At 37.6% G+C, this 138,240-nt stretch overlaps 1 protein-coding gene across 1 annotated transcript; it reads right to left on the minus strand.

Annotated features, from left to right (window-relative positions):
* Window positions 1-279: 279 nt before the first annotated feature.
* On the minus strand, window positions 280-65,218 carry RpL14 (ribosomal protein L14). The gene is made up of 5 exons (XM_090368888.1): window positions 65,153-65,218; window positions 23,111-23,212; window positions 10,999-11,193; window positions 3,869-3,922; window positions 280-477 (listed from the first exon to the last, which is right to left on the minus strand). The coding sequence occupies exons 1-5, from the start codon at window positions 65,153-65,155 to the stop codon at window positions 373-375; spliced, it is 459 nt and encodes a 152-aa protein (XP_090225014.1). The 5' UTR covers window positions 65,156-65,218; the 3' UTR covers window positions 280-372.
* Between the last annotated feature and the right edge of the window lie 73,022 nt (window positions 65,219-138,240).

Raw genomic sequence — 138,240 nt, forward strand, 5'->3', positions numbered from 1 at the left:
TAACCCCCTCGAATAGCGGGGGTTTACTGTATTGAACACTGTTACACCCCCAAAGTAATCATTAGCAATGTTCTGTTTATTGTTTGAGTGCATTATGGGAGGGTTCACTTCATATTCCTTAAACTCTTATACCTGCATTTTATTCACTTTTGAAATAAAGCCTTTTACAACAGAGATGTTTTTTTTTTTGTCATTAAATGTAACTTTGTTATTTCAGTCATTTAATAAATACAAAATAAATGCTTTTTTTAATGCACAGTATTAAAGAAAACAAATCACTCAAAGCTGAGAGTATTTTAATGATTTTTTTAATGAACACGTAGAAAATCTTTAAAACTCTCCACGCATCAGAAACATTTTAGTTCCCAAAACCTATTTTTTCCCCTGTGCCTTTATTTTCTTAGGTTTTGGTTTCGACTGAATCTTCTTGGCTTTACCCTTTAACCTCAGAAACTGCTGCTTAATTTCACGATTCATCTGAAAATAGAGTTAAACTTATGTCGAGGCACCAAAACTCAAATAAAAATATAGCTAAATAAGAATTTAATATCAGCTACCATTGAAAATACTACAATTACCTCATGAACACAAGCACTCATTTCTGTGAGGTCGAGACCCTGGATTAAATGCATCCACCAACCTTGCCATAGCATTAATGGACACAAATCCAGGAAAGTTTTCCCATACCATGTTAAAGCAAATGAGAAGCAAAGTCTATTCATGAATTTTGCTCCTAAAGATGACCATGAGCTAAAACCCAGCATCTCAAATCAGTGTCCATTTAACCCACTGTTATAAATACCTTGGCTTCACCTACACCTATTTTGCATTTTCATTTAATTTAGTTCTTTATGATTTTGCTGTACATATGTAATTTAATATCCATCTTTGAAGAGAGGTTCAGGCAGTGTAAAACTAAATCATGGGGAGCAGTTGGAGGAAAATTCAAGTGTTCGCTGTCTTCTCAACAGAACCAGTCCAAGAAATCAAAATAAACTGAATGCCCCTTGCCTTGAAGTGTTTTCTTTAACTCTAGCTTTCACTCTGATACTCATTAATTCTGTGACTTCTTGCATATTTCCACTTGCACATTAAATAACTTTCCCAGTTTTGCACACAATAAACTTATATTGGTTTTGTGTACGTAAGATATGGTACTTGTAACTGACTATATAGATTCCTGTTCGACATTTATCTTGCAGGTATCATTAGAAATTCCTTCAGTTGCCAAGATGCTCCTCAATGAACTTTATTTTTAAATTAGTTTATCCTTTTGGCCATCTTTGTATTTTTTGGTGCCCAAGCCTGTTCGCTTTCATTAATACATTCATCATTTCATATCTTGCTGACATTTTTTTGTTTAATAAATTTAATGAAATCTTTAACCCATTTTCCAAGACTTTCAATTAATCTTGAGAAGTTTCATAGATAGACATTCTCCAATCTAGATTTTAAGATCACGATTCTGTATTTGCAATTCTTTTCATATAATGCAATAAGAAATGTTATTTGTTTATATGAATGTCTAAACAAATAAAATGTCAACAGACCAAACAACTCCCATAGATGCAACTATCTCCAGTGGATTCAACGGAAAAAAACCTCAATAGCAAAAACTGAAAGAGTAATCAATCTGTTAACATAAGATAGATCAATCTATAACTTAAAACGTTTTTTCTCCCCCATCAGAGTAAAAGATCAATTTTTGTTATAAATTTGAGTTTCAGTCACACAATGAAATAGGAGCATTCTATTGGCAATGGCTAGTAAGTGACCCAGGTCACTGAGCACAGCCAGTCTTTGTGTCAATGTCAATAGCTGATATATCAGTGTTTCAGTTACAAAATGACCAGATACAACTATCTACAAGCAAATTCAACTCAATTTAACAGAAATCTGATTCTACCATGGACACTTTATAAGAAAATCAAGAATTGTTGAGGCAGAGCTGTATTTAATAAGCCTTGAAGGCATAAAAATCTACTTTATTTCCACAAGGTAAACAAAAAGATTGTTTATCCCAGGCTTTCCAAGTAATCCAATGCAGATTTTGCATAACTGAAACTTTGGTTCCAAGTCAGAGAATTTTCTCAAGAGGTACAGAAATCACCAAAAAACATAGCTAGCAGATAAGTAACAAGGTGGGTGCCTAGTGTGCACCACAATTCTTAATTAGAATATATTTTTAAAAAAGTTGAAATCTTTTAATTTTTATAACACTTTTAATTGTATATTCTTTATTCTCACACTACTGTATTACTACCTTATGTACTATATTTTTATATCTATATAATTTTATTGCAATCCTTTGATTTTTACTGATATCTATTGTGAAAATATTGAAATAAAATGTGGAATCCAATACATGGAATGCACAATGGTTCATCTGTGGAGGTGCAGGGAGGAAACCAAAAAATTACACACTATTCCCATTTGTAATAAGAGGTCTGTTCAAAAAAAAAGTATCCAGACTGCTAAAACAAATTGACAGTAAGTACCGCTTACAGTGTACAAAATTTGTAACTCCCCTTCAAAATAGTATCCTTCTGGGGCAATACACTTAGCCCAATGATCCTAGAGCTCTTTATTAGCACATTCTAGCAGATAACTCGACTGCTAATTTTTATCTTGAAAATTCATGCTTAAGAAATATCTGCTGCACATGCTAATCCCCTTTTTACAGTCCTTTGTGTCTTACATAGTGGTATGGTACTGTAAAATTTACATTAAGAACCACTGATTGCTTTTTCAATCATTTCTGCTCTTTCTTTTAAGTTTACATTGTTACATTCTATTACAAAACACAGTAAAATGTAAACAATGTTTAGGTATATACAGTACTCCCATATGTTGAAAGTCACAAACCAAAACCTAGGCACAGTTGATGTGATATTGCCCTTATTGATAATGTGTGTATGTGGGAGACATCTGATGTCTTTTATGGCCCTAACATAGCAAAATAAAGTTGCTGTAAAAACATGGTATCACACAAATAAAACAGAGAAAATGACTATCTAAGAGGGTACAATACCCTTAACATGCAAGGTAATGTACAGCTGACAGATTCAGATCACTGTGTTGTCAAAAGATGGATGGTCAACACAGCAAGTCACCATTCCACGTGGGTTGTGAAGCAGAACGGCATTCTTTTGGCAACAATGAATACAAGCCATTCAGACATGCTGCCAGGGCTCTAGTAGCATCAGAATGAGAGGAACCATCTTATAGTCCTTCTATGTTAACCTTACATGTTAAAGGCATTACACACTCTTAGATAGACTCTTACTAGCCACTTCAGATTCATACTTCAAGGCAGTAACAAATATGTTAATCATTTACACCCATATATTAACAGTTATGTATACAAATTTGTCCATACACTCTAGCTGGAATAATTTCAATGACAAATATTGTATTATAACAAGTATTAATAGCATCATTACTCTCTCCTGGCCAATGGGGAGGCTTTTTAGATATCTCCATCATATGGGAAAATGCTTTCTCCAGTCACATATGACTAGTACATAGATTTTTAAACTGAATTCCATTAGATCTTGTTGAGGTTCAGTGTAATTTTTAATGAGATGGGTTTATGTGTTATTTCCCCCTCAATTTAAAGGGGCAAAAAATATGTAAATAAACTTCTGCAATGAGGGTTACGAAGTCGTCAACTTGTGCCACTAACAGTGAGCAAGTGTCTGCTAAAAAATGGAGCTATGGATTCCACAGTATTTCCTTCTAGTAATGTATTGTCTTAGCATTTGATCACAATTCACTAATTCTGATGCTACTAGATGGATTAATAATATTAATTATTAAAAATTAAATGATGGCTACAAATAAAGCATCAATAAATTAGGAAACTTACTGCTTGTTTCACCTTGTACACTTTAAAGCGATCAAAATCATTCATTTTGGATCTCTGAAGAAGAAAAGAAAAAAAAAAATTATTTCACTAACTTTTTTTATTTCGTACAATATTCTGTAAAATGAAGGTATTCCTAATACTTTACTAAAACTCATTCTCACACGATTTGGCAAATATGACTTCTCAAAGTTTCTGGCAATGACTTACATTAGAGGTATTTGTAACACTCACTTACTAGTTATGAACTCAATTTAAAAGAACATGAAATTAAATCAAAAATAAATGACAAACTTAATACAACTTATCCCACTGGGGTGGGTAAGTTGAAATGTAGAATCCAACATAATACAAACAATTTTCAATTTCACTCAGAATACCTATATTAAACTACCAAACATAACTGCGAGATAATATTTCAGGGCATGATAAGTCATCAAATGTGATCTGAGCCAGGGTTCTTCAACCCTTGGGCTTACACACACACACACACACACACACACACACACACACACACACACACACACACACACACACACACACACACACACACACACACACAATCTCTCTCTCTCTCAAGTTAATTCATAAAATGTGCCCTTTATATAAGAATTGTCTAGAAATCTTCAACCTCAGTGTTGCGATATCTGTTTCCACAGAGCCAACCACTGCACACCCCTGCATAATTAGTGAATTCCATTAGTGGAAATTGAATTCGAAGTGCAAGAACTAATTTCTTCTGTCCTGTTTTTGTGCACTTCAATTATTCTATTCCAATTTTGGTTCAACTTGTAACAACAGAGGCCTGGGCATACTCATTGTTATGTGGACAATTTTATAATAGTCTTAATTTTTGCCAAATTAATTCCAAATTAAAGATTTAAGTTTTCCATGTGTATTATTAATTGTGTAATTGTTAAAAGAGAGAACCTGATTTATTATTTAAAATTAAACTTATTTAGTTCTTATTGAAAGGTTTGTCCTTACTCAATGTTAGCAGGTTGGGAACACTGCACTGTCCCATTATTTTGAACCTAAGTTACACACACACACACACACCAATTTGTAAATTTTCCTGTTATCACTTTGTGGTTCGTGCAGCTAGCTAATCAATTAATTTTTGAAGTTAGTTAAGCCAATTTTTAAACTTCAACAAATTTAGTTTATGAAGTTAACTGGCTTGTATGATTTTTTCTTTTGTAGTGCTTGTTTCCCCATTCCTTGTTCTCCTTCATTCTCTCTCTCTCTGAAAGATAATTTTTTTATTCACTTTTTCTTCATATTACAGAAGGTTGCCTTCTGAATAAATTTAGAGCTAATAAGTATAAGCTGTGGACATTACATAGATTATGTACAAATGGTGCTAAAGCATCATTTCTGAAATGATTGCTAAAAAGAAATATTTATCACTTATTAGCTTTTATAAGGTGTTTGCTCACCAAAGCCTGTTGGTTTGACTGACCAAATCTAATAGTAGAATTGGATTAGAAGTCGATATAGCTATTCAGACATAGGAAGAGATAAACAGAAAAATGAACAAACAAAATTTCTCTATTTACAAACATTATAAACAAATAAATAAAAAATTTGTTTTATATACACTGGTAACAACTAAAAATTTGAATGTCAGACACTCGGACTCTGTCAGTGTGGTTGAAATCAATAAAAGATAAATTACAGAACCAGTGAAGTTTGGGAATTTGCTAAAAACGTAACTAATGATTAGAATGGTACCACAGCACTTGGAGACTGTACACAATACAGGAGTAATCAGCCCTCAGCAACAAAAGAATGCGCAAGATGACTATGTCCTATATGGAGTCAAGCAAGAACATCTTTCTTTCTTTGATTCCCACACATGACTTGGCTACAGGCTTAATCTGCTATAGTTTGTTCTGGGCCTGTCCATTTCATAAACCTTACCATTGGGAATACATTTTCATTATTATTTATCAGTAGTCTGTACAGGAAACAAACAGACAAGGGTTATTCAGGGATGTGGCTGATTTGACAGCAATTGCAGCAGAAGTGGATATCATACCCGAATTCTGCAGCATTATAACCCAAGAAGACACACACACACACACACACACACACACACACACACACACACACACACACACACACACACACACACACACACAGAGAGAGAGAGAGAGAGAGAGAGAGAGAGAGAGAGAGAGAGAGAGAGAGAGAGAGAGAGAGAGAGAGAGAGAGAGAGAGAGAGAGAGTTGCAAGGCATAGCGTGTGTGAGCACTACTGTTAAAAGTTTTCACGGCAGAAGTTTGGTTCAAGCAGCAGCAGCTGATACTCACACTTAGATCTTATTTGTTTTCTGTTCAGTGGGTGCTCCCTCACCTTAGTAATTACTCTCACTACCCACACCTCCATATGGTAGTTGAGGGAGAATTTCTACGTAAAGCATGGGAATTCTTGACCAAGCACACAAGGCTACCTATGTCATCGCGTGAGTTTCAACTAGCATTTAATTATAAAATCAACTTGACACTCTTTCTTGAACACACATGGCCAGCTTTAGGGAGAAGTTGCATTTTGGAGCACAGGGTAGGAAGGAATTGCTCTGGTGACTATACAACCTTGTCTTCAATGATGCACAGGTCTCGATATAGCTCTTGGACAGAACTGACAGGTGTTATGAGATTTTTCTCATTATGACTTAAAAAAAGATTTCAACACGAGGAAGCCTGGAAGGAATTTCACTTCATAGGCATAACTGTTTCTACTAAAGTGACCAAGTTGGTTCACTGGCTTCAACATAGACTTTTTACAGGTGATGCTTGAAATTTCCAGCAGACTCATATACTCATATGGAGGAGCTAAGAGTTTACAACTCTTGTGCACTTAAACTCACAAATGACATACGTGCTAGGAAAATGTCAGTTTCTTGATAAAGATGAGCTCCAGGAATTTTGTCTCTTTGGTACTATTGGAATGACATTTTGTCCAAGCCTCAGGATGAAGCTTTTGCTTGCAACAAAAGAGTATGCAAATGTCTTCTGAAAAGAGAACCTGACACTATTAGCCACTTACTGGTATTTGAAAATCAGTAGCTCATTACAGTTGCCATCCACTGATTAAAGAATGAAAGAATCAAACCTGATCCTTGTGGAACCCTTCTTCTTGACAAAATAGCAAAGGGAGAAATGAAGCCAACGAAAAATACTTGGAATAACACTAGATAAAATGTTTTTGATGAAAATAAGGAAATTAGCTCTAAGATTGATGCCATGAATATCATTTAAGATACCAAATCTCTAAACTGTGCTTTCTCATGTTGGAGAAAGGCATCAGGGGTTTCCACCTGAATTAAGATGGCCTAATATGGGCCTATTCCTTTGGAGCTACACTGCATCCTGGTCATTTTCTTCCAAATACCATGAAACAAAAATTACCATTCTTCAGGTTTAGCAAAAGTGAGACCGATTACCTTGTGCCAGTTATCAACAACTACTAATACGATAATTGACACAAGAAACATTCTAACAATTTACAGGATGAGCAGGCAATCCAGATGTTGTGATGAAAGGTGCCTGTTCATTTCTGGTCCAAAGACAGTTGTAGGATAGATGTATGGAAGTTTGCCTTTAGCTAGTGGGTGGTTGGTTGCTGGATCAACCACCCACCATCTGTCGTTGTAGAACTTGACAGCTTAAATAGAATCAAGGCAGAACTAGACAAACATTTGGAGTGAGTGGATGGGTGAAATGAGAAGGTTTTTTTTTTTTTTTTTTTTTTTTGGCCGATGCTACATAAGCTTGCTTTCTTGCATCATGTGCCTTTACTAATGCTAAAAAGCACCTGCCCATGAAAGAGAAAGTGCTGTTTTCAACCTGCAGTGTTAGCTGCCAGTTATGTGGCTCAAACCCAAAAAACAAATTTATAACCTGCTTTTTTCAGTTTTCACAACATGGGGAATACCTTTTGTTTGGTATCTTCCTATTTGTGGAAACTTAATATCATCAGTGGGTTGTCAGATCTTGTACCTAGTGTCTACTTGCCTACCAATGAAGGGGCAATAATCCCTGAAACCTTCACCTGAATAATAGCACTCATTACAAATGAACAGTGATGCACTCCAACTTTGTAAGGTAGTGGCTGCTTCACTATAGCAAATTTGTTTTTAGCTAAGTCATTTTCATTCCATTTTTTCAAGTTACCCAACTCTGCCATATATTTGAACATAAATTCACAATTTCTTACTTGTAAAAACCCACAAACTCACTACTACCACTTATCTGAAATTTCATTTCAAAGAGTGTATCATCTTTGATGCCATCAATCTGGTTAAAAAAAAAAAAAAAAAAACTATGAGCCTAGTCTTCAGATCACAACATGCATGAATTTCAGATAACAAAACCTGCATCTTATGGTCTGAAAAATATGGTATATATTATTTATTACTTTGTAGCATATATGATAGAACTTATCATTCACATTTTACTGAATAGAGAGAGAGTAATCGAGGCACTGATTTTTCAAAACTGCACTACTCATAAGTAACACTTCTCTAAAAAGAAGTACAATTGTACTTATTAATTCTGCCCGCTAATTTTAATCCTAACAAACCAATGTACATATTGAGTTCACTGGTGAGCTGCTAAACAATAGAGAACTTCAGAAACTGACCAACAAGAGTTTTACTCAATGATTTATATTTGTTTGTCAGGATAAAAGTATAGTAACATGATTTCCTTCAATGGCAATTTCCATGCTTATTGGCACTCCAGAGTATAGTAACATGATTTCCTTCAATGGCAATTTCCATGCTTATTGGCACTCCAGCATTACAGCATCCGACAACCCTGTGACAGTTTAATTTACAATGAGAGATGCTGAAAGGTACCAATAGCAAATTTATAAAAAACAAAATCAAAATTTAAGAGATCAGTGCCTTTTTTCCCTGCTTGTACTATAAAACATGTCAATACTACCAACAGCTATACAGTACCACATACAGACAGGTTTAGAGCATTTATTAGCTCATAATTTGAAAATTTCCCATTCACACTTCTCAGCCTCTCCCATCTAATGAGTTGTCAGATGCTTGTGTACCAATGTGGTACCTAGCCTCCCAATGAGTACCATAAGACACTTAAGGAATAAGTACCATCTGGAAAAGGGAGGGTTCACCACATTATACTTTATTTTATTTTATTATTAATTTTTTTTTTTTTTTTTTAGAGAAGCATTACTTATTAGTAGTATAACAGAGGGGAATTTGTGGTGATAACTTTATAATTTGACAGATCGATGGCTTTAGTAACACTTAGCATCGTTTTTCTGCCTTTGCCATAAAACATGGATTTAGATCCAATCATAGTTATATACAGCAGGCCCCCGTTATAACGCGGTTTGCTTTACGCTGATTCGCTATAACGCTGTTCTTATATTATGACCCGTATCTGACTATAATGCTGTCACAGATCACTATAACGCTCTTTTACAGATTACATTTTTGACAAATTTAACGAAATCGTTTCATTTGATGGAGTCGATAGCTTGAAAATGAACAGCAAAACAGCATTAAAACGTTTCCCACGCCGACTTGAGGAATTTTCCCACGCTCAGTGAAATTTTCTCGCACGCTAATTTAATTGCAGTACAGTCACTTGTTACGTAGTTCCGAGATCAACATTTTAAAAAATGATTGAATATATTGCTTGTAATATTTGGGTTATATGCATTTATCCGAAGTCTAGTCATCACTCAGTACAGTATTAGACATCGTGCGTAACGGAAAGTTTGCTTGAACACTATCATAATTAATTCAACCAACGCAGTTATATTTTCGAAGAGCTAATAATGACCGACAGGAATGAAAAAGCAACAACGTCTGGGCGCAGTACGAAGACTATAAATGTAAGAAAAAGACTGAATTTGAAAATTAAATTAGACGCTTTGAAGCGAATCGATTCCGGTCAACGACAAGCGGATGTGTGCCATAATTTAGGACTTGCAAGTTTAACTGTAAGAACAATTATAAAAAATTAATTTTATCAGCGGCAAAGATAGCTGTTCCACTGCAAGAAACTAGGACGGCTATTAGGATTGAAATGGAAAGACTAATTTTATTGAAGATAATATTCCAATGCAGAAGTCAGTTAAGTTAAATATTTAAAAAAAAAAAAGAGAGAGAGAGAGAGAGAAAGAGATTAGCCAATATGATGATCTGAAGAAAACTCGCATAAAAAAAAAAAAAAAAAAAAAAAATGTGGAACCATTTAAAACTGGTAAGGGCTGGTAGAATATATTTAAAACCCAGGGAGAAGCCGCTAGTGCAGATCAAGGAGCCGAAACTTTCAAAAAAGAACTTGTTAAAATTAGTGAAGAGGGGTATTATGTGTTATATTTCTCAACAAGTTTTTAACATAGATGAAGCGGGACTTTTGTGGAAACGAATGCCTAAAAGAAGTTTCATATTGAAAGAACAAAAAATATGCCAAATTTCAAAGCGGCGAAGGATTAGTTGACTTTATTGTTGGGTGGTAACGCTGCGGGCCATTTAAAATTAATACCCCTTTTAGTTTATTTGGAAGAGGGCCAAAGTGCAACTCAAAATCCACACATTTTCCATGATTAAATTCATCCATTAAATTAAATCAATTAAATTCATTATTTTAATTGGAATTTTAAGTTTACTTTTGATACGCAAGTAGTTACCACATAATTATACGTATGTAATGCAGAATATTTTATATGTGCAAATATTTGAATATTAAATATTTTGACCGACATTTGTGCATCTTTTCATTACCGTTTATTGTTGATTAGGAAATATCCTATGGCACCGACCGCAGCTCACAAATACATATGTTACCTTATGGGAAAGTGGCGCTCACTTAGCGCTCTGTTTTTCCGGAACGAATGATCAGCGTTAAGCGGGGGTCACCTGTACTGTATTATACAGACTTAAAGCATTTTTTAACTCAAAATGTACCCTCATCCCAATATAATGTAGTGGCCTATGAAAAATATAGGTTTCAAGGTACTTTCATGGAAAAGATGTATTAACCAAAAGTCTACAACAAGACCATCACAAAACAATCACCAGCATACACTGATTAACTGCCATCAAATATTTCAAAACAATCTGTAAGAAATTAGCTACATACCAATTTTCTAGCAGCCATCTTTTTAGCAGTTGATGTTTCTGCCCATTTTTCTGTGATTCCTTCCTTTTCCCAAGCACCACGTATCACTCTGGCTGAAGTTCCATGAGGGAATTTTAATTTGAATTTTGTAAGACGAAGCCTCTTAAACTGCACTGGCTGTCTAAGTACTCCTGTACAAGGTCCCTCAACAAGTGCCTGTAGAATTGAAATAAAATAGCACAATTTTCAGAGGGCATACAATCTGGGCTAAAAATATATTTAAATTGAATTACATACAAAAAACCGAAAGCAAAGACTTGTACATAAAGAATATGAACCCACCCCCCTTTTTTTAAGTGTTAGATAGAATAAGTTTCGATTTATTCTAATAAATTTAACAGCAACCATATTTTTTTGGCCTATCCTTTATATATACATTTAAAATGCTATAAACACAATATGACACTGCTGTACTATATTTAGCAAGGACTTATAGTACCGTTGCTTTAGCCATTAAATTTTAGCTAAAGCTTATGACAAAACTCAAATCAGATTTTTAGGTTTCATCAAATATCGCTCTGACGGCCATTCCTATCAATTAAAAGGTTCATCATGTTTTGAGTATTATACAGTTTAAAACAAGCCCACTTAATGCAACAATCAAACTCAGTTCTCTAAAAACAATTTAAATTTCAATTTTGTAAAGAGAGTGAGCAACTAAAATTAAGGGCATTTTATATTACATTATTAGCACAGAGTTGAAATGAACTTTTCTGATTACCCCATGATTTCATATCTGCACACATGTCAAGGCATTTTGGCTACATTGTAAATAACTATTCTCATTCATAACAGAGTTGTGTTCAAGTTACTGATTCAGCTGTAACACCACAGCTAAGAATGTTGTGGTGTTAAAGTAAAAAATCCTTTCTGCAACTAGAAAAGTGACACAATTAGATGATATAATCAAAAGCATATCAAGACTGAAATCAAATAAATCACCATTCCCATATCCAAATGCAGCTGAATGGGCTCCCTTTGAGTATGGAAGGAGAAAAGGAACCACAACCATTCTGCAGGTGGTGATAAGTTTAGTACAGTTTAATTATCATATGGTAGGTTAGATAAGCTGACCTTAGGGGTTAAAAACTTTTACAGTATACTCAAGAAGTGAAATTTGTGTAGAAGTTATTTTACATTTTCTTTTGATGGGGAAACACAGGAAAAATGGGTTGATCCCATTGACAAAAAGACTGCCACTGCGGTTTCAAATTTACAGCAATTGGGGGGGGGGGGGATTGCAAGTTCCTTCATGGAATCAGAACTAACAAAAATGTACCGACTTTCCCATCAAGTTAATGTAGCACACAAATGAAAGCATGGTGTGGGAGGGCTATGAATTACAACTGGATGTGAAGCTTCCCAGGGACCAATGAAATGTAAGAGAAAATCTGGCATCAATCTGACTAGTCGCTATGAGTAATGTCCAAGCATCTGAAACATAATTCCATTTACATTTAATGAATAACTATAAATTTTATAGCGAGTGAGTGAGAACATGAATCTTCTATTTCTCTGACTTTAATGAAATTTGGGAACAAATCTTTTTGCCATTGTAAATTATAAAATTCATGTCTGGTTCTGAACAGGTATGGAGCAATATGAACATTTGAATTTTTTTTAAAAATGGCTAGTGCTTTCTGATGATAAAAAAATACATAAGGATAAGTAGACAAGTACTTAATATATGTTTTACTATACTGTTTCAACCTAGATAAAGACACCATCTCCTCACACAACAATTGGCATAATGTATTAATACACCCTGCTGCCACCAACAACATATGACTCTTTTGTTTTTATTTTTTGCCTATATAACAAAAATATTAAGTTATTATTTTTAATTATGAAATAAAAAAATAATGGGTGGTTTTGAGCAAACTAAATAAGAATTTGGTTATTAACAGTGCTAAAGTAGCAATGTTACTACATAGTCCAAAGGTCAAAGCCAAAGACCAATCATGGGAGCAATAATTATAAAGATGGATAAAAAAAAAATGAAGAATTAATAGGAAAATCATGTCCACTGTTTATTGTGGCAGTTCTACCATAAGACTGAACAGATTCAAATTTATACAGTGTTGAAATAATATTAATATTGCTGAACCTTTTCTCATTTTTTGTATACCAGAGTATTACTTAAAACAGGTGTGAATTGTCAAGATAGGCCTTTCTTTAGTGACAACTTAGGGAGAAACAGAGTACTGGTACACATTTGATTATCTTTTTTTATAATTTTTGTGCGATTTTTTCTTAGTTTGGATCTGAGAATTTTTCACACACATTTCTGAAACACCATGTTGTGGGTACAAGTTCAGATTTATAGAAAATTAGAGGTATAATGAATATGTTTCAAATCCCTTCAGACATCCCAATTTTCTAGGAGTGTCCTGATTTGACATGTTTGATAAATGTATGATGTTAAACTTAATAAAGCAAATATAGTTGGACATCCATATAACAAAATTAATCATTCGCTTGAAAAAATTTGTTAAACAGCAATATGACTTTTTCTACAACGAAAAACACTAAATCAACTTTCAGAAATACAGTAAAAGATGGGAAATAAAATCAGAATAAATGGGAATGGATAAATTTTCTAATATTTTAAAATGATTAATTTATTAATGCATACATATAAAGAAATAACTACTTACATAATATATCAGTACACTTTTAAGAATGATTAGCATTAGTAGAGGCATATGATGCAGGAAAGCAAGCTTATATAGCATCAGCCAAAAAAAAAAACCCCTTCCCATTTCACCCATCAAATGTTTGTCTAGTTCTGCCTAAAAGCGAATTTCCGCACATCTATTCTACAACTGTCTTTCCTCTATTTGAATTTATGCCTCTTCAGGTGAGTAATCGGAGCAAGAGGAAGAATCCCATTAGTACTGAGCATGCTCAACCCATTCAAGGCCTTATACACCTCAATTAGATCACCTTGCAGGTTCCTAGTTTGAAGAAGCTGCAATTCGCAGAACTTAAGCCTTCCTTGGTAGCATCAAGCTTTTGTTCACCAATCTCGTTGCCCTTCTCTGTACTCATTCCAGCAGCTCTACATCTTTCCTAAAATGAGGCCTCCAGACCTATATACAGTAATCAAGATGTGGCCTAACCATTGCCTTAACACAAGGGGATAATCACCCCCTTATCCCTGCTAGCAAAATTTCTGTATATAATTGACAAGACACCATGAGCTACTCTTGCAGCCTTTTTTTTGCACTGCTCAGAAAACTCCATATCTGACTGCACAATTACCCCCAAGTCCTTTTCATACTCACCACCGAGTGTAGTACCACCCAGTTGGTACGCTACTCTGGGGTTACTGCTACCCATATGCAGTACTTTACATCTGTCAATGTTAAACATCAGTTGCCACCTCTCAGCCCATCTGCTCAACTTTTCCAGATCCTGTTGCAGGAGCATACTACCTTTACTGTCATTAACAATCCTGCCAACCTTCATATCATCTGCAAACTTAAGACATTAACTCTAATAATATACCTTCACCAATATCATTGATAAATACAGAAAACAACAATGGACCCAACACCGAACCCTGGGGGACTCCGCTAATAACATTAGTCCACAAAGAGCAGTGTCCACTGACAACCACTCTGTTTCCTTCCACCCAACCATCCCTTTATCCAGTGTAGCAACTCGCCCTTAATGCCATACTCTCCAAGTTGTACAGAAGTCTTCCATATGCCACAAGCTTTCCTAAAATCCAAGTATATGATATCAAAATTATTCTTTGCATCCAGTTCCATTGTGACCACATCATAGTATCCAATCAAATTGGTCGGTGACAAGCCTTCTCCTTAACAAACCCATGTTGTGTCTGATCTATAACTGCAGTCTTGTATAGATCCCGCATCACTTCCTTAACCAGTGACCCCATTATTTTCCCTGGAACAGAAGTTAAATTAACATGTCTGTAATTACCTGTCACCCTTTGATCTCCCTTAGTGAATTGGGGACACATTTGCACATCTCCAGTCCATGGGGACCTCTTCTGAAAATGGTCATAACAGTAGAACGTGCTAAATTTAAGGTCTTGCACACTTTCGAATGCTGCTCACCAGATTTCATACAACTAATAACGCCTATTTTCACTTTAATCATTAGAGATGTGCGGCTTTTTTAACATGTGCAGGCACAGATTCACACTATGCTTGGAAGACATGGTTGCACAATTTATTTAAAACAACAACACATTAATAAACACATGAAATTATGACACTTTAATGCACAGCTCACAACACATGCACACTGGCAGACTAGGAGAATGCAAACGATGTCGATACTAGCACCGTCCAGGTACCCACTTCCTGTGCTGTGGTTACAAATTTTCTTTTTATATACAGGATGATTCACTACCAGTGCGACAAACTTGCAGGAGGTGTAGGGGGCACAAAGACGAATCGGAATCGCATAGCATTGCAGGGTCCGAAATGCCTTCGTCATGCGGTAGAGGACATTGAACGGGAGGTCACGTGAACAGCGATCCCGCTGGAAGTCAGCATTTGCGAACCGGTTCCCGAGGCAGTAGGATGGACGAGTATTCAAACGTTGAACTGGCCGACATGCACCTCGTGTATGGAGCTGCAGACTGTAATGGGCGTGCCGCTCTGAGCTTGTACTAGGAATGTTTCCAGCACAGGCATGCTCCTCATCATACGATTTTCGCATGTGTGCACAGAAGGTTACGTGAGACTGGTTGTTTCACGAGAGGTACCATGAATCAAGAGCGAACGACAAGGATGCCACACAATGAGGAGAATGTCCTATGTCTTGCAGAAGGCAATCCGAGTAAGAGTACTCGAGCAATAGGCCAACGATTGGGTATTTCCCAATCCACTGGAGGATACTGTCAACAAACCAAATGAGTTCATACCATCTGCAACGCGTCCAATCATTGGAGCCTGCGGATTATCCACTCCGGAGGACCTTTGCTACTTGGTTTCTTCAACAGAGTGCGGCAGACAGCACATTTGCTGCATCCGTATTGTTCACAGATGAGGCAAGTTTCACAAGAGAGGGAACCTTCAATCAACATAACGCCCATTTGTGGGCTTTGGAGAACCCCCATGGTATGCGGACATGTGCAACTCAACGCCGTTTCTCTGTCAATGTTTGGGCCGGCATTGTTGGAGACCACCTCACTGGACCGTACCTTCTGCCCCCTCGTCTGGACGGTAGGGCATACTTGATCTTTCTACAGCAAGTCCTGCCCGAACTTATTGAAGAAGCACATGTTCCTCAGTCATTGCGCCGCTCAATGTGTTTCCAGCATGATGGCGCTCCCCCACATCACACCAATGACGTCTGCCAACACCTAAACGTTACATTTGGACAGCATTGGATAGCTCGTGGTGGCCGGTTCATTGGCCTGCTAGATCGCCGGACCTATCATGCATGGACTTCTTCTGCTGGGGTCAAATGTACAAGACCCCCCCCCCCCACTGATTCAGTTGAAGACCTCGTCGCTCGCATCTCTGTAGCTGCCGGGGAGATTCGAGACACGCCAGGAATCTTCCAGAACGTTAGGGATTCCATGCGGCGCCGCTGTGAAGCCTGTGTGACTGCTTCTGGTCGAACTTTCAAACACCTTCTGTAGCATGGCTTTTTGCCAATGTAAAACTTGTCATTAAAATGATTTCTGTTACACTAACGAGCTGCTGTTTCTGTTCTTTTTCTCTGCTTCTTTGTTCACACAACCTCCCGCATGACGAAGGCATTTCGGACCCTGCTATGCTATGTGATTCCAATTCATCTTTGTGCCCCCTACACCTCCTGCAAGTTTGTCGCATTGGTAGTGAATCACCCTGTATATTGTTTGCTGGATGCAAAACTCAAGTTTCCTGTAGATAGTCATGCAACTCTTGCTCAAGACCAACTATGCCACATGAAAAAAATTGATAAAAGTTTCTCCTGTTGAGAACAAATTCAAATGCAGGCCTTTCCCCTACTCAGAAGATCTGAAGCTAAGCTATGTCAATAACTTAACCACCATGCCAATCAATCATTTATTAATACACACAATTTACATACATTCATTTCATATATATACAAAACTTATATAGGTTTATATACAATTATATATACATTTCCATCATCCAGGTGTATGTGTGTATTTATGTAGGTTACTGGCAGTTTCCAGGGTTCCCCCTATGTCCGCCGTCTATTAAGCGGTAGTTATTGCCAGCAGAATTGTAATGATTCATCTAAGGAGAACGACTTGAATTTTGAAGTGACTATTATTTTGAGTTTAATTTAGGTTTAGCCGCGTTTTGCTTTGGGATTACTATTTACACCCGCGCGTGCGAGGAGTTTAAGTTTAGCGTTAGTTTAGTATAGGGTGACATGAATGCACTAGGGAAGAATTAAGTTTATCGCTAGTTTAAGTTTTGGAAGTTTGGAAGGCGCGAGATAGAGTAGTATGGCGTATTAGACTAATTTAGTTTAGGATTCTTAATGCTGATGGCACTTAGATCTTTGATGTTCATTTTAGTGTGTGTGTGGAGTGTTGTATATGTTGTTGTGGCTGGCATCTGGCATTTAGCAGCAGGGGGCTGAAGGCAAGTAGAGCCTCAACCCCCACTCCCGTCCCTAGCCGCGAGGAGGCAGCCAGGTTCTACTATCTTGTTTAGAATCAGTTATCAATAACACATTTTGTGTTAACTCAGCTTCAATCTATATAGTTGTGCACCCGGATCCGCAGGGCCCAATCCTGACCTAGATCACGGGACACACCCATAGTATTTTAAATTCAACATTGGCTCTACATGGTTTGGAGTGTGCCCAGTTCCCGCAGGGCCCAATCCTGTCCTGGAACGACCACAACCTTAAATTTTTTGGAATTACTGAAGTAACATGGTTTGGAGTGCGCCCAATTCCCGCAGGGCCCAATCCTGACCTGGAGTTGAAGCGCACTCAATTAATACGTTGATTTCGTTGATTTACATTGATTCCAATACAGTCTGTAGCAGTGTTTATTCTTGTGTTCCTAGTTTCCTGTGGCTTGTATTCTCTTTCTACGGGAGAATACCTTTTCCGCGAAGGTGGCCAGCGCTGAGAAGGACTCAGGGCTGTCGAGTAGCATTGGCAGGTCATTGGGGTTGTATACGTTTGTTACAATTTGGAGTTGTGTTCTAAGGTCCACATAGTAATTGCAGTCAAAGATGATATGGGACACCGTCTCAAGCTCCCCGCAAGCACAGTTGGGGGATTCAAACAGGTTGAAAGTGAAGAGCTTGGCATTTATGCTGCCATGTCCTGTTAGTAGAAACATTGTATAGAGTCCCGGGTTGATCCAGGGCTTGCTTGTTTTATTGATTTCTATAACTTCTGGCAAGTATGTAAATGTTATTCTGGCAAGGGGAGAATCGGTCCAGTCCCTTTGCCAGTCAGCTAAGTACAATTGTCTGAGCCGGTTGTTATCTTCTTTAGTTGGTAGGGTAGCATCTATGCTGTATTGTGCTATGCTCTTGGGAATGGGCTGTTTTCTTTGGTATTGCAGGAAGGTGTCAATCACATCGTATATTACTGGACGTTTCCCACAGATGACACTTAGGGCAGCGGTAGAGATGGTCCGGCAAGCCCTGGAGGTGGCCAGGAGGAAGAAGCGTTGGGCTCGCAGAAGTATTTTGCGGATGCCAATGTGGGAATATTTTCTTTGAACATATGTTGGGTAGTACAGCAACACTGAATGTGTCACTACACTAGAAATGAATTTGCAAGTAGCAACCGATTACAAATTAATTTGTTTGAAAATTTTAACTTTGTCATAAAACAAAAAATCTTCTAAACAAAATGGAATCTAGTGAAGAACACAACTAATAGTCATGAATAGGATTAGCTTGTATTATTTCTGGGTTCCTATAGTTAAAATGTTTTCTTATATACACTGGCCAAGTCAGAAGAAATGCAAATTGATGCAAAGAAAACTGACGATGTGTTGCCTCGAAAACTGACGATGTGTTGCCTCACTGAATATAAAAGAACACACAGGTCATTTGACTGCAGTAATCCAAAGCAAGAACGGAGAAAATGCGTGATCTATCAGAATTAAAAAAGGTCTTATCACGGGTGCATGATTCAAGAAATGAAAGGCAACTGGTTTCTCCAAAGCATCAATCTCAAAGGTTTTTAACGACTGGAAAGCAAGTGGTTCTTCCACACTTCAAAGGCATAAATGTGGCTGAAAAACAATACTTCAAGAGCAAAGCCATCATACTCTTAAGGAGGATTATACAGAAAAAATAGGATATCCATTGTGTAGCAAATAACATCTGAATTCAATCAAGCCTGGAATCGCCCTATTTAAACTGTACCTATTCAGAAGCCACTTGTTCCAGAGAAAAATTCACTTGCAGCGGTGCAGAGAACATTGTGACTGGACAGCGAAACAACAGAAGAATCACAATACACTTGTTTTCCTAGAAAAGCAACGGCAGTAAAAATTACATCTTTCACAGATGAGTCCCAGGTGTCCTGGATTTTTTTCCCATCAGAATTCATTGTCTCGGTTTTCATCCCTGAAAATCTAGTCACCCTATCTCTGCCCTATAGCTTAAAACATACTAAAGATATCATCATTAACAAAATACTGAAAATGCCAATTATATAAACAGCAAAACAGTTTTGAAGAAATTTGAAATGTTAACCTTTTTCCAGCACACAGAAAAGGCCATTATCATAGGAGAATGATATGTATTTATTAAACGGCATTTTTTATTACAGACAGTATAAAAAAAAAATTCTGATGCCACATTTATGTCCATATCAGGACAATCAGTAAGCATAAAAAATAAACAAGAGTAAAGCAAACCAAACCGAACAGCTGAATTACATAACTAGATCCAATAACATCCATTTTTCAATAATCTTCAATGTAATGCAATCTCATAAATGTTTTAGTTTTAAGATGGGCAAAAACAGCAGAAATAATCGAAAAAATGTGAAGCCAGAAAAAAAGCTGACAAGGCAAAAGTATACAGAATTCTGCCTAGCTGCAGATAACCAATAATTAAAAGCAGTTTTTGGCCAATTGGCCAAATCTAAAGATGTTGCAAAGAGCAAGATTTTACATGTCATATATCCTTATGATGAAGAGGCCCTTCTCCACTGATTGTCAGTAGCCAAACCTATCAGTGAGTGGATCAATAACACAAGCATAAACTCAGGTTAACTTTAGGACATGAAAGTCCTAAGATTAACCAGAACTGGCTATTTGCCAGTGATTAAAAGATCGATTTGGTCACACACACTGCAAAGCTGACTGGTAATTAGGTTGAGCTTATGCAGTCACTGCCAAGTGGATTTCAAAATATGATTGTTAATATGAATGACAGTGACACAAGGCAACCATCAATCATTATATACACTGGTGTTCAAAGAGAGTGCATCACCCCTTAAAATTGTAATTGTCGTCCAAATAACGTAAGTATATAGCAATATTTCTTACAGATTGAATCATATAAGATTGACACGCATAGGTGATGACGTAATATTGCATCAGCTATATAAGCATGCTCTGCAAGAGTTGCAGTCATTCCTTGCCCGTGTCAGGATAGTGAGTAACATGCAGTTGACATCAAAAAGAAAGAGTGCTATTGTTGCTTTATGTGAGGAAGGATGTTCTTCCAGTCATATTGCTTATAGTGTCTTGTAATCAGTCAACAGTGAGTAGATTTCTCTCCAAACTCAAGAATACTGGTTATGCTGATAGAAGAGGAACCAGATGCAAACGAGTCTACGCCAAAAACAGGACCACACTTTGAAGCGTTTATGCCTTAAAAACTGTAAAGCTTCTTTGTCTGAGCTGAAAAGAGAATGGAAAGAACATACAGGAGTGGTAGCAAGTGCAATAACAATCACAAGACATCTCTCCTCGCACAAAAAAATGAAGAAGGCCTGATTAATTTGGTGTAAGGAGCATGTCAAATGGACCCCACCCCCGAGCAGTGGAAGTTAGTTATTTTCTCAGATGAGAAGAAATTCAACCTGCATGGCTCTGACGGGAGATAAATGATTCACCACAGAAGTGGCGAAGAATACTATCCAGACTGTATGGTGTCTACAGTGAAATTCCCTACCAGCCAAATGATATGGGGGTGCATTTCGTATCATGGAGTATGTCACCTGTTTATAAAAGGTTCCACAAATGCCAACGAATACCTGGCTATATTGGAAGGCAAATTGCTGACAACTGTTAGAGACCATTTCAACCTGCCAAGTAACTGCATCTTTCAGGACAACTCTGTTCCTTGTCATCGAGTGAAAAGTGTAAGTAGGCACTTAGCTTTGCCTTAACTATTAATAAATATGTTTTGTTTATATTTCTATTTGTGATGCTAGTCATTAATGTAACACACCATGAAAAAGGGTTAGAAATGTGAAATTCCTAGATGATGCACTTTCTTTGAACACCAGTGTACTGCAGTAAATATTGAATGATGCAACACAGTCAGTTTCCGCGATTTCTGGATCTGAATTCCACAGAATTTCTTCAACTTTTTAGCTTGGGTGTAAGCACACATTGTCTTGAATCTTGTTAAATGGACTACCCAATCCCAATGCTGATTATTAAACTACTGTCAATTTATAAATCACTGTTATTATTTGTAAGCAGCTGACAGATGAGAGCATCAAGTTTCACATCACAGTTTCAAGATGGTTGATCGGCATGATACACTGCCAATTGCCATTCATTTAGTAATGTCTCAGACAATTCTCATTGATGACTGAAGGAATTTCTAAAACCCTCTACAATTGAGTCCCCCCCCTGTAGGTTATTCTGGAATTTCTGGACTGCAGGACATGCAAATTGGCATTTAAACACACACACATACACATGATCCGGTACCATTAAAATAAGTTTGATTTTTTTTTTTGCAGTTTCATTTATACAGAAACTTATTTTAACTAGAAAAGCAGTAAAATTCAATGAATTTTTGATAAGTGGTTTTCATTTGAGTTCTGTATGTGTGGCTCTCAGTTCCAATTTCAATGTCTACTATTTACTTTTTAATTATTCCTATTGCACTTACCCCAACCTTCACTAATGAAGGTTGGGGTAAGTGCAATAGGGATTCATGGTGATATCTTGGTTTATTTACTTTATTCATCTGTGAACAAATCACACATCACAGTTTGGCAAACTCAAAATTGTCGCACTTCTTATAACTTTTAAGGTTCCTGTGTGTTTAATATAAAGGTTCTTATTGTCCACCTCAATGAAAGTGGGGAGGCAATTTCCTCTCTGAACAATTACACGTGATGGGAGACAAGAGTTTGTAAATTTTCAACGAACTGTAGATTTCCAAGGTGCTGTTATTCACCCCACTCTTTTCTTCCTCCTGTACATTAATAACACTCCAAGCTGGTTGTAAATCCTGTCCATAGTTTGCTGATGACAGTACACTACATTCCACCTTCCAGTTTTACAAACACTGTGCTGTGCAACTTCTCAAATAGCCATTGTTAGTTCCTCTGGCATAATCTAACAAAGCAATGTTAGATTACACCAGAAAAATACATTTTCTACAGTGGATTAAGGAAAACATTGTTACAGACAGAAGTGTGAGATGGTTTCACACATACAAGTAATCAAGGCAAGTCTGAGTGTCAAAATGTACAATCCACCATGATTATAGATTACCAATTTAATTTCCACCTGGTTTGGACCCAGTAACAAAATCAGAGGCAGGCATATAATATATATTTTTTTGGAATATAATATCTTCACACATTCCATGTTTTTCATATTTACTGAGAGAAAAACCATGCAACACTTGACTAAGAAAGTCAATAAATTCCATCTGTTGAGATAGGATTCAAACTCAAGCCTTTCACACATGGTGTTGAAGGACAGCAAACGTAATTCCAGTGACAATCAAAAGGGTCTGCAATTTCCAGGAATGCATTAACTATGCAACTCCAAAAGATAAACAGCCAACCCAAACTTGCTGTAATGTCTGAAAACAAATAATTAAGAGTTAATGAGAATTTCATTATTAAGATTAAAGATTAAAATTTTTCAAAATAAAACGCTTCTACTTACTCTGTTTTGATCAATTATATCAACAATTGTGCACAACTTTCCAGCATCACGACCAAATGCAAGATAGGCAACACGACCTATCTGAATGAAGTGTCTGTCTTGCTGAAAAGAGCAATTTTAAGAATAAAATTATAACTGGATTAATTGAATTTTTCAAAAGAAATAAAAATACTTTTATATATTCCAAACAGATTTACATAAAAATACCAATATCAACAAAACAAGTTGTCACATTTCTGTTTATACTATGACACAGCTACAGTTTTAACAATTACAGCTTTTAACTGTTGTAGTTAAAGACTCCACGTAAGTTTAACTACAGAGTTGAACTTAACAGATGGAAGTTTAATGCTATGGATCCATCACTCAGAAGTTTGAAAGGAGATGTGGTAACATGGATTCTACTGAATCAAATGATTTTTTATAAGAAATAAATCTTTCAATCTCTAAATTTATTTGCATATTGACACTTGCATTGTTAAGTTTCACTATACAGGTGTAGGACCATTCATCCAGCTACCCAGTAAACGGAGGGTAGTCGGATAGGGTTTTTTTTTCCAGAATTTGGGTAGCCAGGCCTAAAATGCACAAAAAACACAAGAAATGCAAGAAAATAAAATGAAAATTTTTGAGCTGAGTTGATTCATATCAATTACATGGCATCATCAGAAGAAATACCTTGACAGTTTTGTAGTTTATGGGAGATAGACACACCAGAAGTTGAAGGCTGGGATTCAGGAGAAGATACTGTACATAAGCCTGTAGAGTTTACCTTGGAAGCCAGTTCCTGAAATATATCCTTTAAACTAAGTTGCTTTGGATATTTTGGTCTTTCTTTTATAAGCAATTCTTGAATTTTATAAAGAGACATTATGTGATTTAATAATAAGGAAGAACTGATTCCACGAATCAGTTCTTCCTTAAGGCTTATCATTCTTTCAATACCGATTTTTGCTCCAACAGTATCATCATCATCATCACCACTCTCGTTATCTTCATTTTCATTCATTACCATGTCACAGATTTCACTGTCTGTCACTCGGAGGGTAAATGGAGCATCATCATCAATATGGAGGCACTCTTCCACTACATCATAATCCAACAGCTGGGCCTCAGGACAGGACAAACCTTTAGCAAAATTCATCAAGTCACCGATAATTTTCTTCCCTCCAATTAAACCATGTTCTTGTTCACGATCATCATCGAAGACTGATTCTTTCCACAAATTATGCCAATCATGTTTTATCACATGATTATCAAGAATTAACATTATCTTGCTGTCACTGGGAAGCTCTGCAGATGTACAATGTGCTTTAGCCTCTGGTACAAAATGGTTTTCAAACCAATCAAGAAAGATTGATTTGGTAATCCATGCTCGTTTGTTTGCCATGAAAATAACTGGAAAGACACACACTCCTTTGAAAGCTCTTGGATTTTAGCTCTCACCAATAACAAGTAGTTTAATTTTATGTGACCCCACAGCATTTGCACAACCTAAAACAGTTATCCTTTCTTTTGAGTCTTTAAGAAGTTCAAGTCTAATGTCAACGAATATCGTCTTTCATCTTCTCAACCACCAACCCATGCACGGTACTAAGAACTATAGGTTCTAATCCACTGGGTGCTGATTCCTATGGTGCAACAACAGTTTTTTTCTAGAAATATACCTCCAACATAAAGAAGTTTCGTCAACAATATACACCTGCTCTGCAGTAAACTTGTTATCATTAATTAAATTTGCAAAATCGGCCAAACATGCCTCGGCAGCATCACAATCAGCAGATGCTTTTTTTCACCCCACACTGCTAAGGTACAAAGACCATTATATTTCTTAATAGTTTTGATAATAGAATGACTGAGGGCATACCAGCCTGATGTATACTCACAGGGTGTTGTTAGGCCTAACTGCTTATGGAAAAGTTTTGATAATAGAATGACTGAGGGTATTTTTCACTCCAGCGTTGTCGGATCCATTCCATTAACACTGTCTATTTTTACATTCTTTATCTGGTACAATGTCTTCCTGAATTCTATTAACTCGGGTAAATCACTATCACTATAAAATTTTAAGTTTTTCTTTCTGTTTCATCAAATCACAGATGGTAGACGAGCCAATACCATACTCAAACAAAAACTTGAGTGATGCACTTTTGCCCAGACGTTTTAGTACTCCACCTTATCCTTAATGTTTAGAGGCACGCACTTTTTTTTTTTTTTTTTTTTAATAAAAACCCCAAACAAGAGAGGCATTAGAACCTATAGTACTTAGTACCGTGCATGGGTTGATGGTTGAGAAGATGAAAGACAATATTCAATATTCGTTGACATTAGACTTGAACTTCTATAAACAGCAGTTGAATAAATAAAGGAGGAAGATGAAAAGTTGGTTCTGTGAGTTTGAAGTTGGACAGTAAATGGATGTTGGCTGGTAGCTGCACTGGTTCGGACTTTTTGAAAGAGAGTGGGAATTATAGAAGAACAGTGCCCATGGTAGTATCTGTAGAAAAGGTATGCAGCAAAAACAGTACGTCTATGAGACAGAGTGGAGAGACTCTGTTAGAGATGAGTCATTAATTAACCTAACTGCCCTTTTCTGAATGGAATCTAGAAGTCTGAGAGAGGTTTTGGGGGCACCACCCCGGACGTGGGAACAATATTCCATGGTAGAGCAGATCTACGATTTGTACAGACTGAACAGCTGTTTGGAAGAAAAGTAATGCCAAGAGCGAAACAAAAAACCAAGTTTTTTAGATGCAGAGGAAGCAATATTTGTAATGTGCTTGAGAGATTAGAAGTCAGGGTAATCCCCAAAAGAGATATCAACTTGCCTAGAAATCGGAGTGTCACTAAAGATAAGCATAGGAGCAGAAGAATCATTTTTGCGAGATATAAGACAAGACTGGGTTTTAGAAGGAATGAAATCAACTAAGTTGTCTTTGCGCCACTGGAAAATTACCTGGAGATCAGCATTTAAGGAATTGGTGGCAGATATTCGAGAAGTTAAAGCTGATTGGGCAGGGCAAAGTTTCTCAAACTGGAAAGTAGAATGCAATGTGCTATCATCAGCAAAACTATGGATAGGATTTCCGGTCAATGGAAGGTCATTAATATACAAGAGGAAAAGAGTAGGGGAAATTATTGAACCTTGGGGGACACCAGCATTAGTGGAGAAGTTAGAAGACAGAGAGCCATGTACCATCACCCTCAGTGAGCAGAGAGAAAACTGGGTAACCAATTACAAAAAACAGTTGGCAAACCATGGAGGCTTGTTCAGAAGACCTTTATGCCAAACACAATCAAAAGCCTTTGAGATGTCAAGAGCAACTGCTTGTGTTTCACCAAACTTTTCCATAAATGGGTACTTAAACCAGAATATCAGCAGTGGATCGACACTGACGGAATCCATACTGGCAATAGTTGATGACACGGAAGGTTTCTAGATTGTTTAAGAGTTGGCAGTTAATTGATTTCTTCATGACTTTAGAAAGTGTAGAAGTAACTGCAATGGGACAGATTTTTCACCCTTTTTAGGAACTGAGTGGATAGCAGAAAATTTCTAAGCAAAAGGAAAAACATCTTTGGAACAAGAAAGTGAAAAAAGGTGGAAAAGAACAGAAGCACATGTTTTGAGAACAAGTGGAGAAATACCATCAGGACCTGGTGCTTTCTTAGCATCAAGATTCGTCAAAATCATTCAGACATCCTTTTGACGGAAGACCACAGGAAGCATTGAATGGAGCATGCCAGGAATGGTGGGAGGTGTTTTACCAAGATCATTAATACATGATCTGGAAGAAAAATAGGATGCTATTAGGTCAGCTTTATCCTTGGCTGAAGTGGCAATAGAACCATCAGGTTTGACAGATGTGGGAGCAGAGATGGACAAAAGTTGTGGCGATAGCTTTGGGAAGAGACCAGAATGCTCGGCTACCATTAGGGCAAGAAGCAAGTTTTCTACTCTTAGTCTGTTTCAAAATCTAATTTGGACTGATTAATAACTGCTTTACAATTGTTGCAAGCTCTGGTGTAGGCAGAAAATGAAATAGAAGAGTTGGAAACAAGCCAATTACGATATGCAATATTCTCATGAACAGCCTTAGCACATTTATTGGAAAACCAAAAATGAGATTTTAAGGTGGAATGTGGAATAAAGGATTCCATTCCTAAAAGAATAATTTCACCGACACGATCTGAGCAAGCACTGGCATCAGAAGTTTTGAAACATTAATCCGACCAAGGAAAAGAAATTTCGCAGGTCATCCCATTTTGCATTCTTGTAATGCCAAACAACACAAAGTTGAGACTAACCATGAGATAAAGGCTGCACTGGAGAAGAGACAATCACCGAGTTGTGATCTGATGTGCCTAAAGGACCACTAACTTCAACCGTGTACTTATAAAGGTTGTTTGTGAGAAACATCTAGCGTGTTGGCTGTATGGTTAGGATTGTCCATTATTCTAGTAGGTAAATGAACAAGTAGGTTACTAATGACCTCCGTGTGAGGTCATTAGTAACTGCAAAAGCCTCAGCATCTCAACCAGCTGGGTCTGTGTGACTAGAAAACAGAAGCCAGCTGGAGTTGTGAACATTAAAATCACCAAGGAAAATTACCTCACTGTTAGGAAAGTTGGACTGGAGTAAGTCAAGTTGCAAAGAGAGAAAGTCAAAGTGTTCTAAATGATTAGTAAAGATGGGAGAAGGGTAGAGACAACAGATGAATTCGACAGAATGAGGTAGAGAGATTTTAGGCCAGAGAAGATTCCAAATTACCAAGTCTCTGACAGGGAATATCGCAACGGACACATGCACAAGTACCACCTTTGAGGTGAAAGGAATCACACAGTGGATAATTTGGGTAACTGAGATGAGCAGTGGTTGAATCAACCGATAACTGAGATTCTGTCAGAAAAAGTACTTGGGGTTTGGCAGACTGTAAGTGGAAGTGGACATCATTGAGATTAGAACTGAGACCACGTATATTTGTGAAATGAACTAGGAAGTGTTTGGGAGGTTTAGATCTTTTCGCAGATAAGTTTGCTCTATTACAGAGGGGTGGCATTCCTTTGTGTGGTGTGGGTGCTACACCTCAATCCCTGCTTGCATTGCTTCACACCTGGGTGGTCATCCAGTGTACTTGCACATGGCGGTTATACACAGAATTACTAACAGTCCTACCATTGCGAAGGTGCAAGCAGAGGATTTGACTGCCACAGACCGTCTGGACTTTGCCGAAATTAGGTTCAGTTGACCGTGGTGGTCTTACCACCCAGGTTTATCTGCAGGCCTTCTTGAAATAATGACTATGGGTATAAGAGAACAGAGTTAAAAACTATAGAAGTAGAAGTTAAAAATAACTTATATACTTAGGACTGTTAAAACAGTTTCTTTTCCTTTCAGTTCTGTCTTGTTCAACATTGCCAGTGCATATGTCGTCAGTCGGTTGTTTCCTAATAGCAGATGAATATTTTTAGTTCGTATTAAATGGGAAACTATTGCAAATTCACAGACAAATTCTTTTAGTTATCTATAAAATAGTGTACAATAAAATTTCCATTTGGCACCCCCCCTACAAGGTTGTGCCCTGCCCTCACTACGGCTTCTGTATATACAGTATACACGACTAAGTTAATATAAATGTTATTAAAAACACTAAGATTGTGAGCAAAAATACCAATAATGTAAGCTTTTTTAAATATTTCACTTTATTTGTTTCCAGAACTTCCGGATACTGGGTAGCCAGATAAATGGTCCTACACTGTACTATTAACAAGCCAAAAATATTTGTATTTATAAAACAGGAGGGAATAAAGATACATTAAAAGCTTCAGAAGTCAGATTATCATTGATTCCACATTTAATTATTCAAACGAAAAAATATCAACCTTCAGTTAAATAGGCCAAGTTGCTCACATGTAGAAAATCGGTTGAACAGAGTCTATTGTCCACATGTTAATCTGCTTACTGGCTATGCACACACAGAAAGCAACTTGTCCAATGAAAGTTTGCTGTACAGGTGTCCCATTTAACACTCTTAATTGGGACTGTAAAAACAGAGTACTAAGTGAATCTGCATCACTGCTAAATGATATAACAACCTAAAACCACTATTCTTTTCTGGTACAGGTGTCCCATTTAACACTTAATCGGGACTGTAAAAAGAGTACTAAGTGAATGTGTAGAATCAAAATTAATAAAAATATATAAAATATATTTTCATTAATTTTTAATATTTTATAATATATACAAATCAGAGTTTGCAAAATATGGCACGCAAACTATTAAGCACTGCATTTTTGTCAATTCCTCAAGATGGTATTTAATGCAGGTTTTACTGTACTAGAAATTCCTCCTCACCACGCCCCTCTACTAAGCCTACAATTTTAATTATATGAATGTAATTTATTCTTTTGCTCATGTACACTACTTCATCAGTTGCAAGGGATACATTCATGGAGAAAAGAACTTATGACTCAGCACAGTTTGAATTAAAGTGTGATGTGCAGAAGGAATATACAGAAGGAAGGCAATGGACTATTATCATGGCAATCGAACTGATAGACATCATTCAAATCCAACAGTTCATTTGAGAGTAATTCCCCACTGAAAACAAAACCAGATATTAATGGGGAAGGAATCGGCCAAAATAATCAGTGCTACTTTCAGTGGGAATAAGTGCACTAATATTATTATTTTTTAAAATTCTTTGAATTTTATTGGGTTAACTTGTTTAAATTCTGCTGTTCTAAGTTATAGGAGAGCAGAATTTAAATCAAGCTTCTCTTTTCTCTGTCTGGAGGGGTGGGATCCCACCCGATGAGTGGAGGGATCCCACCCGATGTTATCAAAACTAAAAATAAAATGCTGTTACCCCATAAATGATGTGGAGCACCATCCAAGGCATTGATTACTGTGTACTTTAATTAATTAATTTAGTTTGAAGAATTTGTATTGGTGTAGCCCTTAAATTTCATTAAACTATACGTTAAGTATATTTATGAGAATGCATTCCTTTCCACATTAACTCTTCACTGTTTGCACATCTGATATGTGAAGATTTTATTAAATTGAAAATCATTACGTCATTTTTTAAAAATTTAAATTAAAATCATACACAAAAGTTTGTTTTCTTTTCAATATACTATAAATTATGAGAAATCAATTTTGTTTGGCATTTAACAGATGCTAGGCAAGCGACAGCATTTCTTCTACTCAACTGATTAGAAGAAATACTATTGCTGAATTAAAAAAAAAAAAAAAAATCCCCTTTGAACACAAAAACTCCATTAAGTTAACAATCAGAACATATTTGTCATCAGATGTCGATCTGACGACCTTTCCTATCTATTACTGTTCATCATATTGTCAACTGTGGCAAGAGCATGTTCCCCCCTCTTCCCAATGAACACACAGAAAGGGACTCTTAAAATTAATTGTCTCGAAATAAGGATCTAAAAGTAAAAATGATCAATGCCATTACAAAAACAAACACTGCCCATTACTAGGCAGGAAACATTCAAGAATTAGATGCTACAAAGTTTCATATACTTAATCCTGCAGAAATGTCCTCCCCATTTTAACCTTTAATATTTGAGAAATATTTGATTTGCACTTGAAGTGTATCAATGTTTGGCTTTTAACCAACAGACTGCAATGCTTATTAATTTTATTTCTTCATTTTTTAATAATAACTGAAAAATGTGGTTTTTTTTGGGAACTAAAAATACTCATTAGTTTAATGAAAAAAGTTTTTATTTAAATTCTCAGAAGGATGTTGATAACATAAAACAGCAAGAAGAAACTTCTGTCAAATTTAAGTTTGTAGAGGCATTCATTGCACAACACTTCATCATTATTCCAATATTTACAAAAATGCTGGAATTAACGAATTTCAATAAAAAAGAAAAATAAATATGAAATAGTAGCAATACATGGCTCACGTACCCATCTTTATCATGATGATATTTTAAAAAAAATCTGACACCACTGTAGTCACTCTTACAAAAACAAAAGGCTTTCCCTTTACCTGGGAGTAATTGTGCAGGCAGATATGAAGTTTTCTGAGCAATGCAGACAGGCTGCCAAGGCAGATCATGGGGTTTTGTCAATGATATATAGGAATTTTGCTAGCAGGGAAAAGGAGGTGATTATCCCTCTGTATAAGGCAATGGTCAGGCCACGCCTTGAGTACTGCGTACAGGTCTGGAGGCCTCATTTTAGGAAGGATGTAGATTTACTTGAGCGTGTACAGAGAAAGGCAACAAAATTGGTGTGGGGAATGAAGGGATCCTCTTACCAAGAGAGGCTTAAGTTCTGCAAATTGCAGTGGCTGGAGACTAGGCACCTGCACAGTGATCTGATTGAGGTGTATAAGACCTTGAATGGGTTGAGCACGCTGAATTCTGACGGGATCCTTCCACTTGTTCAGATTACGAACCTAAGGGGGCATAAATTCAAATTAAGAAAAGACAGATGTAGAATAGATGTGCGGAAATTTGCCTTTAGCCAGGTGGTTAATTGCTGGAACAAACTTCCATCTGTCGTTGTGGAAGTTGATAGGTTGAATAAATTTAAGGAGGAACTGGACAGGCATTTGGAGGGAATGGTGTGATTTTTTTTTTTTTTTGGCTGATGCTGCATAAGCTCATACACATGCCACCACTACTACTACCACTGACAGTAGTTATGACACCTCCATAACACAAACACAATACATTGATTTGCTGATTTACTGTTCATAGCTAAAAACTCTAATGGAATTTCTTTTATTTTCTGAGATAATATGTACACAGGCAAGTAGTGAACGTGTAGAAGTTTTTGGATAGTGGAAAATATGCCATTATGATGAGGCAATATTTCACTGCAGTGTGCTGTCGTTCACACACAATGGAGTAACAAAAAATGATATATTTAGAGTAACTTTGCAGTTCCTCTCAGCTTCCACAAAGTAAACAATTAAACTAACAAATGAAAAAATATATATAATAAAAAAAAAAGCAGCGCCACATACAAGACTAAAGACACTACTGAGAAGGTAACAACAAGTAAAAATTAATTCCCAACAAGTGAGTTGACAAGATTAAACATTTTCCCTCATGGACTGGGTTATACAGATGTAGATCAAGGTGGAAATTGAAACAATTACAAGCCCCATTCAATATGCAATAATTAAATTGGACTGTAATTAAGTTAATGGTAGAAATAAGGAACACTAAAGTTAACAATCAGAACAAGTGCTTGTCATCAGATGTCGATCTGACGGCCTTTCCTATCTATTACTGTTCATCATATTGTCAACTTCAAGAGCATGTTCCCCCCTCTCCCCAATGAACACACAGAAAGGGACTCTTTAACCTTTAATATTTGATTTGCACCTGAAGTGTATCAATGCTTGGCTTTTAACCAACAGACTACAATGCTTATTAATTTTATTTCTTCATTTTTTAATAACTGAAAAATTTGTTTGTGGGAACTAAAAATACTCATTAGTTTAATAAAAAAGTTTTTATTTAAATTTTCAGAAGGATGTTGATAACATAAAACAGCAAGAAGAAACTTCTGTCCAATTTAAGTTTGTAGAGGCATTCATTGCACAACACTTCATCATTATTCCAATATTTACAAAAATGCTGGAATTAACGAATTTCGATAAAAAAGAAAAATAAATATGAAATAGTAGCAATACATGGCTCGTGTACCCATCTTTATCATGATCATATTTTAAAAAAATCTGAGATCACTGTAGTCACTCTTACAAAAACAAAAGGCTTTCCCTTTACCACTGACAGTAGTTATGACATCCTCCATAACACAAATACAATACATTTATTTGCTGATTTACTGTTCATAGCTAAAAACTCTAATGGAATTTCTTTTATTTTCTGAGATAATACATAAACAGGCAAGTAGTGAACTTGGAGAAGTTTTTTGTATAGTGGAAAATATGCCATTATGATGAGGCAATATTTCACTGCACAGTGTGCTGTCGTTCACACAAAATGGAGTAACAAAAATGATATATTTAGAGTAACTTCACAGTTCCCTCTCAGCTTCCACAAAGTGAACAATTAAACTAACAAATAAAAAAAAAATAAAAAAAGCAGCACCACATAAGACTAAAGAAAGACACTACTGAGAAGGTAACAACAAGTAAAAATTAATTCCCAACAAGTGAGTTGCCAAGATTAAACATTTTCCTCGTGGACTGGGTTATACAAATGTGGATCAAGGTGGAAACTGAAACAATTACAAGCCCCATTCAATATGCAATAATTAAATTGGACTGTAATTAAGTTAATGGCAGAAATAAGGAAACTAATGTTAACAATCAGAACATGTGCTTGTCATCAGTTGTCGATCTGACGGCCTTTCCTATCTATTTCACTGTTCATCATGTTGTCAACTGCTGTATATTTTTAAAACGATAATCCTACAATGATTTTCCAATGGAAATAAGTTTTATTTTTTAATATATATATATTAAATATATATAATATAATTTTTTAATTTTATAATAATTATATATTATATATATAATTTAAATATATTATATATATAATATATTTAATAATTTTATAATAAACCAAAACTCATGAACCAAAACATCACCACCTCTAGTTCCACAAGTGGATACATGCCATATCACTTAGTCAGTACAAAGCCCACAATGGGGAAAGGCAAGGAATGAAGAAGTCTGAACAAACAGGGAATGATCTGCAGTGCCAGGAAGGTGAGTCAGCACCTCATCAACTGCAGGCAGTGTCAGCTGTTCAAAGGCCAAAGAAAAACACACAACCACCCACATTCTGGGATGTGAGAACCACCACTACTGGTTGACAGCTGAGGTGAATAGTGGTTGGCACATGCTGTATGGGTATGGCTCACAATCCCTCAATTAACAGCAGATTCTAACCAGGATGCACAGAGAAACATGAGATACCAACCAGAGGATAGGCCTAAGAAGTAGGCAAACTGTTCATGTGCCCATGTTGACCAACCATCATCGACATGTCTGTAATGGGTGGGCACAGGAATACCATTCCTGGACATTGGATTTCTGAAAAAGTCACCTGGGTCTGATAAATCAAGCTCCAGCACGACAATGGAAAGTTGGATATTCGACAGCATGCAGTAACAGCTGCAATCAGATTACATTATTGAACAAAAACAGGGAGTGATATCATGGTTTGGGGGATGTTTTCATGGATCTCATTGGGGCCTCCCTCATCCCCACTGTACACACACTCACTATCAGATCCAACCTCAGCATTGTTTTGGACTGTTTTGTCCTCCATGGTGAGATGATGTATCCAGATGGCAGAATTGGAAACTTTCAATAAGATAATGTCCCATGTTATAAGGCTTGCATTGTGCAGGAATGGTTTGAGGATCATATCCAAACATTTCATGTACTCCTCTGGCCACAACATTCCCCCAACATCAATCCCATTGAACATTTGTGGGATGTAACATGACCAGTACATGCCAATGCCGCACTCAAGGACATCTGCAGTCTGATGGAGTTGATGCCATGCTGGGTGTGAAAGGTGGCTCAACATACTATTTGATAGCGTGATCATAATCTTTTGGCTCATGAATGTATATAACACATGCAATTTTCAGTGAAACAAAAAACTTTTATTAATTCTGTTCAAAATTTAACAAAATAAAAAACTTGTGCTTCCCTCCTCACACAGGTAACTATCCAGTCAACCTTTGAATTTTTTCAAATTGTCAGTCTCAACTACCTGTAGAGGCAACTTGTTCCAGTAATCAACAACTCACTGACTGAAAATAACTTCCTACAACCTAGTCCATGCCTCTCTCCCTGTAATTTGAATTTATAGCACCCTAGTTCTGGAATTCTTTATAACATTAAAAATTTTGTATTTCATATTAGCCTTTATTTATTTTACTAATCCCACTCAAAGCCTCATAAACCCCAATCAGTCCCCCTCTACGGTTCCTGACTGATAAACTCCGTAGGCCACATAACACTGGTCAACACACACATTTCTTGCTAATCTTATGTATTTTTTGTTCCAGAATTCAAAAACACAACTAGAATTTCTCACACAATTTATGTGATACACAAATTTTGACATTAATACAGTAATGATTGTTTGTTTCTTTGTTTGTTTATTTATTTGGTTTTTAGGAGCATTAGCAACTAAGGTCATATTGCTCCGGGATATGCGGTGGTCGTTCCTTGACCTGTCCGCATCCTCCGTATTTGGTGGTGACGGGCTCGAACCCTGGTCTAATCAAGAAGCGTGTGCTATGCACTGCTGCTCCTTCCCACCTGGCTACGGAGGCGCCCAATACAGTAATAAAATAGTAATAGTATGTGGTTTAACAAAATGAATGAATGTGTGGAAAAGGTTGTTCTGTGTGTTCTGACAAGCTGAAACATGTTAAAACTTCCCACAAAACTCTATCCTTGTAGCAAATAGCTGTTCAAACAAGTTCAGACCTGACATAATATTTCTTACTACATCTGCAGGGTAGGTTGTTCTCTCAGTTTTGTGCTGGACGTCCCCTAGTTCAATTCATTACTGTTAGTGATCTTTTTCTTTAAGCATTGTGTATACGTTTTAAATGTTTCTGTGCATTTACAACCTAAGATGCCTTGTAAATGTACCAATCATCCTAATAGTTTGTTATATATGTGGTGACCTCACATTTAAATAACAGACTTGAAACTTCACTTCTCTAGTTAAAAACTTATGAACTTTATTTTGGATGAAAAATGGGTGTTGAAAATGTCTCCGGTCCCTCATTCCTGCTGTACCAGTGTATTAAATTAATCTTACAGTACCTTTACAAGAGCAATCCAAACCCCCCCGCCCCCCGTTTCTACATGCTATTGTTCAATAAATCATCGACAGGACACCAAGAGCATTCTTGACCACCTGTTACACTGCTCAGAACTTCATATCTGCCCATATCATAACTCCCAGATCTCTTTTTTCCTCTACTGTTTTTAATTCATCCCCACCAAATGTATAAGTTATTCTAGCACTGCTTTTCTCCAAGTGTAACCTTGCACTTTGCTGCAACCTTTCTGACCATTCTTGAAGTCTGTTCAAGTCATCCTGAAGGAATGCTGCTTGGCACTGATCATTAAAGACTGTCCTACTGCAAAATTTGACATCATGGCCCCCATCCCTTCATTAATGTCTTTTATGAAACTCAGAAACAACAGTGGTATAAGAATCAATCCCGGGAGATCCCACTTATAATGCTACACCAATCTGGAGAATATCCATTAATCACGACTCTCTTCCTTCTTTCCTGCAGCCATCCTGTGATTCATCTTAGAATCTTGCCAGTAATCCCAATACATGCCAGTTTATACAGTAATCTCTCATGAAGGAAAGAGTCAAATGCCTTGCCAAAATTCAGTTTCGAAATTGTTCCTGACATCCAGCAAATGAGTAACTAAGTCAAAATTGCTTACCAGGCTAGTTAAATGTGATTTTCTATTAAGAAAACTTTATTGTTGTCCTTCAGAATGCCATTTCTATCTAAATCCCCGGACTGCACCCTTTCAGCCAAAACACATCTCCCCTTCCAGGCCAAGAGCAAGCTGCTCCTATTCTATAGGAACATCCACCACCTCTCGGCTCCAAGCAGTAAGCACTACAGTAAAGTCAAAAAGCAGCATATACGTCTCAAGACTCTCCCCCCCCCAGACCACAACTGATGACATTGCTATAGCTTTGAGAGATGGGTGGCAGCTTGTTGCAGTCAAACAGCTCCCAGCTAAACACTGGAACTACATCTCCTTCAAGCTCGAATGTGACTCTGAACAGTATCACTGTGTCAAAAATGCATCCATATGGCCAGTTGGAGCCACCAATACGTCCTTTTTATAGGAGAGCAACACACCATAATGACAAATTAGGAAATGGACAGGCCACCCAGAAGGAAATACAGCTGACTTACCTATAGCCACAGTTGTGATCATTTCATCGTAAAAGTGGACACCCCCAGTATCTGCTCACCTGCTTCCCCCCAACCCGAGTCACCTCCCTGTAGATCCTCATGAACAACAACCCCAAAATCTAATCCACCCAACTGAGATGCCTATCATAACCAGAATCACATCAAGGGCAACAACCCAGCCTCGAAAGAACCAAACGACTAGAGCCAGGACAATTAAAGAGTCCCCTTGACCCCCCGTGGTCAAACTACTTTACCAGAATGTCTGCAGCTTAAGGAATAAACTTGAAACAGTTGATAAAATTTTTTTATCTAAAGAATTTGATATGCTGTGCCTCACCCAGCTGGAACCCACTGAGGATTACATTATAGTTACGACTCCCAGTGGCTATGGTGCTGTGCTCACATCCAGGAATAAAAGGGGGGGGGGGAGAGGGGACACTGTTCTACAATCAAGCCATCCTCAACCTTGAGAACAGCATCTCCAGCAACTCAGATGATTACAAAGCACTCTATGCACTACTTAAATTGGGATCCATTTCTATTGAAGATGTTGTCATATACATACCACCCAATCCTACAATGGAAACAATGCAAGAGCTGACCAACTGGATCCTTCACCACCTCCACACTTCAACGAAAGTTTTCTGTGGCAACTTCAACCTCCCTCCATGTCTGGATCATAAGAAAAGATTGCTCCTATCACAGCTAAGCATAGTGGGCCTTACTATAGCCAATGATGATCCCACAAGGGATGCAAACCAACTTGACATGATCCTCACATCTATAGCCTGTATACTTGAGACTGCTAAAGATGGCTACTTTAATTCTGACCATGACCAATCCTAATACAACTAGAACCACCAATCCCAAGTTTCAACACAAAACAACAGGTGATACAAAGAACAATCTACAGTCCAAAATATCTGGATGTTTCCAAATACATTACAGCAGCATCTCTCATCCCAAGGTATGTCCTTGAGTCCTGTGATATCCTACTAGTGACTGTCTTCGAGGCAGTTCAATATGCTGCCTTAAAGACATTCACAATCATCCCCATTCTAGAGCATGGTGGATCCCACATCTAAACTCCAGCTTTCAGTTATAACAGCCACTCAGTAAGCAATGGAAGCAATCTGGCAAAATTAATGACAGGATAGCTTTCTCATGAGCATGAGCCATTTTCAACTGCCAAAAATCACAATCCACCAAGATCTATTTGGAACGTTTGCCAACAGCTGGAAAGACACCACATATAGAAGGAACCACTAGTTTCCTAGAGCAACTTGATCCCCAGAGATGGATTGACTTCATTCCCAGATTTGAAGATGTTGTGGTATCCAACAATAACCTCGCCCACATATTACATATTCAATCATAGTAGACAGGACAAGCTGACATTCATCACTAAATGTAAACGTCAAATTTTAGCAGCCTTGAATTAAACCCCGTCCTCTACAGCTGTGGGTGCAGATGGAATACCCCAGTTCATGCTCACATGCCTGGGTCCATATATCATCCACCCTCTTGTTAGCATCTTCAATGCAGTACTAACCAAACACACCTTTCCACATCAACATAATGTATCTGGTAAGGCCACACCCGAAAATGAATGCCATCATTAGAGAAACACTTCAGACCCATCTCCAATTCCTCATGTCTCCTGAAACTACTAGAAAGGACCCTCCTGCCAACTTTAGCAACTCATATACTTCCAGATGCTGCACCACAAATTCATTCATCACAACCAAATAGGTCCACCATTCCCAATCTCTTTTCTGCCACTCAGAGCATCCTTGCAGCATTTGCGAGAAAAGAACTCCTCATAACCTACCTCGACATCAAAGCAGCATTTGATGTCATTCATGTACCTGCCCCCCCTATTGGAGGCTTGAAGTGGTGGAACCCATGTTAGAACCCTCTAGAGCTAAGTTCCGGTCAACCATTCCCCATCTCTTCCATCATGCAGTATGATTGATGACTTTTGAGGTTATGATGAACGTCGTGGCAAGATCCAATATTCCTTACATTTCGAGGGTACAGCTCTAAAACGGTGTTCGCGGACCGGCCACTAGTTAGTACACCGGACCAGCTAGCGTATAATCTTGCTACCTCTACTCTGCCAGATAGTAACTGGAGGGAGTACGAGTAGTGTGTATGCGGGGAGCATTGTCGAGGCCACGTTATGTCAAGGATCTGGGCATATTCTTACCACGTGTATGCCATATCCAAAAATTTCAATACTTCATACAGCATGTCCCACCCACTTTTTCTTACTATTGAATACACCATGAATTGTCAAAATAATAGAGCAAGCTTATCTGCGAAAAGATCTAAACCTCAGAAGCACTTCCTAATTCATTTCACAAATATACGTGGTCTCAATTCTAATCTCAACGATGTCCATTTCCACTTGCAGTCTGCCAAACCCCATGTACTTTTTCTGACAGAATCTCAGTTATCGGTTGATTCAACTACTGCTCATCTCAGATGCCCAAATTATTCGCTGTATGATTCCTTTCGCCTCAAAGGTGGTACTTGTGCATGTCCATTCTGATATTCCCTGTCAGAGACTTGGCAATTTGGAATCTCCTCTCTTTGATCTTCTCTGGCTTAAAATCTCTCTACCTCATTGTTTCAAATTCATCTGTTGTCTCTACCGTTCTCCCAACTCCACTAATCACTTGGAGCTCTTTGACTTCCTCTCTTTGCAACTTGACTTTCTCCAGTCCAACTTTCCTAACAGTGAGGTAATTTTCCTTGGTGATTTTAATGTTCACAACTCCAGCTGGCTTCCATTTTCTAGTCACACCGACCCAGTAATTCGAGATGCTGAGGCTTTTGCAATTACTAATGACCTAGCACAGATTGTTCATTTACCTACAAGAATACTGGACAATCCTAATCATACAGCCAACACGCTTGATCTTTTTCTCACAAACAACCCTTCTAAGTACACGGTCGAAGTGAGAGGTCCTTTAGGCACTTCAGACCACAACTTGGTGATTGTCTCTCCTCCAATGGAACCTTTATCTCATGGCTATTCCCAACCTCGTGTTGTTTGGCATTACAAGAATGCAAAATGGGATGACATGCGAGACTTCTTTTCTTTGGTCGGATTACTGTTTCAAAACTTCTGATGTCAAAGTTTGCTCAGATCGTGTCAGTGAAATTTTTCTTGCAGGAATGGAATCCTTTATCCCACACTCCACTCTAAAATCTCGTCCTTTATCTAAACCTTGGTTTTCCAATAAATGTGCTAAGGCTGTTCAAGAGAAGAATGATGCATATCGTAATTGGCTCGTTTTAATTCTTCAGTTTCATTTTCTGCTTACACCAAAGCTCACAACAATTGTAAAGCAGTTATTAATCAGTCCAAACTAGAGTTTGAACAGGCTAAGAGTAGAAAACTTGCTTCTTGCCCTAATGGTAGCCGAGCATTCTGGTCTCTTGCCAAAGCTATTGGCCGCAACTTTTGCCCATCTCTGCTCCCACCCCTGTCCAAACCAGATGGTTCTGTTGTCACTTCAGCCAAGGATAAAGCTGACCTGCTAGCATCCCATTTTTTTTCCAGCTCATGTATTAAGGATCTTGGTAAAACACCTCCCACCATGCCCCATTCAATGCCTCCTGTGGTCTTCCGTCAAAAGGATATCAGAAGGATTTGATGAATCTTGATGCTAATAAAGCTCCAGGTCCTGATGGTATTTCTCCACTTGTTCTCAAAACCTGTGCTCCTGAACTTACTCCTATTCTTTGCCGCCTTTTTTCACTTTCTTATTCCAAAGGTGTTTTTCCTTCTGCTTGGAAATTTGCTCATATCCAGCCAGTTCCTAAAAAGGGTGACAAATCCCTCCCATCCAATTATCGTCCCATTGCAATTACTTCTACTCTTTCTAAAGCAATGGAGAAATCAATTAACTGCCAACTCTTAAACTACCTAGAAACCTTCCGTCTGATCAACGATTGCTAGTATGGATTCCGTCAGTGTCGATCCACTGGTGATATTGTGGATTATGTTTATGGACTAATTCAATGGAAAGGTTCGGTGAAACACAAGTAGTTGCTCTTGACATCTCAAAGGCTTTCGATCGTGTTTGGCATAAAGGTCTTCTAAACAACCTTCCATCTTATGGTTTGCCAACTGTTTTTAGTAATTGGTTATCCAGTTTTCTCTCTGCTCACTCACTGAGGGTGATGGTAGATGGCTCTCTGTCTTCTAACTTCTCCACTAATGCCGGTGTCCCCCAAGGTTCAGTTCTTTCTCTCTTGTATATTAATGACCTTCTTCCATTGACTGGAACTTCTATCCATAGTTTTGCCGATGATAGCACATTGCATTCCACTTTCCATTTTGAGAAACCGTGTCCTGGTCAATTAGCTTCAACTTCTCGAAAATCTGCTACCAATTCCTTAAATGCCGATCTTCAGGTAATTCTCCAGTGGGGCAAAGACAACTTAGGTGATTTCAACCCTTCTAAAACTCAGTCTTGTCTTATATCTTGCAAAAAGGATTCTTCTGCTCCTATGCTTATCTTTAGTGACACTCCGATTTCTAGGCAAAATGATATATCTCTTTTGGAGATTATCCTGACTTCTATTCTCTCTTGGCACAAGCACATTACAAATATTGCTTCCTCTGCATCTAAAAAACTTGCTTTTCTCTTTCGCTCTCAGTATTACTTTTCTTCCAAACAGCTGCTCACTCTGTATAAATCGCAAATCCGACCTGCCATGGAATATTGTTCCCACATCTGGGGTGGTGCCCCCAAAACCTCTCTCAGGCTTCTTGATTCCATTCAGAAGAGGGCACTTAGGTTAATTAATGATTCATCTCTAACAGAGTCTCCCCACTCGCTTTCTCATAGACGTACTGTTTCTGCTGCATGCCTCTTCTACAGATACTTCCATGGGCACTGTTCTTCTGAATTGGCTTCTATAATTCCCGCTTTCTCTTTCAAAACAGTCCGAACACGTGCTGCCACCAACCAACATCCATTAACTGTCCAATTTCAAACCCACAGAACCAACTTTCCATCTTCCTCATTTATTCATTCAACTGTCGTTTTCTGGAACAACCTTCCTTCATACGTATTTCCTGAAAATTACAATCTACAGAAGTTCAAGTCCAATTTCACAAATATCTTCTTTCGTCTTCTCAACCTCCAACCCAAGCACGATAGTAAGTACTATAGGTTCTAATACCTCTCGTGTTTGGGGTTCACAAAAAAAAAAAACCAAAAAAACTTCCAGATGTTGCACCACAAATTCATTCTTCACAATCAAATAGGTCCACCATTCCCAATCTCTTTTCTGCCACTCAGAGCATCCTTGCAGCATTTGAGAGAAAAGAACTCCTCATAACCTACCTAGACATCAAAGCAGCATTTGATGTCATTCATGAACCTGCCCCCCACGACTGCTTGAAGACCACTACTCCATAGTTGGGGATGCACTGCATTTCCTCTCATCACTCCTTCAGTAATTCCCCTTTTTAATCCAGAGATCATATATATTGTCTTATGCTGATGATTTAAAAATACTGACCTCCACCAAACAAATACAGACCCCAACATGATCAGACTTAATTAACAGTGTGCTCCTCGCACTAGCAGGCTACCTCAAACAATCTGGCCTTAATATCAACTCTGCTAAGTCTGAGTGCATGATCTATTCCTTGAAAAAAAAAGCCAACAACCATCTCGTCAAAGATCAACAGAGTTTCTATACCTCCTGTTTCATATAATTCAGATTTGGGGGTTGTTTCTGACACAAAACTGAGATTTAACAATCACACTGACAAACATCAGACAGGGGACACACCTAAAATAGTGAGTGAAACAGCACCTACATTATGTCTCAGACAAGATCACAGCAACAAAACATCAGGAGCACCATATACCACCATTCCGCTACTTTATGCAGCAGGAATCTGGGCATTGACAGAACCCACAAACACAAAACCTATCTGGGCAGTGGAATGCTGGCTCATCAAGTGGGCAACCTACAAATAAGGATATCACCCCAAGGCCATACAACTGAAATGGTCCTGGGAATTCCCAGGTTGTCCTCTCTCACTGAAGAACCAGTGAAGACGGTAATCACGATAAAGATCCTCTGTTCTTGCTGTTCTCTCGCATGAACTATGAAAACAAAAATTGGGACTTTCATTTTGTTTATTTAATTTTAACATTAGCTTATGCCAGTTTTTATTTAATGGGTTAATATCATCTTAATGTAACTTTATGCCTAGGCCTCACTACGTGAAGGGACATTATGTATGTCATTGTATGTTATTTGATTTAATTGTTTAATGTCTTATATCACTTGATGTCAATTTATTTATTTCTGTAATATATCTGGTTATCATCTCTAAATGTCAACCCCTGGCCTTTTGGCCGTGAAGGGACATTGCAACACAATCTAATCTTGCTACAACTGAAGGTGGTGCAACAAAAGATTCTCTCTCTCTCTCTCTCTACCTTTATATTATATACTGGAGACAATTTGGCACTCCATTCCAAAGGAATCTCTTCCAAGTCCGATGACACCCTCATAATTAACCTGAATGGTTCTATGCACTCTTTGGCCACCTCCCTAAAAATTACTGGGTACATGCCATAAACTGTAGGAGATTTATATGCCTGTAGGTTCAAAAGTTTTTCTAATAAATAATCAGAAATTCTGATATCACTAATTTTGTGCTTAAATATTAAAAAAAATCTATATAGGAAGTGGGAAAGCACCTAGTGTAGCAAACAACTAAACAAAAAAAAAGTTGCAAAAGTGGTTACAGTGCACCTGAAAGGTATTCTAATGCAATTACCCCATTAAAAAAAGTGAAATTCCAATAGCTCTAATCATTAACATGTTAACGCTGGGGCGACCCACCGATGGATCACTACTCTAATGCCCACTGGGCAAAGCGATCCACGGGTGTCTCATTGTGATACGAGTCTTGAATTCAGTTTTGGCATTAAGCGCTCGGTGTTTAAGCATTTTATCGAATTCACCCATCCTCCATATATATATTTATCTACCAAGTGTCAGCCAAGGATCAATATTTTTTATTTATTGAGGTTTATGTGGGGTATATAAAATCATAGTAGTTGGAATAGAAAAAGGAACCAACAGTTGACAGTTTTTATTTCAAATATAATTATTTTTGTTTACAGTGAATTATGTTGAAGCATTCTAGACACAATGCAGGTTGATTTTCACAACCTTGACAAAATGTTGTAACTTTTTTTGCCTTCCGGTCTGCTTCTTTCCTTCCTTCTTTTTCAGAAAATTTCTTGTAACACTCCATGCAACGTTTTCTTTGCTTGACCTCCCATTTTACAAAAAAGTATGAATTCTGCCAGGTGCCTTTGTTACTTTTGAAGTAGTATCGCTATTCAATAAACTGTATATTATACTTTCTCGGAATTGAAGGATGGATAGACAATTATTAGTCCCAAATTTACTCTGTAGCACCCATGCATCGACTAGCAGGGTACCAAAGATGATCTCCATTGCAGCTCTTTTATACCATTTTACGCAGGCTACTATAATATGAGGCCATTTGGTCAGATATATCCACTCCCTTCTTTGCTTGATTGTAGCTGATAATACCATCGGGTTCCTTGATTTTTTTTCTTCCTTTCTATTGTTGTTTCCTGTCTCAATAATTTTACACCGATGAGTTTTGCATGTTGTTAGCATTGTTACTGGTCTTTTATCGATCCATGTCATTATTTTCACTCCTTTGTTATTCTCAAGAGCAATTATGTCTCCCCATTTCATTTCCCCCCCTGTAATATTCCTTTTCAGTTGCTATTTAGTCACACAGAGAAAAGTTTTCTTTTCTAATAACTCCTGTGCTAGAGGGAACCTGGTGTAAAAATTATCCAAATAAAGGACACATCCTTCATTGAGCAGATTAGCCATCGGTTTCATTGAGACGGCATGGGAACATCATTTACCTTCCACTGAATCACCCATTCTGGTATAAATAGAGATTTCATAAGTATATCTCTCGGGCAAACATAATTTATAAAATTTGATCCCATATTTATGAGATTTGTTAGAGATATACTGGCAGAAGAGCAGCCTTCCACGCCAAGGGATCAAACTTTCATCAATTACCAAGTTTTTTCCTGGCTTTAACATGCTTTGAAAATTCCTATTGGCTTTATCTAATAAGTCTGATTTTGTTGTGTCAGTCTTGTCCATTGGTAGTTTTGCTGTCAGAGAAATGCCAATATTTCAGCAGATCTAGGAAACGATCTCTACTCATAGCTTTCCTAATGAGATTATTCAGGTATAAATCTTTTTTTTACCAGTATAATCTTATATCTGGGACATGAACAATTCCCATTATCAATAATATTCCAAGAAATTTTTCCATTTCTGGTTCAGTGGTTGGTCTCCAATCAGCTTTCTTCTTTTTGGGTGTTCATATATTACTTGCTGCTGATGACAAACAGTACTGAATATCTGCTGGTTTCAATCACCATCATCTGAAGAATATCGTCGGTTAGAAACAGTTTGTATATGTAGTAAGGTTGGTTCAAATCTACATCAACAAGGATTTCAGCATCTTTATTATACTCATTAATTGAAATTTTTGTTTTTCCTACATCTTGCCAAATAACATTTTCAGACTTATATGCATTGGAGATTACTTAAGAATTTGGGTCATTATTTTCATCACTGATTTCATGATATTCATCACCTTCATCGGATTCTTCTGAGGTTTGGATCTTATCATCACCATCACTGTAATTGGAATGTATGTTTAAATCATCTAATTCTGACCCGTCGTTGGATTCATCACTAGGAAATATTGTGGCTTCTCTTTTGTTGGTAAGTACAACTCTGTTCTCGATATCCCTGGACGATTTATCATGTTTTTGGGCACTTTTTCCTTTCAAAAGAGGTACATTGAATCATCACTATCACTTATATTCATCAAACATTCTTTGTCTTTAGCTCGTTTTCCGTAAACAGAGGAGGGGTTCATTTCAAAACATTTTAGAAATAGGTATCTATAAATGCGATAAACAAAAATTCGAAATATCTAAAGAGTTTACCTCAATCTCTAGATTATAATGATAAATGAAACTTTCTCCACAAATGCAAGTATTTGAAATGAAGTCAATACGGAGGCAATAACTATTATCAGTCTCACAGAGTGCGAACAAATTGGAAAACAATTCTCGTTGTGGTACCAGGAAGTAATTTGAGCGAACGCATTGGCAACTCACTAGCACTTATCCCCGTTCATTGACAATAATTAGCGCCACAGGGTGGGGAAAACCACCGGTAATTCGCTATCAAATTTTCACAAAAAACAAATGACAAACCATTTTTCTTGCACATACTGTGTTATTTGTCACTTAAATGAACCAAATTATGGAGGGAAAAAAAACAAAAAACAAAAAACAGTCGTCATTTGGAAAATAAGTCTTGAGTCTATCTGTTTCTAAGCTTCATGTTAAATAAACGCCCCAGCGGGAACGTGTTAAACCTTGAAAAAAAATTTGTACCCCAGACTACAAACTATTACAGTTATAGGTAATGCAGGTGTAGTAGTAGTAATAAGTGGCACGAAAAAAAAAAAGGAGCTGAGATAAAGAGGAAAGAAAAAACACAATGCTATTCAGATTCAATATTTTTGATCCAAAAATAGACAGCCTCATTCTCAGTAACTTTCACAAGCATATGAGTAAGCTTAAGGGTTAATTAAGGTAACAATCAGAACATACTTGTCATCAGATATCGATCTGACGGCCTTTCCTATCTATTCACTGTTCATCATGCTGTTACCCAAAGTCAGTCATTTTTATTAAATGGTAATCCCAAAATAATCCTCCAAGAAAATCAAGAAAGGTAATGAACCACAGCAGGGATCAACGCAATGGTAAGCTTCAAGGCAGAATGCACTCATCCCACAGGATGCTAGTTATTGTTGGTTACTCAATTGTCAGGGACATGGGAAATATATTATGCAAAAAAGAATAGATGGAATAGGATCAGGGTGTGTGTGTCTGACAGGGGCAAAAGTTGATGATGTTGTAGAGCAGACATCATGAATATTTTAAGGGCACAAAAAAGTTGCAAGTTAGGGTTAAATTTGAAAGTGATTCTTGCACTGCTCCTGGAATGAGCAGTAGCCTGGAGGCAAGGTTGCTGGATATTTTGGGAGCTGTTGGGAGTCACCATGGAACAAGTAAATACATGGGCTGTGTGTTAAGGAAACTAAGAGTAAGAACAAGTGCATGTACACCAATGCTAGCAGTATAGTAAATAAGTTCGATGAAATTGAAGTGCTGATCAAGACACCAAAGGTGGATATTGTTGGGATATCAGGGACGTGGTGTCAGATATAAGCAGTACAGAATTGTAATTTGGGGAGTACAATGTGTACAGAAAGGATAGACAGCATAGGATGGAGGAGGGGTTATGCTGTTAGTTAAGAAACACAAAATCTAAGACTAATTTTAACTTCCCAGATATTGGTGGAGAGTACGCTGTTGAGTGTTTGGTGTGTGAAATATGCACTAAGAAAACAAAAATGAGGACAGGAATGTGTTATAGGCTGACAACTAAAACAAACAACTGTGCAGAAAAATAGTGGGCCAATAAACCAGACTGTCTTATAATGGGGAATTTTAACTTCCCAGATATTGACTGGAACTTGTGGTTTGGTCACTTGCACACTAGCAAGACTTCTATGGATTTACTGGATGATTGTTTTCTACAGCAGCAGCATGTTCGAAGGCAAACAGAAGGAGTGATACTCTTGATCTGATTATCAGCAGTAGTTATTCATGCATTAAGAATCTGCAGATAAAGGAACCACTAGGTGGCATTTATCACAGTATACTGATTGATCAGTAGCTTTCACAAGCATATGAGTAAGCTTAAGGGTTAATCAAGGTAACAATCAGAACATACTTGTCATCAGATATCGATCTGACGGCCTTTCCTATCTATTCACTGTTCATCATGCTGTTACCCAAAGTCAGTCAGTTATTTTTATTATTTTTTTAAAATGGTAATCCCAAAATAATCCTCCAAGAAAATCAAGATTGATCATCAGTATACCGATGATCAATCAGTATACTGATTGAGCATCACAATGTTGTTGTTATTTGGTTTTTAGGAGCATTAGCAACTAGGGCCATATTGCACCGGGGATATATGGTCATTCCCTGACCTTTCCGCATCCTCCATATTTGCTGTTCACGGGCTCGAACCCCGGTCTAATCAAGAAGCATGTGCTATGCACTGCTGCTCCTGCCCACTGGCTATGGAGGTGCTTGAGCATCATAAGTAACCCAATATAAACATTAAAATGTGAATAACATTCCAAATAAATACAAATTCACAAACAGTAACTGTTTGTGCTGGATATGATGCCCTCAGGAACAAATCAAATAGCAACACACACTGGTGACTGTAGGGTACTTCATGGTATTTGAGGAAAAAAAAAAAAAAAAAAAAAGTTGGAAAAGGTATAGATAGTGAAAGCTAAAGCCTATGCCATTCAGGAAATACATGCAAAACATCTTTTTTGGATCTCACAGACTCAGAGTGACTGTTTAAGGGTTAATTAAGGTAACAATCAGAACATACACTTGTCATCAGATGTCGATCTGACGGCCTTTCCTATCTATTTCACAGTTCATCATGTTGTTACCCAAAGTCAGTCAGTTATTTATTATTATTATTTTTTTAAAATGGTAATCCCAAAAAGATCCTCGCAAGAAAATCTGGAAAGGTAATGAACCACAGTAGGGGTTAATACCCTTTTAGCAGTGTTGTACCAAGTTCACCTGTCTGGTCTGATGTATCAGTAACAAATTTCATTAATGCATAGTATGCTAGTACCATACATGGGCTGAAGGACGAAGCTTGTTGACAGTGGACTTGAATTTCTGTAGACCATAGATTGAAACGAGTGGCATCACTCACTAGGTCCAATTAAAGATGGGCACAATCATAACCTTTGATCTGAAGCAAGTAAATGGAAATGCTCACTAGAATCACATTGCAGTTTTTTTTAATATTTGTACCTTAAAAGTTTCACTCACCGACAGTGAAGATAAAGCCCAAATCTGGGCATTAAAAACATGTTAGTAAAAAGCACACCTGAAGGGTGTAAGAGAAGAGTTTGTTTTAAAAAAAAATTAATTAAAAACATGTTTTCAATATAAAAATGTATCTTTCACAGTTGTGCTCATACAAGATTGAAAATTAAGATTCCATCATAAAAGTGAACAATTTGGAAATTACTTTATGCCTTTATTCCAGGCATAACAATGGTGGATAAAGTCCACCATGTGCCTGCTAATGTTATACTTTTCCCACGCACAGTAAAGAGCTAATAGAGATTTTGCTGGCACCACCCAGATGCAAGAACAATAATCCATGATAATGCAAAGTTATACGGGTGATTCTAAATTATTGTTGGGGTTTCTGTGGCCTATAATTTTCAAACCGGAAACAACAAAATAAAACTGCATATGGAATATGAAAGTGTAACTCAAAAGGTTTTATTACCTATAGATACAATACTGCAGAATCCTAAACAACTTCAACATGCACGCCTTTTGTGGCACATAAGAGGTCCAAGCGATATTCAATTTTTCTCCAAGTGTTTTCCAGCATTTGCAGTGTAAAGTTTGATTGCAGCAACAATTCTGAGGTTCAGTTCATCAAGGGAGGTCACAGGGGTCTTGTACACAATGTCCTTCACGTATCCCCACAGGAAGAAATCAAGCAGCATTAGACTGGGTAAGCGCAGAGACCATGGAAACGGTCCACCACGCCCAGGAAAATGCATGTCAAGAAATTCTCGGACAATAAAAGCCCAATGTGGCGGTGCACTGGTCTTGTTGGGACGCTACATTTGGCCAATGATTTTCCAACTGGGGTAACAGACAGCTGTAGCATGTCCAGATAGGTCACTACTATCACTGTTTTTTCCGAAAAGAAAGAGGGCCCCAAAACTTCCGAACATGACAAAGCACACCAGATGTTGACCTTTGGACACCATCTCTTTTGAATGCTGTGAAGTTTTTCTGATTCCCATATTCTGCAGTTATGAAGATTTACCCTCCCTGGTAAGTAAAATGTTGTTTCATCACTAAATCTCTTATCTCTAAAGGTAATTTTCATCAGCTTCAACATTTGACAAAATGTCTTTGGCAAATGGAAACAACAGTGTTTATTGTTTGGCTTTAAAGCCTGCACAATTGGCAGTTTGTAGGCATGGAGGTGAAGGCAGTTATGAACAACCTGCCAAACAGTCGTTTGTGACCTAAATGCAAAGAAGCTTGTCTAGCTGATTTTTGTGGGCTTCGTGGATTCGATCAACATCTTCCTGCGAAGTGCTCAATCTTCCCGCTCCTTTTTGGTGCAGAACACTACCTGTCTCTCTATCAACCAACGTCGGATAGCATTATCTGAAGGCGGATCTTTTCCATACTGACTTTTGTAACGATGTTGAGTTGTGATAACGGACTTCAAAGTACGCACACTGCCTTCTTTGAACAGTCGCCATTTTGAAGTAATGCCGTCAATATCTCCCAGACATCAATGTGGCGAGTACAGCATTGCCAAATAACTTTTTGAGTTACACTTTCATATTCCATAAGCGGTTTTGTTGTTTCCGGTATGAAAATTATAGGCCACAGAAATCCCAAAAATAATTTAGAATCACCCTGTACATACAGTATTATGCAATAGATCCTGTTTAGAAGAAAAGTAAAGCTGAGAGAAAAACAGAAAACAGCTTTTTTTTTCCTATGAAGAGGAAGCAATATTTGTGATACACTTATGGCAAGAAAGGTCAAAAACCATAACTATGATCTTGCCTACAAAGTGAATATTGTTGAAGATGAGCAATGACAACAGCACTCTTTAGTGGCCAGCAATAAGACAGGATTTCCAATCAATGGAAGAAAGGCCAGCAGTCCTTTAGGTACCATGCTCGATTATAATTGGGCACTATAATCATCAGTAATAACTGGTGCCAGACCACAAGTCTTAAATTCAATAGCCTATGTATTGCAACTGTGAATAATCAAGCTAATAAAATTTTGAATCAGAACAGGTGCTCTCATCTGAAATGGTTTGTTATTTTGTTATTTGGTTTTTAAGAGCATTGGCAACTAAGGCCATATTGCTCCGGGATATGCGGTGGTCACCTCCTGACCTTTCCGCATCCTCCGTATTTGGTGGTGACGGGCTCGAACCAGAAGCGTGTACTACGCACTGCTGCTCCTGCCCACCTGGCTACGGAAGCGCTTCCATCTGAAATGGAAACTGTTCTGTAAATATATGGTCAATTTATCAACATTTGAAGGTGGAAGCTCAGGCAAATCGTAAATATATTCCTAGCAGTGATAATCAACTTCATTTTGAAGGTGACATGGGATTGCACACTGATCCAGGGGTTCTACTGCATTACACAATTTTTGGTGTTCTTGGGGTTACCATCAAAGTTAAAAGATGTCCCATATGTACATTTTTATAGGAATTTTTTTTTATGTTTTCCGTAAAGTGCTTCAACTGAATTTATCCAAAAATGAGTAATAATTATCTGAAAATCCATCATCCTGAAAATATTTCATTTAGTGTGTACATAATTTTATATTAATTTTAACCAAGCAATAAGACAGGTTTCTAAATAGAGGAAGACAAAACCAGGTGGCAAGATCAGTTAACATCTTTTATGGGCCCCTACTCAGACAAGACTGGCACTTAACAGAGATGAATGGGCCGGGGGATGCCTTTTCCCAGCAGTGGGATTCAACAGACTAATACAACACTACAATTTTAACCAACTTTTTATAGTTCCAGACTTTTTGGACATCTAGTATATTTATCTGATGGGTTGTTACAGTTGATCATTCTTTCTATCTGATTAACTGACCATTATAGAAAGTTTCAGGTGTGTAAGAAGTGACTTCTCCATTATACCGGGAAGATTGGAGATGGTGATGGGGCAATTGAGATGAATTTGTGACAATCAAGAGTTAAATCTGCAGCACAGATTTTAAAAACAAGTAAAAAAAAAAAAAAAAAATGTCACAAAGACTTCTTGGCATCAGTATTCTTTTGTCTTTCCACTGGAAAGCCAAGAGCAGCACTGAATGGATGTGCTGAGCATGGTAGGAAATTTACCAAAAATATTTATGTAAAATGCTAATAAGTTAGCTTTATATTCAAACGAGTTTGCAATAAAATCGCCAGGGTTTAACAGAGGCAGGAGTATGAAGCTTCAGCTAATAGCATTTATAAGAGACCAGAAGGTACAACCACCAGTGGGACAAAAAGTAAGTTTCTGACAGAGCCTTTTCAAAATTGAGTTTGGATTTATTAATAACTTCTTTACAATTGTTGCAAGCTTTAGTGTAGGCAAAAAATTTGGCTGGAGATATGGAAACAAGCAACTTGCTATATTCTTACTGAATGGCCATAGCTACTTTTATAGGAAAACCAAGGTTTTGATACAGGATGAGTTATGCAAAGAGAAAAATAATAAAATTATGGAGATCGTCTCATTTCACATCTTTAATTCCAAAGAATGGATGGCAATGGGAAAGAAGTCCACTGGAAAAGAGACTATCGAATTGTGATTTGAGAACCAATAACATTGGTTTTAAGGTATTTTTCCGATGTTTTTCCTGTCAACATAAGGGGAAAAAAATAAAAATCAGAAAAACTTTAAAACCTATAGGCAAGTAAGGTTCCCAGATTTAGCATTAGCAGTGGATTTGATGCAAGAAAACATGCTTATACAGCAACAGCAAAAAAAACTTCCCATTTCACACATCCATTCCTTCCAATAGTTTGTAAAAATTTTTATCGACAAATGAATAGGTACTAGTACTACTGCTTGTAAAATTTGCTACTTTGTCGAGAGAGAGAGAGAAGAGGGGAAATAATTATATTTATGAAGAACATTAGAGATGGTAAATGTACAGCAATACCTCACACAGTGCTGTTAATGCACTGGAAAAAACTACTGCACTGGCTGAATCAGCACTACACGGGGAATAGTTTAAATGGGAAAAATAATAATACCATTATCATAAGGATTTTTTACAGTAGGAATAATTATGCATGATTAGTTAGAAAAATAATAAATACAAATAGTAATGAGGTAGACTAAGAATGAAATTAATTGATAAACTATTTTGAAAAAGGAAAACAATTACAATTTTTATTTTGAAAAAATGGAAGCTAGAAAATTTTACTGATTAAAGAAAAATCTATCTAATCTAATTTGCACCAAAAGTTTTTCTTCTTTTCTTTGTGGAGTTCTTGGTAACACTGAATGCATTTTCTAACATTCCTCGGGCATTAATGCTAAGCTATATGTCTGGATCATAATTAAGGCTGAAGCAGTTTCTACTGCCCTAATAATTTTTTTTAAAGTTCTTGTAAGGGAAATTATTTTTCTTGCACTTTACTAGCTCCTTTGTTACACTAGATTTTCTTCTGTTTTCCCATATGCCTCTTCTTGGTCTAAGTTAAGGAGAGTATCATTATCAAGAGGTTGAGAACATGCATCAATGCATTCTCGAACATTAGCCATTTCTAAAGACATTTCCAAAAATCTTGAAAAAATTCACGATTGTGTCCAAAGCACCCTGAATTTCGGACTCAAAAGTCACAGGAATCGCTTGCGCAACGAGGCAAAACTTGCTTCCACACTGCTCTCATGTTACTCTCACTAACTTCAAGCCACACTTCATTTGTTTTCGATAGCATTTCTGATGTATTTTTTCCAGAATTCAGCCAAAGATGGTGCAGCTTCTCCAATTGTAGCCTTTATTGCTTGAGAAAAAGTTTGTCTCAAATAAACTGCATCGTTTAAACGTTGCAATGACACCTTGATCCATTGGTTGCAGTAAAGATGTGTTGGGTGGAAGAAAATGAATTTTAACATTTCCATTAAAGTCACAAAGTCCAGTTGGATGCCCTGGTACATTATCCAATAACAACAAAGCTTTAAAATCCATGATGTTTTCTTTGCAGTAACCTGCAAGACAAAAGGAAGTTTTAAACCAATCTTCAAACAAAGTTTCGCTACCCAAGCCTTTTTATTTGAACACTAAACAACTGGGAGAGCCTTCTTCGCATAACCGCAGAGTTCTTGAGGGTTTTCTGCACAATACACAAGCATGGGCTTTAATTTAAAATTGCCAGATGCATTTCCGTCCAGCATGTGTGTCAGACGATCTTTTGATAACTTGTAACCTGGTTGAATTTTTTCATTTTCTGATAGAAAATTTCTAGAAGGCATTTTTTTTTTTCAAAACAAACCCATTTCATCAACATTAAAAATTTGGTTATCTTTGTACCCACCTTTTTCAATAATTCCTATAAATTCTTTAGGAAATTTTTCGGCAGCATCTTTGTCTGCACTTGCACTTTTGCCTACAATACACACATTACGAATCCCCGAGCATTTTTTAAAACGAAAGAGCTAACCACGACTTGCAGAAAATGTTTCATCAGTTGCTCCGTAATTTTCTTTAAGTGCATTGAAAAGACTCATAGCTTTCGTTTGAATTTCCATTTGACTTAACAATAGTATTTGCTTCTGATTGCAATCTTCTATCCATATCGATAGTAGATGTTCCACATTTACTATTAGAGACTCCTTTGCTTTATGATTGTTTTAGAGGCAAAAGAGTTGGTAGTTTTTCCATACTCTTTGTACTGATTCTTTTCTTTTACAATTCTTCTTATAGATGATTCATTTATTCCTTTGTCTTGTGTGAGTTTGGCAAACAAAACGCTTTCTTCATGGCATTTGATGATTTCAAGTTTCTCTTCAATTTCAACCATTTACGTTGCTTTGGCTTGATTTTTTTTCTTTTTTCACTCATAATAAAGGGACCACTGAGGAAAAAAAATCAGAAAAAGGATACACCTGTGAAGAAGCTGAACTTAGACTACCTTTGGAAGTAAGTGATCCTCAGTTTTATGGATGTTTGTTTAAATTGATGGAGACCACTGCTGTGCCATAGTATTATAGGATTAAAAAGCATTAGAGAAAGAAATGGATTTGGCAGTTACAATAAGGGTGGACACGAAGTTCTCCATGCAGCAGACAGGTAGCAAGGTGGGTCCATGGTGTCCTATCAAGGATTTCTTGAAAAAAAAAACATTTGCTTATTGAGATAGGTCATAATACTTATATATAGCATATGCACATTGTATAAGCTTGCAGAAAGATCTAGAATAAGTGACTGATGCAAATTTGTGGAGATCATTCTAGAAAAATGTCAGCCATATATGACCACATTATCAATCGCAGTCGCAAATTATAAACCACACTATAATGAATCCCGTACTGATTGAAGCTGCAGAGTGTGAGGCATTGCTGTGTATATATATCTTAAACTATCTTACACCATGCTATCAAACCGAAGGCAACATTTTGATTGATAAATTCTTGCATCCCTCTGACTCTAGGATCCTTTTTTCTTAAATATTGTCAGAAGGAAATAGCACCACTTTTTTGGAAATACCAAAAAAAAAAAAAAATCTTTACACAAAAATAAGACAAAACTTAAACAATAATACATTACAATTTCCAACTTATGGTAATACTACTGTCACAAAACTGACAAAGCATCACTGACTGGAAAGAAAAGAACAGTTATTAACAAAACATGCTAATGCCACCGCACATGAGAATATGTTCCTCAGTTATGGCATGTGGATGTTTGTTTAAATTGATGGAGACCACTGCTGTGCCATAGTATTATAGGGTTAAAAAGCATTAGAGAAAGAAATGGATTTGGCAGTTATAATATGGGTGGACACGAAGTTCTGCATGCAGCAGACAGGTAGCAAGGTGGGTCCATGGTGTCCTATCAAGGATTTCTTGAAAAAAACATTTGCTTATAGAGATAGGCCAAAATATTACTGCACAAAGCAATTATAAGATCACACCTGGAATACTGCGTCCAACTGTGGAGATTACACTGATAAAAGCTTCTTGAAATGGTCCAAAGATGGGAAACATGACAGGTTACATCAACAAAAGATATATGAGAAAAGACTGAATATGTGGAGTGCATAGTTTACTAAGCACCTTAGAGGAGAACTAATTAAGTTCTATAATACTTTGCAAGGAGAAGCAAAACGAATAAAGGTAAAATTTTTCAAGTCAGCTGGATAGTGCCTGTATGTGGAGAGTAATGTATAGTAATCTTTATTTTTGACTGGTGCAAAAGGTAGGACCTTCCTTGCATTATATAACAAATGCTAAAGGATATGATAAGTGTGTGGTTAGGATTATCTGGTATTCTAGTAGGTAAATGGACAAGCTGTGTGAGGCTATAAGAGAAAAAGGCTCACCACCTGTATTTATGGGTACCATAGAAGCCTGTAAAACTGAAACCAGCCGGAATTGCACCATTAAAATCACCAAGGAAAATTACTTCTCTGTTGTTAGGATAGTGATACTGGAGAAAGTAGTTTCGGAGGTAACAATCAGAACTATACTTGTCATCAAGTGTCGATCTGACGGCCTTTCCTATCTGTTTTACTGTTCATCATGTTGTTACTCCTTTTCAGGCATGTTCGCATATTTCCATTCATCCGTACATATGTAACAACCAATGGATGTATTTTCATGATATTTTATATTTGAGCCATAAAAATATTTTGCTCTGTTATATTACTTTGCTAATCCAAATTTCAATAAAATCAGACAAATAGAAATGCAGCAATTATTATTTCTTTTATCTATAGTGTGTGGAAAAAAGAAATTCATGTAATAAATGTAGTTTTAATGCAGTATTGTGGTAGCACTCTTAAATGTTACGTGTGAAGAGATACATACATAGAGAGAAAAAGAGTAAAAAAAAAAAAGTATACAGGAGAAGAGTAATACATATTACACAGTTATAGTTAAACCGAATGGCCAAGCTTAGAGAAAAACTATCTAAAAAAAAATAGTTATTAAGCATTCTATAAAGTTATAATCTTAGTAATTAACTGATAAGGAAATAACTATATTTACTTTTCACTTTTATTAATAATATAATAAAAAAAGAAAAAAATATTGAACTTCACTGAAAAGTAATGTACCCTGTACGTTGATTAACTCAGTGGTTTTCAACCTTCTTTTAATAATGGCACCCCTAAGTAATTTATTTTATTTTGTGGCACCCCTACTCAATTTTCTGCCTGTTAGATCTGATTCTCTCTGCATATATATGATAGTTATTACAATAATATAATTATAAAAGTTACATTTCATAATACAAATTATATATACTTTATAATTTTATTCTTTATATAGAGTACTACGTAAACATCAATTATAGATCACCACAAAATTAAAGATACTATACACTTTTTTATAATGGAATAAACATATAAATTAAAAAAATAATAATAAGTTCAGTAACTTTAACTCAAATTATGTGGCACCCCTGGAATGTTGTTGCGGCACCCCGGTTGAAAACCACTGGATTAACTTATTTTTTCCTAACTAAACCTGAAAAGGAACCATTGAGAGTTTAGGTTAGGAGAACTGTGCTGTTTTCACAAATTTTAATTTCTGAAACGGAAGGGAGAAAACATGTGTAAGGAGATATAACCTGCTGTAAACTTGTAAAACTGGTGCACACTGAACCCAGTTCTTCCTTGAAATTATTCATATCATCCAATTCCACACAGATGGAAGCCTGTTCCTATAATCACAATCAACCACCTGCCAGCTGAAGGCAAACTTCTGGCCATTTATCCTGAACTTAAATTTATGCCCCCTCATGTAGCCTCAGCAAGAGGAAGAACCCCATCGGCAATTAGCTTGCTCAATCCAGTTAAAGACTTAAAACACCTCAATAAGATTCACCTTGCATGTGCATAGCATCCAGTTTCTGCAATTTGCAGAACTGAAGCCTTCCTAGCTACTAGCTAAGGGCACCCTTTTGTTCCCTTCACTAATCTGGTTAAAAGTGTAAAAAGGTGACACAGAACAAAGCAAACTCAGGCACCCAGTTTTGAGAACAAGTGGCAATATACCATCAGAACTTGGAATTTTCTTGGCACTGAGACTGCTCAGAATTCTTATGTCCTGTTATAAATGACAGGAGGTATTCAGTAGTGTGTACAGGGTATGGCAGGAGTCAATTTACCAAGCTCAACAATACAAGAGTTTGAAGAAAAATAGGATTAGCATTAGTAGAGGCATACGATGCAAGAAAGTAAGCACATACAGCATCAGCAAAAAAAAAAAAAAAAAAAAAATCATCCCTTCCCATTTCACCATTCCATTCATTTCAAATGAATTGTGTAGTTCTACCTTGAATTTATTTAAGCTATCAACTACCCGCTCTCTAAAGGCAAATTTCTAGACGTCTATTCGACAACTCTTTCCTCAATTTCAGTTTATGTCCCTTCAGATTTGTAATCTGAGCGAGAGGAAGAATCCTATCAGCATTGAGCCTGCTCAACCCATTCAAGGCTTTATACACCTCAATCAGATCACCTCACAGGTGCCTAGTCTCCAGACATTGCAATTTGCAGAACTTAAGCCTTTCTTTGTAAGAGCGCCTCTTTGTTCTGCTCACCAGTCTTGTTGCCCTTCTCTGTACCCATTCTAGCAACTCTACATCCTTCCTAAAATAAGGCTTCCAGACATGTACACAGTACTCAAGGTGTGGCCTGACCATTGCCTTTACAAGGGAATAATCACATTGTCTCTGCTCGCAAAATTCCGGTATATCATTGACAAAACCCCATGACCTGTCTGCACTGCTCAGAAAACTTCACATCTGACTGTACAATTACCCCCAGGTCTCTTTCATTCTCCACTACCCTGAGTGTAACACCACCTAGTTGGCATGTTACTTTGGGTTTACTGCTTCCCATATCCAGTACTTTGCATTTGTCAATGTTAAACTTCAGTTGCCACTTCTCAGCCCAACTTTTCCAGATCCTATTGCAGCAGCATACTATCATTACTGTTATTAACAACCCTGCCAATCGTCAGATGTAGTAAGTTAGCTTTATCTTCCTTCAGCTTAGGATGAAACTTACAACCAATTTTTTGGCAAGAAACCAGAATGTGTGACTACCAGTTGGACAATAAGCAAGCTTTCTACTTTTAGCCTGTTGAAAATCGAGTTTGGATTGATTAATAACTGTTTTACAACTGTTGCCAGCTTTAATTTAGGCAGAAAATGAAGCTGCAGATACAAGCCAATTGCAATATTTTACAATAATATCTTGAACATTGTTAGCTTTATTGGAAAACCAAGGTTCCAATAAAGTATAATAAAGTATTTCATCCCTAGAACAATAATTTCACTGACACAATCTGACCAAGCATTAGGATCAGAAGATAACAGTAATTCTGTCCCAGCCAAAGAACAGAAATCACAGAGATCATTCCATTTTGCATTCTTGCAATGCAAAATGACATGAGGGTGAGCGTGGCCATGAGAAACTCCCCTAGAGAAGAACCCACTACCCACTGTTGTGACCTATGATGCCCAGAGGACCATAAGCACTGACCATATAATTTGAAGAGTTGTTGGTGAGGAAAAGATCAAAAGTGTTTGTGTGGTATTCTGGTGGACAAGCTCATTAGTAATCACAAGACTCACATTTCCACCTGCTGGACCACCAGGTCCAGTAGGTGGTGACAAAATCAATAAGGAAAATTAGTTTACTTTATAGTTAGTCTGGAGTGAGTCATTTCTTGGAACTCTGAGAAAGGAAGAGTTCCGAATGACTAGTACAGTTATGAGAATGATAGAGGCAACAACACATGAATTAACAAAATGGGATGGAGAGATTTTAAGTCAGAGAAGATCAAAAAGAGGAGATTCCAAATTAAGAAGTCTCACAGAGGAATCATACAGTGAATAATTATGGTAATAGAGTATTGTCAAACCACAATTTCCAATCTATAAAAGGCAAGCTGTAGTTGGCCATAAAAAGGAAATCATACTCTACTCCAATTTGGCTATAGAGATCTTTTTCATACTCTTCAAAATTGTAGTCTGTAACAAGCCCTGACTAGCATCTTTCATTTATCTTGAACTATACAGACTCAGCCTTATTACTTTCAGAGAACTTTTGATAGGAAGCATTACACCTCATTTCTTCCAACCCTCCCACAAACATGCTCTATGCACCATAATGATATTCTCCATTCCCTATATATGGATGGTACCACATCTCTGTTATCAAAAGCTCAAATTTGTTCAATTTTTTAAGAACACTCATGGCATTACTATACAGAAAAATTAAACATTGCATATTTTGACTTTTTACAACCATGATGCATCCCTAGTTGCTTAAACACATTTTTCCCAGTATGCTACTGCTGGAGCTTTTTGCACAATTTCAATGTTTTTTCTGCGAATAAGATGATTACAGAGCAGACAAATATTCACAGGGAGGGTGAAAGAATGACTTCTGCCAGTGCCACTAACCTGCACCATTCAACAACTCTCCCCTAATTCACAAATTAGCACTTTCTCTGAACCCTTAAGTCACCAATGAAACGAGCAAAGATCCTGTTAAAATGAATTTCATCTCCTATTAACTACAGCAGGCCACACTGAGGAAAATTCCCTACCAGTCTTCCACAGAGCCTTATAAGACTTCCATCATACGATGAGAGGAGGGAGTATAGGATGGGAGCTTTGTCAATTTGGCCTTGGAGATATTGCGAAAGGCTCATGGGATAGAATTTTTCTCAGCGTGGTGTGTGCTTATGTTTTTTATTACTTTTTTTTTTTTTATGAGAACCACAAAAGGTATTAAAACCTATATACTTAGTACTATACATGAGTTGAAAGCTGAGAAGATGAAAGAAGATACTTGATAACACTGGACTTGAATTTCTGTAGATTGTAATTTTCAGGAAATACGTATGAAAGGAGGTTGTTCCAGTAAACAGAAGTTGAATGAATAAGTGAGGAAGAAGAAAAGTAGGTTCTTTTCTTCTTCCTCACTATAGAGGAGGAAAAGTAGAAAAGGATGTCGACTGGTTGCAGTATGTGTTCAGAAATGGTTTGGAAGAGAGAGTGGGAATTATAGAAGCCAATTCAGAAGAAAAATGCCCATAGTTGTAGAATAGATGTGTGAAAGTTTTCTTTTAGCCAGTGGGTAATTGATTGCTGGAGCAGACTTTTGGAGCAAAGTGATAGGTGAAATGGGAAGTGCTTTACTAATGCTAGCATTAGTAAAGGCATATGATACAGGAGAGAAAGCTTAGACAAGCATCAGCAAAAAAAAAAAAAACACACACACACTTCCCATTTCAATATCAATTTGCTCCAAAAGTTTGTTGAGTTCTTCCTTGAATTTATTTAAGCTACCAAAACAAAATCTATACAAAATGCAGGCAGCAGAAACAGAATGTCTATGAGACAGAGTGGAGTGACTCTGTTAGAGATGAGTCATTAATTAACCTAACTGTCCTCTTTTGAATTGAATCTGGAAGCCTAAGAGAGGTTTTTGGGGCACCACCCCATATGTGGAAACAAGATTCCATGGTGGGGGGGGGGGGACAATATGTACAGTGAACAGTTGTCTGGAAGAAAAGTAACACCGAGAGAAAGAGAAAACTCAGTTTTTTAGATGCAGAGGAAACAATATTTCTAAAGTATTTATGCCAAGACAGATTAGAAGTCAGGGTAATCCCCACCAGAGATATATGATCTTGCCAATTGGAGTGTCATCTAACAAGTGTAGCTGCAGAAGAATTTTTTTTGTGAGATATAAGACAGGACTGAGTTTTAGAAGGACTGAAATCAATTAAGTTTTCTTTGTCCCACTGGAGATCAGCATTTAAGCAATTTGTAGTGGGTATTTGAGAAGTTGTGAGGTTGTTTGTGCAGGGCAAGGTATCTCAAACTGGAAAGTGAAATACAATGTCCCATCATCAGTAAAACTATGGATAGGATTTCTGGTCAATGCAAGAAGTTTTAATATACAAGAGGAAAAGAGTGGGAGAAAGAACTGAACCTTGAGGAACACCAGCATTAGTAGAGAAGTTAGAAGACAGAGAGAAAACTGGATACCTAATTACAAAAAAGGAGCTTATCTATAAGACCTTTATGCCAAACACGAACAAATGCCTTTGACATGTGAAGAGCAACTGCTTGAGTTTCACCGATTTGTCCATAAATGGGTAACATAAGCCAGAATATCACCAGTGGACCAACACTGATGGGGTTCACACTGGCAACCATTGATCAGATGTTAAGTTTCTAGTTAAAGAGTTTGTGGTCAATAGATTTCTCCACTATTTTAGAAAGAGTAGCAATGCAATGGAACAATAATTGGATGGTTTTGTCACCCTTTTTCGGAACTGGTTGGATACGAGCATATTTCCAACAAGAGGGAATAAGATAGTGAAAAAAAGGCAAAACAGGAGTAAGCTCAGGAGCACAAGTTTTGAGAACAAGTGGAGAAATACCATCAGGATGCCAAGAAAGCATCATGATTGTTCAAAATCCTCCTGACATCCTTTTGACAGAAGACAACAGGAGGCTCTGAATGGAGTGTACTGGGAATGGTATGAGGTGGTTTACCAATATCATCAATACATGAGTTAGAAGAAAAGTAGGATGCTAGGAAGTCAGCTTTATATTTGGCTGAAGTGGCAATAGAACCATCTGGTTTTGATGGAGGTGGGAACAGAGACCTTTCTTCGTAAGAGCAACCCTTTGTTCCTTTCACTAATCTTGTTGCCCTTCTCTGTACTCATTCCTACAGCTCTACATCCTACATCCTTTAAGCTTTGCAAATTACAGTGCCTGGAGACTAGGCACCTGCAAGGTGATGACTAAGGTGTATAAGGTCTTGAATGGTTTGAGCATGCACAATTGCTGATGGGATTCTTCCTCTTGCTCAGATTAATTGCCTGAGGTGACAAATTCAAACCGAAGACAGGTGTAAAACAGATGTGTGGAAATTAGCCTTTAGCCAGCGGGTGGTTGATCATTGGAAAAAAAAACAAACTTCCATCTGTTGTTGTAGAAGTTGACAGCTTAAATAAATTCACAGCAGCACTAGACAAACATTTGGAGTGAATGGATGGGTTTGAGAAGGTTTTTTTTTTTTTTTTTTTGGTTGATGCTGTATAAGCTTGGTTTCTTGCATCAGAACGGGGGAAACAAGTGATTGACAGGTTGTGACTCCGCCCGCCGACTGCATCCCCATCTTTGTTTAGGCGGACGTCGCATGACACGTCACTGGAATGCTGAATGCGAAATTCGCTGCATATACTGTACTTTCATCTGAATGCTGGTTTCTGTTCTTTTCGTTTGCTGGTGTTAATGTTACTTGCCACGTGGTCCTGAGTTTCTGTGTCGTTATCCCGTTCCATCCTGCAGGTAAACTGTTTCTTTTGTTTTTTCTGCCTCACATTTTCTTATTTTTTTTATTTATTAGGTTCTTTTTGTTTTTTTGTCTGTGTTTTCTGTTTTTTTTTTTGCCCATGTTTAGTCCCAAGGGAGCGAGAATGTTGCATATTAACCTAGTATTGTGCAAAAAAAATATTCTAGGTTGCTGTTTTGTGGTTATGCAAAAAGCAATTTTATTATTCGTTGCACGTGTTAATTGACTTTCGTTTCTGTTTAGTGAAAAAAGGTTAGGTTTTTATGACTTCGGCAGAGATTCAAGCTAAAATCGGTCATTGTACAAGAAACAATTAACAGGTGTCATGTTTTTAATGGACTTAAAATTGGACTTTTACTGCGTCTCATTAGTTTGTTTCGTTTTGAAAAAAAAATTAGTGTTTCATGTTTTTCATCGACTTATATTTGTGTTTAGTGAAAAATGGTTAGGTTTTTAGGTTACCTTTTCATGCGACTTCGGGAATTATTTAGTGAAAATTGGTCGTTTACTGCGTCTCATTAGTTTGTTTCATTTTGAAAAACTGAAATTACTGTATTATTTTTATGTATAATTACTTTAGTTGCTGTTCCGAAAAAATTGCCGTATTGCTGTTAATTTCGTTGTTTTTCAGCTTCGCCATACTATTATGTCGTGTGACATTTGCCACGTGCACTTGTCGAGAAGAAGAGGGAGAATGCAGTGAGTGGGTGGAGTTACGAACTGTACGTCACTGCTTTCCCCCTCTTTTTTCTAGACGATTTTCAAAGGGGTACCGTGTTCTGGAGTATTACCATTAATGCTAATACAGTATGCAAAAATGTACACACAATTTTAAAAATATGCAACAACTTTTATTTTATGGCTATTATGTTTCTTTAATTTTTTAAGAAAAGATAAAATATTGCAAACATAATAAAAAAAATTTGAAAACTTTTTCCATAAATAAAAAACACACCTTAAGTCGTTTGTGGCTCCTACTGACAAATTGAGGCATGAAAGTGCCAGGTTAAATGTATATATTTCTCGTTTTCCTAACAATTCTATTTTATCCCCCCCCCCTCAACAAAACTGTCTGTGCATTCTGCACTGAGAGATCTAATCCTGGGGATGGTCTTCACTATTCTGCATTTCAGATTTGCAGGTACATTTACCTATTTGCTTGTGTTCACCAGTCCCTTTTCTTGGGAGTCGGAAAGTTTCTTTACTACTCAGTAAATGTTATTTTGGATGAATTAACATTATTTTTATTTATTTTCTGACATATATAGAAAATATCGACTACACTGGAATCATTAGCCATTCTAATAATGAATCCATTTCGTTAACCTAATGAACGGAATTATATCACAGGAGAAAAAGATAACTCTGATCCTCACCACACGTGATCAGAAAAACACAAATTTTTCACCAAATTCGACTAGTTGGCTAACAAAAACGGCATTAATTTTATATCTAATGTGCCTTTTGAAAGAACGATAATCAGTTCTCTGTGTTGCTAACTAGTCACACTAAGACGAACCCCACTCTCCACGTGTATAAGAATCGCCATATTGAAAACGGTAAATTGAACTATATTCACAGGTATATAATCGAAACAATTTTCGCTTTTCTACACCACGTCCTGCTAATCATCCCACGTAATATCTCAAAATTAAAATCGATATTCATTATGAACTAATTTATAAATAAATGAATTTAACACCTGAACTTACCATAACTACAACAGCAAAGCTGACTCCTTTATCACACTAAAGAAATGGATTTCTCTTCGCAGCGCCGTCTAGGTTAATAACTTGTTACATCATACGTATAGGATTTAGGGCTAATAAGCCTCAGACTATTTGAGTAGAGTTTACTGTCATATAAGTTACTGCCTTGGCATCATTTCTATACACAGTAAAACAACCGAACTTGCGTTGTGGATTAGTACACATCTTATATTGTGAATTCTTTCACAACGAGATTCCTATCTCATTATACCTCAAATAAATAACGCTTCTCCAGTCTATTTTTACTTATTCTCAGTGGTCATCACTACTGTTTCAAGGCTATCAATCCCCTTATCGGTGAGTGGGTAAATACCCCCCACATGGTATGTATCATGGTTAGTCCCACATCTAAAAATGAATAAGGAAAAGGCTTAAAATTACATAGCTATTCTTTCCGGGTTCACTAAGAGGGACTGGGGCCTGAATGGCTGTGCACTGTTCCTAACTACTTTCAGTGTTCACTCCTATAGTTACCTATAGTGCACCGATCTGATTTTGACGAGGAGGCAAATGGTGATATGCAACCAGCTCTATTATTATTCAGGAATTCATCTTATTCCGATTAACAAGACCTTGTAGGACTACCTAAATGGATGCACTCTAGGTCATCCGACAGACCGCCTTTTGGTTGTTGTAAGGTTTTAGGCACATCGAAAACGTAGACTATATTGCTCCATATATAATGTCTGTAAACTGCGTGTGTTCTGTGGTGAATTGCTAGTTGCTGGATGAAAAATCGGAATTTCCGAGAGAAAAACCATGCTACCCTCGCGGGGTAGCACAATCGGTAGGATTGTCGTCCTCCCTACACTGGAAAAGACCCGAGATCGAGTCCTGTCGAAGAAGTGAGGAATTGTTATGTGCCTTTTTCAAAACGTGGCTGAGTTAGTCGGTCTCCGACGAGGGTGGCATAGTTTTTACCCCGGAAAACTCTGGTTTTTCTTTCAGCAAACAGAAACCTCAGAACCTACGTTTGACCTCAGAACAAACACACGCAATTTTCAGAAAATACACAGAGAGCACTATAGCCTTAGTCGTTGAGCTTCTAAAAATCCCACTACAATCGTCGTCTAAGGCCGAGTAACGCAGTCACGCTGTGAAAAACGCCCATAAAATTTCCTCCGTCATTGGCGGTTTCGAACTCACGTCTCTTCAAACCGGTGTGAGTAGGGCAGAAACACACTACTGTGCATAGTGTGCATAGTATTAGGGTCAGGCGCCGCCTGTGGTTCCCCACATCTGTGCATATGTACAATGCGAAGAAATACAGAACTACTGTAAATTCCAGAAAAGTGTTCTGTGTTGAATACGTAGTATTGTGTTGGGTTCTGTTGGGCGTCCTGGCATTTGGCTGCAGGGCCCCTGCTGGAACCCCACGTTGCCCGGACACCGCTAGTAGGTAGCCAGGCTGCCCATTATTCTCTGGCTAGTCTCTGCTAGGGTCGCCTAAGCTTCCTGACAGAGACCAATATAAAAAAAAAAAAAAAGAAAGAGTTAGAGCGGGTGAGCTTTAAAGTAAAGAAGGGGGGAACAGGTAGAAGTATGGGGGATGAAGAAGAAGGCATCCCCCAGGTACAATGAAATACATCCATCAGGTGAAAATGGGGATGGGAGTGGGCGAAAAGTTGCCGTGCAACGGAGAACAAGCGTGATTGCCATTTGGCAGAATCTTCTTACTTTTCTCATTCAGGTCCGGCCGTAATGTCAATTTTAGTGGTGATGTCTAGTTTGGTAGTTAAAGTCCTATCCGGTGATCTGGAAGTCATTAGTAATATAAATAGGCAGCTGTGGTTGTCCAATACTGTATCTTCTCAGATTTGGTGGTGGTGGTGTAGTCTCATTTGCTGGTAGGCCTCTGCATTGATTCCCAAAATATAGGTGGTTGTCTTCTCTTGGTTTTGATGATGATCGGGATAGTGACTATAAACACACTACTATCACTTCACGAGACTTCATGTGTATACATGTCTAAGGTTAAATGTGTGGAGCTATATTTCCCATTTAGTTTATTGCTCGGAGACGTACTGTTGTCATTGGCTGTATTCACAAGTTAACACGTCGAGCTTCAAGGCCGAATCACGTTTTCAGGAGCTCAGATATTTCTTTCGAACAGAAATTTTGTTAGGCGTGACCGCGTGACTAGAGGAAAACGGAGAAAATGCTAATAGAAAAATAAATTATAAGTAAATAATATGTTTTGAGCGCACAAATAAGAATATCCGAAAACAAATAACAACAGCATCAAGGACGTTGCACCTGTGCCTATTCCGAAGCACCCTCCACTTCAACAAGCTACTCGGGCTGGTTGAAGTGGAGGGTGCTTACCGCAAATGTCCAGTCACAGGGACGCTCAAAAATGGCCAAAGGAGGAAAATCGACCAACAGTATTACAATTAATAAATTTAGAGGACGAACAAGTCGATCATTTCAATTTGCACAACTCATAACAATTTCTTTCAAGTTAAATTTTTAACGTTTTTTTGTTGTTATTAAATTTAATTTAAAAAATTTGTTTTGTATTTTTACAGAATAACTTCTTATTCAATATTAACCTCACGGTATTTCAATTTTCTTTAAACATACAACTAATTTTTCCTTAGCGCTGATTGAATTTCGAAATTGCGTATTTTGCCCTTGCATGTCATCCTTAATTAGATTGTAAAGAAAATCAAATTCTACATTCACTCGTAAGTAAAATGATTTTAAAACGATTTTCATCTTTTTCTAAGTCCTACAGTAAATGATGGAATTCGCCTTTTTCTGTTCTCTTCCAGTTTATGTCGTGTATCCATTGCGTACTCTCTTTTGTTTTCTCGGCTATAAGAAAAGCACATGCATTTTCTAAATCTTCTTCAAAATCTGAAGAAGAGGATGAACTGGGGCAATTCATTTCGCTTCAGCTTTCCTCTTTGATGAAAGCCGAAGCGAAACACAGATACAACGTTACAGTAGGGTTGCCAGACGAATCCCATTTCGAGGTATAATACCCCTTTTTTGAAATTATATAAAATTTCCAAGATAAGCCTTTTTTAAAATTTGAAATGGGGTATTTGAAAAAAGCAGAACTCATAAATCACTCTGTTTAGATGATTATTTAGGAAGAAATAATTAATTGTCGATAAAGTTGTTGTTGAAATGCACCCGTAAATACTCGAAAAACGACATTCCATCCTAATTACAAAGAGGGTTATAGAATATTTATATTATGCTTACTTTGTAATCTTTTACATTCTACTTGAGTTCCTTTTTATTTCATTGTAATGTTTTAAGGCTCAGGCAACAAACTCTTTTTTTTTTTTTTAATTCCCAATATCAATATCGATTTGCTGTATGAAGAATATGTTCTGTTGAAATCATTCCATAGACAAAAGTCTTCAAAAATACCACAGATATTTGGATAAAATTTCTAAATGCATACGAAGTACGTAATACAGAAAAAAAAAATATTATTATTATTATTGTTGTTGCTCTTAAATTTTTTCTCCCTGATTGGAGCTTCCACTGCGTGACGGGTACTGCTACCAAGTACACAGGGTGGTTGTAATGTCTGGTGTTACTGTCGGTCGAGGAAATCTCTGACTATCCTACAGGTGTTCAGAATTGCGACTTTCTGGAGTTCCTTGTAGATGTTCTCTGGGACACCTATTTCTGCTAGGCTGCTATGTAGAGTCTTTGGTACCATAACGGTGGTTGACACGATGATTGCGATGGTTGATACTTCTTGCATATGCGACATCTCCCTGATCTCATGTCTCAGGTTCGTGTACTTCCTAATTTTTCCTCATGGGTTTTCTGGACATTTCGCGTGTTCGACACCGCTATGTCAATCAGGTAGGTATCCTTTTCCATCTAGTCCACAAGTGTTATGTCCGGTCTTGTGTGCGGGATGGTCTTATCCGTTATTATGGCGCGATCCCAGTACCACTTGTGGGTTAGGGTCTCTAGTACTGCCTGGGGTTCGTACTTGTAGTATGGTACACTTTCTTTGGTCAACTGGTATTTCCTCGCTAGCTTCTGATGTATTATCCTGGCTACCTGGTCATGTCTATGAGTGTACTCAGTCTGGGTGATCATCACCTTGCACCCGACAATAATGTGTTGGATCGTTTCTGAGGCCAGGTGGCATCATCGACATGTGCCATCTGACATTCCGGGCTCCTTTGCGATGTATTTTCTATTGTTTCTGGTGTTGATTACCTGGTCTTGGATGGCCAGCATGAATCCTTCAATCTCGGGGAAGAGCGTTCCGCTTGTGAGCCATGCATTGGAAGCAATGGTGTCGATGTGGTGTTGATGGAGGTCATTGTAGTGTCTGCAACGGAGTGTCTTCTTTTTCCATCTTTCTAACTTCGCTTGAGGGGTTTCCTCGCTTAGGTTGAGTGGGGTATACCACTTATCTATCTTCTTTATGGCCTGGTGGAGTGGTGCTGTGTTGTTCTCGAAGTAATTCTTCAGGTTAATTATCGCTGTTTTCTGTTGTTCTATCAGGTCTATCAGGTCAATTCCTCCCTCTTTCCGAGGTATTGTTATTCTCTCCACTGCTGACTTTGGGTGGTATTGGGGAATCTTGTTCATCATTGTCCTTGTCATTCGCATGATATCTTCTAACTCGGTGTTAGTCCAATCTATGACCCCGAATGTGTTACTCGAGCTGCATAGGTGTTTATGGCTTTAACTGTGTTCCCTGTGTTCAATTTTGCTCTCAGCAGGCTTCTGAGTCTCTTATGATATATATTTCGTTCAGGCACTTCTTGATTTATTTGTGTTCCAACTGCTCAGCCTGCATCAACCCTAGGTATTTGTAGGTCTCTCCTTCGCATGATATCTTCTAACTTGGTGTTAGTCCAATCTATGACCCCGAATGTGTTACTCGAGCTGCATAGGTGTTTATGGCTTTAACTGTGTTCCCTGTGTTCAATTTTGCTCTCAGCAGGCTTCTGAGTCTCTTATGATATATATTTCGTTCAGGCACTTCTTGATTTATTTGTGTTCCAACTGCTCAGCCTGCATCAACCCTAGGTATTTGTAGGTCTCTCCTTCTATCATAGCTTCGATCTCTTTACCAGTCAGCAGCTGGTAGTTTCGGCCAACTAATTTTCCCTGGTGCAGTTTGTGGGTCTTGCATTTTTCTAGACCAAATTCCATCCTGATGTCCTTGCTGAATTCTTTGGTGATCCAGAGTAGTTGCTGGATTTGCTTCTCGGTTGCCGCGTAAAGCTTGATGTCATCCACGTACATCAGGTGGGTGAGGGTGTACAGGTTCTTTCTTCCTTCTTTGAGGTTATATCCATACTTGCTGCCGTTGAGCATTGTGGATAGCAGGCTGAGTGCTAGACAGAACCATAGTGGGCTCAGAGCATCTCCCTTAAAGATTCCTCTTCTAATGGGGATTGGCCTGGTTGAGATGTTCTCGACCTTAATGGTGGTACTCCATTTCGCCATTGTTGCTCCTAGGAAGTTTGTCACTATCGGATTGACCTTGTAGATCTTCAGGGTCTCTATTAGCCAGCTATGAGGTACGGAGTCGAAGGCCTTGCGGTAATCGATGTAGGCCGTGTATAGGTTGCGGTGCTTCTTGAAGGCTTGCTCCATAACTGCGGCATCTATGGCTAATTGTTCCTTGCATCGTTTGCTCTTCTGCTTGCATCCTTTCTGCTGTTCGGCCATTATGTTCTGACTCTCTAAGTGGTCTGATATCTTCTTAGTTATGCAGCTGGTCAGGATCTTGTGCATCGTTGGGAGGCATGTGATTGGTCTGTATTTCGCTGGGTTTCTTATGTCTTCATCTTTCGGCTTCAGATATGTGACTCCTTCAGTGAGAAACTTCGGGATTGTCTCCGGATGCTTTATCATTCGAGTGAACTGCTCAGCTAGGTGCTTGGGTGTGCAGGTGAGCTTCTTGTACCAGCAGTTGTAGATGTTATCAATTCCCGGGGTTCGCCAGTTGTGGGTGTTCTTGATAGACTGTTTTACTTCTTCTTCTCGAATCTCCCACTTTCCCATTCTTCTCGAATCTCCTGGATAGAAGTAGAACGGAAGAAAACGAAGGACTTGTATGTCCTTCGTCTTCTCCCGTTCTACTTCTACTTCTATCCAGGATGCTTTGCTGTCACGTCTTACTTCACTGCTCCAGATATTTTCCTCTGGGAGCTCTCTTTGTATCGATGTAGTCTCTTGCTGAGTGCAAGGAGGTTCTGCTTCAGTGTATTATCCTATTTTCTGATTTCTCGTCTCATGTTTGCTGTGGGCGCTGTCTCTCTTGAGTATGCTCTTCACCTTTCCAATCAGTTTCTTACTTCTATTACCCTCTTGGTACTAGGTCAACTCACCTATCTTGACTCTTGATTCTTCTATCTTCTGCTGAAGTCTTCTTTCCCAAGCTGGCGTTTCTTTCTGTTTTCGGTTCTTCTGTTGCTGGTCTCTCGTTTCTTTTCCATTAATCCTAGTGGCTGCTATGGTAGCACAGTATACGGCTGTGTGGATAGCCTCCAGCGTTGCACCATTGTTGTCAAGGTAATGTGGCATTATTTGTCGATTTATGTGGTCTGTTACTCTCCACAGGATTTTATTTGGCCTCTGCTTAGATATCATGTGGGTTATTTTGGGGTCCATTCCTTTGAATTCTGTTAGGGCCTTCTTCCACTCATCTTCTATTCTGGATAGCATGACTTCGTCTCTTTCCACTTCAGCTACTCTGGGTTGTATTTCTTCTTGCTGTTCCTCCTCCGGTTCTATGTATGCTGTTCCTCCTCTGGTTCCATATTGACCATATTCTTTGTGCTTTGTAGCAGATCGCTGACATCCTGCTCGATTTTTTCCAAGATGGCAGGAGCTATTAGGTTCTTCGTGACGATGGTCCTTCTCTGGTCTGCTAAGTGTTCAGTGACCTGAATATCCGGGTATCGTTCTAACCACTTGGTATGTAGTCGCGATCTGTACGTTGTCATATCGGTCTCTAGCCTGGTTATTTCATAGTATGCTCTCATAAGGTATGTATTCATTTCAATGCTCCACTTCTTGCGTTATTATTATTATTATTATTGTTGTTGTTATGTTGTATTATTACTATTATTATTAACTATTTGGTGCAAGGAAGCCTGAGGCTTATGATACACCAGCCAAAAAAAAAAAAAAAAAATTCCCTAGAGACAGAGCGAGAAAAGTAGAAGGGAATTACCAAGGAAGAGAAGAATGATGATATCCAGCTCAGGACCCTGGGTGTGACAAGCCCATACTCACCAGATGGGAGCCCCCGGGGTTGTTAATTTTGTTTTTGCTTTGCCTCACTCAAGTGCAATGAGTGAGCGAATATTTAGCTTAACGTTTAACGCATGGAAAAAGGATAGAAATAAATTAGACCTAAAGAATGTTGAAGGAGAACTGTTGGTGAAAACCAATCTCAATATGTCATGCAAAGAATTTTACGCATATGCATTAAAAAATGAAAAACTGTTAAAGAAAATTCGCTCAAATGAAAAGTATTGCTAGGTGAATATTTTCTTTTTGATAAAAGAAATCAGGTTTATTGAATATGTATTGTAAACAATTATGTAAAACATTTGATATTAATATTTATAAAAGTTTCCTTTAATGTTTATAACTCTTGTAATAAAATTTTCCGAATTAAACGAATTAAAGCACAGGCTATAATTCGGTTAATTTTATTAAAGTTTAACTAATTTTGCATTCCACGAACTTGTTAAAATCAAGAAAATATAGAAATAAAATTTCTGTTATTAAAATTGTTCGTTTTTTTTTTAAAGATGTAAGCTAGTACCCCAAAACGAGGAATGAATACGCCAAACATAAGCATGAGTTCCCCGAGATCAAAATTTTAATCTTGGTCACCCTGTGTTACAGTGATGCTTCTTCTACGACCGACTTCACAGTTTACATTAAACAGTGACATGACGAGAGTCCCGTGACGTGATAATAGTCTGTTTCCGCCTTAAGACGGTGATAATTCGAAATCTGCTACAAACGAGAGCGGCAGATCACCACTACACCTCCACTCTGTATTTGTGGGCCTGTTGCACTTTCTGAGGATTAATATGGGAAAAATGAGATCTTTTGTATTCGCATGTAAATGTCGACCAAAGAGAGAGAGGGAAAAACGTATATTGGTATATTGGAGGCACGTATCTCAATCTAACAATCCGAGTGGACTGATTTCACAAAACACAATATCAGAATCTGAATGGTTACCTGAAAGGGCCATTTTTATCAAGTGTGATCTCTTTTCTTCCACACTGATGACCCAGTTGGGTCAGCTGCTGTTTGGATGGGACTTGCTTACTGCACCAAACCTGCTATCTGCTTTTTCTATACATCTTTGTCTGACGATTCCCAGCTCTAAGCTCTTTTCACACCCGGGCTCGAAGGCACACTACCCATGCGCAAGATCTGATAACTTTCATTGAAAGGTTGGATCTCCACTAGCTGAGTCCAAAAAATTCTTTCCGTGGAGTTTGAGATCTAATGGATACAACATCTGATTGGCTGGTTCTTCAGGAATAGGAATGCTTTGCTGACACCAAAGAATTCGCCAACTCAGCTTTCTGATGGGCGTCTATAACAGTTTGAAAAGTATGGTAGATGCCCTCGAAGGAATTCAAAAGGAAATCCATATTTCTCTCAATGCCAAACCCAAAGCCAGAGATCACCATTGTGCATTAGGAAACACAGCGGCATTTTTCAAGGTAGAATGTGCTGACCCACAAGAGCGACCCTATTGTCAGGAAAAGGGGAAATATTTTGTGCAAAAATGATAGTCTGCGAAGGAAGCACCTGGTATCATCACCGTCCTCCCACACCCGGTTGGAAAAGGACTGGTTCGAACACCGTCGATGACGAGAGGTTTCCCCCCTAGAAACTGGGATTTTATTGTCCAGCAAAACAGGCAAATCGACCAGAGAACACACGCAATTTACATACAAAATAAATGTTTAGGTAGATGTAATCATTTACGGAGTGACCCTAATATGATAATTCGGTTTTGTTTTGGTTTTTTTTGGGGAAAAATTATAGGTGGAAAAGGACCAGGGTATGTTTGCGAGGAGAAAAAGCTGATAACGTTCGACAACAGATATCAACTTTTAAGAGCACGAAAGGTGAAATTGTTGTACATGTTGGCATTAATGACATTAAGAGTAGAAGATCTGTCGACTTATTTAACAAGTAAGGAAGAAGTGGACAAACGTTTGGAGCGAATTAATGGGTGAATTGGATTTTTTTTTTTTTTTTTTTTTTTGGGTGATGCTGTATAAGCTTATTCTCTTATATCAGATGCCTCTGCTAATGCTAGTGCTTAGTATAGGTCGAGGTTTAAAAAAGTCGCGAGTTAGCGTTAAATTTGGAGGTGACTGCAGTTCTTTCCAGACACGATAGAAGGAGAAGAGGGAGTAATACTCTTGATCTGATTATCAGCAGTGATTATTTATTCATGCATTAAGAATCCACAGATACAGGAACTACTAGGTGGCAGTGATCACAGTACAGTATTCTGATGCGGGATTTAGTTAGAGATGTAACTGCTTTCAGGGGAAAAGAGAAGGGTTTTTGCATTCGTAAAGGTGGCTATGGTGGTCTCAGACAGTGTATAAATTCTATATGGTGGGAACAACTGATGATGTTACAAACAGCAAATTCTAAGGACGCATTCAAGGAATTAATCGTGGAAGCTATTACGCTTTTCATACCAACTAAGAAATACTGTTCAAGGTTTAAGCCTAAATGGATGTCAAAAGAACTGATGAGACTCGTAACAGAGAAGAAAAATGCATGGGATGCATCTAAATTATCAGGCGACACAGAAGCCTATGGAAAATATAAATTAGTCTGTAATCAAGTCTCAAAGGAAGTTAGGCAAGCAAAGGCAGATTAGGAGAAATCTTTGGCAAAGGATTCAAAGAAAAACAGAAAAGACTTCTTTACTCATGTAAACTCTAGAAAGGAGGCATTTAATTAGATTGGTCCACTTGATATCGATAGTTCGATTGTTGATGATCCTGCTCAGGTTGCTGACAAATTGAATGAGTATTTTGATTTTGTATCTACCTTCACACATAAGGAATTCTGTAGGACAGCTGAGGCGATCAGTTTACCAAACTCTAACAGGGAGCTAAATGATTCTGTAATAACTGAGAGCAAAGTGGAGGAGAGACTGTTTCAAGTTGAACATTAGAAAGGCACCTGGAGTGGATGGGATCTATCCACTTATGTTAAAGAAGGCAGCAAAGGAAATACGCAAGCTCTTAGTCATTATAAAGAGAGCATCCTAGGATTCAGGGGAAGTCTCCACGGACTAGTGGTTTAACTTCTGTTCCTGGGAAAATAACGGAGTCACTGGTTATAGAACCATTGCAGGATCATTTAGACAAGCTTGAAGCTATAGTTCAGTCAGAGCATCAGTTTGTTAAGGGGAATCTTGTCTGACCAATTTGATTGGATACTACGATCTTGTCACAAAAGAACTGGATGCAAAAAATAATTTTGATATCATATACTCGGATTTCAGGAAAACCTTTGATACTGTTGCACATAGAGGACTATTGTACAAATTTGAGCAGCATGGCATTAAGGGCAAATTGCTAATTTGGATAAATCGATGGTTCAGTCGGAGAACACCGAAAGTGGTAATCAATGGACGCTGCTCTTCTTGGAATAATGTTATTAATGGAGTCCCTCATGGTGTTGGGCCCATTGTTGTTTTCTATATTTATCAATAACATTTATGAAGGTATATCAGGATGAATATCCAAGTTTTCAGATGATACGAAGGTTTACAGAATTGATAATGACAGTAAACGCAGTATGCTATTGTAACAGGATCTAGAAAAGTTGGGCAGAGGGGCGATGGGCTGAGAGGTGGCAACTGAACTTCAACATTGACGAAATCAAAGTACTGCATATGGTTATAATAAACCCAGACTGACGTACCAAATGTGCGGTACTACACTCAGGGTAATTGTGAATGCAAAAGACCAGGGAGTTATTTTGGAGTCGGATATGAATTTTTCTAAGCAGCACAGATAGGTTGCCAGAGCAGTTACCGCTGGTAGCACAGTGGTATAATCACCGTCCTCCCCACACCAGGTGGAAAAGGCCGAGGTTCGAATCCCGTCGATGACGCAAGGAACTTTAATGGGCTTTTTCGCACTATGGCTGAGTTAGTCGTCCTCAGACGTAGAGAGCAAGGTTTCCCCCAGAACCTGGGCGTTATTCTTCCAGCAAAACAGGCAAATTGACCACAGAACACACATGCAATGTACAGACATAATACATATATGGGTATATGCAAGTAATTACGGGTGGCCATAATATAATAGTTTGATCTGAGTTGAGTTGAAGCTGCCAGAGCAACTCAAGGGGTCTTGTCAATGATATTAATTATTATTTAGTTATTATTATTATTTTATTTATTTATTTTTATTATTATTATTATTTTTTTTTATAAATCAAAATCACTTGTATAAACAACTAATTGTAAGATTCCTCTGGCTTTCTGTATAAGGAATCACTAGTGTATAAAATTTATGTTAATAAAGAATCTTATTATTATTATATACAGGAATTTTTTCTAGCAGGGATAAGGAGGTGATTATCCCCTTGTATAAGTCAATGGTTAGGCGACACCTTGAGACTGCACACAAGACTGGAGACCTCATTTTAGGGATGATGTAGTGCTGCTGGAACGAATACATAGAGGGGCAATGAAATTGGTGGGAGGAACAAAGAGTTGCTCTTACCAAGAAAGGCTTAAGTTCTGAAAATTGCCGCGTTTAGAGACTAGGCACCTGCGAGGTGATCTGATTGAGGTGCATAAGGCTTTGAATGGCTTGATCAAACTCAATTCTGATGGGATTCTTCGACTTGCTCAGATTAAGCACTTGAGCGAGATTATTTCAAATTGAGGAAAGACGGTTGCAGAACAGATGTGGGAAATTTGCCTTTGGCCAACATGTAGTTGATTTCAGGAAAACAATTTTATCTGTTGTTGTGGAAGTTGATAGCTTAAATAAATTCAAGGAAGAACTGAACAAACATTTGAACCGAATGATTAGCCGAAATGGGTAAATTTTTTTTGTTTGTTTCATGCTGCATTTTTTTTTTTTATGAGAACCCCAAACAAGAGAGGTATTAAACCTATAGTACTTAGTACCGTGCTTGGGTTGGAGGTTGAGAAGACGAAAGAAGATATTTGTTGATATTGGACTTGAACTTCTGTAGATTGTAATTTTCAGGAAATACGTATGAAGGAAGGTTGTTCCAGAAAACGGCAGTTGAATGAATAAATGAGGAAGATGAAAAGTTGGTTCTGTGGGTTTGAAGTTGGACAGTAAATGGATGTTGGCTGGTGGCGGCACGTGTTCGGACTGTTTTGAAAGAGAGAGCGGGAATTATAGAAGCAAATGCAGAAGAACAGTACCCATGGAAGTATCTGTAGAAGAGGCATGCAGCAGAAACAGTGCGTTTATGAGACAGCGAGTGGAGAGACTCTGTTAGAGATGAATCATTAATTAACCGAACTGCCCTCTTCTGAATGGAATCAAGAAGCCTGAGAGAGGTTTTGGGGGCACCACCCCAGATGTGGGAACAATATTCCATGGCAGGGCGGATTTGCGATTTATACAGAGTGAGCAGCTGTTTGGGAGAAAAGTAACGCCGAGAGCGAAAGAGAAAACCAAGTTTTTAGATGCAGAGGAAGCAATATTTGTAATGTGCTTGTGCCAAGAGAGATTAGAAGTCAGGGTAATCCCCAAAAGAGATATATCATTTTGCCTAGAAATCGGAGTGTCACTAAAGATAAGCATAGGAGCAGAAGAATCCTTTTTGCGAGATATAAGACAAGATTGAGTTTTAGAAGGGTTGAAATCAACTAAGTTGTCTTTGCCCCACTGGAGAATTACCTGAAGATCGGCATTTAAGGAATTGGCAGCAGATTTTCGAGAACTTAAAGCTGATTGAGCTGGACAAGGTTTCTCAAAATGGAAAGTTGAATGCAATGTGCTATCATCGGCAAAACTATGGATAGGATTTCCAGTCAATGGAAGAAGGTCATTGATATACAAGAGGAAAAGAGTGGGGGACACCGGCATTAGTGGAGAAGTTAGAAGACAGAGAGCCATCTACCATCACCCTCAGTGAGCGATCAGAGAGAAAACTGGATAACCAATTACTAAAAACAGTTGGCAAACCATAAGATGGAAGCTTGTTTAGAAGACCTTTATGCCAAACACGATCAAAAGCCTTTGAGATGTCAAGAGCAACTACTTGTGTTTCACCGAACCTTTCCATTGAATTAGTCCATAAATGGGTAACATAAGCCAGAATATCACCAGTGGATCGACACTGACGGAATCCATACTGGTGATCGTTGATCAGACGGAAAGTTTCTAGGTAGTTTAAGAGTTGGCGGTTAATTGATTTCTCCATTACTTTAGAAAGAGTAGAAGTAATTGCAATGGGACGATAATTGGATGGGAGGGATTTGTCACCCTTTTTAGGAACTGGCTGGATATGAGCAAATTTCCAAGCAGAAGGAAAAACACCTTTGGAATAAGAAAGTGAAAAAAGGCGGCAAAGAATAGGAGTAAGTTCAGGAGCACAGGTTTTGAGAACAAGTGGAGAAATACCATCAGGACCTGGAGCTTTCTTAGCATCAAGATTCATCAAAATCCTTCTGATATCCTTTTGACGGAAGACCACAGGAGGCATTGAATGGAGCGTGTTAGGAATGGTGGGAGGTGTTTTACCAAGATCATTAATACATGAGCTCAAAGAAAAATGGGATGCTAGCAGGTCAGCTTTATCCTTGGCTGAAGTGACAACAGAACCATCTGGTTTGGACAGAGGTGGGAGCAGAGATGGGCAAAAGTTGCGGCCAATAGCTTTGGCAAGAGACCAGAATGCTCGGCTACCATTAGGGCAAGAAGCAAGTTTTCTACTCTTAGCCTGTTCAAACTCTAGTTTGGACTGATTAATATATGCTTTACAATTGTTGCGAGCTTTGGTGTAGGCAGAAAATGAAACTGAAGAATTAGAAACAAGCCAATTACGATATGCAACGTTCTTCTCTTGGACAGCCTTAGCACATTTATTGGAAAACCAAGGTTTAGATAAAGGACGAGATTTTAAAGTGGAGTGTGGGATAAAGGATTTCATTCCTGCAAGAATAATTTCACTGACACGATCTGAGCAAACGTTGACATCAGAAGTTTTGAAACAGTAATCAGACCAAGGAAAAGAAGACAAGAAGTCTCGCAGGTCATCCCATTTTGCATTCTTGTAATGCCAAACAATACGAGGTTGGGAATAGCCATGAGATAAAGGTTCCATTGGAGAAGAGGCAATCACCAAGTTGTGATCTGAAGTGCCTAAAGGACCTCTCACTTCAACCTTGTACTTAGAAGGGTTGTTTGTGAGAAAAAGATCAAGCGTATTGGCTGTATGATTAGGATTGTCCGGTATTCTTGTAGGTAAATGAACAATCTGTGCTAGGTCATTAGTAATTGCAAAAGCCTCAGCATCTCGACCTGCTGGGTCGGTGTGACTAGAAAACGGAAGCCAGCTGGAGTTGTGAACGTTAAAATCACCAAGGAAAATTACCTCACTGTTAGGAAAGTTGGACTGGAGAAAGTCAAGTTGCAAAGAGAGGAAGTCAAAGAGCTCCAAGTGATTAGTGGAGTTGGGAGAACGGTAGAGACAACAGATGAATTTTACACAATGAGGTAGAGAGATTTTAAGCCAGAGAAGATCAAAGAGAGGAGATTCCAAATTGCCAAGTCTCTGACAGGGAATATCAGAACGGACATATGCACAAGTACCACCTTTGAGGCGAAAGGAATCATACAGCAAATAATTTGGACATCTGAGATGAGCAGTAGTTGAATCAACTGATAACTGAGATTCAGTCAGAAAAAGTACATGGGGTTTGGAAGACTGCAAGTGGAAATGGACATCGTTGAGATTAGAATTGAGACCACGTATATTTGTGAAATGAATTAGGAAGTGCTTCTGAGGTTTAGATCTTTTCGCAGATAAGCTTGCTCTATTATTTTGACAATTCATGGTGTATTCAATAGTAAGAAAAAGTGGGTGGGACATGCTGTATGAAGTAATGAAATTTTTGGATATGGCGTACATGTGGTAAGAATATACCCAGATCCTTGACATAACGTGGCCTCGACAATGCTCCCCGCATACACACTACTCGGACTCCCTCCAGTCACTATCTGGCAGAGTAGAGGTAGCAAGATTATACACTAGCTGATCCGGAAGCTTCCTAGAGAGTTACCAATAGGTTCAGTCCGGTGTACTAACTAGCGGCCGGCCTGCGAACACCGTTTTAGAGCTGTACCCTCGAAATGTAAGGAATATTGGATCTCGCCACGACATTTATCATAACCTCAAAAATCATCAATCATACTGCATGATGGAAGAGATAGGGAAAGGTTGACCGGAACTTAGCTCTAGAGACTAAACATGGGTTCCACCACTTCAAGCCTCCAATAAGCAAAGTGGTGGTATTTCACCGGTTGATGAGAGTCATCTACCACCTAGTACTGCCTGGTAACATAGAGGGGCGGCGTTCCTCCATGTGGTGTGGGCGCCACACCTCGATCCCTGCTTACGTTGGTTCACACCTGGGTGGTCACCCACCATGTACTTGTGCATGAAGGTTATACCCAGGATTACTAACAGTCCCACCATCGTGAAGGTGCAAGCAGAGGATTTGGCTGTCATAGACCGTCCGGACTTCGCCGAAATTGGGTCCACTTTGACTTGAGTGTCACCCGAATATCAGTTCCATCAGCGTTTTAGACTCACAGGTAGCAAGAACAGCTTGTCAGGCATATCTGAGAGAATGTCTGTGACAGCCTCAAGGACCAAGGATGCTGCATAAGCGTGCTTTCTTGCATCATATGCCTCTGTTAATGCTAAAAAACACAAATTGTACGCCCAGTATTTCACTACCAAATTGTGGCTTACGACTGCAGTTAAAACAAGCTTACATGGAATGTGAAGTTATTGTTCTCTAACTAATGTGTTTTTTCGTGAGCAGAGCATTTGGTCGTTATTGAACACGTAAATACATAGGCTGTATTAGGGTAACTAAGAGTAAGAAGTGGTACATATGTACTTCATAGTAAAGAGAGAGAAAAGCAAAAATATAATAAGAGAAAGATAAAAGAAATAAAAACATAAAGAATGAACGATACAAAGTACAAAAAAAGTGGGTTTAATATAATGCATACTAGCGGGCTTTTCCCCCTGCTCGCTGCGCTCGCTTCTTTTGAAGAAATAAAATAAAACACCGTACTCACAGAAGGTTTCGACACTGTGTGTCTCTTCGGGAGATATGATTGTATAAATACGTTACTTATATGGAAATCAAGAATGGTACCGTGTGGTCATGCTAAATAAACAAAGCGCGAGCACGAGGTTCATCTAGCATGATCACGCTAAAACAGAAGCTTGTTTTACCACAATAAAAGCTTATTTTAGTATTTGTTACATATTACCACGTAACTTGATCCCTCTTCTCCCATTGGCTGAATACATATCACTAAGAGGAAAATTATTTTAATGTATAGAAAGATATATTTAGCATTAGAAAAGGCATATGATACAAGAAAGCAAGCTTATACAGCATCAGCCAAAAAAAAAAAACCTTCTAATTTCACCCATCCACTTGCTCCAAATGTTTGTCTAGTTCTGCCTTGAATCTATTTAAGCTATCAACTTCTACAACGACAAATGGAAGTTTGTTCCAGCCTACAACTACATCTATCCTACAACTGTCTTTCCTCAATTTGAATTTATGCCCTCTCAGGCGATTATTCTGAGCAAGAGGATGAATCCCATCAGCATTGAGCATGCTCAAACCATTCAAGGCCTTATTAGCATTACAACGACATATGATGCAAGAAAGCCAGCTTATATAGCATCAGCCAAAAAAAAAAAAAAACATACCCCTTTCTCATTTCATCCATTCACTTGCTCCAAATGTTTGTTCAGTACTGCCTTGAATCTGTTTATGCTATTCACTTCTACAACGACAGATGGAAGTTTGTTCCAGCAATCAACCACCCGCTGGCTAAAGGCAAACTTTCGAACATCTATCCTACAGTTGTCTTTCCTCAATATGAATTTATGCCCTCCAGGCCGATTATTCTGGACAAGAGGAAGAGTCCCATCAACATTGAGCATACTCAAACCATTCAAGACTTTATACACCTGAATCAGATCATCTCTCAGGTGCTTAGTCTCTAGACACTGTAATTTACAAAACTTAAGCGTTACTCCGTAAGAGCACCCCTTTGTTCCATTCACTAATCTTGCTGCCGTTCTCTGTACTCGTTCCAACAGCTCTGCATCCTTCTTAAAATGAGGACTCCAGATCTTTATACAGTACTCAAGGTGTGGCCTGACCATTGCCTTATTCAAGGGGAATAATCACCTCCTTATGTCTGCTAAAAAAATTCCTGTATATCATTGACAAGACACCGTGAGTAGACTGTCTTGCAGACCGTCTGCACTGCTCAGAAAACTTCATATCTGACTGCACAATTACCCCCAGATCCTTTTTATTCTCTACCACTCTCAGTGTATTACCACACAGTTTATACGTTACTCTGAGGTTACTGCTTTTCCATATGCAGTACTCTATATTTGTCAATGTTAAACTTCAGTTGCCACCTCTCAGCCAATCTGCTCAACTTTTCTAGGTCCTGTTGCAGCAGCTTACTGCATTATTGTCATTATCAACCCTGCCGACCTTTGTATCGTCTGCAAACTTGGACATTAAGCCTGATATACCATCATCAATATCATTAATGAATACAGAAAACAACAATGGACCTAACACTGAACCTTGAGGGACTCCACTAATAACATTAGTCCACGATGAGCAGTGTCCATTGATTACCACTCTCTGTCTTCTCCCACTCAACACTCCCTTTATCCATAACAGAAATTTGCCTCCAGTGCCACACTGCTCTAATTTGTGCAGTAGTCTTCTATGTGCTACAGTATTAAAAGCCTTTCTAAGATCCAAATATATGATATCAAAATTATCCTTTGCATCCAGTTCCTTTGTGACCACATCGTAGTGTCCAATCAAATTGATCAGACAAGACTTCCCCTTAACAAACCCATGTTGTGTCCGAGCTATAACTGAAGTTTTGTCTAGATGATTCTACAATGCTTCTTTAATCAGTGCCTCCATTAATTTCCCTGGAATAGAAGTTAAACCAACACGTTTGTAATTATGTGCGTCGCCCTTTGATTCTCCTTCGTGAATTTGGGTCACATTTGCACTTCTCCAGTCCATGGGTACCTCCCCTGAGTCCAAGGAAGCTCTCATAATTATGGCTAAGGGTTTGCTTACTTCCTTGGCTGCCTCCTTTAATGTAACTGGATAGATCCCATCCACCCTTGGTGCGTTTCTTATGTTTATCTTCAACAGTTTCTCCTCCACTTTGCTCTCAGTTATTACAAAATCATCAAGCTCACTGCCAGAGTTTAATTCACCTCTGGCATTCCCCTCCCCGAAACTCCTCATGTGTGAATGTAGATGCAAAATACCCATTTAGTTGGTTAGCTACCTGGACAGGATCATCAACAGTTGAACCTTCGATATCAAGTGGACCAATCTGATTCATCCCATTAATTCTAGAGTTTACGTAAGTAAAGAACTCTTTGCTGTTTTTCTTTGCATCCTTTGCCAAAGATTTCTCGTAATCTGCCTTTGCCTGCCTAATCTCCTTTGTAACTTGGTTACAGACCTGCTTACCTCTATCATAGGCAGATTATGAGAAATCTTTGGCAAAGGATGCAAAGAGTTCTTTACTTACGTAAACTCTGCACTGCTCAGAAACCCAGGACATCCTTGATTAAATCCATTTTCTTGATTACAATGGATTTAATCAAGAAAAAATATAGCCATATAATACACATAGTTAAGAACGGACATTGCCGTATTATATAACAACCACGGCGTCGTCTTGTGCCAACTGCCAAAATTGCAAGGAATAACGGCAGTATTGTGTCTCTATTTCTTATATAAAATACATTCCAATAAAAGTACAGACAATGTATAAGTAGAAAATAAAAGTTAGTTCAATGGTGTAACTGTTCATGACCTTGCCCAGGTTGCTTAAAAACTGAATTGGTATTTTTCAACTTCATTCACACATGAGGAATATTTCGGGAAGAGGATGCAAGAAATTTTTAAAACTCTAACGTGGAGCTAAATGTTTTCGGGATAACTGAAAGAAATATGGAAGAATTTGGTCTTCTTATTTCTTTGTGCGGGCATAACTGGACGCCCTGCAACTCCTTGTGGAATCCATGCAAGACGTGTACATGCTCTATTTCGCACTCTGCCAGTCTGATGGCCTTTCCTAGGTGTGGCTAATGCCAGGGGAAACAGTTCCTTCCTGATTGTATCCTCCCAACAATGAAGTTTGTTGGGGGCGGTGTCATGGTATGGGGCTTCTTTCATCGTTTGGCTTGGGCCCATTAGTCGTTATCGACAAAACCATGAATGCTGTGCAATACCAGGACATCCTGAACAATTATGCACTTCCAACATTAAGTCAATACTTCGGTGAAGGCTCATACCCGTATCAGCAAGACAACGCGTCACGCCATACTGCTCGGGTTGTAACAGAGTGGTTTGAGGACGTGGGTGTGGAAAGTTGGATTGGCCAGACCAGAGTGCTGATCTGAACCCTATCGAGCATCTTTAGGATGTATTGGATCGTCGGGTACGTGCACGTCGAGATCGCCCAAAGAACAAGGCCGAACTTGTGGCTGTGCTAAAGGCCGAGTGCAGGAACATGTCACTTGACATTTAAAAAAAAAAACTGGTTGAGAGTAAGCTGCGAAGATTGGAGGGCGTCATAAAAGCAAGAGTTTCAGTACAAAATATTAAATGACACAATAAAATCTCTTTTTTTTGTCTAAAGGCAGGTGTCCGGATATTAATGGTAGGGCAGTGTATTTTACCATTACTTTTTTTTGTAACTACAGTAATGTTTTCAAGTATTTTTTTTTATATATTTTATATCAGTCTGGTCAGTATTTTGGAGAGTTTGAAATAAGTTTTTTTTTTAGAATTTGAAATAATTAAAAGAATCCTCGAGGGTTCTTTTAATGTACAGCAGCGGTCACATAAATTGCATCATCCTCTTAAAGTTTAATTTTTTTTAATAACTCCTTCTATAGGGGATAATTTATTGAACGAGGGGCGTTCAATAAATTATCCACCTACCTATGAAGGAAATGAAATAGAGGCAAAAATCTGTTTTTATTTTTCAACGTAACTTCAATACGCTTGTTCCATTTTGATGGCAATGAGGAAATACCAGACAAATAAAATTCTTTCTCCTATCCATTAAAGAACAGAAACAACAGACTTCAGTTCATTATCATCAGCAAAGCGACGTCCAAGTACGTTTTTCTTGCAGTATCGAAATAGGAAATAGTCACTGGGCTCCAGATCCTAACTGTAAGGTAGATGAGTAAGTTCTGTAAAGTCACAGTATCTAAAAGCAGCAGCAACAGCATGTGACCTGTGTACTGGTGCATTGTTGTGAATAAGCACCACACCGCTGGAAGGTTTTCCACGGCGTTTTTACTTTATGACTTTCCTTAGGTTGTACAGTAGGGATGCATATGACTCCCCAGTGACTCTCTGCTTGTGTTCCAAGTAGTGAATGTACAAAATGTGAATGTTCCCTCAGCATCCCAAAAATGGTAGCCATAATCTTGCCAGCTGAAGGTTCTGTCTGAAATTTTTTGGGTGGGAAGAACTCTTGTGCTTCCATTGCATTAATTCTTGTTTGGTCTCAGGATCCCAGTGATGAACCCATATTTCATCACCCGTAGCAATTCTGAAGATTATCCCTTCCACAAAGCTTTGAATTCTCCTCACAACACCATACTCTGAATTGCTTCTACATAGGGATCAGAAATATGGGGACCAAGCTTGCACTGACCTTAGTCATCCCCGCTGACTGACTGACTGTTCCCTTAGATATGTCACATTCCCTAGGGATTTGGGACACCTTTACAAGTCTATCATGGCCTTAGGAAGGATGATTCCGCAGCTTCGTGCATTTCTGGAGTAGTCACTGTCACAGGCCTTCCTGGATGTGAATCATCTTTGATGGACTCTCTGCTCCACACTTGAATTGTTTTGACCTGAATTTCACCTGGTACTCTGAAGGTGCCCTGTTGCCATACACAGCCACCATCCTTTCATGAATGGCCGTTGGCTCATTTCCTTCTTTGGTTAGAAACTTGATGACTCAACGATGCTCCAATTTCTACAAATCCATAATTTGATACAGGTGTTTTCCTTCTTTCTGTTACAGCAGCAGCACAACCTAAAAACATCGTGGGATCAAAATTAGTATGATTCAAGTTGAGATGTGTAGGAACATGTTAAATATGAATCATTGAAATATAACTATGGGAAGTACCTTAGGTAGATAATTTATTGAACGCCTCTCGTATGTCATCTCAAGACAATGCTTTCTCTAAAACTTCATAATTACGTGAAATTAATGTAGTACTGCATCATCATTATGTAATATTAAAGTGGTATTGCATAATATTATTTGCAAAGGCTTCCGCCTGCTGCTATCTATCTTCACTTTCTATTCGCAGCGGTGCTGCATACACCCAGTTAACTCAAAGGAAGAAAAGCGTAATTATTGCTCTTGATAGGGATGGCTTTTATAGTCGACATAATAGCTGCAAAAGTTGGCTGTAACTAGTCTACTGTGTCAAGCGTACTTAAAAGGAAACGTGACACTGGAGATGTCAAAAGAAAACTGAAACGGAATACTACTGCAGCACAGGACAGCATTTTGAAGCACCAATGCCTCCTGATCATTGTGCTTATTTAACCGGCCTAAAATCCATGTGGAACGAATATACTGGGGTCAACGCATGTGGTAGAACTATCCGAAGAAGATTTGTGATGATAACCTTGGGCTAAAGAACGTAGTAATTGGACAAGTGAGCAATGGGAATCAATATTATTCTCTAATGAATCTAAATGTAATCTCCTTGGATCGGAGAGTAAATGCTACATTAAGCGTAGATCTAACGAAGCATATCATCTTTCCAGTATTCAATCAACAGTGAAGTTTCCATTGGGGCACATTGTATGTGCATGCATAACGAGCAAAGGAGTACAGAATATATTTTTGTAAATGGCACTATTAATGGCGATTATTACACAAGAATTTTAAAGGAGTCCTTCCCGTCATCAGAGATCCCTTTCGAGGAACAGAAAATTGTGTTTTCAAAATTCGAAAATTGCGTTTTCTCCGCCTTGTCACACTGGAAGAAAGCTTAATACATTACAAAATCATTTAACACAACTTCTAACATCCTAATTTTAAAGTGTTTCAAACAGTGATTGTTTTATCTTTTTTTTTATTATAATATCTTTAGATGAGGAAGTTCATGCAAGACTGCAATATCTAATCTTTATCATGGCCAGGATACAGTGTCAGTTTGAACCTGATTGAAAACTGGTGGAGTGTTATGTGGCAGAAAATTGCTGCTGAAAAGCCATCGAGTAAGATGGCATTGCATAAAACCATTATTCATGCCTAGTACCATGAACCAAGCAGCGATTATATCAACAATCCGATGCATTCTATACCAGCAGGTGCAAGGCAGCCATTAAAGCTCGTGGTAGACCAACAGTATAGTAATATCTGCTATAGAAGACCTAATGGAGTCACAACCTATACCAGCAGCAACCAAAAATTTGCTGCTGATATATATTTTTTCTCCCATCTTATTACATAATGCTAATTTAAAACATTGGTCACAAAGAAAAGGCATTCATATGGCCTGCAGTGTATTCCTGATTATTTGCAAATAAATATGTCTAAGTAGTTTTTATTTAATTAATTTTCTCGTCAATAAAATGCAGAATAATTATAACTAATTGTAAATCAATGATTAACTAGTTTGAGCCTACAGGGGCAATTATTTAAATTGTAATACTTGTTTTGAGAGAAAATTTACAGTGACGCAATTTATATGGTGGCCATGGTAAACGTACATTGGGGTGGAGTTGGTGAGTTTGATATTTTTAAACACCAAACACAAGTACCTCAATGAGATGTGTGACTGTCTTTCATAAGTATGCTAGGTTTGATTATTATGGCGTTGTTTGCATTTGTTTTTAATTATCTTATTTTTTCGGATAAATTACATTTGAAGCCTAGAACGAAAAAAAAAAAAAAAAAAAAAAGATTTCACTGTTGAAGTTTCAAGGACTCAGGGATAAATTTTATTAATGGTTGTGTTTATTATTTATATTTATGATTTCATAAAAAAAAGTCTGTATAAACAGTAGGGGAGAATCTTGGAAAAGGATTGAAAAAAATATTCTCCCTCTTTTGTGTAATTTAATACATATACTACATGTGCTTGTTTGTATGAGTGTGGACAAACTATAAAGTTCTTAATTCATGAATTATCTCTATTATTGTAATGCACTCTTAACATTGTTCTGTCGAAATGCCAAAATGGAAATACAGTATTTGCAATTTCGCAAATTCATTTTTGAAATTGCAAATTTGAAATTTAAATTATTAACAAAATTAAATACACATAACTGGCGTGACTTGGCTATCACTAAATTCTCAAGATTAGCTAATGCATGAGAAATTGCAGTTCAATACATAAAGACCGGAGTTACCTGATGAGGTATGGGCTCCTCTAGACATCTATACTGTAAAGTCAGGGTGAATATGGTTAAATAAACTAACTTTAAAAAAAAATCCACGTGGTATAAGAGTGGTTATTTAGAGAGAGAAATTACACTTATTTCCTCCTATTCAAAAATTTTCTATATGGGTGGACTGTATTCTTCCCTCTCCCACATTTCGCTTTTTCTAGTAGTAAAAGTACAGTACTGATATGTTTCCCTTTTTAGGAACTGCAAAATGGAACAGTGATGTAAATATAAAGTGTAAAATGTTCATTGTCTAACGGCCTCAGGGTTTCCCCCATCTCCATGTTGTGTACTCTGTTTGTGAAACACAGAACATTGTGAAGGCCAGAGATTTAAAAAAAAAGTGTAAGGTATATGTTTACGTTGTATAGTGTCATGTTGTGTTGTTCCTCTGACCTTTTAGCCGTTGGGCACCTAGTAGGACCCCCATTGTAAATATAGCACCACTTTGAAAAGGTTCATCTTTATTTTTAAAAATAAAACAAAATTGTCTTTATTTGAAAAATTGCGCTGTTCTTATTTTCGCCAAAGATTATATATTTAGAATTCTATAATTTAAATGATTCTTTCCCAAAATTCTCGTGCATGCATCCTGCCATTCCAATTTTATTCCCAAATCTAAAAGATAGAAACATCGTATTAAAACAGAATTCATCAGGTCAACTGCTTCAAGTTGGTACATAAAAATATGGCACTACACCTCGAACTAAAAACGTGAAAAATATACTAACAAAATATTAACTTCTGCTAATAATTTTTCTGTTCATTTTGCCTGAATCTGGCGGAAAAGAAGAAAGTATACAAGACCTAAACTGAAGAGAAACTTGAAGTATTTCTTTTACTTGTGTCGGTGGTTCTCTGGTGAATATTTTTGTCTTTTACAGGTTTTAGTGTCCAGTTGCTGCTGACGGGAGTACGAAGCTGGGTCATCAATCAGGATAGTTGACCAGACGCTTGTGATCTCTAGAGAATTGTTCCGTTACTCTCATTTATTTTACTTAAGAGTTACGCCTTGCTGTTATTTTATCAAATGAGTTTTGACATCTTTTGAAATGTTGCAGCAAATGTACTCTTTTAGTTTGCAATTAGCACAACGAACAATAAAACGCAATTAAATACACATTATTTTATTTTTAATTAAATGCAAAAAATTTATCAGTTCAGATGCATCTGAAATTTACTCGGTTCTCCGGAAGTAACGAACAATCTCGGAACTGTAACGCAATATTTTGATACGTTTTATTTAATTTCATTTTCCTTTTGTTCTCGTTATCGGGTTTTAGGAGCATCGGCAACTAAGACCATGTTACTCCACGTACATTGTCTGTAAATTACGTGTGTTCTAAGGTCGAGTTTGTTTGCTGGACGAAAATCCCGAGTTTTCAGGAGAAAAAACCATGCTACCATCGACTGAGCCCGACTAACTCAGCCACGTTGTGAAAAACGTCCATAAAAATTCCTCCCGTCATCGACGGGATTCAAACTCAGGTCTTTTCCACCCAATGTGGGGAGGATGGCGATCCTACCAGCTGAGCTACCCACGATGGCTTTCCTTTTGTGAAAAGAAACTGCACTTTTCACCAGATTTATGACGTAGCTTTACTTAAATTTTTAACGACTGTATTTTTTTAATATTTTTATCTATTATATCTCATTTTATCCCCAAAGTAATTTTGCCTTTATGATTTAGAAATATCATTGAAAAAAAAAAGTATTATATTTTGTCTGTAATTTTTACTTGATGTTGCTATTGAAGGTTTTGACAGAAAGGCTACACGGCCTTATTGTACCTTTCCAATTATTAATATAATCGTTTCAAGTCTGTATGTTTTTAGAGGTGAGTGTCCAATGTGTATTCTTGCAAGAACCACTTCTTTTCTTACTTTCTTGGTGCAGGATGGCTGGGTCTTGCATAAGTTTATTGTTGCTATGTTCTTGCCATATATATAATTTGCCTTTTCGTATAATGGTTTTGCAGTCTTGGACAGGGATCTTCATATCAATTACATTTGAATTTATTGGTTATTTTGCTGTCTGATCTGCCTTTTCATTTCCGAGTATTCCCCAATGAGCTGGGACAGCAAAATACCAATGTATGTTGTTTGCCTTTTAGCTGGATCAGTTTGGATCTGATTTGTTTTATCAAGGGATGGTAATTGTTTGTTTCATTCTACATTGAGTTGTTAGAGCTTAAATATTCGGTATAGATGATATACTGTGCGCTGGTTTGAGAATCAAGCTGTTTATGACTTAGGTAGATGGCAAAAAGTTCTGCAGAGAAATTGCTGAACTCTGTTGGTAAAGAAACAGAAACTGTGAAAGCAACTGTGACTGCCGCAGTACCTACTGTCTTGTCTGATTTCGAACCATCAGTGTATATCTAATTATATTCAGCATAACTTTGGGTGTGGATAACATGAATTGTAGTCATGCTATCCAGTACTGTCTTACCTCACACACTGAAATAATTATCAAATTTAACCATAATTGTAGCCCACGGAGGGTTAGGGAGGAGCACATCTTGATAGATTTTTTCATCTTCTTCCAAATTAGCTGATGTCGGTGTCGTTGTTAACTGACCATTCCAGTAAACTGACCATTCGAAATTTGGGTATAGTGAGAGAGAGCAGATGGATAGGTCAATTGCTGAGGATGATCCATTAGGTAGGTGTATGTATATGCTGCTGCCTTTATTTAGCAAGATAATAATAATAATAATAATAATAATAATAATAATAATAATAATACAATACAATACAATACAATACAATTTTATTTATCAAGAGAATTCGTTTACAATAAATGAACTTGTTAAGAAAAGTAAATTTCTTGACAACAAGTTGTAGTTCTTCCTTTACAAGTTTTGTACAAATTTGTTATCTTACAGAAAAGACTATGAAGTCACTACACATAGTATATTCCACACTGTAAACAGAGGTAGTTTATCTGCATATCAATTCTAATCTACTGTGTCATTGAGTATCAAGAATTTTCTTATTAGGAATTTTAATTTGGAGATGGGATAACTTCTCCTGAGCCTGAAATCAATGCTAGCCAACAAGTTGTTTATTACATTCATTGTGTGCCTATCTCCAAATCTATTTAGTATCCTAGGGTGAGGCAAAGTAATTGCTTTTGGGTTCCTTAAATTCCCTAATAATAATAATAATAATAATAATAATAATTATTATTATTATTATTATTATTATTATTATTATTAGCCATATGGCGCAAGGAAGCCTGAGGCTTGTGCTGCACCAGCCAAAAAAAATTTGAATACCCTGAGAGAGAGAGAGAGAGAGAGAGAGAGAGAGAGAGAGAGAGAGAGAGAGAGAGAGAGAGAGAGAGAGAGAGAGAGAGAGAGAAAGAGAAGTAGGAGGGAATCACCAAAAAAGAGAAAAATGATGATATCCAGCTCAGGACCCTGGGTGTGCCAAGCCCATACTCACCAGATGTGAGCCCCCGGGGTTATAAGGTGGTAAACATCTAATAATCTTTCAGTTAATCGACCTCGTCCGTCTGTTTCTGAAGAGCCCACAAAGGGTGGTGACCAGTGGCAGATCCAGAAAAAAAAAACGAAAAGAGGGGCACCATTTGTGACAGGGGGACACCATTTTTTGCCTTGTTGACAGTCAAACATAAATGTGACTGGCGCAGACAGCTGAAGTCTGAATTACTTTGAAGTAAACATTACTTCAAATTACATTCTAGTTCGAGGCGTCACGACCAAACTGCGTGACGCCTCGAACTAGAATGGCGATCACATCAACATCAGTGCTGTCAACTGTAGTCAGTTGAAAATGGCTGAACCACAATGCAAAAATAGGTAAAATCCTATGTTAACAAAATGAAAAAAAAAAATTTTTTTTGTAGCTAAAGGGAATTTAAACGATTGATGTATATTCTCCGAAAAACGACAGGAGGGCACGTGCCCCGGTTCCCCTACCCTAAATCCGCCACTGGTGATGACCATTAAAGTCTCCTAATAGGCAAATTGTGGGTGGTAATTGTCTCATAAAATCATAGAAGTCTTTGTGGAGAAAGAGGTATTCGGCAGAATGTAAATTGAAATATTTGCTGCCACTGATGTCTGCTCTACTATCCTTATTTGTTATTTTCGATTCATACCGAACAGTCAGTAAAGTTCATGGAGTAATTAATAAGGACAGCTCAAGCATCTGAGCTTGCTCTGACTCCATGTTTTGCTAGCTAGTGACAAGAAAAAGGGATTAATTCTGGTGAAATAACTTTTGTATTGCTTCGTTGCATTTTGTACTGCTTTTGTAATTGCTTCATTTATGTAAAACAACCATTAAGAATTCGTTATTTCGAACATTTTATTAAATATTTATCGCTTTAACAAATATTCAGATGTAAATCATTATATCGCTTTAATTGACTTTGCGCATATTGTAATCGTTGTATTTATTCTTCAAGAACGTAAACAGTTTTTCATTAGTTTCTTAACTAAAAATTAATTAACGCTTCTATCTCGTTATTCACTAAATTTACGTTTACGTTTGCTGTTGATTTTCTCAATTACAAATCAGTCTTGCGAATTAAATCACATAGAGAGAGACTAATGATTTATTCCTATGACAAAATTTTAATAACAATAAACACTCCCTGGCCCAGTTTAAGTTGTTATTGGCAATGCATTTCAGATTTTGTTATCGCAAAAACATTTTATACGTTTTCATTCAATAAAATTTTGTACAATTGAATACTCCACACATGGCCAACCTTCCACACATTCTAAGTATGTGTGGAAGGTTGGCCATGGTTTTCTATCCCAGATTCTTGGTATCGCTTGTGTGTTTCCTAAGAATTATAAGGTGGAGGAGGGGAAGGAGAATGAGGAGAAGAGCTAAAGACTTACACAGCGACACACGACGGGATTGCTTGTCCAGTAGAAAATGGCAAGGGAATGCCCGCAGATCGAAGACAGGATCTTCTCCAAGGCTCGCTTATATATCTCCGAGGCTGTGTTCCTTTATCATAGTAACGATCCTATAGTTTCTCCTGTCACTGGTGCTAATACCTTTGAGACAGCCGAAAACAAGCAAGTACGTACATCACGATTACTTTCAAATACTTACAGACTGCTGGTTGATCAATAAGAAAACATGTCCTTAACTTTTCACCTAGGGATTCTAAAGTTTGTTTCTTCTTTTTGATATAAGACATCGCAAAGAGTTAAATGGTTCTTGTAATCAAGTTCAGTAAAATGTTATACTCACTCTTTACGATAATGAATGGATATATATATATATATATATGAATATAAAACAATGAAATAAAATTGGACGTGGAAAGAGAAAATAAAATTGGCAATTTGTGATCGGCTTCCTACCGGTGCTGACAAAATATGGAAAAGTGCGTTTATCATTGCATATCGCTTGACTAAGAAGTGAGTGTTTTAGGCACCTCTGCTTTTAAGTAAAGTGTCTACATGTCTTTTTCCTGTTTGTCCGTCCACATGCAACAACTCGACTCCTAGTACGGTACTAACAATAACAATAATAATAAAAAAACGTCGGCTTATTAGTATTATAGTAATAGTATTTTATTTATAATAGTAGTATTAATATTTTTTCTATTTTTTAGCTATTTATTTATTTTTATAGTAGTAGCAGGGATTAGTGTATTGGAAAGCATGTGGAGTGGAGATAACTCCTAATGGGTTTAGGATGCTTTTCTCAATGATTTTTTTTTTTTTTAATTCATAAATTTATTTCTTAGAATAAGTTTGAATATTTTATTTCTCTAATTTTAATGAAATTTGGATAGGTTCGAGTTTTTATTTTTATTTATTTATTATTTTTAAACCACATTTAAAATTAGAAGTTGGTTGTTGTGTGCGAAAAGGAGTAAAGTTCAAAATTTCTACCCCAAAAATTTTCAGAATTCGTTCTTGAGTTCCGAGAATTCGCAATTTGTTGCTCGCTCTGCAATATGTAAGCATCCTTAGAATGTTAGCAATTATCCAGAAGTATCATAAATATGTCATATGATGGATTTGATTTGGACTTTAGGAGAGTTGGTTGTTTTAGGATTTTATGGCGTATTACTTTAGGAGAGTGGCTACCAGAGATATGAACTTATTTCACAAAATTTGGGCTTGCTGCACATTAGCATTAGCATTAGTAGAGGCACGCGATGCAAGAAAGTCAAGCTTATATAGCATCAGCCAAAAAAAAAACAAAAAAAAAAACAAAAAAAACAGAGCTATTTCTTTGGATAAATATAAAAATGAGAAGTACTTCCTTTTTCACTTAAACTTTTCTGAAAAATTAATAACATACTAGTATTTTTGTAGATCCATTTAAAGTTTGGCTGCGTTGCGCATTCCTTTTTAAAATATTCAAAGAAAGATTTTTTTTTCAGATTATAATAAAATAAAATTCTTTCGTTTAATTAATTTCACCGAAAGTCGCAGTTAACTTTTCATCTTTCAGGAAAATTAAAGTAGTCGTTGCTATAAATACTTAATTATGGTTGGCTTGGTTTTAATAAGCTTTAATGGCACAAAGGCAACTAATATATGTAAAAATATGTACCAGTATGAGAGGTGCGAGTCTAGCGGCTAGAGCAATAGTTAGATCTCTGCTCTTCCACATCGTACGGAAATGGAGTCGAATCCAGTTTCAAATACTATCGAGACAGGAGGAAATTTTTATGGGCCTTTTAACACAGTGGCTGAGTTAGTTGACCTCAGACGAGAGATATTCAAATTTCTTTGCTCCCGGTAACTTGGGTTTATCATCCATACCACAGAACCTCTATCTTAATCCTAGAAGTTGTACAGTTAAAGAATTTCCATAACTGATAAACATTCCCCGAAGATGGTGACCGTCCGTTTAGAACTATACAAAGTGGGGAATAAAACTTTACTTAGAAAATAAAATTTCCTTGGCCCAAATGCTGAAAAAACGAGGGCAACACAAAACTAGGATGCAAACAGGGTTCCCAACTTGCAAGAAGCTTGCAAGTTGGGAACCCTGTGTATCACGTAAATAAATAAATAAAATATGAATTATTACAAGTACTTCTTGAATTAGAAACTGAACCATTGCTTTCATATTCCACTCAGTGGCCAAAAAATTAGAAACCTGTATTATCTAGTAGGGCCGCCTTTTACCCGAATTACATCCCATACACATCATGGTATGGATGTCACTCAGTGTTTGAGGAAATCTGGCACTCGATTTGATCATTCTTCCATCGTGATACTCTCAGCTGCTGCAATGTGGTTGGTAGATAACTGCGAAACCGATCTTCCCTTTACAGCATATCCCAAATATTCTCAAATGGATTCAGATCTAGAGAATTAGGTAGCCCAGCCAGTGTAAATGTTGAAAATCTTGAGAATGATCCTCGAGCTATTCAGATACGATTTTTTGTACGATGGACAGTTGCGTTGACGTCTTGAAAGACTCATTGCAATTCGGGTAAACACTGCAGGTTGAATTTGGTCTGATACGACAAGAATATTCAATGAAAGTTATGCGAACTTCTAACGGTAGGAGCGAGCCCAGTCGGTACAACCAGAACACTTCATACCGCGATGCCACCTCCAGCCGCTTGCTTGGTGGACAAGAGACAGTCTGGACACCACACTTATTCACTTTATCATTGGTACAAGAAAGTGTAAATCGAGACTGGTTTCACCATATGATCTTTTACCACTGTTCCACAGTCCAGTTTCCCTATATATTTATATTTTTTACAGAAAGAAGTGGCTTCTGCATAGACACATGACTACCGCATCCCAGATTCTTCAACTGCCGCCGCATAATTTGGTTGAAAATGGGCCTTCTTTGGCTAAATTGAACTTTTTTAGTCATTAGCATTAGCATTAGCATTAGCAGGGGCATATGATGCAAGAAAGCAAGCTTATTCAGCATCAGCCAAAAAAAAAAAAAAAAAAAAAAAACCACTCCCATTTCACCCCTCCGTTCGTTCGAAATACCTGTCCAGTTGAGCTTTAAATTTGTTTAGGCTATCAACTTCAACAACAAGTGATGGAAGTCGGTTCCACCAACCAACCACCCGCTGGCCAAAGGCAAATTTCCGCACATCTATCCGACATCCGTCCTTCCTCAATTTGAATTTATGCCCTCTGAGGTGATTATTCTGAGAAAGATGAAGAATCCCATTGGCATTGAGCATGCTCAAACCATTCAAAGCCTTATACACCTCTATCAGATCACCTCGCCGGTGCCTAGTCTCCAGACTCTGTAATTTGCAAAACTTAAGCCTTTCTTCGTAAGAGCAACCCTTTGTTCCATTTACTAATCTTGTTGCCCTTCTCTGTACCCGTTCCAGCAGCTCTACATCCTTCTTGAAATGAGGCCTCCAGACCTGTATACAGTACTCAAGATGTGGCCTTACCATTGCCTTATACAAGGGAATAATCACCTCCTTATCCCTGCTAGAAAAATTCCTATATATCATTGACAAGACACCATGAGCTACTCTTGCAGCTCGTCTGCACTGCTCAGAGAACTTCATATCTGCCTGCACAATTACCCCCAGGTCCTTTTCATTCTCCACCACTGTCAGTGTAGTACCGCAGAGTTGATACGTTGCTCTGGGGTTACTGTTTCCCATATGCAGCACTTTACATTTGTCGATGTTAAACCTCATTTGCCACCTCTCAGCCCATCTGTTCAACCTTTCCAGATCCTGTTGCAGCAGCATAGCGTCAGTATTGTCCTTAACGACCCTGCCAACCTTTGTATCATCTGCAAACTTGGACATTAAACTTGATATCCCATCATCAATATCATTCATAAACACCGAAAACAACAACGGACCCAACACTGAACCTTGAGGAACTCCACTAATAACATTAGTCCACATTGAGCAGTGTCCATTGATTACCACTCTCTGTCTTCTGCCACTCAACCATCCCCTTATCCATAGCAGCAATTTGCCTCCAATGCCACACTGCTCCAATTTGTGCAGCAGTCTTCCATGTGCAACAGTATCAAAAGCCTTTCTAAGATCCAAATATATAATATCAAAGTTATTCCCTGCATTCAGTTCTTTTGTGACTACATCATAGTATCCAATCAAATTGGTCAGGCAAGACCTGCCCTTAACAAAACCATGCTGCGTCTGAGCTATAACTGAATTCTTGTCTAGATGATCCTGCAGTGCTTCTTTAACCAGTGCCTCCATTAATTTACCTGGAACAGAAGTTAAACTAACAGGTCTATAATTACTTGTGTCAGCCTTTGAACCTCCTTTGTGAATTGGGGTCACATTTGCACATCTCCAGTCCATAGGTACCTCCCCTGAGTCCAAGGAAGCTCTCATAATTATGGCTAAGGGTTTGCTTACTTCCTTTGCTGCCTCCTTTAATATAACTGGATAGATCCCATCCACTCCAGGTGCCTTTTTTATGTTTGTCCTCAACAATCTCTCCTCCACTTTCCTCTCAGTTATTACAAAATCATCCAGCTCACTGCCAATGTTTACTTTACCTACATCATTCTCCTTCCTGAATAACTCCTCATGCGTGAATGTAGATGCAAAATACTCGTTTAGATTGTTAGCCACCTGAGCAGGATCCTCAACTGTTGAACCATCAATATCCAGTGGACCAATCTGATTCATCCCTTTCCTTTTCGAGTTCAAGTATGTAAAGAACTCTTTTCTGTTTTTCTTTGCATCCTTTGCCAAGGATTTTTCATAGTCTGCCTTTGCTGCCTAATCTCCTTTGTGACTTGGTTACAGACCAACTTATATCTATCATAGGCTTCCATGTCACCCATTAATTTGTATGTATCCCATGCATTTTTCTTCTCTGCCACATGTCTCATTAGTTCATCTGACAACCATTTAGGCCTAAACCTTGAACAATATTTCTTAGTTGGTATGTAAAGCCTGGTAGCCTCCAAGATTAGTTCCTTGAATGCTTCCCATTTTGAGTTTGCTGTTGGTAACATCATCAGTTGGTCCCACTGTATAGAATTTAAATACTGTCTCAGACCATCATAGTCGCCTTTACGAAAACAAAAATCCTTCCCTTTACCTCTGATGGTAGTTACCTCCTTGAGTAAATCCCACTTCAACACACTGTGATCACTGCCACCTAGTGGTTCATTTATCTGCAGGTTCTTAATGCATGAAGAATCACTACTGATAATCAGATCAAGAGTATTGCTCCCTCTTGTTGCCTCACGAACATGCTGATGTAGAAAACAATCATCCAATAAATCCACAAAAGCCTTGCTAGTGTGCGAGTGACCAACCCACAAATTCCAGTCAATATCTGGGAAATTAAAGTCCCCCATTATAAGACTCTCTGATTTACTGGCCCACTCTATTTCCCTGTACAATATCTTATTATACTCATCAGAGTCATTAGGCCTATAGCACACTCCTACTCTCAATTTTGATTTCCCTATGCTTATGTCACACCAAACTGACTCGACGCTGCCCTGTCCATCGATGTCGACTGGCTTCACTTCCTTGGACTTTATGTGTTTCTTAATTAATAGCATAACCCCTCCTCCCCTCCTGTCCTGTCTATCCTTTCTATACACATTGTATTCCCCAAATTCCAGTTCCGCATTACTTATATCTGTGTGACACCACGTCTCTGATATCCCAACAATATCTGCCTTTGATGTTTTGAGCAATACCTCAAATTCATCAAATTTATTTACCAAACTCCTAGCATTGGTGTACACGCAGGTATACATGCACCTGTTTCTATTCTTAGCTACCCTAACACAACCCATGTGTTTACTTGTACCGCAATGACTACCAGCAGTCTCTGAAATATCCTGCATCTTGTTTTTCAGACTTCTGTTCATTTCAATAGAAGCAGTGCAAGAATCACTTCCACCTCTGCCACTGGCTACTGTTAATCTATTAGTCCTTGTATCCCCCCCAACTAGCAGTTTTCCGACCCACCTAACACTGCCTAGACAGCATCAGCAAAATTCTTGCACCCTTTCTATTTAAGTGTATCCCATCCCTGTAGAAGCAATCTCTCCTGTTAACAAGTACAGTCCAGGCTGAAAAAAATTCTACCCCTTGAGCCTTGCACAATCCCTCCAGGGCCGAATTGATCGACAAGGCTCTCATCATATACTCCCTCCTATCGTGTCTGGGCAGAATTGCAGACACTTTCAAGTTCAACCCTAATTCACGGCTTTTTTTCAACAGTGACCCGTACTTGCTAAGTAATTCCGCCGGTCTCCTACTCTTAATATCATTAGTGCCAACGTGTACAACTATATCACCTTTTGTGCCCTTAAAAGATGATATCCGCTCTACAACGTCATCAACCTTTGCCCCTGGCAGACATACCCTGGTCCTATTCCACCTATCCTTTTTACAAAGGATGTTCCCCGTTTCCCTGACAATAGAGTCACCAACAACTACTAGTTCCTGTGGGACCAGCGCATTCTGCCTAGGGGGCTGCTTCTGTGTTGCCTGATGACCAAGTGCAAGCTCTGGCGTTGATGTGGGCAGCTGAGAGCTTGATGGGCCCCTCAATTTATTTCCTTCGAGGGCATCCACCCTGTCCTTCAAGCTCTCATAAAGGCCCATAACAACGCTGAGTTGTCGCCTGATTTCCTTGCACTCCTTACATCGTGTACACACAAAGACATCCCCCTTGGCAGTATCATGTCCCGTACCCGACTGCTCCGCAAACATCAAGCAAACAGTGCATTTTAATAGACTGTGATTCAGAGGGCAACTGCCCCCCTCAGTTCTCCCCTGAACCACAGCACTCCATTTAGCTTGAGCCTTTTGCTTTGCTGCTCTGGTCAGAGTCATGATTCCGATTTAATTCAATAAAATTCAAACAAAAATTAAATCCTTAAGTTATATCCCAAAACAGTTATGTTATATATATTTTTTTTCGGTATCTAGTGTTTTCTACGAGTTCCCTTTATACAACTTCCGTATCACGTGTACCACTATAGTTATGTATTAATTATTTGTTAGATTAAGTCGTTATATATATATATATATATAGAGTTAAAAGTACAATTTAATTGACAATAAAGTTTATCAAGATTAATAGATTTACTGATTAATTGACAATATTATATTATGCAGTATACTACACTAAGCTTATGCTATCGTGTAAAAATGGCGGGAATTCACGAACGGTATTTCTACGGACTCGTAAGTATTGATTAGCTTCCAAATCTCGCTATCTCAATTTAGAATAAACTAAGGATCCTGACTAGGTCTATAATCTACTTATAGAAGATAATTTGATATAACAGTTGGTTAATAAATCGACTAAATTTGGTTAAAAAAAAAATTTGGTTTGTGACACGTGGATTTGATACCGTTACCGATACTAAGTAATATCTACGAAATCTCTGTCTAAGTTAAACTTTAAACTAAGTATCGTAACTAGGAATATAAAGCTACTCTAGAAAATAAGTTAATATGACAATTTAAACTAATAAAGCAGAAAATAAATCAGGAAAAACTTCTCTGTTTGAAGAGCTTTAAGGAGCAATGTCCGCACAGGCTAACCTCATATTCGGCAAACGGAAGAAATGCTGCTTATGACAAAAATTCGGCATTTTAGTCATATGCAGCATTTCTTCCGTTTAGAGCTGTATTGCTGTATTCTCCTTTCGTCTTCCAGTTACTGTATACTTTTGAGATGTTTGTTTTAGACCAATGATTTCCTTTGTTTTCTCACTCGTGGTTCCTACGAGCCGTGCGCTAAAAAACACCTTTCTGAAAATCGGAAAGATCATTTGTCTTCCCCATGATAGGATCGACTAAGAAACTCCAGAAAGTGTACAGTATGATCGCCAGTTCTTTGGGATCCATCGTGGAATGGACAATATGGGGATTGTCGTGCTGTAATGCACATACATTTTTGGAAACCGAACTTGATAAAAGTCTACGGCTGCTTGCTGCTAACTCATGCACGCTTTATCATACTGTGGTGACATTCTTCAAGGGGTTGAAAATTTGACTCGAAATTTTGATTGCCTTTTTTTCTTAAGGAACGGTGTGGAACAGTAACTACACGTGCGAATACGTATAGTCGAAAACTGCAAGACGACTCCTCATAAATTAGTAAAAGAGTGGATCAGCGGTGTAATCAATTTTTTGGTGAATGTTGCTCAACTACATGTTCAACTACAAGTACACATGGTATACTGTACTCAAAAAGCACACTGGGACAGTGAGCAGTCTCCGCGACATTTACTTGTATTGAATCTTACAAGTGAACGTCAGTACTGGAAGTGTAGAAACAATCGCTCACAAACACCTTCACTTCCGTAATTGGCGTTAAATGTTGTCACCATAGACGTCACCATATTGCCTTAAGATCACTTCGACATCCTTGGTTGGGAATTCCCCTTAGAGTACAAGCATTTCCCGAAAATTACAATTGAACAAAAGTGGATAATTGTTGTGAACAAGTTCAATGCCAACAATTATCCTCTCTCTCTCTCTCTCTCTTCTCTGACTTCAATCTATGCAGGGTTCTAAGAATAATAGATTCTAATACCTTTTCCGTTTGGGTTAACCATGAAAAAAAAAAAAAAAACATATCCGGAGGAGACATGTTATTTGATCCCCATTGTAATATAAAGAAAGATCCCACTTTCTCTCCAAATTTTTTAAATTTCACATCTCAAGGTACTTCCGGTTTCAATAGGCATCCTTCTGGTCGTATTATTCAATTTACAAGCTTTTATTATTTTTCAATTTTATAAGAACATGTGGTCAATGCGAAATTATATTTTCATTTTCTTTATGGAATAACCCTAAATACTTGTATACAAAATGATCAGAAGCTGGGGTCATTTTCATTTATTCTACGTCGAGGATTTCTTGTAGCTTAACACTAAGGACAAGTAAGATGAATCAGGTCACTCAGCAAAAGGAAGTGGCTTATACTTCTTAAGCAGCTGCCACAGATATAGAGGAATGGGTTCTGTCGTATGTCATCTTCCACTAAATCTGTTTTCTGCACAGCGAGCTAAGGAACTCTATCATAAAGCCGGAAATTGGTTTCTGGGGATAAATATTCTGTTTGAAGAAGTACAGAAATGACAGAAAATCCCCAGAGGAGTAAATTACAAGTGGAGATGCAGAAGACGATATAAAACGAATCAAAAATGCTGCCATTTTGGTTGCCTGGTACAATACGAGTTCGATCCCCCGTTATTAAAAATAAACGATCAAAAAGCTAGTGAAACGTTGAAGAAATTAATATCGCAGTTGAAGTTTATTTTCTACAGATTAAAACACATTTTTGTTGGTAATTAAAAAGTTAACCAAACTTTAAAATTCTTTTGCAGATTTCTCTTTTTTTGGTTGCGAAGTGCAACGTGCTGTTAGATTCTTTCGGATTCCTACTGCTCCAACGATAGAGCCAGAAATAATATGTACCGCTGAGAGGGGATTATTAATATCGCGTTACCCTTGAGATACCACTGATCAACCCTACAATGTAAGCGCAGTCTGCTATGAAAAGATTTTCAGGAAAAATTCTCGCTTGATCAGTGGTGTGGAATGATGCTCTTAGTCTTCTGACTTTTCTCGGCAGTATTGCTTTACACGATTCAGGACTCGCGGAGATTTCGAAAAACACGAAATTTTAAGGCTGGTGTCATCAGTATCATTTAAAGCTGGATTTTAAAAAAAAAAAGTTTTTTCCTTCTTAATATGTTATTTCGGTTTGCTTCTTGAATCTTGAATACTCGAATAATATGCAGACGGGGAAAAAAAAAACTTCGAAAAGATTTTTTAAAAATTGCACACCACATACATTGCATTATCAGACTATAAAATAGAATACAAAATGGAATGGGAGCCATCCATTCTAAGTTGACTTCTGTTGCTTTTTTTTTAGAAGTTCTTCAAACATATAGTAATAATCATAATTTCATAACCATTCCATAATCAAAATCATAATTTTGTAACCACAATAATCATAATAATAATTTCGTAACGATAATAATCATAATCATAATTTCACAATCATAATAACACTTTCACGATCATAATAATCATAATTTTGAATATTTTTAATGATTTTGAAAAAAAATATTTAAGACTTTTTTTTTTAAATATCTGCAAGGTTGGAGAGTCATGAGGTCTGAAGCTGAGGACCCCAGCTGCGATTGGGGAAGCTCAACGTTTAGTTATACAAGTATTACTCGTATTACAATCTACTTATACATTCTGGTAAAAATTATTTATTTAAAAAAAAACGAAAAATAAATAAATGGAAATATTAAACAAAAACAAAGGAAAATTAATTAAATAGAAAATAGAACAATGTACAATAAAGCCTGCTCGTATACGTTAATGTCATATATTATGTTTATCTTCTGCATAAAAACCAAAATTAAAATAATTCTAGTCTAGTGCCATAAACTGTACCCAGTCCCGGAGCCATTGCTATTTTTATTTAATAATGCATTTTATAAACTGTACAAAAACTCTTTAAATCATCTGGGTAAGTTGTGCACTCTATTTTAGTGACTTAAAAAATTAAAAGCAGAAAAAAAAATCACTTATGTAAAGAATGAATAAGTGGAAGTACCCAGGAAAGAATTTATATCCCAACTCAAATACTGGGAAGTTTTACGAGTGGAATTAAGCGACTAATCGTTAGCCTAATTTATGAACAGTATGTTCTTTGCAAGCGACATCGATATTGTACTATCTTTTACAGATAGCAGTTTCTAATACATTTGAATTTTATATCGGTGGTGTTAGTCAACAGAATATCAAAAAAATGGTATGCGATTTTGTTTTAGGTGGAACGTTTATTAATTAAGATTGGCTGGCGTTGTTGTAAGGTTTTAGGAACATCAGCGACACTAAGGCCATATTGCTCCATGTATATTGTCTGTAAATTGCGTGTGTTCTGAGGTATTTTCTGTTTGCTGGACGAAAAACCCAGGTTTCAGGGAGAAAAAACCATGCTACACTCGCCTGAGACCGACTAACTCAGCCACGTTGTGAAAAAACCCATAAAGATTCCTCACGTCGTCGACGGAACTCGAACTGAAGTCTTTTCCACCCAGTGTGAGGAAGATGGCGAGCCTGCCAACTGTGCTATCCACGAGGGCAAGATTGGCTGATATGTCGTTATTCGACTAGTTCTCCTTCTAGTCAATATTTCCGAATAAAGGAGCTTCAGTGAGAGAACAGTGGGTCTGACGTTGCTATCCGTCAAGGTTAGAATCTCCTCAACGCTCAAAGATATTGAAGTCTGCCAAAAATTTGGGAGGAAACACTGAACAGGGAAAGGTTTATGGTTCCTTCCTCACTTTTCATCCCTAAAACAGCTAGCCTTATAAGGCGCACCATTTATAGACATGACTTCTCGACTTACTCATGGCCCGAGTTGTCTTTCTGAAAATTTGAAACATTTCCCCAATTCAAAGTAGTGTAGTTGCAATTTCCCTCAGTTATTATACCTCTTCCAACATTGTACAGAAATGGCTCTTCCCCAGTCTCTGCACATCATACTTAATAAGAGGTTGAATGCGAAGAATGTTCAATGATCATTGAATGCGAAGCTCTTACAGTTTAATCTCACCTCTACAGATTCTTGCTTATGCAGTGGCATAGAGGACTGGCAACACGTAATTTATTCTTGCCCAATTTACCAAGACCTTAGGCAACAGATCTTAACTATATCTCATCACTTTGTTCCTAGAAATGAACACGATTTAATTGCAAATAAGGAAACTTTTGAAATCTTCCAAGAATTTGCAAAAGAAATGTTTGACAGACGGCGCCAGCTAACCGGCTTCCCTATCAGGATATCTACCTTATAACTGTATTGTAATTTTACCTACCATCGTTGACTTTATGATTTTCCTCTCTTCATGCGGTTCTGGCATCAATTCCACTGAGTCTTCTGTTTTGCCATGTGTCGCCCTGGCTAAGTCTACCTGAAATTTTATTATGCAACAAGGGCTACCAGACTTTATCTACTGATTTCTTTAACTACTCGACTACTGCTGATTGCCACCCCATCACTAAGCGGCATAACGACTGCTGAAATCATTATTCCTGGTGGCTTTTTTAATGTATTTATTACTTTAATTTATTATTTTTATTTAATTATTTACCTTTTTTTGTCTTGTTTTTTGACAATTTTATTTTTGAATTATTTTTTTTGCTTACATTGCTTTTTTTATTTTTAGTTTGTTTATTTGTTTATTTATTATTTTTATTTATTTATTTGTATTTTTTAAATTATTATTATTACTTTATTTATTTTTTATTATTATTTAAATTTTTTATATTTTTTCTGGTACCACCGGTTTGGGCTTCCAGTGGTATGAGATTTGTTGGCATCCACTGGAACTGATTTTTCTTCCAGTGGATGCGGGATTCTTACCTTGTCACTTTCGTTTGATAGTAGGTGTACTATCGTGGCCCGCCTCCTCGTGGCGTGGAAGGGTACTAGAGAGCAGCCATCCTGGTGATCACTGCTCCCTAGTTGCTAATTGGCCTAACACACACTTCGCAAACATAAAATGTTTTCTGGATCAATACAAAGGGAGGTATGGTTGAAGGTTTAATTCTATTATTTAGTTAAGAGATTTTATAATGGTTAGTCTTGCGTTTAGTTTCATAGCTCTATTTCCCTGATTGGTACAAAACAGTATATTTAATACAAAATATCGATCACCAAATTCTTTAAATGACAGTACTTGACAATAATACACAAGCTTATTAAAATATTCAAAAGAATTTGTTTCTGAGTATATTTTTATATTCATTAAAATATGACTAATTCTGGAAAATGACATCAGACTTAGTTCAAATATTTTGCCTTGAGTTGTGTATTTTTAAATACAAGTGATTCCTACACTGGTTAATTAATACTTTGAATTTGCAACTTCTTATGTTACAAATCAGTAATAGTCATTCTGTTGTTAAGACACCATTGCCAATTCCAAATTTCCATAAATTATAGTTAATTTGTTTCAGTTTCGTCTACTTACAAGAAATATATGAAACTATGTGACATTGTAAAGGTTTATGGACTCATTAAACTTCGTAAAATGCACGTCATACCTAAATTTTAATCAGACTCGCTCATAGATCACAGGTTCCCTACTTTTTTATATTTTTATCGTTATCTGGTATCTTTTTTTGCCTCTGGCTTCTGACAAGCGTTGTCTGTACCAGCATTCCATGATGACGCCAATTGAGTCAGTCCAGATGTCGCCCTGTCCGTTAATTAACTGAGATAACATCTTTATCTTCCCCTTCTTCTAAAAGACACCCATGCTGAGCTCGTTTGATGAATATTTCTAAAAACGCAGGGTAATTATTTTTCGCCTGTTTACTCGGGTTTTAATTTAATTTTCGTCATGGAGAAGAGCCAAATATATGTGATACGATTCACTGCGTGATAAAGGAGAGCGCAAGTGTCTTGGGAATATAAAATAAACACGGCATCCTTCGATGGATTTTGTTAGCGGAAGGAAACTATCAGTTCCTCCCCCTCCACCTCCATTGTACTAACTTTTCTTATCTTCAACAAACGACTACAAGAGAAGGCTAACCGCCAGACTTGCTTTAATAGGATTTGCAGCCTTTGAGAATAGTGCATCGTTAAGATAGAAAAGCTATCAACTAGAAATTCGGTTACAGAGAAATGGATTTTCTATCTCATTACTGTCCGCATTACATACTTAAATCAATGTCTTGGTTTCTAATTTAGAACACAAATGTTTTTGTTATTCGGTCGTTATGAATGTCAGTTTCCCTTGTGCGCCAAACGTTTGTATAACCAACATTTGCATGATCTGACAATCACCGATGCGGAATCAGTGAATTCGTAATATTTTGATTTTCATCTTATCTGGGTCTCTTCATCTAGTTTCGCTGTCCTCCAAATGTCTTAAATGGAATTTGCAAACTTTTTCTTTTGTTTGAAATTTCAAATTCCATTTGTGAATGAGTAAGTCATTATTTTCAAAGTTGTTCAAAATGCTTTTTTCCATTTGAAATTAAAACGAATGTCATTTTAGTCGAGTTTCTCTTAATATCATTCAAGTGGAAGATTGCATTTACTTTCTAAAAAGTACAATAGATTCTTTTGATCTTTCTCTGTTTACTTCTGACGTATCAATATCCTTCTCAGAGCTTAGCAGCCTGTTGATTTACCTGTTTCCCATCAATAATTTTGTTGGATTTGCCATCTTATTAGTCACTCATTTTTATAATGTACACTGGTTGTTTTATGAATGAAAACGTAAACGAGGTAATTACGTGATGAAACCTTGAAAGTTAGGAAAGAAAGAGATGACATTACACAAAAGGAGGGGCATATCTGCTACGATTCTAATTTGTGTGCTAATTAAAACCAATATCAAATGTGGAAATCGCCGTGATATTAGTTTTGATGGTGGTATTGGTTTTATTTGCCGATGAACTTAAATGGATATTCAAGTTTATCAAGAAGTAAAAGCACGCAAAATAGTTTATGGAAATGCTACATGGGTGGATGAGATTGTTATCGGATAATCCAAATATGATAATACTGAAGTATATCATGGTTAAACTGTGTTCTCTGATCGGTTTACCTATTTTGTTGGACGAAAAAACGGGGTTTCCGGTGAGAGGTGCACCTTGCTCTCCTCGCCCGTGACCTACTAACTTAGCCAAGGAATAAAAAATGCACATAAAAGTTGTCGAGAGTCATTGACTGGTTTCGAACCCGGGCCTTTTCTATCCAGTGTGGGGAGGATGGTGTTACAGCTACTTTTATATCCCAGGACGCATCTTTCAGTATTTTAAAGTCCAGATCTTCTCGTTTTGCATTTTGTAATACACGTTTCAACAACTGAGATTATATTGCGCTATTATATGTTATGTCTACTCAAGTGCGTGACTCCCTTGTGGGTAGCACAGTTGGTAGAAGAATCGCGTATTCCCCACAACGGGTGGAAAAAACCTGAATTCCAATCCCGTCAATGACGTGAGGAATTTTTATATGCTTTTTTCACAAAGTGGCTGAGTTAGTCTGTCTCAGTCGAGGGGAGCATTGTTTTCCTCCCGGAAACTCGGGTTTTTTCTTCCGGCAAGCAGCAAATAGAGCACAGAACGCACGCAATTTACAAACAATATATACGGTGCAATATGGCCTTAGTCACTGTTGCGCTAAAACCTTATAACAAACGAACAAGTGCATGCTCAATGATGAGCCTGCCGAAAACCTGGAATAACTTACGAACGAAACCGTACTCCCTCCACCCGGGATCGTGCAACTATAGTCCTGTCGTCAGACGATCTCAGGTGGAGGGAGTAAGGTTACTTAGTCATCTATGAGACTTGAACTCAGACCTATTCAAGCGAGTGACAACTGGTGAAACCACTATACGGTGACGGAGGACTTTTATTACGTCACGAAACTGAGAATGGTCATGGGATAAGTGCACCATTGCAAAACAGACTACCAGGAAGCTGTTGTATGAGGTACCTAGAAGAAAATTAACACAAACTGTTAAAGCTCCGTGGTTAGGATTATCTGGTAGTCCAGCAGGTAAATGGAAGACAGGAATAAATGCCAGCAAAACAGTTTAGTCAGATGCTTCATTGGAAAATAGACCATCATCACCATTACTAATTAGTTTCAAAAGTAGCACAAACATTTTTCTTCAACAGGAATGACACTAGTTAAGCTGATTTCTGACCCGAATAGTGAAAATCTACAGTTATATGCGAGGATAGAGGTATCAGTGATGGAGGATGGATCCATCGCTGATACCTCCATCTCCAGGACAGATATTTGCCGAGGTATCATCAAACGTTTATCCTGGAGTGGACAGATGTTTGCTATCCACTCCAGGCATAAAGTAGCTCGGATTGAACGACATGACAGTGAAAACTGTCATAGAATCATGTTACATAACTGAGACAGTCGTATTCCATCAATGAGCTATTTTTGTAGTTCGGACTAAATTTGTTTATTGAAATTTGAGTCCTAAATTAAAATTTCTCATCAGTTTAACAGGAGAAAAAAAATATGACGTACGACAAATCAAGTCAAAATGGTTATTTCATGTCATACAGGTTATGAATACCAAATTTTGTTGATTCTACGGCCATCACTCTGAACCAAGTCTTCCTTCTACCCACTAACGGAATCTGAAGCACTGCCTTAAGCGAGATGAAATAGAACTGATCGATACTCCAATCCAGAACGGAAACTGTTTTGATTTAAAAGAAAAAAATTCTCCACTGTGTAAAAGAAACATAAAAAAGTTTTACCGAAAACCGAACAAGGAGTTCGTACAAGCTCTTGTAATTAAGAAAATCGATAACTTTTTTTTTAAAACTTGTACCGAATCTGTAGTATATGCAAAGTAGCAATCGGGAGTACGATGTTCCTCTATCTTCACTGCATAACTCATATAAAATGGTAATGTGAAGTTAGGCTTCAAATGAGGCATGTAATTAGTCTTAGGAACAGATGACATGATTTTAAAATCGAACGCCACTTTTCTCTATAAAAACAGCAAAAGAAAAAAGCCATTAAGAAGTAAAGCAATACGTTGCAGATGTGTAAAATCAAGTTGGGTAATCAAATAGTTAAGAGAAAAACACTAAACAAAATGTAGCTTTTTTCTTTCTCCGTTAATTAAATCGCAGACCAGCAAAAGGATTCAAATAATACAATTAGAACTGGTTGGTAGCAGGAAGTACTTTGGAGAGAAAGAAGCTTTAAAAATATCTCTTTTTTAAGCCTAAATTCATATCTTCATTTTTAGAGTTTATAAATGTAATAAATATTAACTAAATATTTGTAACAAATGATTTTTCATTAAAATTTAATTATTTTTGAAAAGTTACTACGGTATTTGTAAACGGCTTTCTTTTACATGATTAACTAGTTTAAAAAGTATTTCGCAAACTTCTCTTAAGATTCTACATGAAACTGGAGATTTAAGGCATTCATAAGAGTTTAGAAAAGCTTTTCAAGATGTGTTTAAGTTTATGAACAGGAGCTATTAATAGTCACAGTTACCGAAGCTTGAAATCCTCGCAGGAAGGCTGTTAATTTTGAATTCTTTAGGAACAAAGGGAGAAGTTAACCACTGTTCTAACACAAAGCAGAATCTGTTTATTCAAAATAAGCCCAGAAGCTGCTCTAGTAAAATACCTGAGTGTTATACAATTTGGCCTAAGAAAAGCAACAATTCGGTAGTTGTAAAAACGAAAGATAGAGAAACAGCATTCTGTAGCACAATTTTGCACGACATTATGTTTATATTGGATTGTAAATAAAAGGATAGGTCTACTAAGAAAAAGAACAAAACATCTTGATCTTTAAATTTTGCGTCTGAAGTTCAGATCTAGGGTGTTTTCAGACTTTTAACACCTCAGGGCTTACCCAGAGGTGTATTTGATGTCTCTGTCCTCTTAGGTGGGCCAATCACTTCTTCGGGAGTACAGTACTAGAACGACCAGATTCTTTCTTCAGAAAGTGAATTTTTGAAGAAAAAAATTCGCAGTTAATAATATACGTTGCAACAAAAACGATGATATAAAGAGTCAGCAAGTCTTAAGGATACAAATTATAGAGTTAGAAAAAACAAAGCGAAAACAAGAAGTAAATCTTAGTAGATGAATTTAACGTTAAACTATAGTTAGAAGGACATAAACTTTATGAGTAAGTAAAACAGAATGATCAGCTAATCAAAGCAGAACATCAACACTGTAAACTACATTGAAAATTCGTCAATCGAAATTAAAATCAAACAAAAGAAACTCGCACAAATCTCGATCTCAAAGGATCATTCATCACATGTGAAAGGCGTTGTCGTTGTCGTTGTTATTTATACACCAAAGCAACTATGGTTATGAGATGTCAGTGTGTTTTGTGTGCGTAAAAAATTGCGTGTATTCCATTGTTTTGCGGAGAAATAAATGCATGAATGCATGATCCTCTCACGAGACTGAATAACTCGGTCACAGTAAAAGAAGCCCATAACGTTTCCTCCAGTCTTGATGGAATTCGAACTCAGACCTCCATTTGGAAGAATGGCGATTGTAATTACTACTCTGTTGTGGGCAAGAGTGTGGGAGAGGTGACCCTTGTGACAGGCCACCTTAGACGGTACGACATTCAACACCCCCACACTAGATTCGCCCTAAGCAAGGCAAACTGGGACACCTTCCGAGAGACTCTACGCACAGCAGGCCAGCAATACCTACACACACTGAGGGAGCAGGAATGCGGGAGCAAAAACCCGGAACGACTCCAGAAGGATTTAACAAAAATAATAACAGAAGCAGCAGAGAAAGCCATGAAGAGAAAAATCCCCATTGCAGGGGCCACGCCCTGGTGGACTCCAGAGCTCACACGAATGAGGAAAATAGTACAACACAGAAGGAAACAATTTCAGAGGGCTAGGAGGAATTGGCCGCAACAAGAAGTCACTGAACTCAGGAACCAATATAGAATCGCTAGAAATTGTTATACTGAACAGATAAAGAAAAATAAAAGAGAATCATGGGAGAGGTTGGTACAAGGGTCAGGAAACAGCAACCCCTGGGGGGTGGTATACAAAAATTACCACTCACAAACTCCCCAGGGGGGAGGTCGTGACAGCCACCAAAACAGCACAAGGAAATTTAACCATAACCTGGGAGGAGTCGATTGGGAACATCCTGGACAACATCCTTCAGGAGCTGCCAACAACACTAACAGATGAGCAGCAGGCTATCTGCCAAGCAAACAATTCCTATAATAATGACCAAATAGAAACCCCCTTCACCTTAGAAGAAATTCAGGATGCAGCAAGCCGCGCGAAAAATAAGAAATGCCCTGGACTGGACCTAATTGAACCGGAGATGGCAAAAGAAGCAACGGAACATATACCTGAATTACTGCTAAAACTATTCAATTGCTGCCTGGAAGCAGGTAAATTTCCACTACAGTGGAAAAAAAGCAAATTTAAAACTGATCCTAAAAAACCCAACAAAGCCACCAGAGACACCTAGTTCCTACAGACCCATAGCCCTGCTACCAACCCTCAGTAAAATATTCGAACGGCTGCTACATACAAGAATCACAAGGCATTATAATGAAGCAAATCCTAACATGACAAAGCAATACGGATTTACTCCTGGCAGATCCACTATCGAAGCAATACAGAACCTCCTCTCTAGAGTCGCCCATTGTAAAAGGAAATACTTCCTCGTCATCGTAGTGGATTTCGCTGGGGCGTTCGACACCCTCTGGTGGCCGAGCGTCTTGGCGAGACTCAGAGCTGCCAACCTTCCATTGAATCTTTATTATTGCATGAAGGATTACCTGTCTGATAGAGCAGTGCAAGTTACCACACCATATAAATGCCTCAGTCGCCCAGTCCGCAGGGGCTGCCCCCAGGGTTCTGTCCTGGGGCCGCTCCTGTGGAACTTTGTCCTGGGCGAATTCCTCGGCATGGATCTGGGTGGTGTGGAGGCCCAGGCCTATGCAGATGACTTGATCTTCACCATCGAGGCTGACAGCAGATCCTCCTTAGAAATCCAAGCAAATGATGCCCTGCAAAAGCTGCTAGATTGGACGAAGCTACACTTGCTCAAACTAGCACCCGACAAGACAAATTCGGTGCTGCTAAAAGGTACGCTAGACTTAAGGAGACCACCACAAATTAAGATTGAGAACAAAACAGTTAAGCTGTGCGAACAGATTAAATACCTAGGAATAATCTTGGACAGAAAATTAAATTTCAAGCCACACCTAGAATATATTAAACAAAAGATAAGAAGATACGCGGCCCTCCTCGCTAGAGTCACTCGCAGGGACTAGGGACTCAGACGTACTACCCTGTCTTTGTACTACAAAGCTCTCTTCATCCCTGCCATCACATATGGCTCCCCTGTCTGGTACGCGAGGGCGGCACTAGAAGTGAATAAACGGATCCTCGAAACCATTCAGAGGACCATCCTCCTTACCATGTCGAGAGCAACTAGAACGACTAGCACGGCTGCCCTCCAAGTCCTGGTAGGAGTTCTACCCCTGGATCTCGAAGCTACCCGCTGTGGTCTGCTCTACCATCTTGCCAGAAACACATCGGCTACGATGTATGACCTCACCACTGACATCACTAATGACCGCAACTATGAGAAGAGAAGAATCACCGACCACCTCATCCAGATTTGGCAGAGGAGATGGAGCAACACAGAAAAAGGTGCAGTGACCAGAAGATTCCTCCCAACTGTCACTAAGCTGTACCCTAAGGCGCCAGTGTGGTTTCACCCTGGTCGAAATACCACCTTCCTCCTTACAGGACACGGCCCGTTTAAAGCTAAACTTTAAACGGGCAGGGAAATAACGCGGACTGTCCCTGTGGCAACCCGGAGTCCTGGAGACACTTAATGTTTCAGTGCGATTTGTATGACGACCTGCGACTACAGCTAATAACGTCAATCCAATATATCCCAGACAACCAAGAACCCAGACTGCTAGACACTCAAGAGGACTACAAGGCACTCAGTCAATATGCCTATTGACTGAGTGCCTTGATCTATTTTCTAGAAGGAAAACAATGATAGAAATATACCAAAGGCAACCCAACTAGGAAGAATGCAGGAGGTCAAACAAGTATAAAAAAAAAAAAAAAAAACACAAGCAAAAAACTCACCATACCACAGAAAGACAAGACTTGAGGATGATTTGAATGGCCTACTATCGACCCAAAACTGCACTCCCTTGTGCGGTTTTTTTTTTTTTTTTTTTTTCGGGGAGGGGGAGGGGGAGGGGATATTTGCTCTTCTCCTCTCCTCGCCTCCCCATATTTTCACTCTGGTGGGGCATGGGCATGCCCCACTGAAAATGGGGGGTCACCTCTCTATCCGACCCCTCTTCTTCCTATTTCATCCCCCCAGTCTTCACCCTCCCCTCCCAACACTTTCTCTTGTACAGCGACTGCCCCACATGTCCAAATTTAAATCACATCAAATTTTGCCCGACCTTTTAGGCTCTCTAGAAATAGTTCTTTCAGCGTAAAACCCCACGCAGCGCTTTCTAAATGCAATTTTACTTAAACCGATAACTCCAACTTAGCGATAACTCCAACCTTTATTTTAGGTCCTCATCACCGAAATCCCAGGAAAGTAAGTGGCAGGACCTGCCAGAGTATAATTAGTCTCTTGGTACACCCGGCCGGCGTCCCCGTCGCTAGGTATGGTAACGCCGGGTCCCACTGGGGGCCCGGCGGCCAACAGGCCGGATGAACAATGGGCACAACAAACTACATACCACATGACCCATACATTATTTTTAAACCTCTGGCATAGACAGGGTACTGTCACTCGATACAAAGAACATACGCGGAGATGGGAGAAATCCCCGGAGCCGTCAGACCCTCAACATACCTATACCTATACCTATACCCCCACACTTGCCCTCGTGGTTAGCACGGTTGGTAGGCTCGCCGTCCTCCCTACACCGGGTGGAAAAGACCTGAGTTCTAGTCAGGTCTTTTTTATGGAGGAATTTTTATGGGTTTTTTCCAACGTGACTGAGTTAGTCGGTCTCAGGCAAGGGTAGGAAGGTTTTTTATCCAGCAAGCAGAAAATCGACCTCAGGAACACACACAATTTACAGATAGTATACACGGAGCAATATGGGCTTAGTCGCTGATGTTCCTAAAACCTTTCTGTAACAACAACATCCCCCCACACTTGAACTGGAAAGCATAGAGTGTGAAAATTTATATTTTCAGGCTCGAACACAAAACATGAGAGAATATTTCATAAGAAGAATAGCAAAAACCTCATATTATTAGAAAAATCATATCTTAAGAAAAGAAACAAGACTGACAACAGTCTCATATGATTTATTTTACATATTGGAACATCTTTTTGGAGAAAAAGTAACTCTAATTTTCAAAATCTATTGAGCAAAAATTAATTTTGCACACTGGCTCATTTCAAATGCAAAACTGTATATCTATCAGAGAGCTGCCAGTTTATGGAGAGCTGATTTCCCTAATGAAATTTCTTTCCCTTCAAAGTAGTTTCTCTCTAGAGATCTAGAATAAATGAAATAAAGGTCAGCTTTTTTTATCTTACTTTTATTCAGCCCCAAACATCTTGAAACTTCAAATATACATTCAAAGATGTTATTTAAAAGTTTTTCTTTTAGATAAGCACAAACTCCAAGTTAGTTCCATTCGGACATATCTGAATTCAATTTTAGTCATACAAAAGAACGTAGTCTCTTATTCTTAAGTTTGATCTCCTAAACTTAAAAGAACTCAGTAAGAAAGCTTTGTTCGAAGATGCTGACTGCATAATTCTCCTTTTTGAATATGTAGATTTGTAATTTTAAAAGATAAGCAACGACATCTGCATTTCAAAGAACTAAGTTTACATCTCTTTATACATTATTCAGTACCTGTCCTTTGACAGACGCTATAAAGTTGAGAAAAAATGCTACCATCAGCCATTGCACGATACTGAGTGCTTTATTTTCTTAAAAAGGAGTTCCTTAGTCCATTATTATTGATTTACACCATCTTTGTGTTCGAAAGAATTGTAGAAGAGAGCTGTAACATAATATTAAGAAATCTCTGGAAGGTTTATGAACATGTACAGACACAATGGCATTGATGATAAAATGTTAAGTTTGGAAACCAAAAACCTTCCAGTGATAACTAACTCAATTATCTACAGAGAAGTCTCCATAGGCAGAGAGAGAGAATCAAGAAAATGCTATTGTTTGGATCTGCAAAAAAGGTATTATGGTATGTACAAGCAACGTTTCGGTAGATTTTGCCTTTAGTGATGTGTTTATTTGTAATGCAACATTAGGGACAACCTAAAGGTAGAATCGTGAGCCACGAAACCAAGCCTTCATAGCTAAAAACATGCAAAAAATGCAGGCATTTATTCGATTATTTTTTATTAAACAAAGTAGCCATGCCTATGAGGTCATCCGATGTCAAACAGAAATGACATCTGTTAATCGAGCATTCATATGGTATATAGGTGGCTTTGCCGTTAGCGTGATCTTTTTGGGGAGTCTAGTACATGAGAGTAACGTTGATTATCCCACTTTGTCCATTAACAGAAAGAGCTAACAGGAGAATCATTTGATCGCTTATTGCTATACGCACATCATTGAATCTGAGGACGGAGGGTCCAACTTGAAGTCTTATCTACCAGAGCAGTAAAGCAAGAGAGATATTACTTCCTTTCACTGTCCTTTTTATATTGCTCTATAAAGTCTGTCATCTGCTGAGATCATTAACTTTTATCTACTTGTACAATAGAAAGCGCGGTCGATACCAGAAATATTAACTGAGAGGAGAAAATCTGTCAGCATTATTTCTTTTGAGTTTCTCTTTTTCAACGTACAGTGCAGAAAAATCCAGATGGGAGCAGAAGGGAACTGAAATTGAGATGGAAATAGTCCTGATATTTTTATGTTCTTGTCTAGCGCAGTGATGGTTGACCTATGGCCCGTGGCGATCTTCCGAGAAAGTTGATTTTAAGTCACGAACGGTACAGAAAAAGACATGAGTTTGAATCACGTCAAGACAGGAGGAATTTCTGTGGGCCCACACCGAAGCCAATGATTATATACAGATGCTTCATAGCCTTAGCTGCAGCAGAGCTAATTATAAACAACAACAACCAATCTCTTCCATCAACGATCGTTAAAAACATCTCTATATTGTATGTTGTAACTCAAGCACTGGATATTATGCTTGTTGCCATGGCCGGATTGTAGGAATGAATGGGCAATATGGCAGGTGAGCAGACACGAAGTGCAATCGATTCGCATATAAATTCGTTTCTTTTTTAGTTTGTTTTTAAATAAATCATGAATTATTACTATTTTGCTAACTACTGTTTCATAATGGTAGAAGTTGTTTGTGTTTTCTTACTTCTGAAATAAAATAATTTTATTGAGTAGTGCGTGTAGGTACTTCAGCGTATCGAGTTATAACCTACAGGACCTCGTAAAATCAGAGATTACTTCTATAACTTTTAAAATTGTTTTTATTACTGTATTAATTTGTATTAAGTTACTACTTTGCTATTTTTAAAAACAGTAAGACAATATAAATAAAAATTAAACAATCATGTTTCAATCTGTGTTTTTAGATAACCAAGTTCGTGCTTTCCAATAATCAACCTGCTGTTAAAAAAACAGAACACTACTTTAATTTAAAACATAATTTCCTCGTTAAATATTTACATTTAAAAAGGATTACCTCCCTCGCTTTTGTGATCAACAGTTACAATCTTTCGTTCAGAAGCAAATAATGCGCAACTTAATGTTATCTGCCTTAAACACTGACGAAGGCTTAACCATATTATCTCTTTTGTCTTCTTAAGCCTCTTCTGAAGAGGAAATGAAAGCGTGCATCATTACCTTCTTTCATCATTCAGATTAATGACGCATTTGTTTATTTATGTGTTTGTGCGTGCGTGCGTGCGTGAGTATGCTCCATTAGTTTCATATGAACAACGATTGGCTAAGCTTCCATTTTTTTTCCTCCCTCCATTTCCGTATCAGAAATGAATGTCGGAGAGCAGATGGAAGGGATTTAGAACCGGGAAAGGTAACTTTAAGAAAGATAAATGATGGGATTATAGGATTAGAAGAAGACGTCAGTACGTTGAGATCGATATTGTTCCATCAGAGGCGATTCGGCATTATGTCCAAGTGCAGCTAACAACATTCTTGATCTTACGAGCTGTGTGTCAATATAATGGGATCTACGGCCTCACCTGATTGTTCAGAGGAGAAAAGGGTGAGCGGTATTGAAGAATAATAGAAGAAATAAACGTATTGTAATCTCAATATGTATTAAAACTACTCTAATGAAACTGGAGATGATCTTTGGACATCTTGATAGATCGATGGAAACATTAATCATGCGAAGGTATGAAAAACAGGGTGAATTTTTATTTTTAACTGATGGATATACAAATTCCCATTATATATGGTATTACGTGTACTTGTAGTTTTCGTGATATAAAATTGGTAACAGTGGGGCTGGCAGTCGATTTACAGAATGGCAGCCACTCTTTCATATTTGGGTCTGTTAGAACAATCACTTGTAATGTCTATAGTTATGGTCTCAAGAAGTTGGCTGCACGCCTCCATACAGATTGTGGCTCGAAGCATTCATAAAGAGTGATTTATTATCTTTATATCTCAACGTTCTGAATAAATTGTAATGTCCTACTTCTTCAGTTCTGTGTTCAGCTGCCAAAAATGTTGTCTAATTTTCCAGTTGTACTGAATCCTCCCTGCGGATTCATGCAGGGGAGGATTCAGTACACGCGTGTTGTTTCGTATTCCTTTCAGTCTATTTGTGCAATAGTTTTCTCCTTCTTTTACTTTTCTTGTATTGTCTTACTTTCCAGTGGGACTAGTGTGTAAGTAGGTCTAGTTCTTTCTTTTTCAACTACATCATATATCTTTTTAGAATGCGTACATATACCGTATATCGATTTTTTAGTCCATATCATAAGAATATATATCTAATAATTACAGCTAAACTATATTACAGACGAGTCCCTATAATACATCAAAACCTCGCTAATTTAAAAACTCTATAATTCGACTTGCCTTCCCTTTTTTTATGAATTTTATTTATGAAGAACGGAGATTTTGTCTAATGACAGAAATCCATAATTCTTTCAGAATAGTTACAAGACAAATGCCTCTATCCCCCCCTCCCCCCCAGTACCATAATCTCATGCTGCTTATGGTCAAGGCAACATACTCAGTTGTAAACGTTCATACAGAAGGAAGAAATTCTGCGCATCGGCCATGTTGTCCATTCATTCCTCCAATCAGAGCATGGCAATAAACATAACATCCAGTACTTCAGCAACAATATATGCTGTATGGATAGCCTATGTAATATATAGGAAAAATAAATAAATAATAATTGCCGTATTTTTATGTGTTCGATTTTAATAAAATTTGGGAAGGCTGAACAAATCTTTCTAAAAGAGCCAAATGTAAAATTTTATGAAGGTCCATCCTTTATGAGTCGAGTTATTACATGCGGACGGACAGACACGGTGAAGACAATAGGTGCATTAAGCATATTTATAAAACAACCATATAAATGGATGGACAACAATATTAGTGATTTATATTTGCCTAAAATAGAATAAACGTCATAGTTTTAATGAGAGTCACACTACAAAGAAAAAAATAAAATAAAATAAGCTCTAGTGATTTAAAGGCCCAAAAGTTTTAAACTAATGTTTAGTTTAATTCTGATTTTGCAAGTTGCTAGCGCTTTTCTCTAAAATATAATCCAATAAATGGAAATAAAAATAATACCAAACTAATGCTTCATTACTGATAGCATACTTTTGTACCATTATATTTGCTTCTTTCGTGATAGATTCTTAAATCATTGTCTCATTTCTTATTTAACGAGTAATTTCATTCACACCAAGAATTTTAGCTCACGGTCACGAAAGAAAGCTATTAAGTGTGATTTATAATCCTTTATGCATGTTAATAACTTCATTTATGGAATTACTACTTGGGCAATTTATATTTTATTAAGGTTGAACACCTTCGTTTAGCCTTTGAAGATTACGATGGTTTGGAGAGTGTTTAGAACTAAAAGTAAATAAAGTGAAAAAGCTTTAAAAAAGGGATAAAACAAAAACGCAGAGCGTCATTAGAGATAGATAAAGCAATGATAAATTCAATTTTATGCCTTAAATATCAATTTGCAATTTTTTTTTAATTATTTTGTTTTAATTTTTTTTCATTTTCTACGCACTGATCTGCGCAGACGTTTGTTATCTTTTGGAAATGTGATTTAGGAAGATAAGCTATGAATACGTAGTCACATTTTTTGATTAATAAGTCAATAATTACCTCTTTGAATTATTATTATTATTAAAGTACTCAGATGTTCTAGAGGTTGTAAGAATTTCTCTGTCCAAAAAATTCATATTAGTTAAGTAATTATGGGAAAACGGAGAGCGATATCGATAAATTCTTGAAAAGTTTCTATGTGTGGTCTCTTCTTTGAATACTTAAGACCAAATTCTTTCAGCTAAAAAACTCCAAGAATGTGCGCTCTAGAATACAAAGTAGCAAAGATATAAATGTATTCATAGTTTTAGTTAAAAGTATGCTGAACACGAAACAAAAGACGTCACTTGTAGGTTAGACACTGATGTTTACTCAGCTTTTGTTGATCGATTTTTTCCTCTATTAACTAAAGTATGTGGCTGCATTCTTTCCAGCCATCTTGCCTGAGGGAGTTGCAGTAACGAAGCTGCTAAATCGAAAGGCGCCTGTTTTCGTTGTATGATAATGAATTACACTGTTCTTGTAAGAATGAAGAATTCACATTGATAAATGTAGAAATAAAAAAAAATTGGAGATCGATATGTTTACACTTATTAAAATTATGCTATATATAATCTACGTATGATATATTGCTTCAGTGTTTCTCAAGCTGGAGTAGGTGCATTACATAGCCTGTAACTGGCAGGAAAAGAAAGAAAATGCCAGTAGAATAACGCTGACCACTTTAAATTCTTTAGATAAATATCAAATGGAATTAAGAATATCTAAATCCAAGTTTATCTATAGCAAACCAGCAAATTTTAATTAGATTCTGCTGCTGCTGATGGCAGCAGATCTAATCAATTGGATACCTGCATGTTGCAAAGACCCATTTGTCGATACGTTGAACAACATGTCGGCTCACCTTTGGCCTTAATTACACACTATGTTATTCGGTAAACTCCCAACTAATTCTTAATAATTGATATTTTGGAAAGCGATATTTTGGTCAGTTCCTCCATCAAAATATAGCTGTCAATTCAGCAGCTGATTGTGGAGTGTTGGTCTGATTGAAAGCCGATAATCCATTTAATTCCAGAGGTGTTCAGTGGGATTAGGGTCGATGCTCGGGGTGGGCTAATAGAGTTTTCCGTGGGCGTAGCTTCAGATTTCAGGCTGAAGAAAGACATACAGCATTTTCGTGGGGAAACTGAAAAGAGCTGTCCCCACAGTGTAGGAATAGTGGAATTATTCAAAATGACAATTTATGACCAATATTCCAAGTACAACCCCAGATGGTGACAGCTAACATTTCCATTAAACTTTAGAACTGCAACGAAAATGCAATTGTTTTGAATGCAGTGGTTTACATATCCATTTCTGACACGTGGGTCATGTCACGTTTGGCAATATAGTTCATGCATTACGCTTTGACAAACATTTACATGTTTGAACATGACCTATTTCAATTGGCTGCTCATTCCTGAAAATTTTTGAAAAAGAGAGTAATTTTAGAGCACTGCTTCAAACACCTTCCTATTAATCCTCTTCAAAAATAAGAAGTCAAATAAGTGGTCAACTCTCACCAACCTCCTCGAAACATTGTTCAGAATATAGCAGGCCCGGAAAGCGAGGAACCAGTCCGACGTCTTTCTTGATATAAAGCCAGCTTACCACAGAATTGTAATCCCTGCTCTCCTCCATATTCTGAGACGCTATTGTAAAATTATGGACAACCTTCTTTGCGTCCTAAGAGCTATCATTCAAACTCGACATCAGTATGCCATCACACAAGAAGAATTTCAGTCAAAACTCTCTGTTACCTGGTGTGTACCTCAGGGTGGAGTACTTTCCACTACCCACTTTGAAGTGGCGTTGGAACCCTTCCTCCATTCCGGATTTCCTGTTTTTTTTTATATTGAAGTTTTTCGTTGTTTGGAGACCAAAGATAAATTTTACAGTTATCGAAGACATCACTTACCAATTGTTAGCACTTGAAACATAACTGGGTTAGAAATTTTCAAGAGAAGTTTGCACAAATGACCTTTACCAAGAAGAAAATCAGAAACAGAATCAAAATGATCATTTTCACTTCCAAGCATCATTTTGAAAACGAAAGCCAAAGCCTATATAACCATGTATAGGCTTTGACATGTATAGGAACTCCAACAGGAACTTCTGTGAGCATCTAAATACTCAACTGATTATTTTAAATACGCCAAAATATGCATTCTACCTGTAATCATAAATGCATGTGTGATTTGGTTCTCTGCTCCACTGACACACATATTCCAGTTCCTAGGCTACAATAATAGACTCTGAGGCGATTAATAGGATATCAAGCAGTCCCTTTACTATCTAGAAATCTGCTTCATACTCCAATCTGAGAGTTCCTCACTGGTCATAACCTCAATAAAGATCTTTGTACTTGCCCAGTAGTTGGTGTAATCGTCGTCCTCGTCATCTAGTTAGAAACGACCCGAGTTCGAATCCCGTCAATGATGCAAGAAATTTTGATGGGTCTTTTTCACAAAATGGATGAGTTAGTGGGTCTCAGGCGAGGATAGCATGGTTTTTTCTCCCGGAAACTCGGGATTTTCATCCAACAACAGCAAATTGATCACAGAACATACAATTTACAGACATATTATATACGGCGCAATATGGCCCAAGTTGCTGATGCACCTAAAACACTGCAAGTCTGCTAGCTCAAAGTGGTTCAACGTCAATGTAAAAGATGGCTCTCAATATCAACTATGAAGCAAATAGCAATCGATTATCCATTTAGGTTGTCTCCTGCAAATACAATGGACGTCCGATGCACCTTGCATCTCATCTTTCAAATATTCTGTGGAAATAAGATATACAAGAAGAAAATCGTTGCTGATCGCTATAAACACCCTACGTTCTAACTTATGATTATCACTGGAACTTTAGCGGCTTTCTTCTGGCTGGATCACTCTGCACATCTCGTCGCTATTTATGATATCTTTTAGTTCATGTATTGATTATGTATTTACGAGGGGGGGTATAAAAAGTTTTTGCTGTGATTATGTTCTTCTTGTCCCAGGAAGTTGAGATTTGAAATATATATTATTCCTTCTCTACGTAGTCACCACCCAAAGTGACACATTTGTGCCATTATTGTAGGTCTCACTTTGCTATTGACAGCATGCTTCTCTCACAAAAATAACCTCTGCATTGCCAAAAAAAATGCTTTCCACACAAAAATGATTTCAGCTTCGGAAAGAGGGAGAAGTTAGAAAGTGCCAAGCCAGACGAATAAGGCGGGTATGGCAAGGTATGAGGTCCTAACTTCCGGTCAAGATCAGTTGTTGCGACAAAGTGTGAGCAGGCAGGTGCGTTGTCACGAAGAAACAGCACGCCTTTTCTCAGCATTTCGCGTCGTATTTCCCTAATTGACGCATCTAAAGGCTTCAGTAAGTTGCTGTAGTAATATGCATTGATAGTGGTACTCTTCTCCAAGTAATCTGTGAGAATTGTGCCCATCTCATCTCAGAAAACTGACGTTAACACTTTCCCTGCAGATGATTTGAGAGTTGGTGATATTGGATGTTTCTATTGTTTTGAAGCCTGTTTTGTTTCTGAATCAAAGTGATGTATCCAGAATTTATCCATATTCACCAATCTAGAAAAATACTCCAGGATCGTACATGGCGATCACTTCAGCAGAGCAGTCCTGCCTTTTTTTCTCTTTGTGAAGACGTGTAAACAAGCGAGGAATCCATTGAGCTGAGACCGTATTCATAATCAAATCATTGCAATTATGCTCTCTACTGATCCATACCCTATCCTGGCCTCAGCAACTATCTGTTTAATTGTTATCCAGCGGTCATCGAGGATCAGCTATTCAATTTTCTCCACGATTTCAGTCACCAGTTTGAGATTTGAATGGCAGCCCACTTCTTTCCTTACCATGAACGCTTTCCCAGTCGCTCTTGAACTGACTCCACCAATGTTTTACAATGGACAGATATCCTCATTCACCGTAGACATCTCTATATGAATAGTCCTTGGCTGTTTGCTTTGCTAAAACAGGAGTTTGATAATGGACCGATATTCAACTTTATTCATAATGACACTGCCCAAAAGAAACATAAGAATTAGAGCAATGAAACTTCTGGCATATATTACATAGAATATACAGAAGAAGAAGCCTAGAGGAAAAGGTTTTTGCTACCCCTTCATATCAACAACTTGTATAGGGCTACACATTTCTAGCTCTTATGAATCTCCCGAACTTTATATATTGAACTGATCGAATAAATAAAAAGATAAAGTAAATGTTTCAGATAAATAAATACAACACAATAACATGGTTAAAGTGAGAGTACAGAAGCACCCGCGTTTGAATTGACTATTGTTCAAGCCTATGACTGCTAAATACGGCGTTCTTGTATTCTCTGTCTTGCAAGCCCCTCTGACGCAATGTGGGCATCTTGGAGTATAAACAGAAAATTTATTTTTTTATGACTTTTTCCTTTTTAAATGAATACCGTAAATTCATAAATTCAGCAAGGCACAAAATTACATTTTATGTCTTGCTTCCTAAAAATCTTTTTATTATTTTAAATCTTACAGTTCTTCTCTTTTAAAAATAGCAAACACACAAACATGAAATGTTAAGAGTACGTTGCGTTATTCTGAATTAGGAAATCTTTCTCAATGATAATTTGTTCTAGAAATGCAATAGAAAAGGTGTAAATCTGCAGTACTGAGATAGCCATACAGTATTCTAGCATTTTATAGGATTATTCCCTTGATAGATTTAGCTTCTCAGAAAGCGACCAGTAAAGAGCCCTTTTAGAATATTTTCGTGTAGAAGATAAACGTGTAGAAGGGAATGAAGACTCCGGACTGCAATAATGGAAGTTTGATCCGGTAATTACAATCGAAGAGTACCATCCACTCCATTACACGGACAGCCTTAATTGCATTCTCAATACTGAATCAACGCATTAACGTTTATGGCTGCCACCAGGGATTGTGCTTGATGAAATCGAAGATCAACTCTATATTCATGGGCATTAGAGAGCACAAACATATTTTCCTTCCATCTGTTTACTCATAAGTCAGAATTCCATACCGAGAGCAAATGTACTAGGTAAGCGAAATGAAAGTGCAGAATTTATTTTCTTTTAATGGAAATACGCATTCTGGAGATAAACAAACTTGCCAAGCGTATGCAACGAATTTCCACAATAGTTCATTATGGCGAATAAATTATCGCATGTATGTAGTAAATTGTAATTAAAGTTGCAACATTTGTAAGATTTTGTCCAGCACGTACAGGAATTTTGCGTAGGGGTCAGAAGGTGGTTACCCCGTTGTATGAGGGCAATGGTTAAGGTGCATCTTGAGTACCGCATACAGGTCTGGAAGCCTCATTTTAGGAAGGACGTAGACCTGTTGGAAGAAGTTCCGAGAAGAGAAACGAGATCAGTGAAGGGAACAATAGGGTGGTCTTACCGAGAAAGGCTTCAGTTCTGCAACATTGCAGCGTTTGGAGATTAGGTACCTGCGAGATTTGATTGAGGTGTTAGGCTCTGCAATGTTAACAACATCCTCCCTGTTCCTCAGACAATACCTAATGGAGGATACATTTAAATTGAGGAAGGATGGTTGCACAGGACAGATGTGCGAAACTTTGCCTTCAACTAGCGGGTAGTTGATTGTTAGAAAAAAAAAACTTCCATCTGGTATTGTAGAGATGGGTAGTTTGAATAAATTCAAGGAAGAACTGGGGAAGCTGTTAGAGGGGATGAACAGGTGATATGGAAATTGTTGGCTCTTTTTTATTTTTGGCCAATGCTATATAAACTTGCTTACTTTCATCATTTGTCACTACTAATACTAAGTTCCGAGAAGAAACCAACAGAAACAGTTTTCCTAAATGGCCAAATTGAACTGGGTATGAGTTCAAACATCCTTTTAACAAGTCAATCCACTTGGTTACTAAACTTTTCTTGTAAAAAGTACAATGCTGATTACAATTAATAATACTGTTTACATAATTTATCTATTTCACGCTCAATAACCATGTTTACTGTCCATGCTTATTAGTTATCGCTAAAAGCATTGGATTGAAAACAGCTATATTAAGAGATTTCGCTGTTGCTTTGGGCTCTCACATAAATGGATTAACAATATCACCATAGTCCTGAATCAAGATGAAACATTCATCAAGTTCAAAACACTCTCAAGTTCAAGTGGAATTTCATTCAACAGTTTTGATTAGATTTAAGTTAGGTGCGTGTTGAGCGCCCAAACAAGTAAGGCTTTGATGCGCACACACCGTGTCTACTGTGATTATTCTTCGGTCGATTTGCTGCTTGCTGGACGAAAAACCCCAGTTTCCGGGAGATAAAATCATGCAACCCTCGGCTCAGTCCGACTAATTTCAGCCATGTTGTGAAAAAGCCCATAAAAAAGTCGGGTCACTGATGAATTCGAACTGAGGCTTTTCCACCCAGAAGACGATGATTACACCCCTTGTAACTGGCGAGGTTTTGAAACCACGTCCAGTTTTGAAAGAACCATTTTGGAAAAACACAGCATATCCGGTATTGTAATATACAGTGTGTGTTTGACAAAATATTTCAAGCAAAATGCTTTGTAACATATTGCCATTACCGATTTTGTGTTTGGTTGTTGTTGTTTTTTTTTTTTTTTAAGGGGGAGGGGAGGGGAGGGTTAGTGCATCGAATACTTTGGTCAGGTAATTTACTGTGTATTATGTCTACACAGGCGTGTGCGTTTACGGTCAGTTTGCTTGTTGTTTTGGTTGAAAAACCTCGTTAATCTACAAGAAAACTCTGAGATCGGTTACTTGCAATCTTGACTTAAGAATTCTTCGATACGATTTGAATTTCAATTCTCCAAATGAGTCACAAAAAGTACAAAAGTGGGAAAAAGAAAAGTCAAACCTGTAATCCATCATGATGGATTGGTCACTCCTTTTTTAGGGGAAGAATACAATCAGGGCCTTGCTGTGCTGTTTTAAATTTTACTATCGCAGGTTTTACATTTTACACGAGTTTTCAACTTTTATTGGAATCGGCGAAAATCACAAAGGACAATATGAAATTGTCCCTGAACTCATGTTTTTTAGATATATAATTTTACATATTTCTAAAAAAAAAAGTGGAAAACAGCTGGTACTTTGATATTACACAGCTCGATCCAAGAGGGCTTTCTTTCTGTTGCTATTACCAATTTGTACCTATTCTAGAAACAAAAATTCTGTTCTCTAAAATCACATTTCAACAGATTTCTAGTTGGTTTGAATGATTCATTATGAAAATAAGTTTACGACACAAACTCTGCCTTCAACTCAAGAAAAAAATGAATGTTAAGAAGGATACCAATATCGCATTCACTTGTGAATATGATAACGGTATTTTCTACTAGTAAAATTCCAAAACAAAGTCACATCTGTATATGCAATTGGTAATCAGCATAATTCAATTGGGTGACGCCGTCGTTATTGAAATAAAATTTTCCAATATCCGCTAGGAAATTTAACCAATGGAAATCTCTGTTGTTGTTGTTTTTTTTTTCACACCGACTTGGGAAAGAATTTCTTGGAAATATAGCGACTGGCATAATAAATAAAGATTACTCTTTTTGTTAAAATTCAAGTCTGTTTGCACGATTTATTCTAGAACGAACTATGGATTTTCCGAGTTACGTAATGGCAATACCCTCGCAAAAAGAGAAAAGCAGAGAGCTTTATGGATTCGAGCTCACTGGAACACTTGTAATCGGCTACTGACTTTAAATAGTGAGAGTACCACAGCTAAAATTAAATCTCCACGTCTGCAGTTTGTACATGTATCATTCACAATGGCTTGTTCGCTGTTATCAACTCCTTTAGCTCTCTCTCTCTCTCTCTCTCTCTATCTCTGAAAGAAGTCGATATCTTGATAAGATAACATGGGCAGGATGGTCCACGTCCAATTTCATGAATAACCTTATCGCAGTAAAATTCAGTGGACCATCATAATAGAAGTACAGCATCCTCGTGTCAGCGATATTCTCCGACCTACTTTTTATCGCACATAAAAATTGCAGCTCTCTTTTCTTGTTAGAATGGTGGAGAGAAAGAACTTCCAAAGAATCTGCTCCACCCTTCCAAAAAAAAAAGATCAGATAGATAAGCAAAAGGGAAATAATTACTTCTACAAAAACTGCGAAACTTAACTTAAATACAGACGTGCGAGCCAGTTATAAGAAATGTATACGTCTTAAAAATAATAAAGCAATTATTTTAATTTATTAAAGTAAATTAATATTTAGAATTATTGTTATATATTTATTAATTTAATTCGTCTGAGATTAATTTTAAAGTCTGACGGTTTTACGAGTTTGTAATTATTGGAATGTGTATATTAAAATACGTTGTTTCTCTGACAAATAGTACACGAAGTACGCTGACATTATAATCAATCGTGCAATATATACTGTGATAGTAAGTGACTGAAAATTACAGGTACAAAATGAATGCTTGTGCTGTCACACCAAAGCAATCACCTTGGACAAACAGGGTGTGATAGGGAATCGATGATCCGCACGTTACATGATGTTTCTGAAGTCGTGAAGACAGTTTTGGCTTTCGGCTGTATTATCTGTCTCTTCCAGTTACACATGGTAGATCTGTCTGCTGTGCGTCGAGGAAACTTGGCTAATGCTCCCCCGAAACTAAATGGTGCTGTCAGCAGACTAAGTAATTGCTTATAGCTTGGAGATACGTTAGTAACTGGTAAAGTTTCTTACTCCTATGTGAACATTATCAAATACTTTGTTAAATACAGAAGTCTATGATGATATTACTAGAGAATATGTCCATAGCAGCATGATTTCTTTAGACAGTTGACGAAATATTTAACAGAAGAACTAACATAAATTAAATGGTTAAGTTTACTGGTATCTATAATTTTGTTTTATGTTCATTCATGAATTGGATTGTTGTCTACTGCTAGCTATCGGAATGGAAACCAACGCACCATTCCACAAATTCGGAATCAAGAACAAAAATTCAGCAAAGAACTGAAATTTGTTCTGATCTTTCAAGTAAAGCTCATAAATACATAAGCATCCATTTATGGAAAATTATAATTAGTACTAAAACCTAGATGTTTCACCATCCGGAAACGAAAAGTCAATCTTTAATAGAAAAATTATTCTGCCTTTTAAATTCAAGGAATGAAGTGTCAAAATTAAAACAGTAAACTATGTTGATCTGTTTCTTTGATATTAACGGCTATTCGCCATAAAGAATTTATTCTAGACAGTCAAAAAGTTAATCAGGCTTATTACATGAAAATTTTAAAATAGTTAAGGGATTCTGTTTAATGCCAAATGGAAATATCTTTGATCAACGGAATGGATTCGTCTTTCTTTATAAAAATGCGGCTCTCAACGCATTAATGCTAAATAATAGTGTACGCAGCTAAATTACTAATGCCCTCGTGGGTTTCGCAGTTGGCAGAATTGCCGTCATCCCCACACCTGATCGAAAAGATGAGTTCGAGTCCTGTTGATGACGGGAGGAATTTTTATGGGCCTTTTTCACAACGTGGCTGAGTCAATCGGTCTCAGCGAGGGTAGTATGGTTTATTCTCTCCGAAACCCGGGTTTTTGGTCCAGCAAAATAGACACTCGACCACAGAACACACGCAATTTACAGACAATATACACCGAGCAATATGGCCTTAGTCGCAGATGCTCCTAAAACCTAACTACAACAACAACAACAACATTAATTACTCATATTGGTTAGGTGGAGTGACAATGATGAAGGAATTAGACGTAGCAAATATTTAAAAGTTCACTTACAATTCTCCTTGTTATTCATAACTATTATTTTTGTTTCTCCCTCTTTTTACAGCTGAGGTGATTGGTGAATTCTCTCTGTAAATTGGGTGATTGCCTGTTTCTGGATGAAAAACCCGAATTTCCAGGTGAGAGGAATCCATACAACTTTCGCTCAAGATCGACCCACTTGGGTACTGGCGATAAAACCCATAAAAATTTATGCCGTCTTGAAGGGATTCTAACCCATGCCTTTTTCAAGCAGTACAAAAGGACAATGCTGCTCGTTAGGGTAGTAAAGCTTTATAAAGAAAGATATTTGATTCGAAAAGACAGTTTATAATTACGTATATTATTTGATTCACATTTCTTTTCTATTTAGTAATGTTCAAACACTCTCTTAACGATCTGTCACCTTTCTATTATATGCGATATCAAGTAATTGGAGCAATATTCTCAAAATATTCAAGAGCTATACAAAGAAAGATACGCAGTAATACTTACTTTTATAAAATAGTGTTATTCTACAACCGGAAGCTTATAAATAAAAGTCCCATGGCAGACCTGGATAGGTTTAACCCCTGAAATCTCGACATCCTGTTAAGAGCTCAATGAACTATTAGTTTCTCTCTGTTCTTATGAGAACGGATCATCGTAAATATCCTGGAAATGGTATATGAGCAAGAAATTTTTATAAAATTTAATATTAGATTTGACTCCAGTCTGGATGGGATAACATTTATGATTTTTTCCCACCCATCGTGGCCGAGTTAGCCAGTCTGATTTTTCATCCACGATAGATAAACTGACCATGCAATACATGAAATTTTCCGACACGATATACTGAAGCCTTTCCAGTCATAATTTTTATTTTATGTATAGAGTACATTTCTATAAACGCGAATTTTACGCTAATGACATTGGTTGCCATCTCGGAGTAATTTATCTGGTTGGTCGCCTGAAAAAGAAAATGCAGGTGTTGTTCCAGAAGCCACACGCCACCGACGATATATTACGAACGACACGGGGAACGTTGGGTATGATATCCGCTATCTAGCTGAAATGAAGATTGATAGAGTGAGCTAATCGCTTCCTGTCTAATGAACAGGGACCTGATAGCTATCTAGTTGCTAATTTTGTTAACTGGGTCGACGATGATAATTTGCAGGTTGAGTTTCTTTAATCAATCCGAGATGCGTTTTGAATGGCGTGTTTTACAAAAACAGCTAATGCTTTCACTAACTACAAATTAATTCTCGTTTTTACCTTCTTTCCAGTAGAAAATAATCTTAAAAAGATTTCCTATCTCTAATTCGTTTTCTTTAATTTTCTACCTGTCTTCGACATTTGTTTTATCTGTTCTCAGAAAGTTTCATCTTAATATTACTTTAACACCATAACCTTGTTTCAAGGCTGTAATGTATATAATTCATGTGCAATGAATTATATACATTACATAAGGACCATGTCTTTACTAACCCAGTAATTTTCCTCAGTTTACAGTCCCATTCTCAAAGTAGCCATGACAATAACTGAACCCATTAATTCCCAGATTATGAATAACTCCATTCCAACAAAACAACTCATGTGTATGTTTATTGAAATATGGCGATTATAATTGCTAATGGCAGGAAGAGTCGATTTAAACCAAAAATGGACTCAACACGTTTGTATGTGCAAATTAATATTTGACCAGAGATTCTTCCTATAAAGCGTCCCACAGTTGTCTCATGATGGGAGGAGTGTGAATATACACTTAGCAGATCCTGTTGGACTTCGTCCTAAACTTCGTCAACAGTTTAAGAAGTGTGCAGCGGCGTTCCAAGAGAGGACAATGAATTCATCGAAATATTCTGTAAACCACATATTCTCATGTCTGACGCTGTCCAGTTTAAAGATGCCATCATCATTGGGAAACAATAGTATCTTCGCGGCATACAAACGTTATTGCATCAGAGGTTTCAAAGACTTCCAAAAAAACATTCCCAAAAACAACACCACCTTCGCCACCCGCTGTTATTTGGCCCATACAAGTCGTGTCCATTTTCTTATATTGCCTTCACCTCGTTCAGAACCATAGAGGAATGAACTTAAAGGAGGTAGTGAGACCTCAGATTGAAATACTTTGTTTATGCTTATTATCGATATGGTTCAAAAGAAAAAAATTAAACAGAATTCAAAACATCAACTCTTTTTTTTCCAGTTGTGAACTGTTCAATCTCAATTTCTGATACCACGCAAGGCGCAGTAAGTATTAGTATCAGCTCTTCTGTTATTTAACTGGAACGATTCATTCTCCATCATTATGTGATGTGGGGGGAAAGAATGTTTATTTAAATGGTATACGAAATTTTCAAATATCAGACAAAGAGAAAACTGCTAAGAATTTAAGAGAAAACTGTTAATTATTTCATTTGTTAACAGCATAACTTTTCGGAACTTCTGCCAGTTCCTTAGTCACATGAAGTAGTGCATGTGACCAGGGGATTATCAGAAGTTCCAGAAAAGTGATGCTGTTAATTGGTATTGCAGTAATTAGTAGTTATCGCTTAATGTAAATAACCCACGGAGGAAACCAAAGTTATGACGAGACACTTTAATAGTTTGAAAAGAACAGGAACCAACTCGAAATGGGGATGCTGTTCATGCAACGCCTTACACGGGATCTGATCACTGAGTAGGCACAGAAAGGCCCTAAGAACAAGTGGAATTAGCTGACAAATACAAAATGCCATATAACGGCCTGCAATTGATGGAAATGTTTATGGCGACCCAATGCTGTGTACTTGAAGTTCAATTCTTGCCAAGAAGCATGTTGCCCAATCTCCCTTCAAGGATTCCCTTGCTAAAAGGAAAGAGGGAAAACTTAAAAACGGCAAGTTAAAATTCTACGCAACGCACTTAAACACGAAATATCCAAATTAGCTTCTTTACCGTGATCCTTTGTAACTTTTTCCCCATCGCTTCCCCTCCTACCACACGTCCAACTCTCTGCACTCTTGCTGTAGGTACTTATCGAAGAGAGGGGACTCCATTAGTGCTCGTATTCATGTTTAACAAATTGTTACCTTGTAAGTGTCAGCTCACGCAACCTTACGAATGTATGAGCACGCAAAATAGTAATTTACATTTTTTCCCAACCTCCCAAATGTTTATCCCCACTGGACGATAGTCCTTGATGAAACATTTCGAAATTGTGTGCAAAATAGGGCGGAACTTCTTCAGTTTATAAATGTTAACCGAAAATAAAGTACAGTTTTCGCAATTTATGGGTATTACAATGCATTCTGCAAAATACATCGGCCTGAATATTGTATTAATAGTTAACGTATTGGGACACTTTAATATGTAGTACAAACTTATTATACTTTACAAATTATAAGCTTTTCTTCGATATTTTTACGCTTCGCGTTTTGAGAGAACCATCAAATTTTATGGAAACTTTGGAACCCTTTTTTAAGTAGGTTTTGAGACAACGAACAATGGATACAGTCAGTAGGTTGTCATGCTACACGCAGTGCTTTACTGCTTTTATCATGATATGGAAACTTACTTATCTAGTGTTCAGATGAGTTTCTGAAAAAAAGCGCTGGATGAAGTGATCCAAGGCAGGAAGTTGGTCCTGGTGTTATCTGAAAATACTGTAAACTGGTTTCATATAAAACACTGCTGAAACGGCTCATTTCATAAGAATGAGTAATAAAATCGTGCAATGAATATTACCGTATTTTCCGAACCATGAGAAGAACCTTTTTTCCTGGAAAATGTTACCTAAAATTCGTCTACATGTTTTGGTCCAATGGTATATCAGGTGAGCGCAGTGCTATAATTTTTTTTTTAAGATTATACTATATTACTGTTGTGTAACGTATTCGAGGGAAGCCTTACTCACGACACACTATAACTCGTCCACACTATAACTTGCCAAGATAAATAAAGATCAATAAAACCTTACTTTTCTCTAGAAACCTGGAGTATTTCAAGAAATATTCAATAAGCAATGAATTCAATAAGAAATTGATTATTCAATAAGCAATCTTGATGGCACTTAAGATGACGAACTCTTCGAAGAAGTTGAAAGTTCAGATCATCGATAATGACCAGTGTACCCATATCGAGTTTTTCATGTTCTACAAGGTAGTAAATTCATTCTACGCCGACATTTAGTTTATTAAGCATTCGTGAATTTGCGTTTTAGATAAAATACTTTTCTCCCAAAATTCGCCCTATAAAACTGAATCTTATAATCCGGAAAATACGGTAATTAATGTTTAATTCTAATTTTATATTTTAAAAAATTCCTAATGTTTGGAAAATTCTTATGAATATAAAAAACTTCACATTTTTGTAGTCATTTTAGCTTTTATCGATAAAAAGCTATGGAACAACTCACTTAAGTATTTCTTTCTTTCTTTCTTTCTTTCAATACTATCACGAATCGATAACTAATATTGTTTTAGCATTCAGCCTTCCTCGCTGAAACAAAAACTGCCAGCGAACTCAACTAGATAGCAATCGACACTGAGGAAAAGGAAGCTAAATGTCTAAATAAAAAAAATCCATCGTGAATATTCTCTAGCCTGAATATTCTCCTTAAACTCTTCTCTACATCAGCAGAATTGAACTATTCTCACAACGGAATATGTTTGCGTGAATTATTCATTCTTCTCTTCTACTCTGTTCCCTAGACGTGTTAGTAGGTTTTCTCTTTTCAGTGAGATAAATCTCTGAAGAGTAATTAAGAGAAACGAGAGCATGAGAAGGAGAAAACTTAATTAGAAAAGGACTGTCCTTCGACAGACATTCACTGCATATTACGTTCCTTCCTTAACCCGACAGATTCCTGGCTTCCATCTTCCTCTTAATTAAAATACGAAAGTGAAAATAAAAAGTATCCGAGAGGGGTCGTATCTTTTCATTACTTTTGAAATTTAAGTAGCATTTTTAATATTTAAATACGCGCCTATAATAAATGAAAATAATAAGAAGCAACTTAATATTTAAATTAAGTTATTTATTTTAATTTCTTATAAACTAACTCCAGATAGAGAGAAGTAATTATCGTGGCGAGAATTTTTCAATTTTTCAATTTCTTTACAGACAAGAAGGATGCGCTTGGAAATTTCATTGTAAAATCCTTTGTAGTGTACCAATGTCATCATTGGACTGGTGTTCTTGTTTTTTATATGAAATTGTATCACATTTGTTATCGGAACTTTAATTAATTAATCGAAAATTAATGATTTCACTAATTGATATTAATCTACGGATTGTATTCCTCTAAAACAACGTTTAAAAATATGCTACAATTGACATTATACACTTATCTGACGAACTGTTATTTACATTTTCATCTTCTCGTAGCGATGGATGCGTTTGCAAACTTTTACAATCACAGACATTTCGTATATCCACAAAACGCTAAGACGTATCTTCCAAAACTGTCTAATTAACTACGTCTCGGTTTCGTTACCTAGCAACTGACTCTCAGAGCCTTTAATCGTGAATAGTGAAAAGACGCAGCTAATGCAGTTCGAAATACGAGATTGTGGGTCATTCGGTATACGAGGGAATGGATCCTAGATAGGAGTCGTGAGGTGAAAAATGAAAAAAATAACAGAAAAGCTGAAGAATGAATAAAAGTGGGGTTGTAGTAGGGTCTTAGGAGCATCGGCAAATAAGACTATATTTCTCCGTGTATATTGTCTGTAAATTGCCAGTGTTTTGAGGTCGATTTGCGGTTTTGTTGGATGAAAAACCAGAGTTCCCGGGAGGGAAAACCATGCTACCTTTGCCTGAGACCAACTAACTCAGCCATATTGTGAAAAAGGTCCATAAACTTCCTCACGTCATCAACTGGACTCGAATCCAGGTCTTTTCCACCCCGTTGGTAGGACTGTGATTCTACCAACTACCCTACTCACGAGGACTGTGCTCCCAGCGATGTAATTTTGTAAGAATTGCGTTTACCAAAATGTCAGAAACTATCTTTCTCTCATTTTGGGATGCAAGGATTTTTAATTAACCCGTATAATATATGAGAACTGCTATAATAACTTATTTAAAGACTCATGTCCACTACAATGGATTTTGCTGTTGGTTTCAATTATCTTCACATTACGATAAACTAAACTCCAGAGAGACGAAAGTAAAAAATCAAATGAAAGAAACTGAAGAAATAGAGAGACAACAGACAATAGCTTCCAAAAGGGTGAAGATATTCCAAAATGCGATCCTGATATAGTACACGTTTAAATGAGGTTAATTCATCTTGTTTGTGCACATATTTCTCCAAATATCCCACCTTAAACTCAACACCAGACCAAAAGCTATTAAATAATTTAATAGAATTCGATCCGATTTATTTAGAGACCGGTAAGCAAGTAAAATTTTTCGTTAAACATAGCAAATATCGTTACTGTTGTAGACACATTCTCCAGTGACTACGATCGATTAATATCGCGTGCGTAGAAAGAATAAGATAAATAGAACAGAGTCACTTCGAAATGGCAGTTCCTCTTTGATGTAGCACATCAACCAGGAAACATGAAGGCAAAAAATCTTACGTAAGGCTACTACTATATGCACAACAACAACAACAACAACTGTGAATATATTCAAGTTATGGATGCTCAAGTTATGGAGAGAACTAAGATCACATCACCTATTTGGAAATGAGAATTTCACACTAAAAATGCAAATTGCATTGATTCTTCACGAAAGAGAGAGAGAGAGAGAGATCAATCTACTTAAGGAGGAAGCACGGCTCTCAGTCAATCATTTCGCTCCACTCCGCTTATGCAGAAGCGGCATTGGTCGAAAGAAAAATACAGTTCCGTTTTTTGTGCGCATCCCTCTCGACTAATGTGTACGCCACCGAGTGTATCAGCGTAATGGGGCAGAAAGGTAATCCCCTCAACCGTGAGCAGCTGGATCGAAAAGATTCAGCAATAAGCGCTGACTGATGAACTCGGTACTTACTGTGATTTCCTGCGTCGAACATTAAGAACGGAAGTGACGCACGTTTCGGAAGTCAAGGAGAAGGAAGGATGGAGAGAGAGAGACAAGAAATCCGGCTTCTAAGTGCACTAGAAACCGCAGAGTAGTTAGTGAGATGACAGCGAAAACAGAAAGTAATAGTATTGATAATTTCTTGTTTCCGTTACTGTTCTGATTTTTAGATGATGATAGTACCGGTGATGTGTGTACGTAGATAAACGATGCCACTTTGTTTTTATAGAGAAGCATCCTTATGTATTGACAGCGATACAAATGGCCCTCGTGGGTTGGACATTTGGTAGAATTGCGGTCCTCCCCACACTGAGTGGAAAACATCTGAGGTCGAATACTGTCAATGACGCGAAGAATTTTTATGAGCCTCTTTCATTACGTGGCAGAGTTAGCCGGTCTCAGTACAGTGTATCATGGTTGGTTTTTTACTCCCGGAAACTTGGGTTCTTCGTCAAATCGACTACAGAACACACGCAATTTACAGACATATTATATAGGTGCAAAATGGCTTAAGCTGCTTATGCCCTAAACCCCTAAAACAACTTGTACAGTGATACACATGAACACCCTCACTTGTGGGACTGCATTTTTCAGTGAGGACTTTTAAGGACTAAGTTA

This window comes from Mastigoproctus giganteus, chromosome 2, assembly GCF_048544385.1.
Source record: "Mastigoproctus giganteus isolate SK-2022 chromosome 2, ASM4854438v1, whole genome shotgun sequence".
In the NCBI taxonomy this organism is placed as follows: Eukaryota; Metazoa; Arthropoda; class Arachnida; order Uropygi; family Thelyphonidae; genus Mastigoproctus; species Mastigoproctus giganteus.

Coding starts and splice junctions, on each gene's coding strand:
- RpL14 (XM_090368888.1), bottom strand. Junction 3,923..10,998: donor AGATGGCTGCTAGAAAATTG/GTATGTAGCTAA, acceptor TTTCTTCTTCAG/AGATCCAAAATGAATGATTT. Junction 478..3,868: donor TGTACAAGGTGAAACAAGCA/GTAAGTTTCCTA, acceptor CTCTATTTTCAG/ATGAATCGTGAAATTAAGCA.